The following is a 144,179-nucleotide window of genomic DNA, read 5'->3' as shown; positions in this document are numbered from 1 at the left end:
ATCGCAATGTCCCCAGACAGTAATAAGGAAGATTTCTGAGAAATGCAAGCTTGTAGTACCACCTGTTTACTCCAGAGGGCAGTAAGTGACACTTCAACTGTATGGCAACACGCAGTTTATACAGTGACCAAAACAACCCTACAGCAGGCAACACAACACAAACATGCGTTATGTTCTTCGTGCAAACACTTGATGGAGCGCAAATCCAAACTAAGGGGTCTAAAGATGTGTTCTAAGTATTAAACTATATTTAACTTGACACAGTGACCTAATAATTTTATGTTTATGGCGCAACGCACCCGAGACGCTACACAAGCATCTGTCTGACGCAGGCGTATATTGACGGGTCCTTAAACAAGCCCTCATAATAAATCTTGAACAAATGGATTGCTGTGAACTGTATGCCAATGATTGGCTTATGTTCAATAATATGGTAATAAATAATACATTGTATTCTAAAGCCACTTTTTTATTGTCTTCTCAATGATTAACTCTTCTGCCAAAAGAATGTAATGCATTTTAATTATCTGAATATTTTATATATATATATATATATATATATATATATATATATATATATATATATATATATATATATATATATAAATAATAATATTTAAATATAACTATATATAAATATTTAATCATTATATATTGAATTATTGGTATATGAGGGGCTTTCTCAGCAAATATTTGAATTTGTGGTTAAATGCGATTAATTAATCACTATGTAATTAATTTGATAAAAAATGTTTAATCAATTTACAGCCCTAATAAAAGTGTAGAAAATAACAAAAAGTCAAGAGAATGTGGGGTTACATTGCCATATGGTTGACCATTATGGGTTTTTTCAATGGCCGATACCGATTTCTAGAGAGTAGGGTGGCCAATAGCTGATATAATGCAGATATGTCAAATTATTTAAAATATAATAATATTTATAATACAATCAATTTAATTATAGAAAATAGAATTTACATAGAATTGCTTTTTCTAAAAAATATATATTTTATATATTTACTCTGTTCTGCCACAATTTGGTAAAATTCACCAAACAACAAATGTGCATTTTTCCATCGATAAAGCTGTAGACAGATTTAGAACTAACAATGGAACTAACCCAGGCGGACCAAAATATCTGCCAAATGATGATAATTTCAAAGGAGACAAATATCAGCCTACTAACTGGCCAGGCTAATATACTGTAAATGATCCATTACTACAACTGAGAGATGTAAAAGTACAGTATACAAACCTAGAATTTTTTTGTTTTGTTTTTAAGTAAAACAAAAATCCATATAAAATTTCTATTAAAAAGTTTCTTTGAAAAAGAGAAAAGAAAAACAAATAATCTGTCAGACACTGTTCTGCATTGAGACATGAATGTATATTTGTGTCTGCGAGTGTGTGCTTGTTTTGGCTGCGTCAGCACTTTGTTTTGATGAACTCTCTGTGACCTGGACCCAACACACACACACACACACACACACACACACACACTGTATGTGCTTACTTATGAATCCACCATTCTGATCCACAGGCCTGCCAGTCCTTCATACACCACACATGCAAAAAGTATTAATGAAATATTTATCCACCCCTGACAGCAGGACAGCAAGAGAGAGAGGTGTGTAAAATGTGAGGTCCTGAGGAATTCCTGCAAAGTGTTTTTCCTTGAAGCAGTCCATGTCCCACAGAGTGACTTTAGCTGCATCAAGCAGCAACTTCATTAAATATTTAATTTAATATTGATCAAATGTTTTATGTTTTTGGATATAAATTATCCAAAATGGGCTGACAATCTCCAATTAGAACAAAAGCATCATAAATGTAGTCCATATGACTTGTGCACTATTCTCATCTCAATAATACGATAGCATTTTACGAGGAACTATTTGAAAAGAGAATGTGTTATTTACTGATAATCTTCCTTGGAATTAGTTGAGTAAATTATAAAAAGTATAATTCTGATACTTCCCACTAAATCTCACTAAGGCTTGTTCACACCAGGACAGATGCAACTGAAAAACACCAAAACATAAAATAATTGAAAAAATTTGAGTACATTATTTCTATTTTAGTTCATTATTTCTTTTGAAATTTGTACCAAAACAGGACTCTCATGTTCACTAAAGCCTTGATAACTCAGATACATTAAAATGTTGTTCCTCTACAAACAATATATTTTACTTGTTTAATTATAATGGGCCATTATATTGGACATTCAGCAATTAAACTTATTATTCAACTGTTTGTTTCTAAATGCAGTGCTTCATGCATTTTTACTGATCGGACTGCTATACAATTGAATGAGCACATTCCATTTTCACTTAGCCACATCAATGTGTCTCTGCCAAACGGATATAAATCCGATCTTTAATTCCTGCACTACATGCAAATAAAACAGAGTTCACTTCCTTGATTATACTAACACCAGGCAGCAAATTTAAAAGATCTCACTTATTATTTGATTCCAAAGACTTTGCCCAGTGCACTGTATTTTTCCCCTCTGGGCTTGTCATAGCGAAGATATGTCTATGCGTATCAGCTGCGAACATTGTCTTATTTATTGCATGATGTGAGCCCTATGCAAACACTTTGTAACAGCTGTTATGTTACACATTTTCTTCATGCTGACGTATTGCTATTTGAGTGGAGTAAAGTTTACATATGTGGCTTACACAGGCAGATTAATTTACACTTGATCTGGAATGCATCGCAAACCACCAACAGATGTGAATTTACTTCCATCTCAAATCCGTCTTTGAGGGCATTTACACTTGGTAAAAACACATGAAGTGAAGTGAATAACCCAAAGTAACCTCAGACCACCAAGCTAGACAAATACTGTATGTTCATCTAAACATCGCCATGTAAGAAACAGAAATAGCACCATTCAATCCTTACGAGAGATGAAATAAGGGTTTAAGGAGCACTAAATTCCTGTAACCTACAAAGAGAAACTTCCAAAGGGCAACATCTTAGCCACTGAATCTGTACAACCTGCACACTAACAAGTGTCTGAACCCTTTTCCATTAGGTCCACATTCACTCTTTCACTGTGTCTGTGCCCTCACAATGTTTTCCACCCCCATTTTCCAATCCATCCTGCCTGGAACCACAACCGCCGGCAGCCATCAGCTAGCGCAGCAGAGGAGATGTCAGCTGTTAATTACCACTGACAAATGACGGCATCTAAAGGCCAGGGGTCAGCTTACAATCAGTGACGTGAGCAGGTAGCTTGTCAGCAGGAGCTGAAGAGGAATGTTGCTGCCATTGAGGCTTCTGTTGATAGCTGAGAAGACCGGATGCAGGAGGTAATTAGATTTGCGCACTGTATGGGAGTTGCTGCTTCTGTGCTTCCCGCATGACAAAAGACAGTTGGTTTCAAGGTCAATGATGAATGAAAAACCACACTGCAAACTAGGGCTAATTATCGATACAGATTTCTTAAATTCGATTTCAATATGATTCAATATTGATTCATATGGGTATATTTCAGTCATAATGTTCACTTTGCATACATTTGAAAGAAAGTCTCTCCCAGATCATGCAACTGATATATTCAGTCTCCTGAAATGGAATTATGGAAATAAAATAAGTTATACTGACATAATCCCACAGCTTATATATTGTATTGTGTAGCAAAAGAAAACATAATGCATCGTTTTGTTTCAAAACAAAAATTCACACTCAATTGCCCAAACCCATGAAACACTAGCAGAACAAAATTTTGTGCAAGTCCATCGCAAACCACTGTTAGAATGCAATTCAACTTGACTAAATGCATCAATTTATAGAATAATTGTTTTACAACCATTGATTTAATGTTTTATGAACAGAAAATGGTGTATACTGTATGCCTTAAATACGCATTATTTCAGCGATCAAGTTTTGCTGAATGCCCTGAAAATCCACAATGCCTCAAGAAGTAAATGGAGAAATCTGTTATGTCAACATCAACCTCTCATTCAGAAGCTTTTAACAATGACACTGTGCTATATGTAATATTTTTACTGTACTAAATCATAAAATGACCATAATATGTCATTAAAGAATTAGGAAACATGCCAAGTTGAAATACTGGCTTCTCGATAACAATGCTATAGCCAGAGGTTTCCATTCTGGGCCGGAATTTCTGTTTATGTTTTGGCCTGTGTGATCCCGCCCACTGCCCACTCACCAACAGTATTTCGACACCACCGGGTTGCCATATTTGAAGAGGTTTGCAGGCAAGCAACACTGCGTGCTCCAGCCATAGAAGGCAGTAAATGAACTGGATCAGAGATAACAGATTCCACCCGACCAAAAAAGCCTCATCATCTGTCTCAAAACCACCATGACCAGAGGCGTAGTAAAACAAGGATAAATACTGGAGATGCCTTTGGTAGATGGAGACTGCTTAAAGCCCATAAATCCTTTAAAACGGATGCCGAGTTGGCTAATTTGAGTGTCAACATTCTGGCAACCCGCATGAGCTTCGAGTCTGGGGTGGGGCAGACCACTCTCCAATATTTTGAATTTGTACTGCAGTACCCATTTCAAATGTTTGTTGTCAATCTTACATATAGCACATTTAACATAGTGGATGAAACTGTGATATTGTTTTTATGGCAGCAACCAATGCACAACCCCACTATCTATTGTAGTTTGGCCTTGCAAATGCTCACCCAAGATGAACTCCGGTCACATGACTTGTGTCTGACTTTACTAAGAGGATTAGAGAGCCTTTGCCTAGCACAACCAGTTTACTGGTAATCAATCTAATCACAGCTGCAAGCTGGAATATATGCCACACATATCTTAAACGGATATCTGGCGTAACGGAAGAAGGATTACTGAACAAATCGTTATCAGGATAGCTGTCGCCAAGTCATATGAGATAGTCTCGCTTCTACTGGATGATCTGTTCAGGCAAATGCATGCATATCTGAGATTTGTCTGGCCTGGCACAGAGAAAAATCAACATTATCAGCCACAGCTCTGTCACAGTCAAGGTCAACATACTGATGGGAGAACCGCTGTGGCATGGAACACCAGTAAATAAACAGACATAAAACAGAGGAGCCTGTCTTTTACCTTGGACCAGAGGGGAGGTCTGAGTCAAGCTTGAGAGAGCTCTTTGTAGGAAAGAAGAATGAAGCCATGTAAATTACCTCCTCGATACTTGAGGCCCAGGGTCATGCAGGTCAGAGCGACCAACTGCGAGCATGCCCTTGGAGGGGTGCACCAGGGTCGGCCATACATTTTGATCCTGGCTCATAACAAAGCACCAGGATGTGTTAGAACACAAAACACATCCTTCAGTAGAGGCTGAGAAAACCATGGCCAAAGAACATCCCGCCCCCCCCCCCACCCCCCCACCCCCCCCCCCCAAGACCAACCACCACCGACATCTGGCTTTCCCAATTCTTACCAAAATTTGCATTCTAATTTTGGCAGGCTAAAGACCAAATATTGCAGATACCGTGTATAGTTTTGGATTTGGACTTTTTGGTCTGTATGAAACATGATCACATCACAATTTGTCCACAACATCCGTTTAATAAGAATGGATCAAATATTCCATCTTGGTGACCAGAAAATGAAAGATAATAAAAACGTCATTAAATGTAATTAAGGATGCACCAATATAGACTTTTTCCAATACTGATCAAATTATTTTTCAAACAGATATACAATATGATGGTCTCTTTTTATTTTCCTTCTTTGTTCACACTCTATAGTACATTTTTCAGGATTTCACATGATTTTACATAAAATTTTGGCCAACACTCTAGCCAATAATTATTTTTTATCTTACAGATAAACAATATTATAGTCACAATTATAAACATGGAAACTCTTCTTTTACAGTCTACAAGCAAAGTGATGGCCAAAGGCAAACTAAACATTAAATACTAGTTTGCCCCCCTGCATGACGTCCTTCAGTAAGGTGTAGCACAAAAGAAGTAACAAACTGACAATATCAAGACACAATGAGTAAGACAACTGAAGAAATTATAGTGGAACTTACCAAGGGGACCCATATATCCTGAACCCTTTAATGGTGACCTCAGAGTCCTGTAAATACACACAGTTTGTAAGGAGGGACTGAACGTCATCAAAATCCTCAGGCCTCAGCTTGGACACTGAGGGGAAACGGTAGTAATCCTGCTTTATGAGTTCTGCCATAAAGTTTTTATCGAAGGTAAGTTCATGGTTTCCAGAGATGACAACTTTGTGCTCATATGGAAGACTACCTGTAAGAAGACACAGATAATGATAATGACAGCTTTTAAAGGCCAACTCCAAATTTCGCCCCATCTTTCTATCCACCAAGGGGTCCTTGTACTGAAAATGTTTGAAGAGCCCTCCTTTAGATAATTCCATGACATCTTCGATCAAAGTATACAGGCTGTACGGTTATATAAAAGATTGTAAAAATCTTGCTATGCATCCTATCCAGAGGAACTTACAATTCATGTATGTTATAAGCAAACCGAACTATTGAGCATTTACACCTGAGATTTTGTTTGTGTGTAGCACTCACATATTGCGCACCACTGCGAATTCTGAAAATAGCAGCGACCACATCACCAGCCTGAGCATGCTTATGTGTGTGTTTGTGACAACAGAGCCACACCATTCACAAATGTATACTATACATTTACTCTTCAAACACAGCCTTTTGCCATTCACAAAGCTCTCATGTCTTCAAGAGACTTTGAATAAAATGCATAAATAAAATGAGTCATATGGACTACTTTAATGGTGCTTGTATGGTTCTATTATGTAATTGTTGAAGCTTGACAGTAACAAACATGACTAACACACAGTATTGGATTTGGAACAGGATGGTCGGACCGATACCCAATCCGTCTAAAAACATCAGTATCGGAACCGATACCAATCCAGCTCTCGGATCAGTGCATCCCTAGTAAATAATGACAGGAATTTCATTTTCATAAAATTTTTGGGTGAATTGTTCCTTTAAAGTTCACAAACAAACCAATGTATAGAGATTCTAACATGTAGAAGTGACATGTAAAATAAACATTAATATTAACCTCTTGTTTGAGAGTTTGTGTTGCAACAGAATGGGAAGGGGCTGTCAACACTGGTGAAAGGACTGGTTTTGAAGACTTACCTAACCACTCATTAAACTTCTTCACTTCAGACGGGAGGCCGAGCTCAGTGAAGTCGCCCGTGTGAAGCAACACATCGCCGAAAGGCATTTGGATTCCATCCGTCCTCGAGTGCGTGTCTGAAACGCAGACGAAACGCGTATGACCGACAGGCTTTGGCGCATCATAGGGAAGTGGCTCTACCCTGTGGAAATAAAGATCAAGTGTTAATTAATAAGAGTTAATTTCTGAGGGAATACATGTGCCTTAATTGTAAGACTTTATAATTTTTATTAGTGAGAGATAGAAGATAGCTGTGAAATTTGTAATTGCATTAAGGGGTAATATCAAGACTCTTTTGACATGAGACTTAAATATGCTATAAAAATCTCTTTCAGAACTGCCAAAAAACTTCCTCCCCAGTCCATGAAGATCATGGGCCCCATTTAAACATTACCAGTGCTAAGAGCAGCGCTATGCCTTAAGTCATAATCGCAAAGTTAGTGGGCATGACCATGAAGTTTTGGTATTTTTGTGCAAGCTTGCGGTAAGTCTAGACGCGAGAGGGTTTGGCGAAATAACGCACTGTAAGAATTTAAAGAGGTTCTTCATGTACTCTGTCACTGCTACACTGCAATAAAGACTTCTGCATCTTCAACCGAAGAGCAAGACGTCCGTCCTTCCTTTCTATACATAATATTTTTCATACAGAGCAATTTTATTCTGAGGTTCTTCTCTGGTTATTACACCGTCTGCATCCTATATAGTCCATTCCCTCAATCACCAATGATATAAACTAAAACAGCACATTCATAATAAGTTGGGAATGTAAATGGACTGTATGCAATGAATTAGAATAATAGAAAATATGGACATGCTCCTTTTATATGCTAAAACCATATAACAAATCCAAACATTTTATCCTCTCCAAATGGCACCTTTTGCAGTGACTTAAAAATTACTCTATGTTAACAGGTGGAAATATGACATACTATGATGTTCCACAATATTTTGGACAAAAACTTTATTACCACCTGCTGGTGGAATCTCTAAACTGCAAATGCAGGAACTGAATTTAGAGGCTGTGCCAAAAGCAGACCTGCTTTTATAACATCTTAGCACGATGACCTATTTCTCAGGAAAACAGCAAATTGCTCTCTGCACCACTTTATGTTTCATGTTTTATAGACACTTTCACTCAATTTTCTATCAAACCAAATACACCTAGCAATAAAAAGCTAATAACAGGATTAAGTGTGACTTGAAAGTGATTGGGAAAGAGGAACAAAAAGTAGTAAATAAACAACTATGTGAGCTTACATAACAGGATCAATGGCATTTGCGTTCTTTGTCTATACCATTTATTTAAGCTTTCTATATGTGAATTCATATAATTCTGATAAATGTCCCCTTGGCATTATTGCCATACAAATAAATGAAGCTGTACTGCGCATTTGTTGCCAAGGGTGCTTTGTTTGCATCAGTTAGACAACAGAGTAAATGGGAAATAGCTGACGTACTGATCATCCTAAAGCGTCCCCTTTCCCTAGGCTGATGTACCTTAATTGTGCCCCACCATGAAGGCTGCAAAAGAGCCCTGCCTGTTCTTCAATATCCACGCTCATTATGGCATCATCAGCATCAGTCAATAGTCAGGTTTCTATAGAGGTGAGCTCTGACCCTGGGGTCAAAGAGCTATTGTTAAATGGCTAATCAACACAACTAACCTTTAACCTCCCTCTGGTTAAATGAGGCAAGCCATACACTGTATTTGCCCTAAAATCTCTATTAAGATAACAACGAGGGCACAAATGCTTTAATGTTTAAAGGTACTGGTTTTATGTACTGTATTCATGATCTACAATGTTCAAATGTGTCTCTGGTTTATAGTCTGCATTCAAGCTAAGAGATAATGTTTAAACTCCAAACTTCCCAACTAAATACCATTTTGTGCTTCAAATAACTGTAGTCCAATCAAGGCATCTGCTAATCTAGCAGTCCAATTGGTTGTTCATCCCAGATTAATACTTATAAGAGTGATTTTTTCATGTCTTGGGAAATTTTCATTCACAAAACCACAAGTTAAGAAATTGATTATTTGCTGTTAACTAAAAGGCATGGTAAAAGAATAGTTCCCTAAAAAATAAAATCATTTAATTCATAAAATCATATTGTCCTCATTTGTTCCAAACCTGTATGACTTTCTTCCTACAAAAGGACATTTCAGGCAGAATATTAGCCTCAGTCACCATTCACATTTACTGCACCATTTTTTATTCAATGAAAACAAATGGTGACTAAGGTTTACATGCTTTAATTTGTTGTTGTTTTTTTTCCATGTCATTTTATTTTCCACAGAAAAATTAAAGTAAGTCTTACTGGGTTGGAACAACATAACAGTGAGTAAATGATGATTTTTGGGTGAACTGTACATTTAATGATAATAAAAAAAAGATTTAATGAGGAATTAATAGCCAGTTTGAAACTGGACTAGAATTACACAGTGCCTGAAAACATTATCCTATTTTCTCAGACATCTGAACATTATTAAACCTTGTTATGCCTGAAAAATATCATTAAGATGCTTAATTTGCAAGCACTGCAACAATATTAAGTTAAAAGGTCAATTTAATTCATTACAACAGAAGTGAAACCGCAGGAATCTCTCTGATCACCAGGTGGGCGAGACTGAGACAAAAGCAGCCAGATGTCCTCTCTGACAGCATTCTGCTCGTTCCTATATCAATCAATTAAATCAATATTTCAGTTACAGCAGCACTCTACACGGACACTCACATGTTGACGTGAGGGGGCTGGAAGCGGCTTTGGTTGATGTTGTAATGGGTGAATGCTTGGGTTGGGTTGGAGCTGTACTCATCCACAGAGATTGTGACCTTTCCCTGAGAGGATATTCTGCGGGCCATGGCACCTCTGGTTGGGACATGAGCGGGTCACAGCAGAACAGTGCCTATCCAATAAGCAAGGATCTCTCAAGTCAAATCAAAAGGCTTTGTTGTGAGTCACCACCTACATAGACCCAAGACGCAAGGTAAAAACTTTAAAGGGATAGTTCACCCAAAAAATTGTATTCTCTACTAATTTACTCATCCTCATGACATCCCAGATGTGTATGACTTTCTTTCTTCTGTAGAACACAAACTAAAGTTTTTAGAAGAAAATCTCAGCTCTGTAGGTCCAAAAAATGCAAGTGGATGATCAAAACTTTGAAGCACCAAAAAGCACATAAAGGCAGCATAAAAGTAATTCATACGATTCCAGTGGTTTTAACCATGTCTTCTGAAGCGACTCAATCGGTTTTGAGAGAGAACAGACCAAAAAAAACAAATTTTCACTGTACATTTTGCTATTGCAGTCTCTAGGAACAATCATGATTTCAAACTCAATTACACTTCCTAGTGCTACAAGAATGCACAGAGTCTAGATGGCGTTAGGAAGTGTAATTGAGATTGTAATCATGATTGCCAAGGAGACTGCATATGTCAAGATTTTGAGTGAAGAATTAGTCCTATTTTGGTCTGTTTTCACCGACTGATTGGATCGCTTCAGAAGACATGGATTAAACCAATGGATTCGTACTGATTACTTTTATGCTGCCTTTATGTGCCTTTTGGAGCTTCAAGGTTTTGGTCACCATTCACTTGCATTGTACGGAGCTACAGAGCAAAGATATTCTTCTAAAAATCTTCATTTGAGTTCTGCAAAAGAAAGAAAGTCATACATATTTGCGATGGCACAGGGTTGAGTAATGATGAGAGAATTTTCATTTTTAGGTGATTTATTCCTTTAATAACAACTCCAATTATAGTTAAATAAGAAGTTACAAGACAGTTTCAATAGTATAAGAAAAAATTGTTTAATCTATGAATGTTTGCATATTCTATGTATACATACATTTATATTTAAACAGGAATAATATATTTACACATAAAAGCATCTTGTTTATACATTAATAGTGTCTACTCACTTATTTTAAGAACATTTAATACATTTAAAAGGAGCTAAAGGAAAAGGGGAAAAAGTGTTGTTCCGATCTTATATTTATTCTTATACTTTGCTCAATTGCACCACCTCACACAGTCTCTGGAGGGTCAACCTTTTGCCATAAACTTGAACTTTGGTTACCCTCCCTAGACAACTTCAGAACAGCTACATAAATACCACTTATGACCAATAGCTCGTGTAACTCGGTGAACTGGCAGCCTCTGACTCCATAATTATCTGTCAACAAACCTCATTACAGGTTATACAACATCTGCTCCGCTTACAATGAAGCAGCCGCTGTTGATAGTAAAATGTCAGAGAAAAAAAGCGTTCATTCAAATTACACACGTAACCCATTTATAACCACATGCCATATGCAGAGCAGGAGCAATCTTTACCTCATAAAAGCCACGCGATAAAATATTTCCGCTTTCCACATAATTCCTTTATTTAGACAAGGCGCTAAGCAGAAACATGAAAGAAACTTGACGGCGGGAAAATGTTACCATGTATCCACCGCGCTGAGTTACATATGTTACATTGTATCAGAAGAAAATATCTGATCTCTTTTGCTTCGAAAATGACAAGCAGCCACCTCTAACCCATTAACGCTTTGTGCCTCGCTATTTCTCCCCCAGCGATTTTCTTCAAGAGTGTACCTTTTCTTTTGGCCCCAAATCGCTCCGAGATTGTCCGCTGAAGTGTCAAAGATGACGGTCATCGGGTATTTCAGAAGCCGTGAGGGGTTGAGTTCGCGGCGTCCAGGGCAGAACCTTCGACCCCCAGGGTCTCTCTCTCCACTAGAACTCTCACCGAAATGCGACAGACGAGAAAGGAGGGGGACAGAAGACAGAACAGCCTCGGTGTGGGATGAAGCGGAGCCCGCGCGAGACAAGTAGAGTGCAGTGAGTACTCGCTGCCACTGGGGTCAGAGAGCACACACACAACGGTAGAGCGCCGCTGTCACGTCGAGGGGTGAAAAAACAGACAGCCATTGGGCAATACCTTGAACCGGAAACGCACGCGATAGGTCAGACGACCAATGGACTTACTAATATGATATTTGCATATATTTTACAGGAACAACAGCCAGTCAATTAGGGTAATGTTTGTGTATTTGGGTTGGACATGGACTGTGTTTTTGTTATGACATGAACTTGTCCATATTGGCCAGTTTGGCTCTGGTCTAGCACAGTGGTTGGTTTTGCTTGATAATTCTCCCAGAAATTAAAATGGTCTTATCATTTACTCACCATCATGCCATCCCAAATGTGTATGCCTTTCTTTCTTCTAATGAACACAAACAAATAATTTTTTAATAATGTTTCAGCTCTGTAGGTCCATACAATGCAAGTGAATGGTGGCCAGAACTTTGTATCTATAAAAATGACATAAAGTAATCCATAAGACTCCAGTTATTAAATCCACATCTGAAGTGATATAATAAGTGTGGTTGAAAAACAGATCAATATGCATGACCTTTTCTACTATATGTCTCCACTTAGACATGGTTTTAGGGAGGCCAGCCCTGGGAGATTCCAAAGATCTGGCCACCATTCGCACGCATTGTATGGCCCTACAGAGCTGAGATGTTCTTCTTAAAATTTTTCAGTTGTGCTCTGCAGATGATAGAAAGTCACACATCTGGGATGGCATGAGGGTGCGTAAATACTGAGAAAATGTTCAGGCAGAGGCTTTTTGCACTAAGTGCATATAGCAACAGAGGCTATTTATTCTAAGTGTAAAAATCAACAAAAAGCTAAGTGCAAATATCATTAGAAGCTATGTGCACTCTAGTGCAAATAGTGGCAGATACTATTGCACCCCTGTTTAAAGACTAATATACAGTGTAGTGTCATCACTGCAGCATTTTTATTGTGTTTATTTAGAGTCCCTCAGACACCCTACACCAACCCGTACCCCTAAACCTAACCATACCTTTTACAAATTAACCATGATTTTACTACAGTAACCATAGGATCACCATGGTATTTTGTATTAAAATCTTAGTAACCACAAAATTTAACATGGTTACTATATTAACAACATATTACTGTAATAACACCATGGTTAATTGTATCAAAACTATAGCTTCCACCGAACATGGTTAGTACAATATCACTACAGTTAAACCATGGATAATTTTATCTAGATCAAACCCTTCTCTCAAATCCCCCACCTTCACTGTGACTAAATCACTGTGAGGAATCACTTTTATTTTTTTATCATAAGCAGTATTATAGGAAATACTAAGAGTGGAAACATAAATTTTTTTGTCAAAAGGCAGGATTTGAACCCAGATCACCAGCATGTCTTAATATTGTGATAGCTACAGCGGTACATGGGGGCACAATTTGTCGCAAACTTGTGTGTTACTTCAACCAGGATGTTGCAGTGCAAATAGTTACTCCTTTCAATTCTTTTAACCCACTAAACATCTAACCTCTTGAATGTCTCTGCCCCATTGCAAAAAATGTAAATATGCCCACCTTCATTTGACCTGTAGTTGACTGTCTTGACTTTGGTCTCAGCACTGGTGGAAGGAATTAGTGAAAATAGCCTTTGCCAAAAAAGAATTTTTGGGTGAATTATCTCTTTGAGGACCCAGATTTTACATTGGACATCAAGTGGCGACTTAATACAAAACTTGTTTATCGTACAAAAGTAACAATTTTTTTTATTAACTGAAACATGAATTGAAACATGAACTTTTGATTTTTTAAGTTAAAAAATATATTACCATGAACTATATAAGCCCAATAAATAATATTAAAATTATTTTCATGATATAGTCTTAACAGTATGTATAGGAATAGGAAAAGTGCTAGTTTTGTAAATGCATAAACAATAGCAGAAGTGTAGTTTACCAGCATAAAACACTGGGTCAAATATTGTTTTCATATTGGCCATATTTCTAAGTGAATGAATGAATTTGCACCAATTTTCAGAGATTGGACACATTGTCTTTGTTGACAACAACAAAAGATATGGGAGATATTTTCACCTAAAAAGTTTGCTAAGCCTATTTATTTCCTAACTAGGCATGATTAAATCTAAGTTGCATTTTTTTATAGTATTGTTTATCCCCCTGCTGTCTGCAACCCCATAAGAACAGACCTGCAACCTGTCATGAGCCTCATGACCCTCCAGTTGAGAATCACTGATCTAGTATGGTTACTTCTCACAGGTCACTTATTACTAAATTAAATATTACTAATAAATCAGCATCTCATGGGTTTGCAGTATTCATAATTAGACAGCTTTATGCAACTTATTTCTCATGGGAGACAAAACATTCACCTCTTGACTGTTATAGTGTTAGTCCATCTGAAACATTTGTTAACATCAAGTCTGATTTATACAACTGAGGTTTCAGGATGAACCCAAAATGATTAATTTGAATAATGCAATGAATGTTCTAAGGAAACAAAACCTGGATTTTCACTCTTCTTCAGACATGCCTATACACATAGACTGAACCTTTATTCTTGCATTGTGTGTTTGAGAGAGAGAGGGAAAGAAAGAGAGAGAGAGAGAGAGAGAGAGAGAGAGAGAGAGAGACATTATTTGAGGGCGAGGGAGGCAGGGAAAAGGAAAGCTGAAAGAATATTTCACTTCCATGGCAACCAGGCTGTTCAGGCTACCATGCCTTCTGTCATCCAGTTCTATACTGACAGAGCCTGACATCACCAGCATTGCTCTCTTGTCTGCACAGCACAGGAGATTGTGTGTCAAATCATGGCATTGTGGGTGTTTTGGTTGGTTCTATACCAACCCCACGAAAACACTTATTTTGAGTAAAGAGACCAGTAGAGACCAGACATGAGCTTTACTCAAATCCAAATATAGTAGCGCAACACACACACACACACACACCTAAACAACTGTGCCTACGGTTGCACAAGTAGTTAATAAAACAAAGGGTACACATCTGTTACACAACACAATATACAATACCCCGCCCCCCCCCATGCAATCAGTGGAAATAAATATGAAGTGCTGTGTTGACATTCAGCTGTCAGTTGCCAGTGTGTTATTAAGAGAAGTATAAAATGTGAGACCAGTCGAAGGCTAATAAAGTGCGGTGCTGATATATGTATCATGATCGATCAAGAGTTCAGAAGTCTTATTGCTTGGGGGAAGAAGCTGTCATGAGTCCTGATGCTGCGATACCGCCTGCCTGATGGTAGCAGTGAGAGCAGCCCATGGCTCAGGTGGCTGGAGTCTTTGATGATCCTCTGAGGTTTTTTAACACACCGCCTAGTGTATATGTCCTGGAGGGACGTAAGCTCACCTCTGATGATGTGTCTGACGGTTTGTACCACACTTTGCAGGGCTTTGCGGTTGAGAGTGGTGCTGTTGCCGTACCAGGCAGTGATGCAGCCAGTCAGGATTATTTACAGTGCTGGTTTAGAACCTTGTGAGGATGTGGTGGTTCATTACAAACTTCGTCAGCCATCTCAGGAAGAAGAGGCGCTGGTGACCCTTCTTCACAACGGCCTCAGTGTGGACGGACCATGTGTGTTCCTCAGTGATGTGGACACTGAGGAACTTGAAGCTGCTGACTCTCTCCTCTGGTGCTCCATTGATGGTGATGGAGCTGTGTTCTCTGTCTTTTCTCCTGAAATCCAACACAAGCTCCTTGGTCTTGCTGACATTGAGGGAGAGGATGTGCTCCTGAGACCAGCGTGTCAGAGTGTGCACCTCCTCTCTGTAGGCCATTTCATCATTGTCAGTGATCAGACTTACCACCGTCATATCATCACCAAACTTAATGATGGCATTGGAGCTATGTATTGTCACACAGTCACGTGTGTACAGGGAATACAGGAGTGGGCTGAGAACACAGCCCTGCAGGGCTCCAGTGTTGAGGGTCAGTGATGAGAAGATGCTGCTGCCCATTCTAACCACCTAGCGTCTGCTTGACAGGAAGTCCAGGATCCAGCTGCACAGTGAGCTTTTTAAGCCCAGATCCCAGAGTTTTACATCAAGCTTGGAGGGCACTATGGTGTTGAATGCTAAGCTGTATTCTATATTCTCATATATGTGTTCCTTTTTTCCCGGTGGGAGAGAGCAGTGTATAGAGTAGATGCTCGCTCAGCAAAGCGACAACACGCTCCCTCTGTAATAATTGCACTGTAAGTTGCTTTGGATAAAAGCATCTGCCAAATGCATAAATGTAAATGTATCAACTAGAAATACATAATGCATAATGTAAATTGGGTTTTCGAACGTTTTTCGAAATGTTGTAAATTTCATATTTTTACAACATATCTGAATTGGCACGTTTCCTATGGTAGAGTAATAGGCTACATTTAAACCAGTACATTACAGACAAAGTACAATAAAAATGAACCCATTTTTAAAGATGACCGTTAGCTAACCTCCAAATCCATAATCTAAAGTGAAAGAATCAATACACACTAATTCCACGTAATGCAGTGGGGTTTGTGTCTTCAGCAGTGGTCACCGGGCATTTGTGTCCCCTGTGGAGTCTTAACAATTGCAGCAGATTGCCATGAGTCCTCCCTTACAAGATGAATTTACACTGTGGAGGCTGGGGTAATTAGTAAAGGAGGACGTAGGTACTGTTACCTCCCTGAACCTTCTATTCTGACAATTACACATTCATTTCACATTAATATCAGACAGCAGCTGTCCGTATTCCTGTATGCATTTAGAATATTTAACAACAGGGGAACTGACATGAAATACTTCTGAAAAGTTGACATATACTGCAGTGTAACATGCTATACTCTATCTATAACTATTTTAGAAAATATTTTGATAATTATTATGCATGCAGCTTTAATGTTAATTGAGAGGTTACAGAATATTTAATATTACTGTATACTTTTAAAAATGTATTTAGCACACCGCAGATCCTTTTAAAATTAACTAGTGAATACAACAAAATGATTAAAAATGGTAAAAAAAAAAAAAATTGAAAACAGTCACAGCAGGACTGGAGATATACTCTTTCCATTATACAGTACATTCATATACATTTTAATCTTTAATCTTGATGTTAAATGAGAAATGGATACAGTATGTTACTGTATGTGACAACTACCAAATACAAATATATATATATATATTTGTATTTGGGTAGTTGGCACACTAGACTAGAGATAAAATAGAGACTCTGATGTACTTATCCTCTTGTTTAGTTGTACATCTGGACTTCCACATCTCTTTCTGTCCTTGTTTGAGCCAAAAAATTGATCAAAAATTAGTAATAGTGATGGTGCTGTTTTTTTACATCAGTAATGTCCTGACTATACTTTTTGATCAGTTGAATGCCACTTTGGTGAATTAAAGAATCAATTTCCTTCCGAAACAGCTAAATCTGTACATTATTCAAAATTTTTGGTCACCAGTATATATATATATATATATATATATATATATATATATATATATATATATATATATATATATATATATATTCTGTACTAATTATTTATCCTGACCTGAGTATTTCCTCGACAAAAAACCAGGCCTGTGGATGTTGTAACATGAGAGAGTGATCCAGTCCTTGGCATATCTAACCACTGAAAACAGCATGTATGGTTTTAATTTGCCATCATACAGCCCTCAACTAATGCACCACATAAAATGTGAATATATCCCAATCATTAAGTGCTGTAGAGTTTAATATTGATTGTGGAACTCAGCTAACCCAGTTCATGCGTCTTTCATGAACATGAATATTTGTCAATATGTCAAAAGTGACGTGACAATGTCATTTCCTGGGCCTCTGTAACCTGCTTTTTACTAGTCGTCATCTTGAAAGTGATATTGCAAATTGATTTTTAGGTTTTCTAATCATTAGCAAAGATTGCCTCAAGCTTCACTCAGGTTACTGCCTGCACTGATGCTACTTTCAGGTAAAAGACACATCAGTAGTCTCACTTTGTTTAAAACATACAAAGTCTTTTAGAGTTTTCTTAATTGGCAATACTTGCAAAGGCAAGAATCATAAGAACTGTTGCTAAGACATAGAGTTAGGGATTTAAATAAACCCCTAATTCTAAGTATTAATCTTTGGTGCGTAAATGGTGCCACACTAGACGATTTTCCCAATGATTTTCAGGTGTGAGCTTCATTAACATAATGAATCTCTCAGCATCTCTCAGCGAGAGGTAATGGTTCTAGCGACAGAAAAGCACATCAAACCTGTTAGGAAAAAGAGTCGCAGAGGTGTGGTCTTGTGTTCTTGACCAATGTTTGGTGACCAATGAGCTTCTTCTTTTACTGAAGAACTGACAAGACGTCAAGCTGATCGTACAAAACTTTTCATTGCTGCATTTCATCACAACAGTTTTTTTTTTTATTAAACTTCTTCACTGAAAGCTGCGACCCACCAACCCACTTGGTTCTCCCGATGGCCAGTACGCCCCTGATCGGCCCCAAAGTGCGTGAAAGTGGGAAAATATCTGGTATTCCAGATTACCAGTCCAGCCCTGACTGACGGTAAGGTTTCGGATTCATTTAATAAAATATGCATATACAATATCACTGTATTTAAGCCTGTACACCTGAAAAAATCTTGATTTAGGCACCCCGCTGTAGACACACGGAAAATGAAACTCACATGTGCCCATGCGCCCAAAAACATTTACAGTTTTGGCCACTTGGGGCAGTGTTTGAATTTCGGTAAGCCCTGACCGATTTTAGCTAAATAAAAGTCAACCTATTGTTTCCGATTTTACTGTGAGTTCAGTCTGTTGACATACATAGATTTAACCATATAGACATTCCATATCTAGATACAAAAATATAATAGAGACTTGGTGGTGGGCACTTTTGACTTTTTGACTGCCTGGCAACAATTCAGAACACCCAAGCAGTCCTAGCAACCACACAAAACAACCAACTAACCATGTAGTAATGCACTTAAAAACCACCAAATAAGATTATAAATGAATATTGAAGATTGGGATGACCAAAGGAATAAATTAAACAGTTGTAATTAAAAATACTGTATAAATCAATCTAACCTGAACATTGGGGGTTGCTTTGCAAATTAGCAAATCAACGGTATATTGGCTGCAGATGATATTCTTTAATTTCAGATGTTAAATCAAAGTTTAAACATATACAGGTCTTAACCTCACAAGTGTGTCCTGACTAATAATGGGGCCCACTCTGACATTTATCACGTCTTGGGAAAAGTAAAGGTCTTAAGTGGAGTTTTTCACCAATTCCTGTTTTATTTTTTTCCACAACATCTGATGGGTTTGATATGGAAACGGAAAGTAAATCTTGCCCAACAAATGAAGTATTGATTTGTGTCTCCTAGCCTTTCGATCACCTTGTCCCCAATGCTGTGATACACTGACTGAGAAAGAAAGAGAGAGAGAGGGAGGTAGAGATAGCATGTCATGTGTCTTGTTAAAGAGCTTATTTAGACATCAACCACATTCCCACATTTCCTGTCATCTCAAGACCTCTGTCTCTCTCAATCTCTGATTCAATTAATTCTACTGTCATCAATCATTGATTTTGTAAATGTAGGTTTATCAAAGACAGGAGGATACAGACCTTCAGCCTCCCACAAAAGACATGAAAGCACAAACCTGGTAGACAGATTTAAACTTACTATATGCTAAAATTAAAGATACAACCGAGCTTAGTTACTTTATTTAAAATTATAGTGTTAAAAGGTAAAAAAAAAAAAAAATTATATATATATATATATATATATATATATATATATCTCTTCCCAATCCTGTAAAATTAGCCTAAAACGCCTAATCAAGGCATACCCAAAGTAAATTTAAAGCTGTTCTTGAACCGTTTGGAGTACATGCATGGTTTTGGTCACATTTGAAAGGGGACACTCTGAAGTTTTTTCTCCAGCAGTCAGAATTACTGTAAGTGCTACTGATTTTGAGTAATAGAAGTTTGAACACAATGAAATAGAATTTTCTTTTTCCGCCTGAAATTTTTTTTTGCATACAGATGCCTGCAGATGACTATAACTTGTAGCTATTAGCTTGAGAACACAATGGGATCACAGCATGAATCCTTACCTAGTCCAGGTTCAAATGTTATAACAATATCATAAAAAAATGAATATTTTACACATGTTTTTCTAAGGGTACACCCAGGCGTTTTACAAAAGTGCCTTTTGGATACTCCAAAAGGTCACTTTGGAAACCTAGGACAAAAAGGCTGCAACTTTTGAACGCTTCAACGTACAGTCATAATTTTGGGCTCTAATGAAAGATGACACTTAGAGCTATCATATTCCATATCCAGATCCACTATTAGTTTTGCTGACACAGAGTAACTGATGCATAAACACATTAGAGTGCCTTTTCCCTTCTTGAAACTAAATGTTGTGCATATAAAAGAGTCAAAACTAGTGCTATGGTGGACAATTTGTTTATATAAAAAATACACAACAAACTATTTACATTAATTTTTACATAAAGTATTTACAAACCATTATAAAATTGTACATGTTTCTAGCAACATGCCAGTCATTGTAGCAGTCACATTTGTGTACAAAGCACATAGGCACAACACAGGAGAGTACTTCACTGGTGTCTTTGCATGACACTGCCTGCACTTCAGACGACCAGCGGTGCAAGATTTGGTGATGTGCAACAGCCTGTGATGTGCTCTTCGTGGAGCAGGAGATACGGGTCTGGCTGTGGATTGAGACCCCAACTCTGCCATGCTCCTCAGCAAGGGTCTCTCTGAAAGCCCTCCTCTCTTGATGAGGTGCTGTCCTGCTGCTCCACTTTATGTGGCCGCTTGCTGAGTGGGGGATAATAAATAAATGTAATTTACAAAGCTAGACACAACTTCTCCATCTTTTCTGTATTCTATATATATATATATATATATATATATATATATATATATGTTTTTCTTTTCGAGTGTGTAAAAATGTATTATTGTATGTATATTTACTGTAAATACTGTATACTTTGCCAATGTACTATGGAACAAAGAGATGGGCCTACACCTCCCCCATGAATTCAGCACTGTAACAAATAGATGGCCCTACACCTCCCCCACCTCCCCGCATTGTAACAAATAGACTCTCAAACACAACATATATTCTTATTTTCAACTTATATTTATTGATTTATTTACTATTATATATATATATATATATATATATATATATATATATATATTTTACAGTAAATATACAAAACATCTATATAGCATGTCAATAGATCTGAAACAAACAATGAACTAAAAACACGCACAAACGGTTCAAACACTCACTGAGGAAACACAGGACAAAGGGTAATTACAAAATGTGTATTCATTATTCAAACTAAAGCTTATTTATGCGGAATATACAGTAATATATGTTATAAACACAAGAAAACACTTACTTGTCCAGAGCCGTGTCTCATCTCTCCATCTGCCTCTGAATCATCTGTATTGTTTTCAGAAATTTCATCTCCAAACTCAGAATTTTGACAATGAATGCCTTCTTATATCACATCCTGGGGTGAAAATCCTGTTTTTCGCGTCCGTTTCACCATATTTAAATCGCCAAATGTGTAAACAGTTCCAAAGCAGCTCTGCATGCATTTACGCACGGAGGCGCACAGCAGGGGGTAAACTCGAGGAAACTTTGCGCACAGGAATAACAGAGCCGTCATCTAATAGTTCCACTAAAGCCGCATATCACTGTTTTCAGAATTTCATTGGCTATACGATGCGTCAGTCATTTCCACTCTTCAATGTAATTGGTTTGATCAGTAAACAAAGGAAAGTGGGTATGCCCTTACACTCGACACAGATGGTGGTTGGGTATTGAAGGCTGTGGACAGGACATGGAAGCTCCTATTGGGTCAAATGAGGTGTCAATCGAAAGGCCAGAGTGCGTGCTTCCATTTTGATACCGGATATAGGAAATGTTTACATCTGAACTGAAGTTATTACCGGTAATATGTGAAAGATTAGGCACAGCTGCCAGGTGCTTTGAAATGATGCAACAAGAGTCTGTGGATATTTATTGATGTAATACTGTGATTTGGACTAAACATTTTACTTGATTTGATCATTTGGACATTTGACAATGAAACAACACCGTTTTTGTCGGGAAGTTATGGCTCAGTGTACAACTATGAGGCATCATAGGTGAGTTGCCTAAATTTTGTTATTGGTTGTTTATATGTTGGTGGTCTGACAAAGATATAGATTGTACCTGCTGTTGTGATTGTATCTTAAAATGGTTTATATCAATAGAAAATCAAGAAATGTAGCTTTCCAAAGATATGTGGCATGTGTACCAATGTAACACACAGCTGTTTTGTTTATCGCATACTTTTATTTTGTACATTTAAGGGCCCGTCCATGGGCCTAGATTTCCATGGTGTTAAATATATATATATATATATATATATATATATATATCTTCAGAAGCCGTTGCCACCATTCACTTTTTTATATGGCAAAGAGCAGCTTGGACATTCTAATATAAAAACGTATTTTGTTTCATACGAGTTTCAAAAGATAAAAGGGAGACTACACAGATATGACATTTTTGGGTGAACTATTTCTTTAAATGTAACCTATCCCAGCCAAGTAGAGCTACCTTTTTGTGTGTTTAATGCAAGTACCTCCCAAGACCGCATGCATTCAGGACGACTGAGAACCTTTATGAATTTAAATGGCTCACTTCTTATACTGTATGTTTCAAATTGGGAGCTTACGAAGCAGCCGATATTACCGCAATGATATGCACCTTTTTGAGTCATAAATTTACGTGCAATGCTGACTACTGTTCAGGTTATTATGTACTCACATTGGTGAAGCAGCGAATGAACTGCCTCATCCTGATATGCTGACAACGCAAGCAAGAGCTTTGTTTAAAGAATTATGGTGTTCAATTTCACATCCGTGACAAACTCTCCTCCTGTGTCATAAATGCAATGATAACGGGACAGATTTTATGGCCGTCTCCCTTCACACCCATCGCTCAAAATGGGCTCATGAATTTGGATGAAATGCGACAGAGCAAAGGGTGCTTTTGTGTTTTCCTGTGGACAAGAACAGCATGGTGGCGGTCATACTAGGCCGTGCCTCAAGCACGCAAAAACAATAATTTTATAGGGTTTTGTGTACATTTCTCAAAGCAGAAAGCACTACTTTAGAGTCTTCGTTCAATTGTCTGATCTGATACAAGGAGTAAAATAAAATTTCTTGATTGTTTGATATATATTTTTTGTGTGCCTAAGAGAGCGTCCATGGCCTGCTTCACGCAATCAAGTGTAATCAAGAATAAATCCCCAATATACATAATTCAAAATATATACAAAGGGTCTAATTATATGTCATCATTATTGAGTAATTGAAATTTTGTCATTTTAAATGTGATGCCCTCTTTATGGATTGGCCTAAATAATTGAAAGGTTAAAATGCAAGTGGATGGTGATCTGATTTTTGAAACTACAAAAATCACAGACAGTTAGCATAAATGTAATTGATAAGAATCCAGTGGTTAAGTTAGTCTTCTAAAGTGAAACGATCGTTTAATTTGCGAAAAATATCAATATTTAAGTACTTTTTAACTCTAAATCATCGCTTCCGGCCAGCAGCGGTACACATGTGTGACGTAATGGCATTGGCACGTGAGATATGCAAGAAATGAGGCACGTGTGACACACACGGAAGAGTAGCGCTGTTTACAAGTGAGAAGCAGGAACGCTGTACAGAAGCTTTGTTGGTTTTGGTTTAGATCTGGATTTATCTGTTTCTTTACTCACAATGGTGCATTTGTGTGCTTCTCGTGGATGTCTCAATCAAGAGGAGAATGTGAGATTACGTCTGTAACATGTCAACGCGAATACATCACACGAGAGATCGCATGAACTCTACCCTCGCGTGAAGCTTACCTTAAGCGATGGTTTAGAGTTTAAAAATACTTAAATCTTTTTTCCCACCAAAAGCAATCGATTCGCTTTAGAAGGCATTCATTTTACCGCTGGAGTCATGTCAATGATGCTTGTGCTTACTGTCTGTGATTTTTTTGAACTTCAAAAGTCTGATCACTATCCACTTGCATTTTAAGGACCAACTGAGCTGAGGTATTTTTCAGTTTGTCATCAAATGTGTTCTGCTGAAGATAGAAAGTCATATACACCTGGGATATCATGAGTGAGTGTAAATTATGAGAGATTTTTTTTGGGTGAACTATCCCTTTAAAAATTTTAAGTCTTGCAAATTGGTGAGGTGAGTATTTCTAGGTTTTCTGCTATGAATAGCCTATTATGTTTCTTATTTAAAGACCTTTTGATTCTCATTTTAAAGCATTTTAATGGAATTAAAAATAAATTTGGTCTATTTTCCCAGAAGTGAATGATTCCCTTTTTTAGGGTAAATTTTTTGATTACACTGGCATACAGTATATACAGTTATTTAAACAAAGTATTTTTTTACTGACAGTAACGTACTGTAATCTGATTATTTTTAAGTAAAAAAGTAGCGTTTTTAAAAAGTGGTTTTAAATTCTTGTAATCAGATTACAGTTACTGACTTTCAATTCAAAAGTTAATTGGGTTAAACAGATTTCTAAATAACATTATTCAAATACATTTAAAACATGAATCATGTTCAGATGTACGTCTGTTTGCATTTCTGTTACAGCTGAAAGGCGTGTATTGACATTATTTTGAATATGTTGATCGGAGATATGAGAACAGATGCAATAACCTCCATAATAAATATTCAGCTTTGTTTTTATCCCTGATATTGCCTTCCTTACCATTTCATCATTCTATTAGTACCAGGTGAGGTGAATCGGGTTGGATTGGCAGTCCATCAGAATCTACTCCTGTCTTGTATACATGAGTGAACAGAGCAGAGTCTACAAGGAGAGCTCTTAGATTCTTCTGCATACAAATCTGTATTTTCTCTTGTGGTTAAAAAAAGAAATCCATTAATTTTTAATACTATTTTAAGTCTTCATAAAGTGGCCTGTGGATTGTTTTATGCAGTGAAAGTTAATAGAGACTGCATATCATTCTGCCTAATATCTCTTTTTGTGGGAAGAAAGAAGGTCACACAGGTTTAAAACAATATAAAGTTGAGTAAAGTGTTATTTTTTTAAAGGTAGCAAATTTGCAGTGTATATGTGATCTAGTAATGTATCAAACAGAGACTGCATGGGCCAGAATTTTTTATGTTTGGTTAACAGTAATAAACTCTTTATTAATGTAAAAAAATATAAGCATGCAAAACCATAACCAGCAGCCAAATAAATGGTGAGTGCCAAAGTGAATAGTGCATTCATTATTGTTGGATTTCTGGGCCATCTGATAACACACTCTGGGTAATTCTGAACAGAGGAATCAGGCTCAGGATCACAGATGATAGATTTTCAGAAATCCACAAGTAATCATTAACCAAATTAAACCCTTAATCAGTGTGATGATGACCCAAATCCCATAAAAAACTTTTATGGTTTATGAGTTCAATTAAAATAAAGTTTATGTCTAAATAATATCCTTTGTAATGAGTAAACAGTGATATAATATGAAATAGAGATTTACTGTAATTCTCTATTTCTATTCATTAAAATTCGTTGATTTGCAATGCCACTTGTTTTATACTATTTAAAATGTAAGCGTTTAAAAGATTCGTGTGGAAATGATATTCAGCTCTCTGGTGCCTCCTGCTGTTAAGCCATAAGCAGGTTTTTATTTTATGCAACAGGGATGCATATGTAACCAAACCGCTCATCTTATGAATAAAAAATAAATAAAAAATAGATTTGAATTTATACATAAACATATATGATAGAATAACATAATAATTAAACAAACTTAGGCTGTATACATAAATTATTATGCCTTATATGTTATGTCAGGCTGACAACATACACGAATATAGTTGTAGCCTATATGTCTGTTCAAATAAAATATTTAAATAAATTCAGGCTGAATACATACACGAATGCGTTTATAATCCAACACATCCTACCTCTTCTGCCATTATTCCCTTGCACTGTACAGGTGAAACTCGAAAAATTAGAATATCGTGCAAAAGTTCAATAATTTCATTAATTCAACTTAAAAGGTGAAACTAATATATTATATAGACTCATTACAAGCAAAGTAAGATATTTCAAGCCTTTATATGATATAATTTTTATGATTATGGCTTACAGCTTATGAAAACCCCAAATTCAGAATCTCAGAAAATTAGAATATTACATGAAATCAATAAAAAAAAAGGATTTTAAATACAGAAATGTCGGCCCTCTGAAAAGTATAATCATGCATATGTACTCAGTACTTGGTTTGGGCCCCTTTTGCATTAATTACTGCCTCAATGCGGCGTGGCATGGATGCTATCAGCCTGTGGCACTGCTGAGGTGTTATGGAAGACCAAGATGCTTCAATAGCGGCCTTCAGCTCTTCTGCATTGTTTGGTCTCATGTCTCTCATCTTTCTCTTGGCAATGCCCCATAGATTCTCTATGGGGTTCAGGTCAGGTGAGTTTGCTGGCCAATCAAGCACAGTAATACCATGGTCATTGAACCAGGTTTTGGTACTTTTGGCAGTGTGGGCAGGTGCCAAGTCCTGCTGGAAAATGAAGTCAGCATCTCCATAAAGCTTGTCTGCTGAAGGAAGCATGAAGTGCTCTAAAATGTCCGGTAGAGCGGCTGCATTGACTCTGTACTTAATAAAGCACAGTGGACCAACACCAGCCGATGACATGGCTCCCCAAACCAACACAGACTGTGGAAACTTCACACTGGACTTCAAACATCTTGGATTGTGTGCCTCTCCATTCTTCCTCCAGACTCTGGGACCTTGGTTTCCAAATGAGATGCAAAATTTGCTCTCATCAGAAAAGAGGACTTTGGACCACTGAGCAACAGACCAGTTCTTTTTTCTTTAGCCCAGGTAAGACGCTTCTGACGTTGTTTGTTGTTCAGGAGCGGCTTGACAAGAGAAATACGACATTTGAAGCCTCAGTCCACTCCTTGTGAAGCTCCCCCACACATTTGAATGGCCTTTTCCTGACAATCCTCTCCAGGCTACGGTCATCCCTGCTGCTTGTGCACCTTTTTTCCACACTTTTCCCTTCCACTTAACTTTCTATTAATGTGCTTTGATACAGCACTTTGAGAACATCCAACTTCTTTTGCAATTACATTTTGAGGCTTTCCCTCCTTGTGGAGGGTGTCAGTGATGGTTTTCTGCACAACTGTCAGGTCAGCAATCTTCCCCATGATTGTGAATTCAACTGAACCAGACTGAGAGACCATTTAAAGGCTCAGGAACCCTTTGCAGGTGTTTAGCTGATTAGAGTGTGACACTTTGAGCCAACAATACTGAACCTTTTCACAATATTCTAATTTTCTGAGATTCTGAATTTGGGGTTTTCATAAGCTGTAAGCCATAATCATCAAAATTATATCAAATAAAGGCTTGAAATATCTTACTTTGCTTGTAATGAGTCTATATAATATATTAGTTTCACCTTTTAAGTTGAATTACTGAAATTAATGAACTTTTGCACGATATTCTAATTGTTCGAGTTTCACCTGTATATAACAGATTTGTATTTAAATTTGCACTACACACACACAATATATATATATTGTGTTATTGTGTATTCTAATAATATCTTATTGTCTATTCCATTTTTATTTTATTTTGTATTATTATATCTGTCTTGTTACTGTAAATTGTATTGTTGTGCACAGGAAGCTCCTGTCACCAAGACACATTCCTTGTAGGACTATGTGTAAGCATACCTGGCAATAAAGCTGATTCTGATTCTGAATATGTCTGTTAAATTATTTAGTTTGTTTGAATAATGTAATATTTCAATAAATGTATACATGAATTAATATGTATGTTAAAATTAAATTTAAATAATATATTTTAATATATTCAGGCTAAATACAAAGGCTACATTAATCATTGTCATCACTTCATTATGGGGTTTGGGGTCTTATTGAGTTTACCGTCTCACACTAGAGGGCATACACAATCTTCTCAGACAAAAGTTCCCATGGAAACATAAAACGTTGCTGAAATCCTCATTTGCTCCGGCGGAAAATCCTTTGAGGTGGCGTTGAAGCAGTCGGGGGTTCTCTGGGTCCGGTCATGACGTCATCCAAACGCCACAACTATCCCAGCCGGCTCCCCGTGTAAAAGACGCTAAGGAAGAGTTGTTTACATTTACCTAAAACAAACGGAAGTGGGGGAACTATCATGCTGCGGTAAGTTCTTGTCTACTTGTATTAATAGTTTTCTGTTTTACAAGTGCTGTTTGAGTGAAGCTATTGCAAGGGGATAAAAAAAAAATTGTATGAGAGTATACATTTAGAACAAAAATCAACACTGCGTTAAAAAAGTCTACATTTAGTTTAAAAGTGCAAGCAGTACATTTAGTGCAAGTTTACTTCATTGCAATTTCAATTGGGTGCTGCTGAAATGTAACATTTTTATTAGAAATTTAAAGTGAATCAAAATTTAATCCTGTAAATTAAGCAATGTACTTTCTTTTGCCTTCATGTTCAAAAGTTGTTGCCATCAGAGGTTAAGACAGTAGTGAACCAGTTTCTGACACTTGTACCTTTACTCTTCTCTCCTTTCCCTTTTTCTCCAACACATACGCACACTCACACCTCTGTAATTCTCAGCCCATGCGTGACTCCAGGAGTCAGTGGATCTCCAGTATGACAGCTCTGTGGCAGATATGAAACGTGACTTGATGCATCACTGGAGAACAACTACCTCCCAGGAATGAGCCACTTGTCTCAGTCCCGAAGCTCATTAAATTACAGTCTCTTTACTTGGGACCATGAACCAAAGATCAGTATCTGCACGTCTTCCAACTACGATTTTGCTGGACAATGTTTTTGAACAGACGAACAGCCAAATAAAGGATTTTAGCAATGCCTTAATGTGGTTGTAGCTTCAGTTATTCAGTATTAATGAGGGTCAAGGAATCTCCTGCTGTTCTTGAGGAAAGGGTATTCTACGTTTCTGAGAGCAGATTTGGTCCTGGGTTTCTGGAATGATGGAGGTAGGCTCTGAAACATGCCAACATCTCTGTCCCCATCACCAACTTCAGTACCAGCACCAGCAGCAGAAGAGGAAGACTCATGCTCTTGATGACCAGAAAAAGGTGAGTTCAGTTTTTCAACATATCAATTTCACAAAGTTGAATTGATATCCATTGCTACATTTAGCTTTTTTGCAAGGAAGTTAATGTATAAATAACATCTCGGAAGTCACGTTTCTCTTGTACTCTCAAGGTGAATATTTCGAAAAGTGTAAGTTGTATTCTTGTAGACAAAACGTTGTATCTTTGCCACTTAAAATGCAGTTTTGTCCACATTAATGGCAATTTCCAAGTGTTTGCTCATTGAATATTCTAAGATGTATATGGTTAGAAAAAATGAAAGACAAAACTTCCATATGATCTTTGTCTTTACCAGTTCTTGGACTGTTCCTATTGATGCTGGTACCACCAGATGCCCTCATTCGAACGGATGGAATACCATATACTCTGTGTACTTCGATGAAGTCACATTACTGTCAAAGCCATTAGTTAATTTGCCTTGATAAGTGAGGGTGATTAGGTCTAATGACTTGTATAAAACAGACCCACTTGAGGCCCACATAGGAGCTTAACCATCATAAAAGAATGAGCTTCAAATCACTTCTGACTTACGCCAGGCTAATTGTCCGAGTAAAATATTACGAAACAGTCATTGAAAACCCCATACTGGTTGACCACTATTCTTCAAATTGTGAGGGATGTCTGTAGTAGGTATGAATTTGCTTAAATATCTTAATACATTTAGGGCCCACTGTACATACTGGTATGTTCTTGCCTCAAATATAGCAGTTGCACTGTTTCCATGTACCAGAGTCCCTATGAAACTTCAGGTTTTTCCCTCTTTCCCACCTTTCAATGCCGATGATGTTAGAGTGTGCTCGCTCTGTTCACCTGCAGTGCAGCTGCACATTCAATATATTTATTAGGGTGTAATGCAGTGGCGGCTGCTGGTCTTTCAAAGAGGGGAAGCTCATTTTCGGCATACATTATAAACTTATTTACCCTATTTTTTGCACTAAATCAATCTTAGGTGTTGATCTGCCCTGCTGTTTAATTCTAATTTTTTCCTCGTAAGGAAGACTTTCAAATGGCTTCGCCAAAATCAGGTCGACAATATTAGCACCGTCTGCCATCGCGTCGCAGTTTCACCCGTCACGACGCTAGCCTAGCCTACTGTATGAATGAATGAATGAACGAACGAACGCTCTAAAACAAAATATATTAAACTTGGTAAAACTGAAACAAGGAATGTGGTGTATAATTGTGTGAAATGTATTATGCAAATTGACTAGCAATTTCGCCAAACAAATATAAAGAAATAGGTTGCAGCAGTTTGTCTTTCGACTACACTTGAGAAATCCATGATGGGACTGAGCCCGAAATAGCTTCAGTGACTTCTTATAGTACAGATTCGTTGTCAATCAAAAGGAGATGCAGTCTTTCGACAGATCCTCCAATCATCACGCGGAAGCCCGGAGTCCGGGCCAGCCCACTCACTCATTCAGAGATGCTGAGCGTCCGTGGGCGGGACATAATCGCAGCATTTATCCAATGACCGTCTATTTTCGGAGCACTGAAAAAAACTGTTCATAGCAGCCCCATTGAAGTCAATGGACGCTCGACTTCAACAGGGAAATGCACTGACGCTACAGGAATGTATGAGAAGTAAATCGAGTCAGCCGACCTGCTATATGTAATGTAGCTGATTCTGAACGAACTCGTCTTGGAGATGAACGTGTTCTAACGCATTTTTAGTCAATAAATTGTTTACACAATAGTACATATTTGACCATTATTTTTTTGACATTATAGGGGAAGCTGAGCTTCCCTTGCAGTCTTAAAGAAATCCCCACTGGTGTAATGGCTTGACAGTTCAACAAAGAAAAGGTTGTTCTCACCAATTCTTGGCATACCTGTTCCTCTGAATTAAGTTGAGATGTTGAGTATGTGCATGTGTGGTTTTCCAGCAAAATTTCCACTGAGATCTGCAACATAAATCCAGATTATAATGTTGAAGCCCTCCCTATTACCCCCTTATGAGTGCTTTTCTTTTATGACTTTTATGAACAGCCTGTGGACTCGTGCATTAATTCAGTGTTAGCTCTGTCATCACCATTTACTGGTGCCACTGACACGGAATCTAATCACTTTATAAGGGCCGTGAGGAATGGAGAATTGTCCATTGTGCTCCTCTCAATGAAGGCGAGCTTGCCAGTAGACATTAGGCTCTCATGGCCTGACTGCCTAAGACAGATAAAGTGACTTTTTGCTGAACTTTGCTGAGTTTGTTAGACTCGTATTAGTCTAACACTGTACTTATTTAGTTTTGTACTCCAGGCACTCACCCAACCAGGTTCCATTGGGCTGAAGATCAAGATTTTGAAGTTTGCGGCTCCCTTTCAAGTCTTTTCAGTTGCCTCTAAAAGGCTTTTTAAATAAACACATCTTCAAAAGGGATACATTGCATGAGTTGTTGGTTCATCTGTACTTAGAAACTGTGATCGTGGTCTGTCGTACGTGTTCATGTTCAGTTGACACATATCCACTATTAATCATTGGCAATAACAAAACCATTGTAGCTAACTAAAAGTTGAAAAGTTTCCAACTGGCCTTGTTGAACTCAAGAATAGAGTCAAGATGCTAACAACCACATAGTTTCTGGGTGAAATAATTACATGTATTACATAGATTAAACAATTAAATTAATATTTATTTTATGGTACTTCTGAAGGGTGTCTGACACTATATGTATGTGTGTATGTAATATGAAACAAACTGTTGTGATATCATCAACATCAGTATCGTATATGATAAAAGTTAGGTTAAGTTCACAAATACGTTAACAGTTTGTAAGTGAATTTCAATTCAAGAAAGAACCTACTATACCACTGAGTCGTTAAATTGCTTCATCATTGCTTTGGTTACTGTGGCACAGTTGGTAGAGCGGGTCGGCCACAAATCGCGGGGTTGGTGGTTCGAATCCCGGCCCACGACTCAAAGTGTCCTTGGGCAAGACACTGAACCCCAAGTTGCTCAATAGCAGGCTAGCAGGCTAGCACCTTGCATGGCAGCTCTGCAAGGTGTGAATGTGTGTGTGAATGGGTGAGTGAGTCACACTGTAAAGTGCTTTGAATACCGGTAAGGTTAAAAAGGCGCTATATAAGTGCAGACCATTTACCATTTATCCAAAGAATTCATAAAAATTCAGTTTAAAAGTACTTGGTATTGGACCGAAAAGAAAATAATTTGTATCGTCCATCCCTAATGTATAATGAAAACCATTATAAACACACACGGCAGCTTTATCCCTCTCCTCGGCTGATTAGCCCGATTGAAGGCTGGCCGTACACACTCACGACCCGGAAAATATGCTCAGTGTTGTATAGTGCATCATTTGAGACAGCTTTTGTTTGGTGGGTCTTTAAACCATCCATGTTCACTATGGACCTAAATTCACTGTGGGTCAGTTGGTAAGACCTTGGAGTCTGGGGAGGTCAGTTCTGAGGCAAAGATTAACCCTGCTTGGCTGTGGCACGATTCATTAACTTACTGGTATGACATCATTCCCACTTACTTAATACTTTTGTCCTCTTACATTTTACAAGTAAACTAGTACATTATGGCTATTAGTGTTTCTAGTGTTGGAAGGTAATCACTAAAAACAGATTCATGGCATTACCATGCTGAAAAAAAGAAGCTTAAAACAAGATAATTAGATGGGCTCCCAGCTTGGCCAAGTTGGTTAGCTGGTCTATGTTGAGGGTGTTGGGCACTTGTCAGCTGGTCAACTAGCTAAATGAAGTAAACATACGCTTAACCATGCAGGTAGACAAGTTGAACACTAGCTTGGCCAAGCTGTGAAAAGAGCTAAACCATCTCAAACCAGCTAAGACCAGCAAACCGTCTTAGGATGGTGTTACAATTAGAGAAAGGAGGAAGCTGGGACCAGCTTGACAAAACACGTAGACATTTATTGTTGCACTTTTCAGTCACACACAGTAACACACCGCTTCACACTACATTATGCTTTTCAGCATCTGCATAAACATACTGTCATACTGCTTTTCAGCCGAACATTTAACACACACACATAGCTTTGTGCATCTCTCTCTCCCGTCTGCTGCCTCCTCTCTTTAAATACTCCCACTGCCCCTCACTGGAACGCGTGACTGGTGTGGCACACAGGTGGAACTCATTCACCACTTATCTTCATGGCCTCGCTCTGCCAGGATGCGGCTCGCCACAGATGGTTAGAGCTGTTATTTTTTTCAGCAGGTTGCCCCGCTCTGCACTTCCACAAACATTCTCCACCATCAGACATTTCCAACATTTCTAACATATAGCCATAGGAGAGCAGATCTCACCATAAAGAAAAGACTAAAAGAGATCACTGGAAATTATTCATCAGATAACCTAATCTATATTCAGATGCAGGGGTGTAGAGTAATTGAGTATTATACTTAAGTAGTATTTTTGGGGATTTGTACTTTACCCGAGTGCAATATAAACTGAAAACTTGTACTTAAGTACATTTCCAAAGAAAACAAAGTACATATTACTCGTTACAATTTTATTTAAACTTGAAAAGTACTCACTACATTTTTGCAGGTCATTCATTGTCTTTCGTCTGACTGACAGATTTGTACTACATATGTGTGTATGTATGTATATATGTGTGTGTCTGTGTGTTGTGTATGTATGTATGTGTATATTTATCTTTTATCTATGTCTTGCTGCTGTTTTTGTATTGTTGTGCACTGGAAGCTCCTGTCACCAAGACAAATTCCTTGTATGTGTAAGCAGACATGGCAATAAAGCTGATTCTGATTCTTCTCATTCTGGACTGAAGCCACCTTATCACTGCATCCGAGAGATGACAGACCAGATGTCAGTCATTTCTAATGGTGTGTCACACGGCAGCTGTGTGGAGTTCCAAACATCATCAGAGGTAATATTTCAGATCTGATCTGAGCTTCAGATTCGTTGAAATATTTGAGCGACTAGACCGTATGTGACTGTCTGACTGAATGTGACGTATTCATTCAAAACTATACGAATTGAGAAACACTGAAGGATTTTGTCCTAAACTTTATTCTAAACTCCAGCTACTTCTACAGATTAGACAGTTATAAAGTCAAAAATGAGAATTCACGTTGAAAATATATATAAGAACAAAAGGCTTTTGTAATTTCTCTACACTTGCCTTCATATTTAAATTATATCTATGAATTTCTACCCCATAATTGCTAAATTATTATTATTGTTGTAAGGCAAATATTCATTATAATAATAACTATACAATAATAACTATAAAATCAGCAATGATAATGATGACAATAGTTATAATAAAAATAATGGAATCTGAGTAAATGTTAATTATTAATTATATTTAATTTATCCATCTATTCAACAGCAAGGTTTGGTAGCAAACCTCAGAATACAATTCACAAAACTAACTTTCTTCAAAGCTTATTTTGATTTTATTGAACTTTCTCCATGTCTCAAGGAGCTGGGTGCTCTGACATTGCAATTCATGAGTGCCTTCTCCCATACAATGAACAATGCGAGACTGTGGCAAAGTTTTTGCAAAATAAAATGATGTGGTTCATTACACGTCTCAGGGCAGTTCTGAACTGAAATGTCCATTTTGTGGGGCTAAAAGCGAGTGGAATGTTCTTTCAAACATGCTTTTAAGGTTAATGTTTTATCGAGATGTAAATCAACAAAACCTAACTCCCTACCCTAAACCTTAAACCTAAACCTAACCGATCTAAAGCAAATGTGAGATGAATAACACAATTGCATAATTTTGTGAGGCTTCAATTACACACTCGGCTCACATGTCGACTTGTGTGCTCTTCAGTTCTTGTACCCCATTCCTTTATTTCGCGTATGCAACACTCTATCAGCTGACCTTCTGTGCAATTTGATCACACTTAAACAAGCTTGTAAATGTAGTTGATTATGTAATGCAAACATTAAAATTAGTCATGCGCTAAAGTAAGTGTTTAGATGTCATAAGATAGCAAGCATAGTGTGAGAAAAGTGTTTATAACTGATAATCTGCTGTTTTTCTTATGATTTGAGTGAAAGGGGATAAAAGTAATTGTTGTTTTAGCACCTCTAGTGTTCATTCCTCCAGGAAATTGTCATGTTACATTCAACAAGCCACATAAAAATCATTTTGAAAATGTTTTATTATTGGTGCATGATTTTTGACCAGGTTGCGAATGCCACTTTACAAGAAATATGACGGCAACTTAACAAACCAATCAGATTTAACAACATCCTCTCTCACACAATCTCCTCTCTTGATTTCATTTTAGCTTGGAAAACAAGTTAGTTTGTACTTTTTTCAATATTATTGTGAAATTTACTTTCACTCATGTATGTTTTTGGCTAGACTTGGACTTTTAATTGTGTAAAATTATCCATACTTTCAATTAAGGATCATTTCTGAGTACTTTTACACCCCTGTTCAGATGACCTTTTCAGTCAGTCTGATATCTGAATGTTGACACCATTATTTATTCATGTGGATGTATTGATTTGTGGATGTTAAGGAAACGTTGGTGTTAATGGAGACTTGTACACTTCCCAATAGCACACATACTGAGATGTCTGTTTAAGACTGTTTCATCTGAAAAGCATCACATTCTAATTAGCCTAACATGCTAAACATCTTAAAAAGAGCAATTTACCAACATTCTAAATCCTAAACGTCTTAAATACATCTGCCGAATGCCTTCTTGACATCCAAACGGAAACGTCATAAATAACCTAAAAATGCATCTTCCAGATGTTAACACACACATCAAATAGACATCTGTGAATGTCATTGATCAGGAGTCAAGACTCTGACAGTGAGTAACTTTTCCCTTTCAACTTGACTCTTGGCATATAAGAAGGAAGAAGATTAGCTGGCTTAATAGATTTATTTTCCCAACCAAATGAGACTAGAATGAGATCAATCTTTTTGCCTCTGTGTGTGGACCTTCTGTTGAACATGAAAGATCTTTAGATATTAAGCATTTTAGCCTGAGAATATCCATGCTAAATGATGCCATGCTAATATTAATAGCCTTGCAGTGATCTCAGCTGGAACTGGATCTTTCATTATCAACAAGGTTTTTGCTATACACGCATTTACATGCAAACCTATGACTTTGCATTTTTACAAGATTTAGGACAGTTTTTTCTTTTATGAATAAATTGTAGCACATGAATGCAATGTCTTGCTTTCTAGAAAAATATATAAACCTACAAAAGAGGAGATTCACCTGATAAGCTCCAAAAGATAGAATTTGAGACATTTTTAAATAAGTATTGAAAAAGTATATTTTATTTTGTGGCAATGGCAAATTGTTATTTTTTTCCACTTGTTTTAAAACAAAAACAAGCCTTACAGTTTATCTTAAATATATTTTGTTCTTTTAATGAAGAATAAGACAAAAATATTGCTCAGAATGTTAGAATGTGTTTTTTTGGAGCTTTTCAAACCCATTTCGAACCATTTTAAAAACAAGTCAAAATGACCTACAAGACCAAGGAAAGGTTGAATCTCTTTGCGTTGTAAAATTCAAAAATGACTGTCCCAAATGCATAATTCAGTAGCAGCATGAACTGGTTGAGGCTGCTAAAATGGCTATGCCACCTCTTTCTCTGACACGCCACATCTCTGGAAACCAAACACACAAACCAAAGTGATGGGCATCCCTTGCCTTCATTTAAATTAGGACACCTCATCTCGGGGTGTGTAAATTTCGCTTTTTCACATTCTTTATTCACAAGAAGCTCCCAGTATTGTCCCACTGTCAAGACTGAGGCATACTGGTGTTTTCTAAAAGCAGGGACTTGGTCTCCAGGGTCATGCACAGGCTTTTATTATATGATACTACATTCATCACTGATCCTCTACATAATAGGTCAGTGTGAGGCTGTAGGATAGTTTTGCTCAGACGTAGATGCAAGTCCAAGTGACAGACATGCATAATAGCAAGAGTGATTCCGGGAGACACTTAAACAAATGATCTGCCTTGGCATTTTCATAGATGTTACCATTTTGCCATGTACAGTTGAAGTCAGAAGTTTACATACACTTAGGTTGAAGTCATTAAAACTAATTTTTTAACAACTACACAGATTTAATATGAGGAAAATGGGAGCATGCAGCCATCATACTGGTCAGGAAGGAGACGCATTCTGTCTCCGAGAGATTGATGTAGTTTGGTGCGAAAAGTGCAAATCAATCCCAGAACAACAGCAAAGGACCTTGTGAAGATGCTGGAGGAAACGGATAGACAACGATCTATATCCACAGTAAAACGAGTCCTATATCGACATAACCTGAAAGGCTGCTCCTCAAGGAAGAAGACAATGCCCCAAAACTGCTATAAAAAAGCCAGACTGTAGGTAATGCTACAGTTTGCAAGTGCATATGAGGACAAAGATCTGACTTTTTGGAGAAATGTCCTCTGGCCATAATGACCATCTTTATTTTTGGAGGAAAAAGGGTGAGGCTTGCAAGCCAAAGAACACCATCCCACCAGTGAAGCATGGGGGTGGCAGCAACATGATGTGGGGGTGCTTTACTGCTGGAGGGACTGGTGCACTTCACAAAATAGATGGTATCTTGAGGAAGGAAAATTATGTGTTTATATTGAAGCAACATCTCAAGACATCAGCTATGAAGTTAAAGCTTGGTCGCAAATGGGTCTTCCAAATGGACAATGACACCAAGCATACCTCCAAAGTTGTGGCAAAATGACTTAAGGACATCAAAGTCAAGGTATTGGAGTAGCCATCACAAAGCTATAACCTCAATCTGATAGAAAATTTGTGGGCAGACTGAAAAAGCGGTCAGGCCTACAAACCTGACACAGTTACACCAGTTCTGTCTGGAGGAATGGGCCAAAATTCCAGCAACTTATTGTGAGGAGCTTGTGGAAGGCTACCCAAAACATTTGACCCAAGTTAAACAATATAAAGGCAATGCTAACAAATACTAACAAATTGTATGTAAACTTCTGACAGACTAGCAATTTGATGAAAGAAATAAAAGCTGAAATAAATTATTATGATTATTATTATTATTATGACTATATTTCACTTTTTTCTTTTTCTTTTTTTTATCTCCTTCTCTCCCAATTTTGGTATGCCCAGTTCCCACTACTTAGTAGGTCCTCGTGGTGGCACAGTTACTCACCTCAATCCGGGTGGCAGAGGACAAGTCTCAGTTGCCTCCACTTCTGAGACCGCCAATCCTTGTTGTCACGTGGCTCGTTGTGCATGACACCGCGGAGATTCTGCATGTGGAGGCTCATGCTACTCCCTGTGAGCCACGCACAACTTACCATGCTCCCCATTGAGAGTGAGAACCACTAATCGCAACCACGAGGATGTTACCCCATGTGACTCTACCCTCCCTATAGCAACCGGGAAAATTTGGTGTCTTAAGAGATCTGGCTGGAGTCACTCAGCACACCCTGGATTTGATAGTCAGCGTCAATACTCGCTGAGCTACCCAGGCCCCGACATTTCACATTCTTAGTTGTAATCCTAACTGACCTAAGACAGGAATGTTTTCTACGATTAAATGTCAGGAATTGTGAAAAACTGAGTTTAAATGTATTTGGCTAAGGTGTATGTAAACTTCTGACTTCAGCTGTATAGCTTTTGATGTTACTCCATACATTTTCATTGATATTAGACTAGATATTGCTAGAGTTCTTTTTTTTTGTGAACTGTCCCATAATTTATCAGTGAAACAGCAGAAGCTTTGCAAACCAGTGGTAATAAAGTTTTAGAAAGTGTAAATCTGATTAAGTTTGTTTAGTTCTATTACATTGATACAATACACTTTAATGTTGATGCCAGTCTTCTTCGTCTGGAATTTTCTCTCTTGCTGTGCCGGATAATGCCCTCTCTGTTGGACTCTTTTGTGAATCACTCTATTTCCCTATTGTCATGCTAATTCACAATTTCCTTATTCTCTTTTACCACCAACTACATGGTTAAATAACGTCAATGACTCATATTACCAATTTTGTGGGAATATTGCTTAAGTTTGTTCATCTTTACAATTTGTTGTTACAGACAGCAGATCCAAACTATCAGATTTCTGTTTTGAACTGCACTGAATTCTTTTAGTCTAATCTTTGGATCCTGAACCAGCCAGAGATCTTCTGTTAAACTTCTTTTACACCTCAAAAACCTTTGTTTTCATGCTTGGATCGATCTGTTTGATCTGCTTAAGTACAGTCAGTTAATAGGTAATGCTATGGAGTATTCAGATAGCAGTATTCATTAAAGGTAGGTAAAGACTAGACTAGGCAACCTTTTGATGATTGTTATAATCACACAGACACTGTTTACACCTGGTAGGCCAATTAAGATGTGTCTTGGATGATCCGATCACATGTGGTTAGGCAAGACACTTCCCCGTTTACACCTGCTTGCTTAAATGCAACTCCTGTGACTACTTGTGCTCAGATTTTAGGGGTATGTCTCCGTCAGTCACTATTTCATATTCTTACTGCATGATTATAAACTGCAAAAAGCCATAAAATTCAAAGAAAGGGTGAAAAAATGCAGTTTCATCCAGATGCATCTGAAATTTAATCTTATCAAAAAGTCTACATTTCAATCAGAATTCCCCATTATTTTAGTGGATTACCTGTATTAAAGGAGCTTCAGATGTATGTGCTTCTCATCTTTTTTTATATTAGACAAAATTAAGAAGTTCCATTTTAGTTCTCGTGCTTGTGTATGTATATACTTTTTTATTTTCTGATCGGACTGTTATTTCCTTTTAAAGATGTTTATAACTTGCAATTTTAAACTCTTGTTTTAGCGCAACGGTTGATTGACAGCTGAGGGGTGGTGCTTCGCTACTGTGCAGGACACATTCAGGACATATTGGTGTTTATACCTCAAATGCGATGTGCTCACATGCTTTTTTGACTACATTCGTATGTGGTTTTTAGATCACCAAAAATGCAGCTTGATACTAAATTTAAATGGGTCAGTGTTTCTTTGGTATCAGGGGAAGATGGATTACAACTGTAATGTAACACTACTATTACATTTTGGCTGAGATCTGTGACCTAGAAAGCAGTACAGCAAGAATAGTGCATAATTTTGAAATCTTTATATCCTGTCGATCATATGAGGAAGGGGATATATTTCTTCATTTAACATTTTTATGATGGACAAATTTTGTGTCTAATATTGTCTATTTGGGATCCTTTGAAATTCAGTAGTCAACATGTTATGGTTTTTATGAAAAACATTAAGGAAATTCCAAGTCACCTGTAAGTAGATCCTATTTCCCTTTCTCTTTACGTTCTATTTCTTTCTGTCTTTTCTTTGAGCTGTAAGCTCAGTGGCACAGTGTTCTTACTGTAAATGGCCCCACTGATGTGATGGAAGTTGACTTGAGTTCTAATAGATACAGACAGCAGAGTTTCAAGAGATTTTCCTCTCATTTCTAACTCATCTGCCTCTAACTGTGCTATTGTCATCAAGGTGTACTTTTTAACTTTTGGGCCACACTGATTATTGCAAGTTTAAACCCTATACATTTATAAAGTTAAGTAGAAATGAAAGAAAAAGTACAACCCTTTCTATCATTCCATTTAAATATGTGAAGTTGTGAAGGTTTAGTTGCTTTTTGTTACAGCTTCTTCAACTAAGCCTGTTGTAATGTAATGTAATATTTGGGTGAACAATCCCTTTAATTCTGTCTGTAGGTGTCAAAATTTTAAAGAGGGTTCACTCAAAAAGGAAACTCCTCTAATAATTTACTCACCCTCATGCCATCCCATGTGTATGACTTTATTTCTGCAGCTGAACACAAATTACAATTTTTTATCTGTAGGTCATCACAGTGCAAGTGAATGCATACAAAACTTTTGATGCTCCAAAATGCACAAAAAGGCAGAATAAAAGGAATACATAAAACTCCAGTTATTAAATCTATATCTTCAGAAGTGATGTTGGTGTGGGTGAGAAACAGATCAATATTTAAGTCCTTTTTTAGTATAAATTCCTCTCCTTTCCCAGTAGGAGGTGATATGCTTGAAGAATGAGAATTGACAAAAACAAAAGGAGAATTAGAAAGTGAAAGTGAAGATGCATTTATGTGCATTTAAGAGCTTCAAAATGTTGGTCACCATTCATTTGAAATGACAAAAATCTATGTTTGAGTTCCGCTAAAGAAAGAAAGTCTTACACTTCTGGGATGGCATGAGGGTGAAAAATTATGAGAGAATTTTCATTCTTTGGTGAACTGTTCCTTCAAAAGACTCAGTTCCTTGTGATAAATTCTGGGATTTTTCTTCAAGTTCCACTTGTCGACTTGTCTGTTCGGATCAATCAGATCTTTCAACAAACAAACAGGAAGTGGCTAGTTGGGTGTAAAAATGTCACTGTTGCTCTGTGCTCATGCTGAGAAGCTCTTTATTTGGAGCTTTCTCATATCTTGACCTATTATTTGAAACAGTCCTACAGGTGATACATCTGAATTGTACTGCAATGACCCTTTCAAGACGTGTTCATCAGAAAAACATTTTGAGGAAGGTTTGAAATATGAATCTCTAATCTATTCCTTTGACTCCTTTTCTTCTTATCTAAATAAGGACACAACAATCCACATTGACAGCCTACTGCAAAGGGATTTTGCATATGTCAGATTTTTTTTAATCCAAGGGGAGAGGATTTGGGGGTAAAATATTGCCATAAGAAGTGTTTGGATGCTGAATTTTAACCCCTTTTTCATCCATCGGCTGCCCTCTTTTCTTGTGGAGAAAACGGTGGCAAGCCTTTTTAATAAGTAAGTGAGTGGGACAGGCGGTGTGAAGACCACGTCATGGCAGTGTTGTATTTTTAAAGGGCAAACCTCCCCTATCCATGGCTTTGCTTCTCTAAATAATAGACAAAGTCTCAGAAATTCCTCACAATCAGATGTCTGCAGAACAGAAGGCTCTCAAAAGACCCCCAGATGTAGAATGGAATTAAATATCTTTCAGTGAGTGGAGAGTTCACTTACATCAATGTGTTTTAGTCAACATATATTTCATTTAAACATTGAAGGTTACACCTAATTGCATTACAGCTTTGCACCGCTGAATGTTAACTAGTGTAAACGTTTGCTCTCCAAATCTATAAAAAGTAATTTCACATGCAAAAGTGACATCTCGATATAATTTTGATGTTAGAAAATCTAAATCTTCTAGTATCTTAATCAAAATATTGGTGTTTGAAAAAACAGCATTACAAGTACATGCAGCAATACAGTTAATTTAACAAAAGAGGGCAGTAGTGCTGCAGATTGCAAGGTATTGCGGTCATATGTTGCTTGTAGTTAAAGAGTTTTTACAGTTAAATGTTAAAAAAATTAGCCTTTCACTACATGCTGGCTTGGGACAAGTTTTCATCTGTAGTTTTAGCTAAGGCAAGTGTCTCTATTACTGTTATACTGTATATACTCAGGGTTAGGTATCTGAACAAACCCTTAACCCTTTTAAACTTGGGTGTATTTAATTCTGCACTGTTTGTAATATAGACATAAACAATACCTCAAATCAAACAACTTGATGAGAAGATGAGACGTTAAACCGAGGTCCTGACTCTCTGTGGTCATTAAAAATCCCAGGATGCTTCTCGTAAAGAGTAGGGGTGTAACCCTGGTGTCCTGGCCAAATTCCCCCCATTGGCCCCCATCTATCATGGCCTTGTATTAATCTCCATCCCTGAATTGGCTACATCAATCTACCATCTCCTCTCTGCCAATAGCTGGTGTGTGGTGGGCGTTCTGGCGCACTATGGCTGCCGTCGCACCATCCAGGTGGATGCTGCACACTGGTGGTGGTTGAGGAGATTCCCCCTATACTATGTAAAGCGCTTTGAGTGCCTAGAAAAGTGCTATATACATATAATGAATTATTATTATTATTAATTATTATTATTATTATATCTGTAGGGAGAACTGAGACTTGGGGGTGGCTCTTTGGGCTTGGCCACTAAACAACCACCTAGCAACCTCCCAGAAGTCCTATGGAACCACATAGCATTGCCCCCATAACCATCCACAACAAATTGCCATTGTTGCTATGACTTTTGCACAGGCAACCACCACTCACAAGCTACTTTTACAGTTTGTGTATTACTTGCTGAATATTCTAGAATCGTTGCCACATTTATGCACTTATACTGCCTCTTACTTACTAAAGCTTGTCAAATTATTTCCTAAAATAATTTCTGACTTAATCTCTCCCAGTGGTTGCATGTAGTGTAGTATATTCTGGTTCAATTTGCCATTAGGTAAGAAGTTTTTGGGTACGATTGACATCACACATAGGTTGAAGTTTTTCGAGTTTTTGTGTGTTTCCTGCAATTAGCATTTGGACTGCTGAATCTAAAAGTGGGTGTATATTTAACCAAATAACAAAGCCATGAGGATTTGTCAGCAAAAAAAGTCCCAAAAATGAAAATGTAAAGAATGGCTGCCAGTCCTTAACATTCAGCTAAGAAAGAAAGTCATAAGTACTTTGAACAATATGAGGATGATTAAATTATGAAAGGATTTTTTATTATAGGGTGAACTTTTTCTTGCAGCTTTCACAATTGTGATGGAGTTGTAGATTGTCTTTATACTGTCAGCCGCTTTAGGTGAAAAAGCGTCTGCTAAAATGATAAGTCACCATGTATCCCTTTGCAGAGCACTCATATCGTGCCTTATCTCTATGATGGGAAAGAAAGGAGCATAGTTTCAGGTCCTCCAGAGACCTCTTATCTAATCTTTTGGCAGAGGTATTGTTCTGTGTGTGTGTGTGTGTGTGTGTGTGTGTGTGTGTTCCTGTGTGGTGGGTCTTCACACATTTGTTTCCTCAAGGTAAACTCTGTCTATTGTGCCCCTGGAGTGCTCTTCCTTATCTCATTTTATTTATACCTCCTCTCTATCAACTGTTCTCCCCATCCTGCACAAACAGCCCTAACTATAACTTTGACCTCCTTGCTAAGGAAGGAATCCCATCCAGAATGTATACTGTAGAGGTGGCGTACCATAAACCACAAAGAGGTGATTCTGTTTGCTGGTTCAAGACCAGTAAAGATTGATTGCAAAGATTGATTTAAAATAAATACCACTTGTAATTCACCTTTTAAATGGCACAGAGAAATAGCCCACACTCAGCTCACTGACCGTCTGATGGATATTGTAAACAAAAGAGAAATTGTAATCACATAGTCTACAAACATTTTCTGCTAATGTCTTTCATGTATTGTCGAATGTATTGTCATTGATTTCAGATTTTCCCCTTAAAAGCATGTAAAAATAAATCTAACAGCATGGTTCCCACGGTCATGGAAAACCTGGAAATATAAGGACATTTCCAGGCCTGGAAAATTCATGGAAATATGGTATATCTTAAAAAGTAATTGAAAAGTCATGCAAATTTCTGTAGTAAATTGACTGTTGGTATAAGGCCTTGCCAACATTGTACTTTATTCTGACCTAGAACTATCCACTAACACAGGAAGTCTATGTAAAATGACCAACCACTTTTTATTTTACATGGCATTTAGGGTTGTAAGGCAAAGGGTTATACAGACAGCACAAAAGTAAAAATAAATTTAAAAATGTGTGCATACACAAATTTGTGTGGTTACAGTGTCCGTCCATCTAAAAGTAAAAAGTACAAATGATTATGCAGACAACAGAATGTGCAGTTGTGCTTGAGTATATCTTGTGCCTCAAACCAAACTATTAAAGGAATGATGCAACCAAGAATGAAAATTCTCTCATCATTTACTCGCCCTCATGCCATCCCAGATTGTGTATGACTTATTTTCTTCTGCTGAACACAAACAAAGATTTTTAGATGAATGTTTCCTCACAATGCAGGTAAATGGGTACCAATGTTTTAAAGCTCCAAAATCACATAAAGGCAGCATAAAAATAATCTGAGTCAATGGTTAAATCAGGGTCGGATTGGCCTTTGGGAGAGTCAGGATTTGTGCTGGTGGGCTGCTAGCATGCACATTATGATTTGTAAAAAGATATAAAATGTGGTGTTCCTGCATGAGATGCTTCACAATGGTCAAATACGTCCTTTTAGCCAATGTTTACATAGGAATTGAAAAGTGAATTTGTGTTTACATTTTTTAAAGGTGCTTCAAAACTGAAACTTCAAAATCCTGATATTTTGATACCTGTGGATGTGTTGATAAGATTTCTGACTTATTTAAAAGCCCCTTCATATGAAACATCTGGTTCAACATTTGGTTTTCAGTTGTTAGCATCACTCAAGTGTACATGCTAAACAGCCAAACAAGTATTAGGCTAAAATGCTAATCTGCTGTGATATGTCATTAATCCTCTTATGCTATCTGCAGTTTGTGAATATTGCTTATCACTGAAATCTACTGATTGCAGACTGAGTAGCAGGTAAGATGTTTGGTTGCGATAAGAGGATTCAGAAACAGGTGGTGTATGGTGTGGCCTATTCTGTGTGTGTGTTTACACTTTTCAGAGAAATCTGCCCAGGAATGGCTTACTTATAGTTATCTGCATATTAAACTGGGATAGGGCATTTTGAAAATGAAGTATTTAAGTAAAACGTAAGAAAATTGAAGTATTTAGCATTGAAAAAGATACATCACCTTTAAGGTGTTACACGAATCATAGAATCTCCACTGTTGACATTTGACTTGAACGGCATTGTGTTTTGGTTTGATCCTTCAGGAGATGTTATTGTGCACTCACTGGCTCTTTTTTACCCTGTAGAGAGAGCTGTGCATTTAAGCCAGTAGTGAGATTGTTTGCTGACTGTGAATACAAATTTTAATCTAATCATTGGCTTGGAAAAGTTGAATAAACTGCAGTGCCAAGTCTCTGTCTGCTGCCTCTCACAAAGCTTGTGAAAGAAAGCATATGGAGTGGGATAGAACTCTACAATGACCCTGAGTTTAGGTCATCTACAGTTTTAATTTCTTACAGTTTCAAACACTTTTACACAGGTTAAATCTAAATCTAGGAATAAGGATTTGCTTTCAATAAATCCGAAAGATTTTAAAATGTCTATTAACTCAACACCAAGTAAAAATGTCACTGAAATGTTGAACTGCAATTATAATTTTTAAAAGGATAGTTCTCCCAAAATCAAAAATTCTGTAATCATTTGCTCTCCATCCTGTTTTTCCAAACCCGTATTAATTTCAGTCTTCTCTGGAACAACGTGAAGGACTGTATTGCGAATTAGTAAAAAAATCGACAATATTATCCAGCAATTTGCTAAACTAGCCTTTTCGAAATACCTACTCTCTCATTGGACATCAGTACCATCCAAGAGTAGCTAGATTTAAAAGAAGCACTACAAGCCACAAAACGTTTGGCATCTGCCATTCTGCTGAGATAGTGTATCGCTATCTCCATGTCTGCATACTGTTTGGCATAAGCCACTGTCGAAGTACAGTTGGCATTTGGCCGTGCACGCTGTCTAATGGTGAGCAGGATTGTAGCATAATCCAGGGATAAAGCAGGCATCTGCAGACTGCTTGATCGTCGTAGAGAGTCTTGAAAATGTCTAATGAAAAAATGCTACTGTTTTGAATTTGACATGTTGATTCTCAGGCCACTTTAAATGTGAAGTGCGTAATTTCTGCAGTGCGAAACAGAACTTAAAAATAATGACTGTGTGCCCAAAAGTGCCTGTGTTTGGATCTAGATGTAATTGTGTCAGTGAGAGTACTGCTGAGGTGACAATCCCCTGTCACTGCCCAGCACAATGGAGATTTGCTGGAGTGGTGTGTCTGTGTATCATCCTGCACACACTTTTGTCTGATACGATTCACTGCTGAGCTCTACATCCGTGTTCTGGTTTCAAACAGTTAGCATAAATGGTGATCTGGTTGGGAATGATCAACATTATACCTCATTAAAGGAACCTGCTAAATTTAGCTTTAATTTTTTAAAGGAATAGTTTACCCCAAAATTAAAAAATAATTTTGATCAATTGCTTACCCCCATATTTATATAAAAAAGATTAAATATTTAGATGCATAATGCTAGGTTTGATGTTAATGATGCCAAACAGTGCTGATTCTCACATGTCACATGATGGATTATGGCATAGCAAGCTTGTGTATATATTCAAACACAAATAAGATTTGAGTGCTGAGTGCTGAAACGGTATTAATCATGCAAAATATTTTTTCCGTAAAACTGTTTGTCTTAGTGTGACTTTGGTCTATTGACCAAATACAATGACATTTTATTTAATTGTATTTCCACAGCAACCACAGAAAAACTGTTGAGAAGCCTACATAGAGCTATTGGGAGTGAATTAGGCAGATGTCCACTCACAACAAGTGACCATATGGAATGAGCTAGCTTATCCTCTTGGTTGAAGTTTATAGTTAACTTTGCTGAAAGAGTTGTTAACGGACTGGACAGCTTGCATTAGATGACCCCCATCTGTGTGCATGGACTTCCTCTGTACTACATTTAGATTATTAATTTGTTAAAGCAACTTACAATGCATTCAAAGTATGCATTTTTTCAGTATGGGTTCCTCAGTAATCAAACCCATGAGCATGGTGTTGCTAGAGTCACACTCTAACAGTGGAGCAATGGGAACTCTTCTCAGAGAGCAAATGTGATAATGTGTACATAGTAATGTTCAATTCTGCACCATACTAGTATTTAATTAATTCAGCCATTCTGTAAATTGAAATTGATGAATGTAATTTTTTTAATGAAACTTGCTGTAAATTCTTTGTGGAACACATTAGAATTTTTTAATAATCTTCACACTGCTATTTTTCATACAACAATACTTCATAGTGACCACATTCGTGAAGCTCCAAAAAGGACAAAATAGCACCATAAAAGTAGTCTATATTCCAAGGTGTCTGAAGCCATAAGATAGCTTTTTGTAAGGAACAAAACTAATGTTGTTATTGAAATTTAATTTGTTAAGTCTTCCCCTCCGCTGCAGCTCTCTTTTATCTTGTAGCATTGATGGCACCATATTTGATGAGGAGTAAATCATGACAGAATTTACATTTTTGGGTGAACTATCTCTTTAAGTTCTCATTTTAAATAATTACATAAAGACCAATTAGGTTGTCTATGCACTGCTTGATATCTGCTGCAGTGTTTATGTTGGCCTTAAAACACCACACAACATGAACATGCCTTCAAGGGGTGTTCTTGTGGTTTTCAATCAAATGCTGTTTTGCATGTGTGTGTTTACCAAAGCATCAGCCTAGCAACCTGTACCTATCGCCCACCAATCCTGCAGTAATGTGGTAAGTTTTTATTGCAATGTCCTTTGCTTGATTACCAGTGGTGGTTAATAATCTAACCTTTTCTCTGTTTTCTGCTCAATGTGGGCAGGAGAAATACAGAAAAAAAACCTGGGCAAACTTTATCATATTTAAATTTTGTAACAAGCAACGTGATTCAGTTTTATCTTTAAGTGTGATACGATTGCTTTTTCCAATGTTAAAATAATTTCTCGGTAAAACTTTACAATAAAGTTCCATTTGTTAAGATTAGTTCGCTATATTAGTTAACATGGCGATCAAGGAAGACGAAAGTGTGTTCAGGAAACCTGTTTGAAAACAAGAATTATTTTTGCAATTCCGTTTGGTGGTACTAGTGATTGCACACCTTTTGGTTCCTGTTGCAGTAGGCCTTTTAAGTCAGCATGATCACACAGGAAATCGACATGTTGCTTCCAAAAATTTATGTACTCTGAAATCGTCCCCATTCTGCTGAATTACTAACAAGCGACATTCCCCATCAGACATTTGCATCAATTCAAACGTGATCACGTTGACCTTTTATTTTAAATTGAAAATGTAATTTTTACTACACTGATGGTTAGGCTGTGATTTGGGTTGGGGGTTAGGGTCAATAAAATATGAATTCCTTTTGACTGTATTACATCATTTACAACTAAAATACAACTCACTTCTGGCACCACTGTGTGGACAATTCACCTTGAAAATGGAGCTCACACGTTGCCCATATATTATTAACAACACTTCCAGCTTCGGCCACTGGGGGCAGTGGTTCAATTTTCGGTAAGCACTGACTGAGAAATCATGTGTCTGTCACACATCTATTGAGATTTAGACATTAGCTAAACAGTAGTAGATAAAGACTAAATCAAGAGTAGAGAGAGAGGGGGGGATCATGACCTTACCCAGGCCTACCACAAGCGTCAAAGAACAATATGTCAAAGTACTTGCACTGATCACAAGACAGTTCTGCAGAATTAAATATTTTAGTTTTGCTAATCTGTGCTGGACTGGGATCATCTCCAGTTTTGCAAATTCATCATGGATTTGGAGTCAGAAGTTTTCTCAGAGGAAATGATGCATCAGTACCTTTTTGAAAGGCTGCAGAGGCAGTGGTTTTCACTGGTCCCATAGGGATTATTGGGTTCAATCTACAGACACATAGAACTGCTGCTCTGACAGAATTTCATCCTCCCAAAGCCTCAACTCAGACTGCGTGAATAACTCTCTCTCTCTTTCAGCATGCTGTTATAAATGCGATCAGGCATGGGAATTCACCAACTTCCGAAAATCATGGTGAATGAGACTTCAAATTTCAATCACGTTAAAACTGCATACATCATTTTGACTTAAAGTAAAATACTTCTGCTTTTAAGTAGTTTTTAACTATCTGTTATAGACCAAAGGAAGGTGGGGGGATTGTTCTGAAACTTTTTTTAAACGATTATACTTTTTGCAATTTCATTTTGAAATGCTATAAGTGCAGAAACTACACACTTCAATAATAATAGTATTATCAATAATAAATAGTGCCAATGTGTGTTTCCATAGAACAGAGAGAGAGAGAGAGAGAGAGAGAGAGAGAGAGAGAGAGAAATGGTAGTCTTCAACAACACTTTTCATTTGAACAGTCCTCCTCTTTGCTTGTTCTAGTAATGTAATGAGTGTGCAGTCCCATTGACTGCTACTCCGGTGCATTGGCAATCAGCAGGGTAATATTTTGGCTGATTAGGTAATCACACAAGGGTGTTAATCCTGAGTTGTCCCATAAAACACATCTGCTGTCTTGCCAATGGCTTCCTAATCCTTCTCAATCCTGAGTTTCATGCCTTGCTGCCATTGCATCTGGACTGGAGGCCAGTTACACTTCTGCATACAGACTGTAAGATTATATGCCGCGATTTCCTTTTCACTGACAAAAAATTGCATCCTGCCTTCCTACTTATCTATGATTTCTGTCTGCCAAAGAGTGTTCACTTGCTTCTCAACAGTGGCTGTGCAGTGCTATATTGGGTAACTCATCGCTGCCGCGAACTAGGAGCAGGTGGTGGGAGGAGCCCAGATCTCAAGTAACATATTGAGCAGAGATTCTTTGGACAAGAAAAACACCCAAGATGCTGATGACGGGGAAGGATTTGGCTGACTGTCATGGGAAAATGACATTATTAGAAGGTTTAGCAAGCGTGTGCAGATGGCTGTGTGTTGTCAATCCTCCCAGTACTGCTTGAATGCAAGTTTGTGGATACACTGGATTGCTCCAGTTGTTAAGTCAGCACATGCATTTGCTCTGAGCCTTGTGCCTCAACAACAAGACAACTTTGTGCCAGCGTTTGCATGTGTGCACACCACCGTTTTGCAAACTCAGTTGGGTGGAAAAGGATAGGAAGATGCCTGCTATTCTAGTTGCTTCCAAGATGAAGTCGGGATTGCCCAAACCTTTACATGGTACTGCTCTACCAATTCCAGCCAGGGTAGCAACACACCAGAATGGACCCCTGAAGCCCATGGACTCCAGCCTCATACCACTGAAGTCTACTGTATACAGGCAGCAAATTCAAGGCAATCCAACTTTGCAGAAAAAGAACCAGACAACCAAAGAATCAGGAGACCCTCAGGTTGGAGAACTGATGAAATTTTTGGATGCTTTGATTTTCTGATGGTTGCTAATTAATTGATCTTGTTCTAAAATATGTTCTTCATTGCATGGAATGTTTGATTACACAGACAGTTTGAAGTATTAGGACATCTATTTAGACATCATTAGCTAAAATAAGCATGGTACTTGTGCCTTGACCACTAGATGAATTGTTGCTTATTCAATCCATATGCAATCCTTTCCTAGTTTAAAAGACATAACCGCATTGTAGTCTACTAAAGGGTTGTAACTCCAATTTAAACACTGGAATCACCTTTGGGGTTTTGTGATCTATTTATGTTGCATTTTTCTATGATGAGTTTTTATTTAAATTTTAGTAAACTATACCTTTAACAATCTTAAAAGGGGGAGTCTCAATGTTTTTTTTTTGTGTTCAATCAAGCAGCTCTTCTTTTTCATTTGTGCTGCAGTTGGTGAAGTCTTTGAAAACATCTTTGTCATTAGTCATGTGGGTAAAAAACTGAGCAGAATAACACTTTTCTACTCATTGCTCTTTATAACATTTCCCATGATTTTCAACAACTGAACTTTTAAAACCATTGTAGCAATACCACTATGCCACAATAGTGTCATCTGTCTGTATTCATGCCTTCGAAACAGTTTCTTTTGGCCATGTTACCACCATTGTGACTACCGTTTGTAGAGCTTCCATTTCAAACCTCAATTTTTAATACATTCACATGTTATAAATATTATGCTTTTTAAGAATAGATCCTGCTGCCTTGGTCAAAGAAAATGATCTGTGAAAAAGTAACAGTGTTCCTTCTTTGGTCTGTGGCAGTGGTGTGTAAGGTTATGTCTATATGTGTGTGTGTGTGTGTGTGTGTGTGTGTGTGTGTGTGTGTGTGTGCATACATCTGTTTATATAGCTTCATATATTCAGTGGAGGCTTGAAGGCTGTGAAGAGCCAAGTTATTCATGTGGTGGGGTAGCTCAGCCAGCTGGCCTATAATTACAGCACACACATACGTGCACATAGACATGGCCATGGAGGTTTTACTATAGTACTCTATTAGTAGTGGTGCGCCGCACTGCAGGTGGGCATTTGGCCCAATCCTATGGGACAATAATGGGCACCCTTCTGCAAACACTGGTGCTAATATACTTTGTCCTTCCACTGTACCTCTGTCCCTCTTTTTTCTGGCCAGAAGGCTGGAAAATGCCTCACTTTAAAGAGAATGGAACTGAATGTGTTTTGGTACGGCACTTGTATGAGGATTAAGTTACTGTTTGACACAGTTGACTGCCTTGTAAAACAAAGTGATGACTGCTGTTACTAGTTTGTGAAATATCACCGTTCAGTCATTTGCTGTGGAAATTATGGAAATGGAAAAGACTGTGTTTTGCTTGTTAAAGGTGCCGTTGGTTAAAAAAAAGCTTTGTTTATATTCAGTTGACTTTTAAAAGACTATCAGTTAATTTATCTTGAAACTTAAACTGAGAAAAGTAATGTGGCAACAAGTGTGCCAGATATGTTGTAATCTCTTACAAAGATGTATTGTAGCATACATCTTTTTAAGAGATTACATATATATACACTGGCAACCAAAAGTTTGGAATAATGTACAGATTTTGTTCTTATGGAAAGAAATTGTTACTTTTATTCACCAAAGTGACATTCAACTGATCACAATTTATAGTCAGGACATTAATAACGTGAAAAATTACTAACAATTTGAAACTATTTAAACTAATTCAAAGAGTTCTCATAAAAAAATCTTCCATGTGCAGCAATGACAGCTTTGCAGATCCTTGGCATTAAAGCTGTCAGTTTGTCCAGATACATGCTTCCTGTTGCACTTGCCATAGATGTGGCTGTCTTAATGGGCACTTCTCTCGCATCTTACAATCTAGCTGTTTCCACAAAAGCTCAATGGAGTTAAGATCCATAACACACTTTTCCAATTATCTGTTGTCCAATGTCTATATTTATTTGCACACTCTGAACTTTTCTTTTGTTTTTCTGTTTCAAAAGTGGCTTTTTTCTTTGCAATTCTTCCCATAAGGCCTGCACCCCAGAGTCTTCTCTTTACTGTTGTGCATGAAACTGGTGTTGAGTGGGTAGAATTCAATGAAGCTGTCAGCTGAGGACATGTGAGGCATCTATTTCTCAAACTAGAGACTCTGATGGACTTATCCTCTTATCTCATTCTGTCCTTGTTTGAGCCAGTTGTCAGTTGCTAGTGCATAGCTGTCAACATTGAACATTGAAAATAAGGGAGATTTCCTGGAATCCATCCCCAAAATAAGGGATTTTTTTTCAGCCATTCTTACCCACAAACTTTTTAAAAGAAAGGACTAATCATTAACAGTCTAAAGAGTTTAAAACTACACAATATATATTAAAGAATGACAGACCAATGGATATGTTTAAAGTGCTTTATTTATGAACGAAGTAAACATTACTTACACATTTTAATTTGCTACAACGTGTTTTAGCTTAATGTTGGCTTAGTAACTCCATATAGTCTTACCTTTAATGATTTGTGTAGCCTTCGTTTTCCCCAGAGTGTACTTCTTGGCAATCGCTGAATCCGGGAACATGTCAGCCACACTACGGTTGAAGTCGTCCAAAAAACTGAACGCAACGTTATTTTTGGCAATTAGCATAGACATTTTCACCTCAGCTTTCAAAATTTGGTCAGCTTCAGACGAGGCACGGTTCACCACAAATGATGATAATGATGTTGTGTGCCTAGCTGACTCATTCGCGCGCTTGTGTTTCTGTGACTTGTCGTGCTGCGAAACGTCGTTTTTCCCTCCATGACCAACACTGAAATTACAGCGACAAATTTTGCAGTGGGCATAATTTGGACCTACATGGCTACTTGTCAGGTAGTGGAAGGTGGTCTCCCATTTACTTAAATATCTGCATAATGTCCTCAGTTTTGGTTGGTGGTTTAGGTCACGGTGATTTTGGCCGTCAGCGTCCTGATCCATCTTCACACTCATCTAACGTTACTCTACTCTCCTTGACGTTCAGACTTCCCTTTTTCCCTCTTCCTCCCGCCCGCCGCTGCTGCAACTGTCTTCTTCTTCTTCGACAGTAGCTTAAGCTACTGTCTGTATACTGCCACCTGCTTTACTGGAGGTCTAGCAACCCAAGTGCAAGCCACTTCACAGACACAGATAGTTGCGTGTTCTGGTTCTGAGTTAACACAATCAGAGTGTAAAAATACGGGATATTTTATGGGAAAATACTAAAACGGGAAGACAGCGGGAAAAGAGCTAAAATACGTGAGAAACCCGGAAAAAACGGGAGGGTTGACAGCTATGAGCTAGTGAAACTTTGTAATGCAGCACTTTTCGTACCACTCTCTCCTTAAGATGAATCACTTATGATGTATTATTTCTCTTCTGTAAGTCGGTTTAGATAAAAGCATCTGCCAAATGTATAAATGTAAATATAAATATTTTGGTTTGGTGATGGTATCATGTGGTAATACCATGGTTCTTTGATAGATATCATGGTACTGAATGATTTCCAAATTCATATACCATGGTATTTACATGGTACTTAAAATTACTCCAAAAATACCATGGTATATGTCCAAAAAACATGGTATTACGATGTCAAAATGCTTGTTTTTATTCAACTGGCCCTTAAAAGATTGCAAGTATGTATAATTTGTTCTGATGTCCCTAACAACAAGGTACTGTGGTGGTACCATGGTAAAGTGAAGGTACATGAATATTCATCATGAATGATTGCTATAAATTCATATACTATATTCACTTCGAAGAATACCATGATTTCGCAATGGTATATTTCCAAGAAAAATGTTATTATCATAGTACTATGTAAAAAAAAATATGGTTATGCAACGGCATGACTTTATTTAAGTGGCTTGTTTTTAGTGACTACAAGTTAATTGATATTAAAGCTCAATAACAAGATGCAGTTGTGGTTTTTGTGTGAAATGTCCTAATATTTTTCTAATGTGATTGCAACAACCATTTGATATGATAAACAGCTGTTGTCTGTGAACAGGGGTTTCTGTCTTGTTAACACTGAAAATGGTCCACCTACCTCTAATAAGAGATTATTATTCACACATGCTGTACACTGCAGCCTAGAGCTCTTGTTTACAGCTAATGGGTGGAGCGGTTCTCTAGGCTCTGTGGTCAGAAATACAAGCACCCTCCTGCAGAACTCACTAGACGTATCTGTACTAAAAATAGAAGTTACTCAAAATGTAAATGGCCCATGCTTGACTCTGTTCTGCATCATGTACAGCCATGCCAGTTCTGATTTTATATGAGTGTCCCATTTACACTGACCTGTTTCAAAGTGTGTGATGTGAGCTCACCCATAACTTGTTCGGCAGCAACAAAACACTGGTTTTCACACTGGGCACATTTGTTGTAGTCTGAATTTGAGCTCGATTGTTCCCAGCGTTGGTCTGGTTTCAGACTCGCATGATTCTGTTGAACCCTGGTGCTTTTCCGACATCAACTTGCATCATCACAAAACGTGCACATGATGAAAAACACAACATGGGTCGCTATATTTGTGTTGTTTTTGTATTAATTTGGTGTCATTATGCACACCAGAGTTAAACCTTCATGTGTCACATGCCGTTATTCAGCAGTATACATGTCCAGGAAAAGACTATATCACTATATCAGATGCACAGCTGGTGGCACGTTCACTCATGCACGTATATATAAAAGGCACCTCGCCTCTTCTGTGTCCCTCAACATTCCCCTGTCATTCATGTGTGTTTGTTTCTGCATAAAATATGATGTCATCATGCTTAAATCAGCAAAAATGCACACACAAGTCATTTTACTTCCTAAACAAGTGCGGACCCGAGTACAGGTTGCTTTCTCACTTGTGCAAACCAAGCCACAGTTCCATTTGCAACAGAGATCAGACCACCTCCAACGGGTAGTCTCAGGATCGGTACTACGGTCCCCTCCCCGGTCCGCAACACAGCTTTCACATAAACAACTTTTCATGAGAACCGTTCTCTGTTTCGGATTAAACTGCCTGTGTGAAAGCCCTCTAATTACAAACCATAATTTCTGACCCCTGTTCTAGTGGTAATAACAGACTAGTTGTTGAGACTGTGCTGCTCTCCACTGCCCACTTTGTGTAATTGCATGAAGATTATGGAACTTGTGCGGATACCATGGGTATATTTGGAATTGGTGTACTTCCCTATTACTCATACATTTCATTTCGAAATGTGCTATGTATACTGTACAACATATGGAAATGTCCTGTATTCATGGAGTACCTGTATGACCTGCATTTGCCAAAATATGTAGGATGCAAGTATGCAGTGCTCTCAACTTGACCTTCTATGAGGAAGCACTATTAACCATTTTTTTTTTTTTTTTTAAATCTCCACCTTGTCTCATTATTTGATCAGACTGCCAAAAATAATTCTTACAAATATTTGACAAATATATTTGTTTCAACTTGTGTTTATTGTAGTATAGACTTGGTACTGAAGGACCATTACCTTTGACATCTCTAGGGACTATAGTAGGATATTACACTCAGTTTGGGAACCACATTTTCAAAAGCACATCTTAAGGAAATTGTGCTTCTTTCTTGTCAAAAAAAGTAAAAAAGGTAAAAAAAAATCCATTCCAAACTGATTCTTCCATTTATTTTTGTTTTAATATTTGCTGTTTAGTGTAGTGCCTCACATTTGTGGAAGTAACACTATTATGAAACCACATATCTGTTATGTTTTAAATAAGAATACAGATTTATTACACAGTGGTGTTATTAAGTAATAACATTTTCAAGCTGATTCCAGACTTTTTGACAACCTGCTTTTATTAATACTTCATATATATTTCCCTGTCAACACTCTAATATTTATGTGGTAGTTGATGGACCTCAATGTGGGATTTGTCTTTCATTCATATAAGAGCTCAACCCAGAGATAGATGTTAAGTACCACTTTGTCATTCTGCCTCTCTCCATCTCCCTTCAAATAAATAGATTTACGCAGATTGGGCCAACCACTACCTCGCCAAGTCTGGACACAAGCGCCTGATTAAAGACCTGCAACAGGATGTTGCAGATGGTGTATTGTTGGCAGAAATCATTCAGGTTGTAGGTAAGATTAAACATGATATAAATTAATTTTCCATACACAAAACACTTTACTTCTCTTGGAAAAATATTTAAACATAAAACCTACAATTTGGCTCCACTGTACTGGTAATTCTATCCATAATGAGGAGATACAGGGGAAGAAATAGCCACACATGAGTATCTAGTGTTTGGCTGTTATTTGGAATCGGTCTGAATGTGCTCTGAAGCTGTTTTATAAGATCGGTTTATGAGAAGGGGTCATTTGTGGGCAGATTATGAGGCTGCGAACCTAGTTGTGAAAATTTTTATTAAGCCAAACTAAAATAAATGTATGCCGGAGGAGAATATGAATTCCTATTCTCATACGTATAATGTGCAGACCACACACAGTGAATATTGACCGCTTTACTTGTAAACCCAACTAGTTGGTGTGAAACAGCATTTTGCAAATTCAAAGTCTCTATGTTCTTCTTTTCATCCAGCTAACGAAAAGATTGCAGATATTAATGGATTCCCTGAGAGCCACTCTCATATGGTAGGTCATATGTTTTTTTTGGTGTATTGCTTTGTATCTAATCCCAGAAGAGCCAAACCACAGGTCTGTAAAACACAGAGCTGCCCTATTTTACTAATTGTAGACCCGATTGTAGTATGCAAGCCAGCCATGGAAGGATTTTTTTTCAGAGTGTCTGTTTAAAAGTGTGTCATTGAAATAATTGAAAAAAAAAAAAGATTATTATTGTTGATTTCAATAAACTAGCTCCTGATGTGTGTGCATCTCTCTCCCACAGATTGAGAACATTGATGCCTGTCTAGGCTTTTTGGCTGCTAAAGGGGTGAACATAAAGGGACTTTGTGCCGAAGGTGAGCCACTGGTGCTTATGACAGCTTTTTGTGGACTACAAATGTAGGCTAGACAGTCAAACCACAACCCAATTCCAAAAAAGTTTGGACAGTATGGAAAAAGCTAACAGAAACAGAAAGGATTGATTTGTAAATTAAATTCACCCTGTGCTATAGTGGAAGCAAAACAACAACACATTATATGATGTTTTACCATTTAGAAAATATACACTCATTTCAAATCAGATGATTGCAACACAATCCAAAAAAGTTGAGACTGGGGCAATTTAGGACTTATAACAATCTGACAGGTTGAAATAACAAGGTGATGTGAAACAGATGTTAAACAGGTGAAGCAATCGTGTAATCGTATATAAGGAGCCCCCAAAAAACCCTAGTTTTTCATGAGCAAGGATGGGTTGAGGCTCGCCAATTTGCCAACAGATACATCAGCAAATAGTCCAGCACTTTGAGAACATCCATCCATCCATCTATCTTCTATAGCCGCTTGTCCCATGTAGGGTAGTGGATAGTGCTGGAGCCTATCACAGCTGTCTCAGGCCGAAGGCAGGGAAACATCCTTGCTGGTGGCCAGTCCATCACAGGCTTTGAAAACAATGTTCCCTGAAGACAAATTGGAAGGACTTTGGGCATTTCATCCTCTACAGTTTACAGATTATAGTTGATAGATTCAAGGAATAGAGTCAAACCTCGGAGTGTAAAGGGCAAGGCCGAAAACCTCTTCTATATGCGTGTGATCTCCTTTCCCTCAGACGTCACTGTTTTAAAAACTGTCATTTGTCTGTAATAGATAACATGACAAGGGCTCAGGAATATTTCTGTAAAACTTTGTCAGTCAACACCTTTGATCGCTGCATCCAGAGATGCAAGTTAAGGCTTTACTAAGCAAAGCAGAAGCCATACATCAACACTGACCAGAAGCGCTGCTGAATTCTCTGGGCTCAGTCTCATTTCAGATGGAAAGTAGAACAGTAGAATTGTGTTTTGTGGTCTGACAAACCCTTTTCATGTGGAAAAAAGGTCCAAAGTGCCCATGGCATGGGTAACACATCTGTGAGGGCACAATTAATGTGTACAAATTTTGGAGCAGCACATGCTGCCATCCAGATGCCATCTTTTCCAGGGACATCCCTACATTTTCCAGCAGGACAACACTAAACCACATAAATTCACAAGATAAAACATCAAATAATGTGTTGTTGTAGTGCTTTAATGTAGAACAGGTTAAAAAAAAAATCGTTTTTATTAGCATTTTCTATACTGTGCCAACTTTAGAAAAACTGCCAATTTTAATCATTTGTTTATTTTTCAGAGATCCGCAATGGCAATCTGAAAGCCATTTTAGGTCTGTTCTTCAGTTTGTCTTGCTACAAGCAGCAGCTGCAGACTTTCAAACAGGCCTCCAGCAATGCTCCCATGCTTCATAACAACCAGGCCCACAGATGCGCCAGCCCTACCGTGCCTTCTCACACCACTCCTGGCCCCTCTCCCCACGGCTCTCCTTGTCCATCTCCCATTCACCAGCACTTCACCTTCTCCCCATGTGTACCAAAACCACAGGCTGACCTGCAGTCCAGGTATACTGTGCTCAAAATACTATTACTATATTTAATGTCTCCATAGACATAATAACAGTCAATTCACAATAATCAATCTAGAATAACAGCTGGATTGAGTGATCATTTCTCAATTTAAAAAGTAATGCACAGATAAATATTTACAGTGCATGAAGTCTAAATGTATTTAATGAAAGATCTAGAGATCCATTGTTGTTGGTTTTTCTTATTTGGGTAGGGTACAACAAGGCTAAAAGCACACCTTAAGGAAATTGTGCTTCTTTCTTGTCAAAAAAAGTAAAAAAGGTAAAAAAAAAAATATTTATTTTTACTGAAAATTGATGGAGCAACATTTGAGTGAAAAGAAATCATAACAGAAGGATGTTTCGATTAAACAAATTTTTTTTAAATTAAAAACACACTTGGGGTAAAAGGCTCCCTCATTTGGGTAAAAGGCACCTATAGGGGGTTTAAATTGATATCATGTAGATACCAGGGTAATAGTTATAGAGTCAACTAATGCAAATAATTTTGAGACAGCAAGATGCTTTTTTGAGTAACAAGTTAAGATGATACTTACTCAATATAACTACTTCAGAAAAAAGTCAACCATTTCCTGTTAATTTCAAACACATTTGATTTTTTTATTACATCTCAAGTATTCTATAAACAAACTAATCTCTATTATGATTGGAGCAGTCAATGTGAGTCCACTTTGAAAAATTTTCATAACAGATCTATTCGCCCTACTTAAAACAATGTGTTTAATAGGGGCCTTTTGCATGCAACAGAGGGGCAATGGAGAAAATGAAATCAGTGGAGCCTTTAGCCCTGTTAATTAAAATGATATAAAATGCTAAAGAAATTGTGTGAAGTATCCAACATACCATGCTTTGAAACTCTTACAATTCTGAACTGATTAAGACTTTTTATTTGTTGTTATAGTTTCAGTTGTGACCATTTCAGATGCTGTTCAGTGCTCCTCTTCTTTTTCTTCTTCATTTATTGCTTCTTATGTCATCAACATTTCTATCAATAAACTAGCTAACCCTGCATTTCCATTTCTAACAGATTATTGTCTGTTGTTGTTTTTATCTTCTGTCCATCTCTTTTTCTCTCTTCTGTCTTTTTCTCTTTATTACGAAGTCATCCATCCAAACGCTTCAGTCAGAAAAAAGCTGCCAAACTCTCAGTTGCTCAGAAAAAAAACTCTAGGTCAGCTTTCTGCATTACTATGTCCTCTCAAAACATTACACCATGCCTGATTTACATATCCTTGTCCACTCTTTGTGTGTTTGGTTGTTCGGAATATCATACAACATTGCTACTCTTAAAAGTATACTACTAATGCACAGTATGCAGTAAGCTAGTTTTCTATTTTGAACATAAACTTCTGGTCTTATTGTGATGCTACAAAGCCAATATTGTGTCCTCAGGGCTTAAGAAGCATGTGAATCCCCTTCAATGGTCATTTTGTTCTCATTCATATGATCATATATTGCTTTTAATATCATAAGGTCACTGTAGTTCATTTATAAAATTGTCTCTCCAGACTTGTGACTTGTGAGGGTAAAGATATTGTTTAAAAAAAAAAGAGGATGAATGGGTATGTTATTTCTGACTGAACTCAGGCTTCCGAGCCCCTCTGTGAAGGTGGGTGGAGCGGGTGGAGAGTGTAAACCTCGAACCTGCAACAACGCCAGCAGACGCAGCCAGAGCTTCAGCCAGTGTGACAGAATGAAACCTGCAATCTCTGCCTGTCCTCAGGAAAGAGGTGAGTAAATCGCAGTTGATTTACACAATCTCAGAACCATGCTATGTAAGAGTAAACATGCTGTCATTTAGCTAACGCTTTTTTATACAAAGCATCTTACAGAAATGTATCAGACATTTCCTGTTATAAGTTCACTCTTAGCTTTTTTTATATTTCAGTGACCAATGACAATTGAAAATGTACAAAGTGGGGGGCCTGGTTAGCTCAGTGGTAAAGACGCTGGCAACCACACCTGGAGTTTGCTATTCGTTCGAATCCCAGTTCGAATCCCAGGGCATGCTGAGTGAATCCAGCCAGGTCTCCTAAGCAACCAAATTGGCCTGGGAGGGTAGAGTCACATGGGGTAACCTCCTCGTGGTCGCTATAATGTGGTTCGTTCTCGGTGGGGCGCATGTCTCGGTGGCAACTCGTTCAACAAGCCATGTGAGAAGATGCAAATGGAAGACATAAAACCCCATTGGGAAGTGGACATGCCAAATTGGGAAAAAGGGGGAAAAGATTTACTAAGTGAGCACATATAGGTTGTCTATTCATCAGTGTGCATCCCATCACTTTTCTAAATGTTTAAGTATTGTTCTGCTGTCCGTGTTTATTCAAGGTCTGGGTGTACAGCTACTAGAACAGCTGCACGCAGTGTGAATGTTATTAATCTGAAGTGTTTAGACAGTGAGTGAAAAAGTTTTGAGATATTTGTTAAGAAAATATTCTGTGTTAAAAACAAGTGAAGCTCAATTGACAGCATTTTTAGCATAACATTGATTACCACAAAAATATATTTCTACTTGTCCCGTGGCAAAAGTCAAGGTTACAATGAGGCACTTACAATGGAAGTGAATGGGGCCAATTTTTGGAGGGTTTAAGGGCAGAAATATGAATAATATAATTTTATAAAATCTCTCATGTATTATTTGAGCTGTAAAGTTGTTTAAATTGTAATTTTTTACAGTCGTTTTAGGGTTTAAGTGGTTGTTGACATTACATCATGGCAAAGAAGTCATAAAATTGGCTATAACTTTACACAGAAAAGGTTAGTTAGTAATTTTATCACACTAAAATCATGTTCACATGCATATTGTTCATGTATTGTGGCTTTAAGTAAATATTTTAACATTCAGAAAATTGCCCCATTCACTTCATTGTAAGTGCCTCACTGCAACCCAGAATTTTTCTTTTTTTCTTTTCTTTTTTTTTTTAAGTAGTAGTAATAAACAGAGTAATAAACATTATGGCACAAATGCTGTCGATTGAGCTTAATTTGTATTGAACCCGGAATATTCCTTTAACTGACAAAGTGCCTCAGCAGTTTTTCACTTTTCTAAATGAGACCATACCTTACACTTCTATTGTTTATATATACAGTATATATAAAGCTGTTTAAAACAGACTACAGACCAATCCAACCCAACCCTTTAAAGAAAACAAATAAAGCAACTTTTTCTTTATAAATCGTTTTTCCAAATGGGGACATTCCCAAATGTTCCCAAAGGAGGATTTATTTAACTCCCTTAAAGCTAAGAACCCCACCTGAATGGCTCAGGCTATTTTCTGACATGAATTACCACCTCCAGGTTGAAGAAATATTTGAGCCAAATATTTTCTTTCTCTGAGTTCATCCCAGAGATTTTTTAAAACATACTGCAAAGAAAGCAATCCAAGCCATCCTTCAACCTCTGAGATAGATAACTGCTCATAATCTTCACAATTTTAAAATTCTGTAATTGTATACTGTGTTTTTGACACATTGTTGGCTAGCTGTCATTTCAAGTTTGGTTTACACACTTCGGTATTTAAGATATTTGAAGTTTAGGATTGATGACCTGTTGTTTCTGAATCCCATCTGGTGGTTGTTTATTCTCTAGCATTGTACATACTTGGAATTCTTGATTTAAATCCTAAGAGTAATATATATATATTTGCATTGTTTGTTTTGTATGACCAAGTTGTTTAACTGAGCGCATAGTTAGGTTGTATTCAAACTTCACAAAATCGAATTTCTTTGGATCTAAATCACATTAAAATGTTTTAGTTGTGTTACATCCCCCAGATTATGCATAATTATTGCAACTGTGCCAATAAATACATTTCAACTTTGAACATGTATGGGCTGTGTGTTTGCTTGCATGCATGCAGCTGTTTTCATTTGTGTGTGTGCACGATTGTCTGCACTCTCGGATGCACACTGCTGACACTAGTATGCTGATGATGATGTGTTTACCGCTCACTGATTCAGCTCTAGTTAGTGTGCTTGTGGCACAGCCAGTGTGGGAACAGACAAAAAGAGAGAATGACACCGCTGAAGTCAGTCATCATGACCGAAATTTTACAGAATTTGATGAAAGGATTGAGAAGATTTTCACCTGGATGGAAAAGAAGGAAGGTAGTATTGACATTAATTTTGCACAGACTTGAAATGCAGTGTTGACGCCATACAAAAGGCACACAGAGTTGGTCGTCAGGCTACGAGGTAAGCATCGCTAAACCAACTTTTAATGAAGCAGACTTGTCAATAATTTCTCACAAGACCGACTGTCAGTTAAACAGTGTTGGAAAATTGGTATTGATTTTCCACCAATGAAATCAGGGCAACTCAAAGAGACATAACAGAAACTTTTCAAATGTTGACTTACTGTAGACTGAACGAGAGGTCATCACATAACAATGCAGAATGGTTTTATTGCTTGCTTTTTTGCTTTTCAAAAAAAGAAAAAAAAAGAAAAGCTGTCTGATTATGATAATATGATAATTCTGTCATCATTTCCCCACCCTTTTCTTGTTCCAAACCCATATAAAGTTTTTCTCTCTATAAACATAAAAGGATGTTGTTCAGGTTGTAATTCTTAGTTACCTTAAACTTTCATTGCATATTTTGTTTCAAATGAAAGTGAATGGTGACTGAGGCTAACATTCTGCATAACATCTACTTTTGTGTTCCATGAAAGAGAGAACGAGTTTGGAACAACATAGTGGTGAGTAAATTATGACAGAATTCTCATTTTTGGGTGAACTGTCAACAGTGCTTTTCTAACTGCTTTTAAACTTTTACGCTTCATTAAATTACGTAGTTTAGAAGGTCCAAAAGGTCCCTCAACAATGTCTTGTTTGTCATGCACCATTGAGCACACCTTTGGTTCTCAAAAATAAATATAAATGCATCCCTTAAAATACTTGGATTTTTCCTCTTTAAAGTTCATGCTTTTTTCCCTCAGTATTTTGTTTAATACTCATACACTTTGTCCAAATATCATATTTTCAGAATCACAAGTGTGTCACACTTGTTAATGTCCATGTGTAACAGCTTAACTGCACTTTCTAGGTTTTGATAGATTTGACCCACTTTCTTAGTGCCAGAGTGGCTATTTTGCCTCTCTACTTGGCAAAATGCCTGTTAAAGTAAGTTAAAAGTTCAAATGTCAGATCAAACAATGCATACATTAATAATCCTATTTTGGGAGGGTTGGACATTTTCTACAGTTTGTATTATAATTTATGGGAATAACTTGTAATGAACTATCGATGTAAAGGTATTATGCCATATTATTTTGGAAATCCTTCAAATTATGAATTTTTAAAGATTCCGGGAAACAGACGTGTCAAATTGGAAAAAGACCCAGGTGGACAGCCAGTATTTGATTTGATCTCCCAAAACTGTGAGCACCACCACATTTAACTAAACACAAACCTTTATTTGGTTGTCTTGGACTGTAATTAAAAATAACTGGATCTTTTGTCTTTAGCCAGCAGACATCATTCAGATTAGACAAACCTTTGTGTGATTGTGAAATCCTTGGTCCTCACCATCAGCTGTATGCTGATTGGCAACATGAACGTTAACTTGTGAAAAAATTGAAAAACATTTTTTGCAATGCACAGTAACAGTTGTTATTAGCAGCTTATAAGATGTCACATTAATGTATATTTCTACACTTACAGAGAAAACAACCCCATCCCCCATGATGGTTGAACATGGACCCATCATTTCCTCCATACCTCCACCCAGTAACACCAGCAGCAGTAGCAACATCACAACTAACAAATCTAAACCCTGGAGAAGCAAGTCTCTCAGCACTAAACACTCTGCCACCTACTCAGTGGTCACTGTTAAAGAGCCACCCTCAGCTTCTCTTGAGGTTCCTCCAAAGGTGATTGCCCAGAAGTCCATGCTGGAGAAGCTCAAGCTCTTCAACAGTAAATCGGGCCCCAAAACCTCCAAGACAACCAGTACGGAAAATCTGGAAGCTCTGGAAACAGTGGAAGACCAAGTTCAGATCTGCCCCATCTACCCTGAGAACCAACGCCCAGTGACCCCCAGCAGCTCCAGTAGCTCCAGTCCCAAGCTAGCCCTAAAGACCATTGCGCAGTTGACAATTGGTAGGGCTTTAGCACCCAAAATAACCTCAGCAAAGGCAGAAAAAAACAAAGTCAAAGACAAGTTGAAAAATAAAGAGAAAGACAAGCTCGGCAAACAAGTTAAAGAATCAGACAACACTAGAGGACAAACCAAAACTGAGGGATATGCTGTATCTGAGTCTAAGAAGTCCATTCCCATAAGAAACAAAGTCAGCAACAGTGCGAAGAAAGATATTGCCATATCGGCCATGAGTGGCATACCCAAACCAAGCCAGGCAGGGAAGGGTTCAGCTGCAAATATGAATATTGTGCCACCCACTTTGGGTGCAGCAGGAGAATGGATACGGAACGAAAAGGTGGTAGGTTTGTCTGTACTTAAGGGCAAGAAGCACAACAGACGATCCAGCTCTACATCTAGTTTGGTGTTATCAGAAGGGAAAAGTTGCCAAGACCCCGCTACTGGGGCTCAGACCCACACAACCGCCAACAATACAGTCAGTGTGCAACTTCCACAGCTCCAGCAACAATGCAGTCATCCCAATACTGCCACGGTCGCTCCATTCATGTACAGGTGATGACCATTGTAATGAGTAATTGTATGTTTTTTCACAAAGCGTACTATTAAAGGGTTTGTTCACCCAAAAATGTAAATCCTCTCATGATTTACTTACCTTTAAACCATCGCAGATGTGAATGACTTTCCTTCTTCAGCAGAACCAAAGTGAATATTTTTATAAGCAGATTTCAACTCCGTTTGTCCATACAATGCATGTAAATGTATGCCATCAGGCTGCTGGCTCTTTGATGCTCCAAAAAGCATATTTAGGCAGCATATAAGTAATCCTTCAGTAAAGACTTCAGTCGATCATTTAATGTCTTCTGTAGCAAACGGATAGGTATGTATAAGAAACAAATCGATAAATTAAATGTTTTTAACTTTAAATTGTTGATTACATCCAGCGCTGTATTTCAGTTTGAAATGAACAATCTAGTGTTACGTTCGTTCCTCAGTTGTGTACAAAGCGCGCTTCCTACTTCTCGCGTGAACGCACCATTGTGCTTCCATCACTGATACATTGACTGCTGGCTGGTAGTGATTTATATAGTTTAATATAGTTAATAAAGTTTTAATTATCGATATGTTTCTTTGTTTTAAAGCCTGACTGTGTCATTTCTGACCCACTAACTCATACCAAATTGAACTGTAACAAATAGCATTGTTTTCAAACAGCTTTCCCAAATCTGAAAAAAAAAAGAAAAGATAGCCCCTCCCCAAATTCTTGCTATTGTTTGAGTCAGAGTTGCTGCATCTGGCTGGATGGGCCGCTTTCTTGAAAAATCAACCTACAAATTGCTCACTTATTTAGTTGTTTCTGCATATTAAGCTGGAATACAAGAAAGTGTTTTAACCTGGAAAAAGTTACTTGCTTCTGCTAATACATATTGCCCCACCTTGTGGTAATATAATGAATTCTTTCCTGCACATGCTATATGACAACCAGTTTCTGAATACATTTTTGTCATACTGTCTGTAATGAATTTGAGCCAGAAGTTTGCTCTGTCTCTCTGTAGGTCTCAAACAGAAATTGATAAGACAGGGCTAATGGCAGGAACAGATGAAAGGAGGGAAAGAACAGTCCTACGCAGTAAATCCATCCATACTTCTCTGGAGAATCTAACAGGTACACTTTAGTGAGCATATAGATTCACAATCTAGTATTTAACAGGTACTTTTCAGCATGAAACATTTAAAGCTGCAACATGTAACTAATTAGCACGTTTATGCTTAATAAGCCGACAACGTGTGTGGTCAAGTAAACGCATGAAGCAGCATTTCTTTATTGCTGTAAGGTCATAAACGGTGTAAGAATGAACCAATCCACATGGGTAAATTTTTGCCCATTATGCCAATTTCACATTGCATGTCAACACCTTAAATGGCATTCTTACTGGCTTATCCAATGTGTGCATGTTTTGCGCATGCCTCTTCGCGGCTTTACGTCAAAAGTGGAGAATAACACCGTTATTTCAAATGTCACGTAAAGTGGATTTCTTTGTTTGACTGACTTTTTAAATAAGCAGATTTTTTTGATAGTCAACGTGTTGATGTGCTTGTAAACGGGCTCAATAGCCCATTGTTTAGAAAACAGGTTGTCCTGCTCCCAACGCATGCTATTGGTTGCACCAGAAATGTATAACAGTGTTTTGAAAGTGACACATGGTGAAATTTACCTTTTGAATGGCTTACTTGTAGTTGTCTCTAAACATAAGTTTGGGACAGAAGAAAGTATTTTAACATTGAAAAGTTTACACACATCAGGTTTAAGTTATTTTTAAAATGTGTAAGTGTTGTTTGCTTTCAATAATTACATGGTAAAATGTTACAAGATAAATCTCTTGACTTGAATACACCTTTGTTCATTTAAATATTTGCTCTAACCTGCTGAGCTCCATGTGTTAAGAAATTTTGATGGCCAGAAGAAGGTTTTATAGAAGGTATTATACAATATCATATTTGTTCAGTGTGTCTTTTAGGTATGAAAACACTGTTCATTTGTGAATTAGTGAGCAGTGTTTTCCGAACTCTGAGGCCAATGTCAGGCCAGACAGAGAGTGAAAAAGAAAACATAACAGCACTCATCTGCATGTAAAAGGCTATGGATGTCAAGGAGTTTCCAAGGTCTACCAGCATGTGGGTGTCTGTTTGTGTGTGTGTGTGTGTGTGTGTGTGTGTGTGTGTGTGTGTGAGCAGATCCTTTCTCAGTTTGTCAGAGCTCCGTGCAAGAGAAAAACTCCTCTCCACAGGGGAAGTTCACTGTGCTGGTGTGGGTATGAGAGTTGTATTGCAATTTCCTCTCTCTTTTCTATGGAGGACAGGAAAAGGCTGGATTGCCGTCACAAGAGCTTCTTTCATGAATCAATCGGGACATTCTCTGAAAACAACTCAGAATGTGTCAGAAAGACCATTTATCCATCTTTAGTAGTAGTGTAGGAGAGTCAAAGACAAACACGTTACCCAAAGAAAGTGTGCAAGGAAGGACAGTAGTTCCTCTCTGGAGTCTTCTCAAGACTGAAGCTGACACAAGAGACTACCACTGGAACAAAACCGAACTGAACTATCATCTTAATGGACCAAATGAGCAGTCAAAGTCCATTGGAGTCCCCTGTTAGAATCAGAAGAGCAGGAAATGGATCTGATGAGGAAGTCTCACAAGACAAGTGCAAGGGGGTAGATACCTCTGGAAGACCACCATGGCCATCTGTTGAGGAGGTGAACACACTCAGTTGCATGCATCAGCTGCACCTGAATCAGCACAAGTGGGTATGGGATGGCATTGCACAAGTTAACGAGGAGATCCTTCTAACCATATTGGATATTTTTAAGAAGCATAGAAGTAAGTGTTTGTGTTTGTGGACGTGAATTTCAGATGACTTGATTGCAGTGTACACCAGCAGTGTTTGGGAAGGTTACTTTTAAAAGTAACTTTTTAGAATATTGCATTGGGGGCCTGGGTAGCTCAGCAATTAAAGACGCTGACTACCACACCTGGAGTCGCAAGTTCAAATCCAGGGCGTGCTGGGTGAGTCCAGTCAGGCTTCCTAAGCAACCAACTGGCCCGGTTGCTAGGGTGGGTAGAGTCACGTTGGGCTAACCTACTCGTGGTTACAATAATGTGGTGGGGCGCATGGTGAGTTGTGCGTGGATGCCATGGAGAATAGCTTGAAGCCTCCACACACGCTATGTCTCCGTAGTAAGGCGCTCAACAAACCACGTGATAAGATGCATGGATTGACGGTCTCAGATGCGGAGGCAACTGAGATTCGTCCCCCGCCACCCAGATCGAGGTCACTACGCCACCACGAGGACTGCATTGGGAATTGGCCATGCCAAATTGGGGAGAAAAGGGGAGAAAACTAAAAAAAGAAAAAAGAATATTGCGTTAGTCCTTAAAAAAATTACTTAATTAAATAAAAAGTAATTCTTTATGGAAAGTAAAGTGTTACTTTACTTTTGAGTTACATTTTTTCACAGCCACTTTCTCTTCTGCTATGCATTCCATTCAAATAAGCCATGCATTGCATACAAGAGACATTGAAGGTACTTTAAGTCTTATTTTTATCATTATATTCTTTGGCTTTTTGACACTTTTAATTAATAGCAGAGACCAACTTTGCATGTTGTCAAAGTATGTACTGCATTTGATGAAGAACATACTTGTCGGCCATTAATAACTACATTCTTTAGGTTTGCAGGCGAGTAGTATGAATACATTCCTAGACATACTTCATCCGGTAATGAGAGCATTGTCCCGTGGCCCGAATATATGACGTAGTAACAATAACTACGAAAATAATTTTAACAAGTACAATTTAACCACAAATAAAAAATGTCTTTGTGTATATACGAGAAAACGACAGCAACTGTCTCGTGGTTCTCTGGCATTTTAAAAAATTCACAGTTTTGAATATGACATGGTATTAGGATTAGTAAAGTGTCCAGTGGATGCACACTTCAGAATCTCGTGAGATGTAGTATGTCAACTGGGTATTTCTCAAAGTACTCAATTGATATACTGTTTTTGGTATATTGTATAATATGGGGAGAGGGAATGAGAATACAACAGCAAGATTCTCTTCATCTGTTTCTCTGCCAATACAGTTTTTTTACCTTAAAAACAGACAATTGACTATAGATGAAGACTTTCGTGCTAACGTTGCTATCTGGCATACATTTCAAAATGCGGCAACATGAAATCAAACTTGTGTAGCTAGATGCATTTGCATTAAAAATTTTAGTGATGCAAAAAATTATGTTTTCAGGAAGGTGGGTCTCTTTTTTTAGAGGTCTACTGAGGGCCTAGATGGCCAAGAGTTAGCATTAGCATTAGCATGTGGTTCTGAAAGAGGCTGTTTGTGCTCTCTCTGCCTTCAGGAATGTACTGTACCTCAACACTCGTTGTCTTGCACGTTTTACATAATGTGTGAGGGTCTGTGAATGTGTTGGTGTGTGTGTACACCACTCTGTACCTCCTGAGCCCCTTGTGGACCCCTCATGATCAGTAAACAGCCCTTAATCCATCTGGCCAAATCCCCTCACACCTCTAGCATACAGTGTGTTTCTTTTTAAGCAGCAGTTGGCTAACGTTTCATATGTTGAAACTGCATCAGGAAAACAAAAAGCTCTTTTAACAAGCACTGGGAGATTTAAACTCATGCTTCCTAATAAGCAAACAGGGGAGAGTTAGCACCGTGGTGCCAATACATAATCTGGAATTGCTTCATGTACATTATCCCATGATTCTCTGGATTTAGGAGCATTTTTTAAGCATTTTAAATGTGTAAATGTTTGTGATCAGACATGTTTTAGAGTTACTGGAGCAGGCTGTGGTGAAGTTGTGTGATGAAAAGTCTGGTTTCCTCAGGTGAAGATTCAGAGGCGAAAAGACTACGTACTGCAAAAAACATTGCTGATCTGAGGCAAAACCTAGAAGAAACTATGTCCAGCCTACGGGGAACAACTCATTTCAGTCACAGGTAGGACTGGTGTGTATGAGTTTGTGTCTTTACTTATGGGTGTTTGACAGATATGCATTAAAAATTGGGTTTATTTAATTATTATTATTTTTATTTTTTTTTTACAAAAAAATTTTGTTTTGTTTTTCAAAGAATAAGATTATGTTTTTCATAATCTTAAAAATCTTTTGATCTAAAGGCTTATGCTTCAATGCTTATGCTCCAACGCTAATTGGTTTACGAATGAATTTACCAATGAAAACTAAAATTATATTTAATATTTGTAAAATATTTAAAATTTATTTTAATGGATGAGTTGGACCTAAAATAAACTGAATGCATAATGATCACATTTTGTAAATTGATACTAAAAAGTCAAAGATATAGTGTTAAATAAAAAACAAAATATCTGTTTGCCTTGATAGTTTGTACATAATCACACAAATTTTAAAACATTTTAATCAGTCACCCGTTAATTATGAAATGGCATTGAAATACTGTATATTATGACACCGAGGTTTCCCTCTAGTGGTAGTTATCTCTTATTGCTCCACTGCAAGTTCATGTTCAGACTCTAAATGACTTGAGTTCAGTAGGGCTGAAGTAAAACATGACATTAATTATGACTGGGTACAGAGATCACAGCAGAGCTCAGAATGCACCCCATTGTTCATGGGTGTGTGAACTCTTTTATCTGTGGGGGATTGTGAATAGTGGAAACTCTAACTGGCTTTGAGGAAGACAGTTTGATTGGCATTAGGAGCTGTTTTGGGGGGTGTCAGGTTTTGTGTTTTCTGCGATCAGTTTGATATGTGTTTCGGCTATTCAGTGTACAAAAGCTAGCCATGAAATTGGCTGGGGGCAACCTACTGTCTGCTAATGCTAGTTAAAAAGTTTGTTTCAGTATCCCAATGAAACTCTGTCCCGACAGGATGCAGAATTGTGTTTTTCTTAATGCTACTTTTTCTTTTTCTTTGTTCGCTGTCTTTCACTCACTTTAAGAACAAAGGGAAATCCCCTTATATGTTGACGTAACATTTTCAGTCTGTTTTCTTAAAGGAATAGTTAACCCAAATTGATGATTTACTTGCCCTGATGTTGTTCCAAACCTGTAGGACTTTCTTTCTTTTTTGTGGAACACAAAATTGTTAGTTCGTACAATGAAGGCGAATAATAATAATAATAATAATAATAAAAAAAGCCATGAAAGTACAAAAAATATCTGCTATATTTCTGCTATATTCCAAGTCTTCTGAAGACATACTATAGCTTTTTGTGTGAAGCAGACTGCAAATCTTTGTCCTTTGTAACTCTCAAATCATGCTCCTACCTACCTACCTACCTCTTTGTCTATCTGTCCGTCCGTCCCTATTTAAACTGAGATCTGTGAGTGTATGAATATGTCATTAACATCTCATGTATTCTCTCTCTATCAATCACCTTCCAGTGCCCTGGAAACGACCTTTGACAGCACCATAACCACAAAGATCAATGGGAGGGCCTTGCTTGCCCTTAGTCCACGCCCAGCTTCTGCATTGCCATGGCGACTGGGCTTGTCTAGCCCTCGCCTGCAAGCTGGTGATGCCCCCTCCTTAAGGAACACATTCATGCTCCATGGTAGTGGCTGTGGGCACACAAACAGACATCAGACCTGCACACACAACCTAGGCAGCCTTGAATGCTCAGACAACGTGGAGGAGATGGAGGGTGTTGCAATGGAAAAACTGGGGTACATGAGTGATGGAGACATCCTTGGAAAATCCATGAGAGTGGATGGTGTCTCTACTGGGTAAGTGAGGATTGCAAAGTTTTTCAACAATACATAAAGCATATTAATATACAGTATATGATTACTGAGAGAATTTATTGATTATCATAAGACAGCATCTCCCTGCACCTACCACTGGATGGCACTATTTAGTTAGTCCTTATTTCTGGAATCAACAAGCAACTCACAAAATAATGTATTATTTATATTTTTAGAAAAACGTTCTCTTTTTAATTGTTAAGCGTGTAGTTTTTGTAGTAACACTCTGATTGCTCAACCAATGGCAGACAAGGGAGTTTAAAAAAAAAACATGTTACAAAATTGTTTTTGCAATTCTGTTAAAGGGATAGATCAACCAAATATGAAAATGTTCTTATTATTTACACACCCTCATGATATCCCAGGTGTGTATGACTTTCTATCTTCATCAGAACACATTTGAAGAAAAATGTAAAATATAGTAGGTCCTTAAAATGCAAGTGAATGGTGATCAGATTTTTTAAGCTTCAAGAATTACAGACAGTTAGCATAAATGTCATCCATACACCTCCAGCTGTTAAATTAATGTCTTCTAAGCAACATGGTTGCTTTTGGTGCAAAAAGATAAATATTTCAATACTTTAATCTATTTAATCTACTTTAATCGCTTTGGCATTTGAAACACGTGAGAACTGACCCTCGTGAGTCAAAGCCGGAATACAGCGCTGTTTAATAGTGATAAGGGGGGTGCCTGGGTAGCTCAGCGAGTATTGACGCTGACTGCAACCCCTGGTGTCGCGAGTTTGAATCCAGGGTGTGCTGAGTGACTCCAGACTGGTCTCCTAAGCAACCAAATTGGCCTGGTTGCTAGGGAGGGTAAAGTCATGTGGGGTAACCTCCTTGTGGTCGCGATTACTGGTTCTCGCTCTCAATAGGGCATGTGGTAAGTTATGCGCTAATAGCAGAGAGTAGCATGAGCCTCCACATGCTGGGAGTCTCCGCGAGTGTCATGCACAACAAGCCACGCAATAAGATGCACGGATTGACTGTCTCAAAAGCGGAGGCAACTGAGACTTGTGTGGAATCACAACCCGGCCCCTCCCTCCGCCCCGTCACATTCCTCCCTCGATTTCTCAGGCCAGGGAGTCCCTGGCATGACACACCAGCTACCTGGATAAGGGGAGGGAAACCAAAACAAATTTGGCACCTACACCCCGTAACAGCGATCGTGCCAAATTAACAATACATTTAAAAAAAGAGAGGGAAAGGCCAACAAAGGGCTGTGGGAGAGAGCGAAAAAAAACAAAAAAAACACTTACTCTCCTCCAACCTTCAACGGATGACAGCCACACCTACCCGGACGGATCGGAGGCAGTCTTCCGGCCCCCGGCAGACAGAACACCCCACCACACTCTCGAGAAACAGAAGGGATCTCCCGGTCATGACCCGGCCCTGCCCTCCGCCCTGTCACGGTGAAATTAGGTCCGTATCATGGCAATGCGAATACGTCACATGTGAGACTGTGTGATCTCCACCCTCTCGTGAAGCTTAAGGGCCGTTACATAGTCAACGCGAGCAACGCGAGCAAGTAACGCGAGTGACGCGAGCGACGCGCTCCCTTTCATAGTCTAAACAGTGGACGCAAGCAGACGCACGCGTCACGGGCGATGCGTGAAATGCAATACACCGCTCCCGCAACAGGGGGTAGTAGAGTCTGGTGATATTAGTAGAGTCGGGTCACGTAATATTCACTTTTTGTGCGCCCTAGTAAACCTGTCACGGGCACTTTTCCAGTACGTTTTCACCTTATCTATGGTCTTTCCCATCGCGGTTGCAACCTTCCTCCAGGCATTTTCCAACGCTATTTTATTGGAGTGTAATTGCGACGTAACTGTCATATAAATGCGGATGTATGCGTATAAGCTCGCGATAATTTTTCCTCTTCGCCGCCATTGTATTCAAATCTTCTGTAAACATAATATACTTGAATTAATTTAAAATACTTGCAATGTCGCCTCCACCGACAACGCATAGTATTGCGTGCATCGGTGCGTCGCGTATCAAAAACTAGGACGACACATTTGGCTACGCATCGACACATAATGGCGGCCGAAGCGTAGCGACGCGTAGCCTTTCAGACGCGTACGCGTACCGATGCGTCGACTATGTAAGGGCCCTAAGTGATGATTTAGAGTTAAATAGTACTTGAATATTGAGCTTTTTTCACAACAAAAGCGATCGTATCACTTTTGAAGACATTAATTTACCGCTGGAGTCCTATCGATGACGTATATGCTGACTGTCTGAGATTTTTGGAGCTTCAAAAATCATATCACCATCCACTAGCATTTTAAGGATCTACTGTGCAGAGATATTTTTAAATTTTTCTTCAAACGTGTTCTAAGAAAGAATATTATACACACCTGGGATATCTTGAGGGTGAGTAAATAGTAAGAGACTTTTCAGTTTTGGTTGAACTATCAATTTAAGTAAAGCTAGTGATGCAGAAATTATCACCACAACCCATATTTTTCACTTTTGGATTTTGAATAATAAACAGATATGGGAGTGTTCCCATAAAAAAAATTGGATGGACGTTTTTTAAATAGTTTGTAAACCATAAAACTATTTTGGATAAGTAAACTTTTAATTAAAGGTGCCAAAATGTACAATTTGCTTCCTTAACAAGTTTTGTTTTGTTTGTTTGTTACATTAAAAAGTGTGTGCATGCTGTCTTTGAGTGTGTGATTATGTATAGTGCAGAGGCTCGGACCATATTGTGCAGAAATCCTTGTTCCATGAGTGGCTAACCGCATCTTTTTAGCATGTAATCATACAATGCCGATCCAGCTTTCTTTATTCGCTTCACTCTGTCATTGTGTCATTCACCAGGAGCTCTGGCAATTTCTGCTTGCATGCTTAAAGTCTGTATTCCCTAGTATAAAACATACTTGTGTGGTTTGTGGCAACATCCAAATGACAGTTTTTGGATGAACTCTTGGCCTTGTCTGTTCCATGAATAGTTTTAAACGACAACTGACATGGAAATCAGCTTAAATGAAGAATTCACCCAAAGAATAAATTTACGACCGATAATGGATTCAGCAGATTACAAAAATGGGGGGGGCTTAGTTCTGATTAATTGGACGATTCATTGAATTGGTGTTAAAATTGTAAATATAAATAAATACAAAATATTAAATTAAAACATTTAATGTTATAATTAAAATTATTAATTATTCATAATTACTTATAATTAAAGTAATACTTATAGTTAATATTGTTATTATTATAAATTAATGCAAAAATATTACAAATTAACGAATCGATATATTTATGACTACATGTAATAATAATGGTGATGTTGTTAATTGTTTAGCATAGTCACATGTCACAAACACCCAGGAGGAGTCAGTGATTGTTTTTATTTCACCTCTAGTGGCCGCTGTCATACTCTAAAAACCCTCCTGTGTTGACAACAGTAAAACTGAAATATTGGTGTTCATTTTAATGATATCTGATAGTTCCAAAAGCTCTTTTCAGTGCTGATTAATCAGCAAAAATAATAAACATTTAGTCTGTTAATGTGTACATTACCATTAGTCTCTAATAATGAGCCAGTCTACTGTATGATAAATACTGTGGCTAGAATTTTGAGAGCCCTCAGTGCTCTTTCCATTTAGCAATTATTTTGTGCGGATGTCTGTTGTCAGCTGTTCATTTCACTGTCTGTCAGTGCATGCAACATGTAGACTGTGGAAGAGAACTGGAGTCAAGGGTCATGGGAAATATTCATGGTTGGATACTGAGAGAGGATGAATATTTGAATATTTGGGGCACAAAGAGAGAGAGGGCAAAAGAAAAAGAAAGCATTCAGGATTAAGTATTTACCTCACAGAGATGCATGTTAGCTGAATCTCATGGAAAAATCAGTAACCTCTTGACCCTGTGCTAGAGATATGAGGTTACATCCAAATATGAAAGTATGACTAAATTCATAAACGCACTACATGTAGCATTGTAGAGTCATAATCTTTTCCCCTGTCTTGGTGAAACAAGAATCAGAAAGACACCTTTTATTGAATTCTCACATTCTTTTTGCTCAGTACTGAATTCTTGTTAGTAATTCTAATACCAGAAGAAACTCTTTGGGAGACATTTGATCATAGTTGGAAAGCTTTTAGGGCCACTTACTGTGACCATACTGTCTATGGGTGAGTTTTTTACTGGCTTATCTCAGTGCTTATCAAGTGAAATAGACAATTCATTGGGAATTAATGTGGGGTGGGACTTTTATCCATTGGAATTTGATTGGATAGAGAATGTAAGGCTATGATATAACTAGTTAACATAATTTATGCATTTATTTAAAAAGTTATTATTATTGATTTCATGATGTTTTGCTAGTGATCTAACCTTGTTCCTCTGTTCATCTACCATTCTTTTAAGACAAGATGTTAAATGACATATAGAGGGGTTACCAGGCCAGGGCAAATTAATAACCTGCTTGCACCAGAGTGTTTTACTGGTCTAGTCAATGTTAACAAGACTTTGTTGCTCAGTAACCAATGTTAAACTGCACCAATGGCCCCAATTAACACACCTGTCATGGAGGTATATCAAATTTAATATTTTTTAAGCATTGAACTCAAAACATTAAAACTTAAAAGCACTGCACAATCATAAATATCTCCTACAAAACATACTGTGGAAATGCTATGTTGTATTTATTGTATTAAATGGCAATGCAATGCTACTTTGATATACACCATGCTGCTTTATGTTTGCCATTTTCATATACCATGGTATTTAAAGGGTACTTGTAAGGTACTTGGCATTACCATCATGGTAGTGTCCAAAACACATGGCATTTTCATGGTAAGACGATAGTGCTTTTATGTAAGTAACTGTGATAACATTTTGATAAAAGGCAACCTTTGACTCAATAAGACTATTACCACATGCTATAGAGCATTTATTCTAAAATAAAGTAACTTTAAACACATTTAAAACAATAAATAATTGTAATCAAGGGACACCTAAGTTGAAGCATGCAGTTCATGTCACTAAAACAGTGATATTACATATTAACATTCATAGTGGAAGCTCAAAAGCCACTTAATGCACCAAATTTTTTGTCCTTTGCTGGCTTCCAAATCCTTGCTAGATGTCTGGAAAAATATGATCAGTAATAAAGGATTGCACAATGTTAAGCTACTGACTAAATAAGTTATCTGAAAATAATCATACCTGATTATTTATTTGCTGCGGCTGAATGGAAAATCATAAATTATTAGTGTGGCATTTACTGTTTGGAGTTGCTCTTAAATTGCTTGTACCTATAATCCTCCCACCAGCTCAGCAGGTTTTGTCAGCAGCCCAGATGATAAAATTGTGCTGTGTGATTGTTCACAGCAGGAAATGAGAGATTAAGATGAAGGAAATGGGTCTATTAAGAAGTTTGTTTCACTATAAAAGTCAAAGAAATTGGCAAAATCCTAATAAGTTCTGGAGAGTCATAGACATTTCTATTATGACTTTAAAATGTTTCTAGTTATGCTTGCTTCTAAATATTCGGCTGCTACTAATTATTCTTTGTGAATGCAATGGTTCAACAATCTTCATCCAGTACTCAAGAACAACTGGGAAAATCGTGCAAATTCATTCATCAAAAGGTATGGGAACCCTGTAATTGAAAACGCTACACTATGCATGTCAAAATCAAATTAAACTGACAAAACATAAACTTAATCTTAAATTGGATCAGTGCAATTGCAGCTCTCCCCCGGCAGTAGTTTTAAGTGTTTGATGGATCATATTGCTTGTACCTTGATGGCAAATTACTTTTGAAAACCTGTTTAGAACATCAACTTAAATGGCTCAACAGAGCAAACAACCATCAGCCTATTGCCTCAGGTTAAATCCCAATGTCCAACCACAGCTCAACTGTTCACTTTCGCCTGTAGTCCAACCCACCAACTTCCCCTTATCTGTCTCTCTTATCCCCTCTTCTCAGTGCAGTGTGTCCTTTATTAAGAACACATAGATACTCTAAGATCACAAACACACTCGCACCTTAACAGTCAATAGACAGTCATGTGAAACCACCATGCAGACTTTATTGATGGTCACAGTCCTGGTTTGACCTTTAGGGAGGTAAGTGAATATTTGGACTTGGTTAAGATTTTGCTGGACTGATTGGATTGGTGTTAAATAGAAAAAATGTGGTCTAGTTTTCTGCTGCTTATTTGGGCTAATTGTTAACTGTTATTGAGTTAAAACATTTTAACTAGCTAATGTGTGAAAGTTTAAAAGTTCATGATAGATAGCCTATACCTCGTGAGGTTCCTTTAGGATTATAGTTTTACAGATCATGTATAGATGTGCTGAGCATATAGAGCTTACAAACTGTTGATGTTCTACAAAGCTTGAGTGTACATACAGCAAATTGTGCATGCTGTTTTCAGTACACAGAATTTCAAGTCAACATCATGGATGGTTACGTTTCAGAGAAAGACTATAAAGAGGAATTTTGCTGACAGAAAAAACAGCTTTTAATTCTTGAACAATACACTGTGATCTTAAACTACGTTTTATTTACATTTGATGTTAGATACATTACTCTTAATTAACTCTTTAAAGGGAGATCATTAATATATATTTTATGTCATTCACTTTTCTGTCACCAACTAAAGCATTACAATGAGCGTCTAAATGGGTCAATATTCAGATTGACCTACAACCACACGTTTTTGTGTGTGCTAGGCACACTCTGCATATAATAACATTATAGCACTTCTCTACTATAATGTTAACTCCAGCTGTACTACTTAAGGTGGTAAAACTGGTTTTGCCTGTGTGTTGATTTCACTAACAAACATCCCTCTTCACGCTGTTGGTATATACAGTAGATAATTGAATTCATTTGTTATGAATATGAACACTCCAAGTCATGACAGGTTGTCAAAAGAGCTGGGTAAGTACAGATCGAAAGAGTGGCATTATATTAATATTCATTTGTTCATCTCTCCCAAATACATTTTAAACTGTAGCGCTTACTGGATCATATGTTTATGCTCTATTTACAGATAAGGCATCGAATTAAACATGTAATTGCATTTCAGTTGTTTTAAAGGGCTGAAAAGGGTCCCATTTATTTCCCTCACTGTAAACTAGGAGCATTTTATTGAATACAGCATAAAGTATGACACTGTGTCGTGTGTGTCTGCAGCTATATGACGGATGGAGGGCTGAACGTTTACTCCCGGAGTGTTAACCGGGTCTTGGATGGAATGAGTGCCAGAAGAGGGACCGTACACCACTTCAATCCCAAGAGTCAAGATGATACTGACAGGTAGGACTTAACCTTTGAACTCTGTACACTTGGTTACCTGAACAGATCCACCTGTGGACACTCCTGGTTCTTCTTTGTAGACTTCACAGCATGTTCAGTAGTCAAGCTTAGGGCTGGACGATATAGCAAGATAAATACATTACATGTATACTAATACATTTGGCAGAATCTTTTGTCCAAAGCAACAAACAGTGCAAACAGTTTGTGCATTCCCTGGGATTTAAAACCATAGAGGAAACAAATACTTTCTGGGTTTTTTTCAGCATTTTAAGAATAATCAGTATCGTGATTTTTAAAGAAATCGTTCACCCAAAAATGAAATTGATCTCATAATTTACACACACTCATGCCATCCCAGATGTGTATGGAGTGGTGGTGGCGTAGTGGTCTAAAGCAAATAACCGGTAATCAGAAGGTCACTGGTTCGATCCCCACAGCCACCACCATTGTGTCCTTGAGCAAGGCACTTAACTCCAGGTTGCTCTGGGGGAATTGTCCCTGTAATAAGTGCTCTGTAAGTCGCTTTGGATAAAAGCGTCCGCCAAATGCATAAATGTAAATGTATGACTTTCTTTCTTCTGCAGAACACAAATGAAGGTTTTTAGATTAATATCTCAGCTCTGTTGGTCCATTCAATGCAATTGAATGATGACCAGAACTTTGGAAGCACATAAAGGCAGCATAAAAGTAATCCATACAAATCCAGTGGTTAAATCGATATCTTCTGGAGCAGTATGATAGTTATGCTGCCTTTTATGCTTTTTGGAACTTCAAAGGTTTGGTCACCATTTGCTTTCATTTTGTGGACCTACAGAGCTGAGATATACTTCTGCTGAAGAAAGAAAGTCTTACACATATGGGATGGCAAGAGGGAGAGAAAATTATGAAAGAATTTTCATTTTTGGGTGAACTATCCATATTAAGTGTTTTTTTTTTTTTTTCTGAAATGGAGATTATCCTGAAAGATTAAAAAAAGAATTATAATAATTTTAATTACTATTCAACCAAACAACCATTGTTGCCAAGTAGATTCAAAAGTTTAATTCAAATAAAATAGAGTTAAATGTAGTTGAATATAATTAAGGCATTTTTTTCAATACTGCCCAATTAATGAATCTTATATATTTGTATTTATATTCACCCATTTAACTATGCATGTAAAAAATGGAAATTCTTACCTACATATATGTTTTTATAAAAACTTGATGATGCAAATGAATCGATTTTTGTTTAAAGCACGATTTGATTAATTCAAATGGACATTTTGACCTGATTCGCAGAAAATAATTAAATTAACCAATTTACAGAATTTTTTCTGCAGAGTTTAAATCAAAGACACTATTGAAACACCTCTGTCTTTACGCTCGCATTCTCACAAGTTGCGAGAGCGAGGATTCACAAACCGTCTTCAGTAAACTTGATGGCCATATACAATCATTCACAATACTCACAATTTAGTTTAATATTATCGGCAGTAAAATCATGGCTAATATATGATGAGTATTCGACATATCACCCAGCCCTAGTAAACCTGGAGCATATCAGACGGGTAACAGAGTTGCCTTTGTCTGCTCACAAAGAAGAGAGCTGCAATTGTCTCCTTCAGCGCCAAAGGCAACAGCTAATGGATAGGTTTAGACGTAACCATTCACACACACACACACACACACACACACATGGGCCATTGCAAACACTTTATGCATTGTTTTCTTTGAGTAAAACGCGGATGCTTCACCAGCCTGTGCATTAATGTCTGTTTTTGTGTGTGTGCTTGCGTTTGGTGTGTCTGTGCGCATCTGTACTGAAGGCCTTAAGGCTGTTTAACATCCCACATGCCTCTTTAAACTCTGTGTTTTTACTAAACACATCTGAACTGATAAACCCAGGTGAATATGGTCAGCATATTCATTATTAAAAATGTTGATCAAGCAGAATTACACTCTATTGCAAAATCTGTAAAATATATAGATAAAATATAATCGATACAAAAGAAATATGAGAAAAGATGAAGGAAACAAGTGCAAGTAAAAAATGCAATAGGTGGGGGAGGTAAGCAGATGTTACAAGAATGTGCAACTGGACTCTTTTGAAAAGAATGATTAAAGAAAGAAAAAACAAAATCATGTGAGAGGATGCCAGCTTTCTAGCATTGTGAACCTTAGACATTTTCTTGATCATTAGTGATCATATTGTCTAGTACAGTAGTCTTAATACAGACATTTTAATCAAGGTTGTGCTTGCCCCAGTATCAACCTGCTAAAGCAAAAATCAAAATCATAAACTCCAATCTGATAGCCTACTCTATTTCTATATGAGAGTGCACAGTCTTTAACAGTCCACAGATATTAGGATGATACAGCAAGCACTTCCTAGGACGAACTAACTACATTTGGCTATAGTTTTCAAGTGAAATGTCAACTCTCCAACTCTCTACCAGTTGAGCTACCAAGCAATATAGAAATAAGTGTGTATATGTAGGTGGGTCTGTAATACAAGTCTTAAAATGTATCGTTTTTTAAATCGTACATTAAATTAAAAGTGTTTTGATATCACGACCTAGCGGGAGGTGAGTAATAGAGTGAAAATAAGTGTTTATAAAGTCAAAGTCAGCAATTGTTTCCATGATTTGTGTGGCAATTAATCAAACGCACAGTTGTTGTAGCCCATTCAGTGTTAATTTCACCAGGAAACTGCAGCGAAATATAGTAAGCGGTATGTAAAAGTCAGTTTGCAAAAATGTATATAGAGGAACATTTGAGTCCAGGTTGTCGTTTTCAGTTTTACTTTCCTCTTAAATGTACAAAAAGTTAATTGTGGTTGGACAATGACAGGTCAGTCAGACTGCCCCTTCTTGTACAAGTGGGCAAGAATTTGCCCAGACTTTATAAAGTTAACCAGACTTTACACCAATAATTAAAAGTCTGGCTCTGCAAGGCTTAGCTTGCCCTGTTCTTGATGAAGTAAACACACGCAACATCTCACAGATAGAGTGGCAGTCGATCAAGATCTTTCAAACCTCGGTACGTTGAAACTGAGGAAAGCCAGACAGATGGCCTACAGACAAGCATTGTTAGATCCACAGTTGTCCAAATAAGGTGTTTTTTTTAGACCAGCCAGGTGAGCTCAGAGAATCCTGTGCCCAGTACCTGTCAAGATATCACGCCCAGACTGACACAGGTGAAAGAGGGATGATCTAAGACCTCATGAAATCTTTCTGAGGGGCAGGAATGGTGAGAATCCAACAGGAATTTATTTTTTACACTTCTTCTTACTGGAAATGTTGATGCCATTTGTAATATGTGAATTCTTTCTCAACCAGCTGGCATAAGACAGAATTAGACCAATTCTCTTGCGTTATTTTGACTTGCTTTGTCATCAGATCTGCCAAAGCATACTGTGAGTCCCGGGCCAGTGGAGAAAGATGAGGCAGTGCTAACTTGGTTATACATTATCGTGAAAGCTGCATGAATAACACTGCGAAGAGAACCATGTTAGTTTTAGAGTTAGATGATGGCAATGCTGGAGCAGATTGTTTGATTCATTCTGGACTATAAATTCGGTCAAGAATCCATGATCACAACAAGCCGAGCTCTCGCTTTGATGGTCTAATGATACCTATATATGTTTTAGTTTTAGGCCACTAACTTAAGTCAGTGGTGTTTGCTAAGCCATTCAGACTTAGAATTTTCACTTTGTTCACTATAAAATGGGTGAAAAAATACCACAAATATAGAACTATATAGAAGGTGGGACCCAAACTATTTCTACAGACCAGAATATCAAAAATACTTGGGTTCTTATAATTTTTTTCCTGGAAATCACCCAGAACACCCTAGAAACCCTATCAAGTCCAATTTTATTCCTATGATTTTGAAGTCTATTAACACATTTGAATTATCTGGTTTAGCAGTTTCAAATACACAGGCGGTGGCACAACCTCGTCTAATGCACATGTATGGCTCTGTAGATGGATATGGCTCAATGGACAGAGCAACGCGAGCACAAAGCTCTTATTGCTCGAGCTCTTCATTTCACAGCTTTGCGAGAGTCAGTGAGAAGCAAGGCACGAGAAGCGGAATTAAGGGAATTAGTTAGGGGGGTGTTCATCAAAAAAAGGTTGAGAACCACTGGGTTAGGGGCTCTGTAAACTGTATATATGCTGGTGGTTTGGAGCTCCACCCTTTTTAGAGCATGGCCTGCAGCAATATCCTTCTCGTCATTACACAAGCAAGAACAAAAACTTCCTGTCTGACCCAGATGTTACTGTATCGATTTTAGTCATGAAAAGTGCAGGTGCCATTTTTTCATGTCTACGCTGTTGTGTTACAATAGCGTGACAATGTGTCAACCGATTAAATTAGTAGATTGAGTTGTGTCAGACAACAAGACTTTGCTTTTTATTCCCAGTAATGGCTATGCGATAATCAGGGGAGATTAACAGTCATTCATCATTTGTGTGCTCTGACAGAGTTCTGTTACTGGCACTATTAAGTGATAATGTTACAGTACACTATTAGGTGTTGAAGAAGTCATCCTCATTGACTTGATATCAGTTGAGCTTTTTTCTCATAATTGGTCCACTTTGGATTCGACCAATATGGTACCAATGTTTTATTTAAGTGTTTGATTACCATTATGCAGAACTGATAATTATTACTTCTTATTTCAGCTTTTTGTAACAACAGCGGCTATATATTTAAATTGGACTACTACAATAAAACATAATGAACATTTTGGACATTTTAATTATAATTATTAATAATAAGTATTAGTTGTATTATTATTATTATTGATGTTATTGTTAACTATTATTAACTATTTTGTGCCTCTTAATGATCACAAATTGAATTTCATCTTTGAAATGAACTAGCTGTTAAGGTTAAAATGCTAGAGTTGATATTAAAGAATTGATAATGAAATATGTTGTAAAGTGTGAATATTGGTAAAATATTTTGGTCGAAATGATTGCAATGGGGGTCCAAGCCATTTTCCAATACTCCACTCATTTCATAAGGGAAGGTCACTTAAGTATTGCACCCTTGTGGATATAAACTTACAGTGTTTGTGTTCTGTTTGTCAGGATACAAAAAGAATCGAACTTGAGAACCAATCACACTTTACAATTTAGCATTAAAGATGACTACATGATCTTGTACACACAGATCATGTAGTCATCTTCTTTGTCATACTCAAAAAGTTAAGGGTTATTCACGCATACGATTATTGGTCTATCTCTACATTTCTTTTATTTGCAAAAATTTGCACATGATTTATGTCAAGCCTGTATTCTGTGTACTTTTTTCTTTTTGTAGTAAAGAACACCGGACCACTCTCCGTTTTGTAATTTTACAGACATATTGACACACCCTCAAAAATGACAATAGTCTCAAATGTGTGGCATCTGAATGCCTGCAGTTTCCTGCCAGAAGATGTCCATTTTTCAGTTGTGTGTTGATTGCTACATTGTGTTTGACTGAGTAATTTGTCTAAGGCAGTTCAAACCAGTGCTGTAATGTGATCGGGGCGTCTCGCCCAGAAAGGGGCTTAGGGACCATGTCTGGACTGAAAGCAGAGACCTGGTCAAATCCACACCCACGCACAGATGAAATGTGCCACATTGCACTCACATCTGTGGGTCAGTAGGTTTCTCTCTTTCATTTCAGTGGCTTTGAATGCCTTTGGCTTAGGAACACTAAAGTTCTTGAGACTGATCAGGCTTCTGTGCAGCGTTCTGTATGATGTGGTGAACTTCTGGAGCTGTTGAAAGATGCTTTGCGGAAACTCTGTGGGGCCGTATTCTATACTTTATAGCATTTGGTAGTGATTTATAATGTTGGAATAGGATGTGTTTTTTAGAATTGTTTTTTCTATGTGTACATGCACTAGATGTACATCTTTGACCATTTTAACACTTCTCTCTGTTTTTTTAATGCTAGTATTTGTCCTGCGTGAATGGCCCCTTAGAATATTTTTTTTTATTTTTTTACATGGAATTTAATTAGCTTCTTTAATTTACCTATCATTTTAGCTGTTAAAATGATTGTGTTTTGCTCATCTCTCTGAATGTATTTGCCTGCTGTTCAGTATTTTTTTTTTTACAAGAATTCTATCTGCCTACGCAAATACACTCACCTAAAGGATTATTAGGAACACCATACTAATACTGTGTTTGACCCCCTTTCGCCTTCAGAACTGCCTTAATTCTACATGGCATTGATTCAAAAAGGTGCTGAAAGCATTCTTTAGAAATGTTGGCCCATATTGATAGGATAGCATCTTGCAGTTGATGGAGATTTGTGGGATGCACATCCAGGACACGAAGCTCCCGTTCCACCACATCCCAAAGATGCTCTATTGGGTTGAGATCTGGTGACTGTGGGGGCCATTTTAGTACAGTGAACTCGTTGTCATGTTCAAGAAACCAATTTGAAATGATTCGAGCTTTGTGACATGGTGCATTATCCTGCTGGAAGTAGCCATCAGAGGATGGGTACATGGTGGCCATAAAGGAATGGACATGGTCAGAAACAATGCTCAGGTAGGCCGTGGCATTTAAACGATGCCCAATTGGCACTAAGGGGCCTAAAGTGTGCCAAGAAAACATCCCCCACACCATTACACCACCACCAGCAGCCTGCACAGTGGTAACAAGGCATGATGGATCCATGTTCTCATTCTGTTTACGCCAAATTCTGACTCTACCATCTGAATGTCTCAACAGAAATCGAGACTCATCAGACCAGGCAACATTTTTCCAGTCTTCAACTGTCCAATTTTGATGAGCTCTTGCAAATTGTAGCCTCTTTTTCCTATTTGTAGTGGAGATGAGTGGTACCCGGTGGGGTCTTCTGCTGTTGTAGCCCATCCACCTCAAGGTTGTGCGTGTTGTGGCTTCACAAATGCTTTGCTGCATACCTCGGTTGTAACGAGTGGTTATTTCAGGCAAAGTTGCTCTTCTATCAGTTTGAATCAGTCGGCCCATTCTCCTCTGACCTCTAGCATCAACAAGGCATTTTCGCCCACAGGACTGCCACATACTGGATGTTTTTCCCTTTTCACACCATTCTTTGTAAACCCTAGAAATGGTTGTGCGTGAAAATCCCAGTAACTGAGCAGATTGTGAAATACTCAGACCGGCCCGTCTGGCACCAACAACCATGCCATGCTCAAAATTGCTTAAATCACTTTTCTTTCCCATTCTGACATTCAGTTTGGAGTTCAGGAGATTGTCTTGACCAGGACCACACCCCTAAATGCATTGAAGCAACTGCCATGTGATTGGTTGATTAGATAATTGCATTAATGAGAAATTGAACAGGTGTTCCTAATAATCTTTTAGGTGAGTGTATGTTATCCACTAAGAGTTAGCACAGAGTAAAAGAGAGAAACACAAGGTGAGAAAATGAGAGGGTACCTGTTGTCTTGCCAAACAAACATTTAGTATGATAGACCAGCAGGTATAGTCATTAAGTTCTTGGGGGTGTTGAAAATAATCTCTGCTTTCATTCTCTCGCACCACTATGCCCCTCACCACACACAAATGTCAATTTATTTATGAAGTATGAATAATAGCAACAGACTGTTGACCAATGTGCTGTGCAATAATCAGTATGAAATAAGATATAAATAAAAAAAAAATACAGCTGGAAAGCTATTAATAACACTAATAATTATAAAAACTCTGTTTGACTAAAGCCAGAAAGAAAAGATGGGTTTTAGCTGAGATTTAAAAATGTTGTGTGTAAGTTTTTGAGTTGTTTTGTTTTGGGGGTTTTTGTTTACATTTTATTTTACATAACCCATTGGTTCTTGCTAGTATATTATTGGCAAGTTAGTAACAGAAGTGAAGGAAACCAATACAATCACAAGTCAGCTTGAAGAACTTTAACACAAAGGGATACACAACTATGGTCTTTTGTCATCTACTACTCTGAAGTCATTGTCCCATTGCCAAAAATCTAGTGAGTGGTTCGTTTACCTTAAGCCCTAAGGACAGGCTCAGTGACAGCATATGAAGCATTCTTCAGTTTTAAGCTGCTTAAGTCACCCATACAATTATACTTTTATTATCGTGTTGAGACAGAGATGTGAAAGCAAACTTTTGCAAACTCGATCTTTTGTAAAAAACAAATATAAAAGAGATGTTCTGGAAATAAATAAAAACATTGTAAGATAACGATTGATTTGTTGTTTCGCTTTGAATCATGGAGACAAAAGCACATCCGTCCATTTTTCGACACGTCTGGTTTTGATAGAGAAAGCATTACGAAGAAATTACTTCCTCTGGGTGAGAACAGGCACACAGGGGGGCTTAGTAATCACAACAGAGCGGGACCCATCTCCAAACAGTTAAATGGATGTGACAGAAGAGAGAGAGAGGGAGCGTTCTTATCTGTCATCTGCTAGAGGAAACAGCCACTTCCTTTACCACCAGTCTATACATACACCCAATGAGTGGCAGCCGAGGTTTATTGGTTTCTCATCTGATAAAGATGTGAATATTTGGATGGTAATCAGAATCAGAACTGTAATATATTGCTATAGTTTTTTTCCTCATTCATCTTCATTGGACTTTGATGATTTATGCAAAAAGGGCTGTTATTCCTGCTTTTCTTCATCATAGAGCCATAGAAGTTACATAGAGCATAGACAAAGCCAAGTAACAAGAAGCAACGTAACTAATCGCGTATCTTCGTAAGTGAAAACTCTCACGGTCTGTCTGTCCAGAGGATCTGTAAGGACATCCTTACAAATTAAAAATGTAGACCTATATTCTTAGCTCATTCTGAGTTTGTATTTTGGTTGAATATAAATATGCTTCATATTTCATTTATATTTCAGATGACATCTTTTGAAGAGAAACGGAAGAATAGTATTTTTAAATATGAAAAACTGCTAAACTAATTACTAGCTGTTAGCTGCTTGCTCATTGTGCTGCATAAAGCAGTTGTTGCATGGTGATTTTTACACAAGTGTAACAGTTAAATTGGTCTGGTTGTTTTAGAAGCAAGCTTCCAGTAGCTGGTTAACTAAATAAATTGAAGCTTTCAAGCAGAGTATAGAGTTAACGTAACAAAATGTACCATCCTCCATCGTTGCTGAGTCCAGGGCACTCTCCCTCCCATTGCTCGCCAGTTTAGATGGCGTCCATTTGGTCGCCATCTTCCACTTGGTCCACTTGGTCACCACGTCCACTTTTCCTTGATGGTTCTGTAGTAAACTTTATGTTGTTGTTTTTTTTTCCCTACATTGTTGGTAGGTCTGGTGGTAGCCGCTTGTGGCCAACAGCTGAGACACTTCCTGAGAGACTATTTCATTTCGCTCAGCGCTAACGTGTGGACCGTCTGCACCTCGTTTATTGACCACGGCGTGGTTTTGCGTACAGCCATTACTTTTTCACAATTCGAAAGTCGCTTGAACAAATGTTATTTTATCGCTGTTGCTAACTTTAAAACTAGCGGGTTGATGTCGCGTGTCGCAAATCCAGTGACACTGTTAGTGACGATTCTCCCTGACCAATTAGTGATCTGCAGGATTTTGACATCACATTTAGTATCGGCTCGTCTCGCTTGGAACCATGACCGAGGTGGTACTAAAAAAGTCCACAGTGGAAAAAGCAAGCCGAGTTGAGTTGAGTCGAATTGTACTGTGCAGTGGAAAAGCTCCTAAAGTTTTCACATGGACAATGCGATTTTTTTTTATTTTTTTTTTTTGTTGTGGAATGGAATCACACCCTCAAGAGTGCTAATTGGGTGCTTGAGACAATGAGACAATGATCTCAATCACTCAGCCCAGCCATCACACCCAGCAGCCCATTTACATGCAGATGTTGCAAGAGAACAGGAAGTAGGAGATGGAGGGACAGAAAAGAAACTGAAAGACAGAGGGAGGAGGATATCCATCAACACAAGACAAAGAGACTCCCTTCTTCCCCCTCCACCACTGTGTGTGTGTGTGTGTGTGAGCGAGAGAGAGAGAGGGAATATTTGTTAGATAAATGGATTCTGTATGATCTGTGTGATCAATCAATATTGTCAAGATCATGTTCTTGCCCTCATTCCTCATTGTAGATATTGACATATAAGATTTGATTATTCAGAGAAAAAAATACAAATTTGAAACAATATGTACTGCAACATTGTGTATTGTGTGTGAGAGAGACAGAGAATATTTGTATTGTTTCAGTGTAGCATGTGCATTCACAGCAAAAGAAGACAAATAAGAAAAGGTGAGGGATGGAAACACAGGAAGGAAAAAAGAAAAGAAATACTGGAACTTGTGCTTTTAGTGGTATGTTCTGGTCATTGACCCCTACAGACTACAAACATTAGCTACAATTAACTCTGCTCTTTTTTATTTATCTCTCTGTCTTAAAGGAGAAGTGTCATTTCTGTGTGTGTGTGGGGGGCTGTCTTTTCATCACTGATGTATCTGTAAAATTACATGACTGTGCAATAGCAATAACACAATACACAAAATTATTTACTGTCCTCAAGTTGTCCAAGTTGACAATAACGATGTTGCATGGCCCCAGAAAGCTTGGAATACAGTGCCATGTAATATGAACTATGGTGTCTGTATATTGCTCCTTTAGCAGTGCTTTATAGTATTTGTCCTTTTTGAAGCTTGACAGCTCCTGCTCACTATAAACTGTTTTGGAATAGAGCTGCTTAAAATGTCTATATTTATGTCCAAAGAAAAAGTAACAACAAATGTGTTTAAACAACATAAGTGTGAGTAATGGGTGAGAAAGTACATTTTCCATTTTTAGGTGAACAACTCCTTTAAATAGTGGCTTGGACACTGTCCCTGCCACAATCTAAAAACTCAATGGAAGTCACAGGTCTTACCATGTTCTAGTTGTGATCTGGGTGATAACGCTCTACTTTGTGTTTTATTGATTATTTTCTTAGATGATGTCAAGTGAATTTTAGAAAAAGCTTCTTCAAAAGCTTGCCTGATAACCACATACATTCATTTCCTTCTCAATATGCATACATTCACTCTTTGTCTTAAACCTAATATGCTGAAAACTATTCCGTTATTGTTTTCACATTCACAGTTATGAATGACATATGAATCACGTACTGTACATTACATATTTTCAATAAACAATGAAAAATGTCACCAAATGGTGAATAGTTTGCACACTTGGAAATTACTGGTGGTTGGTACAACATTTCAATTATAAATTAGTGGGCAAATATTGTATGTTTAGTTACATACATCTTACATGACACTAACACTCTTAACATGTAGTGCTTGCTGATGCGCGACACTGTAATAATATATGTGGTTCCCGCGACACTGGAATAATATATGTGGTTCCCAGCTTGGCTTCTGAAACTCGATTTGATGACATCTCAGTCGACATTGACGAGCGGTGTTAGACTAATGAGCATGCTAAAAATGTAATTTTTTTTTTTTTAAACATTATGTAATCCCTGCAACAAATTACTGACAATTAGACAGTGCTGCATAATGGACTGCAGCAGAACAGCAACAAGTATTTCAATTATTGGAGGGACAATCTGGCCATATCTGATTATTGGGGGGACCAATGTATATTGTGGTTACAGCCCTGATAGATTTGCATAAGTAATGGTGGTTTTCAAACAGATTTTCTTGTTTATCTGCCAGTGGACAGGCTAACAGTTAGTCCCGCCCCAAATTCATGCCATTAGTTGAACCAGTTCTGCTGTGTCAGGCTGGTTGGGAACCAATGTTTTGATTTCTCTCATGCCTTCTTAAATATAGCAGATTTGAGTGAGGCCTTACAAAATGGTTGGCTTTGTCATATTTGTATGTTGAAGACATGTTGAATAATATGAAAGTGAGAGAGAGTGAGAATGCAAAAGTGGAATGGAGAAAGGAACTACTCTGAATTCCTCATGCTCACTAGCAGCTCTGTCATTACAAACGTCTTGGGTACAAGGGCTGGAATCTCTCTCTTTATTTCTAGCTCTATGTTATTATACAGTCACACTTGTAACTACTCTATTAAGACAGGATCCTCTCCTTACGCAATATATTCATTTTTAGGCATGGGGTTTGCTTGCACTTTTATTCGTGTTTCAGATTTAAAACAAGCAAGATTAGCAGCTACCTCAATTGTTTAGATTTGTGTACACAAAAACAGCATTGACATTATGTATTGGGCCTCTCAAAGTTTTGCCCAAGAAGTTATCTGCCAACTTTTGTTTTTGTAAACACTTTGATGGAATTGCGTCCTGCTTTGTTGTCAGTTTGTTTGGTTTTCTGTCAAGGATTAGTGCTGACTGACCCTTAACTATGGGATGTGACCCTCAAAAAAACCTCTAAACAACATTAAGCGCTGAGGAATGAACTAATTGGGTAGGTTTGGTGAAGCCTATAAGTTAGTTACTTATTGACTTTAGGTACCTTACCCACAGGCTAGCCACATTCTACCACCAACTCCAGACAGACACAACCCAAAAATGGTTTCAACACGATCTGCAATCTTCTCGTATCACAGTGGACTATGCTTCCAAGCTGTAAAAACACACTTAGCCATAACTTATCACAAATGTTGGTGTGCTTAAGAAGATTACTCCTTTAAGCACATACACACGCACTCACTCATAGACTCTCACATACAAACATCTTTCATGTAGGAACCTACCTTACCTCAAACGTGTAGGGTCACCTGGCATTTACGATGTAAGGCAGATTTCCCAAGTTCTAACACCTTTTTTTTTAAGATATTGACAGCTAAACCTGCCCGGTTCAGTGGCTACACAAAAATACTTTTGGTTTTTGTAGGACCTCCCAGAGCAAATAAAAATAAAAATGAGATATTTTAGTTGTTTATACTAGACAGTGGTGAGATTAAATGGAGACTTTTGATTAGAGATGTTTCCAATTGTAGCAAAAAAGTTATGAAGATCAAATGTAAAGATGGAAGAATCTACTGTAGCATTGGATAACCATGTTGACTGAGCACAAATCTGAATACAGGTGTGTAACCACCTTCGTATTGGGGTGCAGGGAGGATGCGAGAGACGGCAAATCCAACACAAACGGCATTTGTTTTATATTTCAAAAAATTGGCTTTCCAATGCAGCCACTGGGTGTGTGTGTGCTAGCTCTCTTTCTGCCTCACTGGCATCTGGCTCACTCTTAAATCCATCTCCAACTCTCACTGCAATGACAAATAGCAGTTTGAGACAATCATTGCCAGGTGATGATCCTTACCTGTCTCATCTCCTGATCTCGCTCTCCATTCTCAAGCCAGCACTCAACCACACCCCCACCACTACAAGGTGCACTTTAGGGGTTGTTCTGGCTGGATTCGTTCTTGTGCTAAAAAATGCTAGACACAGAGCAACAAATAGAACAAAACACAGTTGTTTCGAGAGGTGCTTTTAAAAGTTGAAGTTCTTTTTAACTTGATATGGCTTCTTCAAGCATGAGATGCTGAAATTTTAGGGGAAACAACGTTTTAATGTAAGAGAAACAAAGCTAAGAATGTGAGCTAGGAAAGAACAACTTTTCTCTGGTCTGATTTTTAACATTTAACATTGTGTTTGACCTGAGATTAGATAAACATTCAATATCTGAAGCAGTTTTGCACCTACACTAATTACCGTAAGCCCTTCTCCTCATTAAACATAAATAATTCTACTTAATTAACATCTTGACATTCTTTCTAATCCAGCTCTGTTCTGAGACCAGCTTATAAAGTCACCACCCATCTCCTTTTGATGTCCTGCCGTGTTTAAGACTGCTTTGTGATCAGATTACCATTCCTTCAGTCGGTGAAGCCGCTCCCCTCAGCCTGTGGTTGGCTGTTGGGTTTGTGTGTTTTTGAGTTCACGTGTGTAATAGGTTTCAGATTCATAATAGTAAAAGGCAGAGAGAGGGAAGGAGTGCAGAGGAGGTTTACTTATGAAGCTCCCTGCCACCCAGCTAAACTTTAGCGGCCTCTCGCCGGCTGTCCCAGGATCAGGGTCCTGCCAGAGGATTCTGCAGCCAAGCTCCGACACCCTGAGGTACAGAGGAGGAATTTTCTTTGTTTGAGGATTCATGGAGTGGAAAGTTGCTTTGCCACGTGGGACTGTTTGTGTGTGTGCATGTGTGTGTGTGTGTGTATATGTGTGTGTGTGATAACTCTTTTTTTTTTTTTTTTTTTTTTATTCTCACAGCAGTTTAAAAAAAACAATTAGTCTCATTTTATGCACACTGCAAACACAGCATAAAATAGGTGTTAGAAAAAAAATTTTGTGAGGGTTATGCTTAGAACAGAACAAAATCTGCCAAAATACACTTTTATTCAAGATTTATTCTCTGAAACAAGTGTTAATACTTTAACAGTTTTGCTTGGTAAATTGATGTTGTTTTAAGGATTTAAATTTTTTTAAATGACAAAGATACACATTAAAAACTGGGTTTTTGCAGTGAATATGCAGGATATTGATTGTCAATGCAACTGCATAATGCTTGATTTTTTACATAAACACATCATATATTTGTCCACCTGTGACATGTGTTATGTTGTGATTATGTACTTTATGGTGGGATATTTTTTTTTTTTTTACTATGACAATGGAGAAATAACCTGTTTACACCTGGTATTAAGATGCGTTTCAGCCAATCTAATCACAAGTGGACAGGTGAGACATCACTGTTTACAGCTAGTCGTAATATGCAATTTCAAAGGGAGGGTGTCTGATTTCATGGTGACATACATCAATCACTATGTCAGTGGATTAATGCATGTTAATAAAGCGTAAAAAAGAAAAGATGAAAGCATAAAAAAAATTTCAGCTATTCTTGCATTTAATTTAAACACAAAGATGAAATTTCAAGCAGAATTATCCGTTATTTTAGTGGAATACCTGTATTAACTGAGCTTCAGATGAAGTTTCATTCTTGTGCATACATATTTGTGCAATTTTAGTGCATCGGTTGATTGAAAGGTGAGTGGGCTGTACAAATGCAGTTTGGTCGCATGCATTTTTGACCTCCTCTAAATATGTTTAGACCTGTCTTTAGCACTGTTCCATTTCAATTCATTCTTAATACCCGATAGTGTAAACGGTGTCTATGATTGTTCACAAGTTTGGGACATGTTTCTCAATCAGCTTTTAATTTATCTACAGGCTTTACTCTATTTTATAGCAACTCATTTTGCCAAGTATTGCCTCTTCAATCTTTTGGTTTAGAAGTTTAGAAGAATTTAGAAAGTTTACAAACCATTCTCTCCACCACCCCAGCTGTTAATAATGGATGTTCCTCTCAAAGAAAATGGTGGTCAATGATCCGTGCATTTCTTAATACCAACATTTTTTGTCCATTTCTAGTTAAAGTACTTTTCCTGATCTTCCACAATGCCTGGCAAAAGTGCTGGGGTTGCTGTAGAGATGGGTATCCTTGCAGAACTAATTGGTGGGCCACCCAAAGCAAACAGAACAGGGCAGTGTGTGTGCAGTTTAGCTGTAGCTCACAACTCCACACTGCTTTTCTAAAAACAGTTATTTAGAAAAACCCAATTTTCCTGCCCTGTGGATCAACCCCCCAGTATGCCTTTACTACTTTGGGGCTTGAAACTAATCTAATGTCCCAGATGGGGGAGGGGCGGTGCTTTTACATGTGCATGTTTGTGTATGATTGGGGTAGATGACAGGTTGTTTGGGGCAATTTGCATGTTTATACATGTGCTCAAGCATGTTGTAAGCCAGTAGCTGTGGCTTCTCTTAGCACACCTGCGTCCTCTTTCAGTGAAAATGAATTACATTTGCAGATTCATAAGATACTTTATTGTCATTGTACACAATACAATGAGATTTAGTGTGGCAACCCTCAGAAAGCAATAGTAGACATATTATACTTAAAGAATTAAGTAGTGTTGGGTCTGAGTCCACCTTAGTCGAGTCCGAGTAAAGTCTGAGTCTTTAAACAACAGAGTCTGAGTTGAGTCCGAGCCAAAAAGGGGTCGAGTCCATAACGAGTCTGATTCCGAATGAATCTGTTCATGAATCTGAATTAAAACTGTAACTGTAAACTCAACATCAATATTTTAAACTTCACAACTAAGAAAAACTGCTTCTCAATATAAATGCAACAAAAACACCTCATTTCATATACATTTTATGATTAATATCCTGTTGAACAGTTGTTTCAGAATGAAAGCATATGCTTTAGGTGTATGAAAACAAAACTGTCCTTCAACACATTCAGTCCTCCATTGCATTCTGTTGACATTTCAGTTATTTGTTGCTTTTCCCCTCCACTCAAACATAGACTAAAGAAAGTGAAAACTAGTGTTGCAGGGCAGATCATGCATGCTGATGCGTCCGTGTGCGTCTCGCAGCAGCTGCCGTAGAAGATAAAAAAAAATATATAATTTATATTTGCTTGAGGGGCACTTGCGTTGGTCTGCAATCAGTATGAAATCTTTAAAAACCAACCAAATAAAATGTCATTGAGCTCTTCATCAATCTTTATTATAGAGCTGGAGTAGTGAATTGGGTTGCAGTCATGAGTGAAAAGGGTGAATAGGGCTGGGCTGAGTACACAGCCCTGCGGTGCACCTGTGTTCTGGATGAAGGTGGAGGAGGTGTGATTACCTATTCTGACATGTTGTGGTCTGTTGGTGAGAGTCCATAATCCATGAGCGGAGTGAAGTGGCTAGGTCCAGGTTGCCCTGTTTCTGGATGAGATTGTGCGTAATAATGTCGTTGAAGGCCGAACTCGACGAACAGCATCCTAACATAGGTGTTTGGCTGCTCCAAATGAGTCAAGGCTGTGTGAAGTGCAAGTGAGACAGCATCATCAGTAGATCTGTTTGCTCTGTAAGCAAACTGGTGGCTATCTAGATCCTTGGTCTTGATGTGTGATTGTATGAGTCTCTCAAAGCACTTCATAATGATGGGTTAAAGCAACTGGGTGGTAGTCATTGAGGCATTTCACTGCAAACGTTTTGGGCACAGGGACGATGGTGGTGGTCTTAATATTAGTTTAAGATTATATGTTGAATATGGTATTTGTGTTGGCGATGAGAGGAAGTTGACGCTCTACGTGTACAGTGTCTACCAGTTTTATTCAAAGCATCTGAGAGGAGTGTCTGTTTATTAATGGGAAATATTTGCCTGTAGGATTTGGCTCTTTAAAATCTCACTTGTTTTTGTCCTAGACAGCAGAGAAATTGAAAAGAGAAAAAAGAGACTTGCTTGCTTAAAGTGATAGTTCACCCAAAAATCATGTCATCGTGTGCTCAACATCATGTTGTTTCAATCCTGTATGACTTTTTTTCTTTCGTGGAACACAAAAATTTTTGATATTAGGCCAAATGTTAGAGATGTAGCTACAGCCTCAGTCGCTTTTGCATCTTTTTTTTCCCATACAATGGAAGTGAATGATGACTGAATCTGTCACTTCCTAACTGTCACTAATTCTTACTAAAATCATCTTTTTTGTTTAAATACATTCATTCACTGCTGTGTTCTGCTTCTAATGTGTACAAAATGTTATTTTGTCTCCATTTCAGAAAATGTCCTTGTTTGAATTCCTTGCCTCTTTCAAAAGAGTTAAAATGCAACATATTGCACACACCCCTTCTATTTTGGCCCAGTGTGCAGTTGGGACTGGCAAGAGTAGAAATGTTTTCGGATTATATTGGAAAGAGAGAAACAGAGGGATGAATTATTTTAAAGTGTATAAAAGTAGGCTTACCATCCTCTGCCACCCACACCTTCCCTGACTCTCTCTTTCATTTCAGAGTCATTATTATTCTGTGGCTTTGCAGAACTTTGTTTTGCTGTTCAACAAGGAAATGCTATGTTTCTCGATGGTGTTAGTTTAGCAGCTAGGAACAAATGTTACTAAACTGTACAGCATTTGGTTGGGCTAACCATAATTATTCAATAGAACACTAATTTGTAACTGAAATACATGTGCACTGCAATGAAATATTATGTACTTATAAAGTTCCAGTGTGTAATATCTGCTGTATTAGTGGCTGTGTTGAGGAAGCTAGCTTCCCAAGCTACTTTTAACTAAAGCCCAAAGTAAACTTTGGTTTTGACACGAACGCTTAGCGGCTGCATACAGTCGAACGCTCATATTTAAAAATATGCTTCATTTGATTCTGCGTGCTATGACTGCAATGAGACTATTTACATTTACATTACATAAATGTGAATTACAGTGCATTTATTACTGGGACTGGGACCTGGAGTTAAGTGCCTTGCTCAATGACCCAATGGTGGTGGCCGTGGGGATCGAACCAGCGACCTTCTGATCACTAGTTATGTGGTTTAGCCCACTACGCCACCACCACTCCAGTTTAGTATTTCTCTTGACTTCTTCAGACACGTGCTCTTGACATGCACATCCACTGTTTTTGTTTCCACCTTCATCTCCTGATTCATGACAGCAATGGCTCAAGAGTGAGTGCTGCCCTTCCTTGTGGACTCCCTTATTAGTGCAGATCATTTTAGGCATATACTGTGTGTTCATAGTATGACTAGAAAAACAAAAATATACTGTTTTTTTAAGACCTGATGAAAAGGTTTGACAAACACAATTTTCTTTGTTGGTGGATTTCCTTTTGAAACAGGAAGTATGTTCTTTTTTAAACTGTCATAAGCCTTTCTACATTAAGTCACAGCATAGAAAAAAAATATGTATTTGCTACGTGCTATTGCTATAGGAACATTTTGGAGCAATGGACAAAACATTTGCACGAGTCATCAATTTTTGTGGTCCATTTTTCTTGGAAAAGAAACATTTTACATTTTAAATGACCATATCTTCTAAAGGTTTGTTTTATCAACTTTTGGGAGTGCACTAGCATATATAAATAGCATCTAAGCAAATATCTCATGGACTCAAAACATTTATTTGGATTTCATGGGATCTTTAAAGAGGTAAAAGTGACTCATTACAGCCATTCGTGTCTGTTTTCTTTCTTGGGGGCTTTTTGCTTTTCACTGTTTGTTTGTATTTCCCATCTGTAGCATCTGACAATATTCACAAAATGATGAATGAACCAGATCATTTAACTAGAGACACGCAAGCACACAAACACATTAGCGCAATCTTTTAGTGACAAATAGCCCCAGTGAGACCAAATTTCTCACAGCTCATTAAAACAGGAACCATAGTCGTCCCTCCACACTACAGTTTGTTGTATATTAGTTACATTGAGTTGGGTGTGACAGACATGAACTATGGGGACTTTGTACATATCAAAACATATATATGTTCAACTCTGCTGCAGAGCTTAAGCACAGTTGTGGATGTTTCAGCTAGATTAATAACGTTTGAACACACACTGCTCTTGATTCATGACTGCTTTTGAATGAGCTTTTGGGCTGTTTGGTTTGCTTGAATTATCCTGAGAGATTGAGGGGGATTAGATAGTTCCTTAGGTGTTGATTGGAAGTTGTGTTGACATACATTGCTAAAGTTCCTCTGGCATTGTTTGAGTCTGAGGTGGCCAAGACTGGTGACATGTGGGAGTTTGAGCAGATGGTGTTTGGATTAGCATTTGTGAGCAACCAGCATGGAAGGACTTCTTGTGTACAGTCCCACATATTCATATCAGCACATGTCCTTCTCTGTGTCTTTGATAACAGCAAGATAGTGATCTATGTACTGTATTTGCCAGGCCAGTTTAACAGAAAATGTTCTGTTAAATTTGGAGAAAAATGTTGTGTAATTCTCATTTGCTATCATTTAATTTTATAATGAAAATAACTACTGGTCAACCACTACATCACCATAAAATGTTATAAATGGTGTCACATATTTTGGAGATCTCCGTTTTAAGTTCATAGATAAAGTCCTATGGAGAATATCAGAGATTTTATGAGAAGAAAGGCTACTTGTTGAAAATGGATGAATCCGTGAAACATGGTGGCTGTTCCTTTCAATAAAAAGAGGCAATCGTCATAGTGACCAATGCACATCCTTACTCTGGAATGCATATTGCTGGACCAACCTGAAAAATAACGTTTATTTTAGCATGGTTATTTAACATTACACTTCTAATGCAGGGATGTTTTTTGACAGAGGATAATCTTTCCAATGCAATTCTTAGCTCTTCAACTTCCACAATAATCACGCTACTTGCCTTTAAGGTTTTCCAAGGTTTTCCCTTGGACCATAGACAGCTTCGGTCCATATGACTTTGGTTGGGCCCTGCTGAGCATCCTAATGGATTTTGTCAGGCAGGACGCTGTGGGAAACAGGACTAGCAAAGCAGAATGAATTGAGAATTTGAGGCACAGAGCTAATTAAAACAAGTTTCGAGAAGCAGAGAGACACACCTAATGTCTCAAGGATGATGGGAATGCAGGCTTTAACACTCAGGCTGCCCCTGTGCACATCTCAGAGTCTGTGTAGACTTCATGAGTCTTCACAGATGTGGTCTACTTGCTGTTCACCTTTTTCATATTATGTTTTATGTTCTGCCTCCATGCATTCTGTTTTGTCTCTGCCTGTCCCAATTTCACTATATTGATAACATGATATCCCACAGGTGAAGCAATGTACATACATTTTCCAAATAATTACCCATTCCTCTTTGTTCTTCTTTGTTCTCAGTTGGGACGACAGCTCAGTCAGTAGTGGAATCAGTGACGCCTTGGACACAGATGACCTTAACACCAGCTCATCTCTTAGCTCCTACGTCAACACCCCATCAGTCCCACACCGAGACGTGGATGAACAGGTCAGTCATTGATACTTTAGGGGTAACTTCAGAGCCTCTCAGTCAGTGGGATCAAAAACATCTGCGGAACTTAATGAGGAACAAAAGTATGTTTCAGAAAAGAGCATTTGTTTAGTCAATTTAAAAGAGCAGGCTGAACCACTAGATTCAGGGTTATTAGGGTCCGTTTACTGCCATTTTTTTTTTTTTTGTGTAAACATGCACTAGACGGAAATCTTTGACCATTGTCTTGCTACGTCTGGTCACACACAGGAGCACTGTGTTTTTGATTTTCAAATTTAGATTACTTTCCAGATTACATCCCTTTATAAAATATTTTCCAAACTTTTTTGCCATAAATATCCCCAAGGCACCATCAGTAATGCTCAATTACCCCTTCAACACAAATCATTTATGATGTTTATTTATCAATAATAACAAAATCAGGCCAAATGAGCAGTGAAATGTGCAATTAGAATGCTGTTAATTATACAGGGCCAGGGACCTTCTAACTTGATAAATTGGGAACTATTCATTTTACAGATTTTATGTAATCATTAGTTTTTCATAATTGTTTTCACCACAAATTTTCCCTTTGCAATTAATTCTAGTGAACTGTGAATTTCCATAAAAGTAATCTGAGATTATATTTAACGTAATTTGGGTTGTATTGTATCACAGAGTAACATCTATGTAGAGAGAAATTAGTAGCCTTAAAAGTATCCTGTTGAAAGATAATGGCTCCTTAATTTGGTTTAACATCTCTGATCATCATCACATACAATCAGAAACAGGCCTTGACGTTTAATGCTCTTCTCTGGCAGCGGTTCTGTTGCTTCTTTGTCCCTCTGATTCAATTAAACATTGGTAGATACTTATCAAAACCTGCCTCTGCTTTGTGTTCAGTCTTTGTGAGCGTGAGTCAACAAGCTGACTAAACTTTGCCCTAATGATATATCATCTTTACAAGCTCCGAGCAGGTTAACATATGCTGAACAAATGGGACGGTACAATGAAAATTAAGATACCGTGTATGTCTGGCCTGTTCGAACAAGGTGACCCCTTTAAATCCAGACGTTGCTCCATGTGTCTTATTGATTTGTTCATTTTTGTGTTAGTTTTTTGAAGACTTGAGAATGGTATTTAAAGTCAAATAAGGTCTCATCAGGAAAGTTTGACCTTGAAGTTAAGGCCACGATCTTGTTTTAACAACTAATAATTTTAATAATAATTGTATTCTGTAATTATTTTATAGATTTTATTATTTTCTTATGTTCTTGTCCCTGCTGAACTTGCTGTTACAATGCTAGGGCATTGTGGGTTGATGCCAGTATGTTGGCAGGGGTGTGCCTTGTAACTATAATCTCCCAGAAATGTAAATCCACATAAATCTTATATTTAACATTTAAGGAATGCTCTGGGTTCAATGCAAGTTAAGCAATAATGGAAGTGAATGGGGTCAGTCACTAACGTATAAAATACACACAGTTTTTTAAAGTATAGCCTCGAGACGTGTATTTGTAGAATTTTTTTTTTTAATTTATGGGATTTTAGTGTGATAAAATTATTACCGGGGTCACATGGTTTACTGGTGTTAAGGTTGCCATGTCAACAAAGTTGTAATGTTAGATATAACTTTGCACAGATATGGTGAGTAAGTGACTTTACCATATTAAAATCATGTTTACAAATAATTTTGGCTAAAGTTTTGAATTAGTATGCATTTTAACGTCTTTGGAGTGGACCCATTTTCTTCCACTGTAAGTGCCTTGTTACATCTCCATAACAAAAACATGTAGGCAACTTCAAGTACCTCCATTTATTTTGGATCTTTGCACCACACAAAGTCCAGGCGTGGTTTTTCTAGTACCAGCAAATCATTTAAAATTCAAAGAGTAAAATCAAGCCGTGACCTAAAAACACAATCATAATCCAAATGCAGTATCTGCCACCTCTCACCTCCACACCCTTATAATTTTCCACTGTATAGTCTCCCCTCAATCTTCAGGCCAAAGTGGAGGACAGATTTATTGTTTAAATGTAGAGATAACAATGTTTTGGAATTGGCCCGATAACAACTGGAGGCCATTAACATTCTTTCCTTGGCAATAATTTTTTTTACGAGGATTTTCAGTAGCAGCTGAACAATAAACGTTTCTGAAAGGGGGTGATGTCATCTTGGTTAGGCCATGTAATTCAGGGGTTGGCTCATATAATCGGGGTTTGTGATGGTAGTTGATAGTGTTGCAGAATATATGAGATGGAAATTAGTCTGTGATGATATCCTATCTCAATCATTACAGACATTACTCAGCAATGTTGTGCGTCATTCAGAATGAAAAATAATGCAATGATTGAAATGAGAATGTCTTTTCAATTACAGTTACAATCCTGATTTTTAATTAAATATGTAGAACTGTAATTCAAATATGAATTTAAGGAAGTAGTATTTACCTCTAAACAATGGGTTAAGATTAGCATTGTTTATATTCACTGAAACATAATAAATCTTTAGAAACTATATTCTTTGAAAGCATTAAAAAACAAGATTCAACCTATGAAATCTTTTTTTAAATCTCAACATTGTAACGGCAATAGTACTTTAGTAAGGAGTAGACATTTAAACATAATGTAAATGAATTTAGACTGCTTTATACATTTCTATCTATTCAAATGTATAGAACAGAACTATCACTGTAATAATGTTGTTTTTCCTCCCACAGCTCCAGACGGATGCAGAGAAACACTCTGCTGTGAAAAATAACCCCAACAACGACCTTAAACATTCAGAAGGTGGCCCTGACAGTAGCATTAAAATGGACACCTCATCCAAGTGGATCCACCGGTCTTTGGATTTACCTGATGAATCAGAGCAATGCTTTACAGGACGCAAGATTCCATCCGTCTCCCAGACAGGTTCTTGGAGGCGGGGCATGACTGCCCAAGTGGGTGTCACCTCCCCAAGGACCAAGGCTACCATACCAATAAACTGCAGCTCGCTAAAGTCACATGTAAATGGTTCAAATGGTAATTGCCATTGTCAAATGCAAAAATTCCCAATTTGCATATTGACAAGTCACAAATCATAGTACATTTGATAGTCTCTTTTCTACACATTGATTTTGCTACGTTTACGCCTCTCATCCACACTTGAACAGGGTGACTTCTGGACACACTCTTTACTACTGCATACTTTGAAAAATTATGTTGTTAGGAAACTGAAAACAAAGGAAGGTTTTAAAATGAAAATGACTTAGTGTGGACATGCCCTAAATAAATAATCTAGAACCAAGCCATTTCTGTTTTTTATGTGATAGTCTAAAGCATTACTCCTTTTCTAAGGCAGATATGAGACAACCACATTATCAGATCTTAGATTGTTTAATGTACACATTTGTTGAAGTGCGGAAGGCTTGTGTTCAAACGTGTCCTGACATGGACCCTGTTACTGTATTCAAAGCTGTAGGAAGCATCATTTCATTTTCTGCTTGACAGTAGGTGTCATTGATTGTCCCACAGGTAAGACCGACGATGCTAAGGTGTCGGAGAAAGGACAGCTCTCCCCTCATTCCAACAGCAACCCCCGTTCCTCTTCGGAACAACAAAGGTGTATTGGTGAGACCAAGAAACCTCCCACCAATTCTACTGCACGCACTCCAACCAGCACTTTTGGTTTCAAGAAGGTCCCAGGTTCCATGGCGACCATAACCGCAAGTGGCGCTGTGATAACTAGCGGCTCAGCAACAGTGGGCAAAATACCAAAATCATTTGGATTTTCTGGGAGCCGATTTGTGGGTCGAAATACGAGTGTGGATGATGGATACCTTCCAACGAGTGCCCGGACAACTCTTCAGTATCGCAGTTTGCCTAGGCCTAGTCGTGGCAATAGTAATGCCAGTGCTGCTCGTTGTTATAACCGCTCCAACTGCTCTACCCTTGATCCTAGTCTTTGCAACAAGGGCACTGCCACACTACCCAATCCTAAGAGTCGCAACCTAGTCAAGTCCACAATAGGGTCCAACCAAACGGACAGAGAGAAGGGTGTCTTCTCAGATGTGGAGAGCCAGACATTAAGGCAGGCACTTAAGACCGGTACAGCTACCCAGACAGGGATGCCAACACAGTGTCAAGCTGGAAGGCTAGCAGGAGGAAAGTATTCAGAGATGTCCTCGCCAACCCTGCATAGGTAAGTTCTCACTTGCCGAGTACACATTTACTAGTCGCAAAGTTTAAATTATGGCGTCTTAAGACAGACTTGAAAGGCTGTTGTGATGAAAAATGCTGTTTGTGAAGCAAGATCCTGAAGCACTTTCTGGCTCTTCTGACACATGTGGAGGAAAGCACCATTTAAGGTCCCTAAATATTTACACAGCAGCTCTCAGCTGTGCTTTGTGAGTGCCAGAATGTTCTCCCTTGGTGTTGGATGATGTTCACAGAACTCAATGTTTACAGTGTTTACACAGAACTCAGTGATTTGATGGTTGATATTCTGAAGTTTTTAAGGCCTCTACTGGTCCTTTTTCCCTGGGCTTCTTGCACAGGCTTCTTGATGTTTCTCTTAGACATGGCATGGACTAAGGGGCTTGTGTTTATTCTCGCTGATTAGCCCTCTATTTTAGACTGATTGCCCACTTAATGTTAGTAGAACCAGTCTAGAGATAAGCTGATATTATCACAGACCAGGCAGTCTATGAAGTAATTAAAAAAATAAAGAACCTATTCAGAAAAGTCTGGCTTTCCTGATCTTACATGTTCTTTTGTAAAGAATGACTTCCTTCTTTTGCTTGCGTTCTGATGACAGTGAAAACATCCCAACAAAGAAAACATCCCAGATAGCACCTGTACATCTCCAAGATATCCGTTTAAGAGCATTTCAAAGGGCTCCATTCTGCGACTAAAATGGTCGCGGATGCGACTAAAAATAAATGATTGCATCAATAATTAAAAATCTTGTCGGGATGTGTGCTTTCATATGTGGTTTGGTCAGATATCATCTTGTGAGGTATTGAATACATCTTTAGTGCAACAGTGTGTCTCGTGCCTCTTTTCACCCTTTCTGTTGATGATATGAGCTCGCTGGCTGCACGCAACAACAAACACAGCTCAAAGCCATGAAGTCTGATTTGTAAACAAATGACTCTTTTGAACCGGGTCTTTACAATGAATCACATGACAGGAGCTTGTTTGAACTCAGGTTAGCAGTTTGAATTCAAGTCACTTTCTCAGCAAATCAGCCATCAGTGAGTTCACAACTGGGAGTGCAGACATTTAAAAATAGTAGTCCCATGTGTATTTTGGGCTTGTGTGTAATTAAAAGTTGTGTGTTATGTAACAAATCGTTTTTTATCTGGTTATTATTGATTGGGATTGGAGTAGCACAATAAACTGCATCTGGGATTTCATTCAATTTGCACTCTTGTAGTCTTTGTGTATGGGCCATCTGGTAACAGTAAAGAAAGACTATTTATATACAGCTCTGGAAAAAAATAAGAGATCCCTGCAAAATTATCAGTTTCTCTGGATGTACTATTTATAGATATGTGTTTGAGTAAAATAATTTTTGTTTTAATCTATAAAGTACTGAGAACATTTCTCCCAAATTCCACATGAAAATATTGTCAATAAGATAATATTCATTTTTAAACACTTTTTAAACTCCGCACGTGGAGGCTCATGCTACTCTCCGTGATCCACGCACAACTTACTACGCGTCCCATTGAGAGCGAGAACAACTAATCGCGACCACGAGGAGGTTAACCCATGTCGCTCTACCCTCCCTGGCAAACCGGGCCAATTTGGTTACTTAGGAGACCTGGCTGGAGTCACTCAGCTTGCCCTGGATTCGAACTCACGACTCCAGGGGTTGTAGTCAGCATCAACACTCACTGAGCTACCCAAATCTAGACAGGCCCCATTTCCAGTAGCCATCACTCCAACACCTTATCCTTGAGTAATCATGATAAATTGCTAATTTGGAACTAGAAAATAACTTGCCATTATATCAAACACAGTTTAAAGCTATTTGGTTTGTTAAATGAAGCTTAGCATTGTCTTTGTGTTTCTTTTTGAGTTGCTACAGACTAGCATGCAATAGACTGGCATGTCTTGAGGTCAATATTAGTTCAAAAATGGCACACAAAAAAAGAAACAGCTTTCTCTAGAAACTCGTCAGTCAATCATTGTTTTGAGGAATGAAGGCTATACAATGCTTGAAATTGCCAAAAAACTGAAGATTTCATACAAAGGTGTACACTACAGTCTTCAAAGACAAAGAACAACTGGCTCAAACAAGAACAGAAAGAGATGTGAAAGGCCAGATGTACAACTAAAAAAGAGGATAAGTACACCAGAGTCTCAGGTTTGAGAAACAGATGCCTCACATGTCCTCAGCTGACAGCTTCATTGAATTCTATATGCTCAACACCAGTTTCATATACAACAGTAAAGAGAAGACTCAGGGTGCAGGACTTATGGAAAGAATTGCAAAGAAAAAGCCACTTTTGAAACAGGAAAAACAAAAGAAAAGTTTAGAGTGGACAAAGAAACACAGACATTGGACAACAGATAATTGGAAAAGAGTGTTATGGATCTTAACCCCATTGAGCGTTTGTGGGATCAGCTAGACTTTAAGGTGCATGAGAAGTGCCCGACAAGTGCAACGGGAAGTGTGGGGTGAAATGTCACCTTATTATATATACTGTGTGTGTGTGTGTGTGTGTGTGTGTGTGTGTGTGTGTGTGTGTGTGTGTGTGTGTGTGTGTGTGTGTGTGTGTGTGTGTGTGTGTGCGTGTATTTATCACTTTGTGGGGACCAAATGTCCCCATAAGGATAGTAAAACCCGAAATTTTTGACCTTGTGGGGACATTTTGTCGGTCCCCATGAGGAAAACAGCTTATAAATCATACTAAATTATGTTTTTTGAAAATTTAAAAATGCTGAATGTTTTCTGTGAGGGCTAGGATTAGGGGTAGGGTTAGGTTTAGGGGATAGAATATAAAGTTTGTACAGTATAAAAACCATTATGTCTATGGAAAGTCCCCATAAAACATGGAAACACAACATGTGTGTGTGTGTGTGTGTGTGTGTGTGTGTGTGTGTGTGTGTGTGTGTGTGTGTGTGTGTGTGTGTGTGCGTGTATTTATCACCTTGTGGGGACCAAATGTCCCCATAAGGATAGTAAAACCCGAAATGTTTGACCTTGTGGGGACATTTTGTCGGTCTCCATGAGGAAAACAGCTTATAAATCATACTAAATTATGTTTATTGAAAATGTAAAAATGCAGAAAGTTTTCAGTGAGGGTTAGGTTTAGGGGTAGGGTTAGGTTTAGGGGATAGAATATAAAGTTTGTACAGTATAAAAACCATTATGTCTATGGAAAGTCCCCATAAAACATGGAAACACAACATGTGTGTGTGTGTGTGTGTGTGTGTGTGTGTGTGTGTGTGTGTGTGTGTGTGTGTGTGTGTGTGTGTGTGTGTGTGTGTGAGATCCAGCTTTTGATACTTGACCATTGAGGGACTCATATACAACTATTACACAAGTTGCAAACATTCACTGATTCTCAAGAAGACAGCACAATATTATATCAATTACTTGATGTAAATGCCTATTATGTAGAAGGGCAGTACATAATACAAATAAAGATCTTTTGTCTCTTATATTTGTATAAATATAAATGTGAAAACTTATGAGACAAAAATGTGTGCACTCAACTATACAGTTAATAAATATATATTAAACACCCGATTAATGAGCTAACAGCTGTCTTTTCTTTGGCTTTCTATTTTGTTTTCGAACAACAATCTACATCAACCAATTCTGTAATGTGACAACTAAAACAGCCATTTGGCTCTTAAATGCTTCAGTTGTGGAGCCAATGGCTCCTTAGTAATTTTTTTTAGTCTGGAGCCCTGGTTTCATCTGGAAAGACATTTGTTTATATACATCTGATAAACATTTTGTAAAGAGCAGATTTACATCCATTCTAAATATTAAACGTCTCAAAGTGATCTGCTGAACGTCCTTTAAACATCTGAGAGGAAACATATTATAGACTTACTTCAGATGAGCAAACATTCAAGACTATCACTTTCAGATTAAACACCTACATCGTATAGACGTTTAGGTGATGTACATGTGCTATCAGGGAATTATTTCTCGTTTTATCTATCTCATTGAACATCTCTATCCCCAATTGCATCCAGACTCTTTGGTGGCAATTCTGGAAGCAAGCAAGGTCCAGTCACCACCATGGAGAACATGAAAAATTCCACCATCATCTCTAATCCCCATGCCACCTGCGTCCAGCAAACTGGTGTTCTGGACACAACATCCATCACCAGCGGAGGCAGCAGTCCACTTCACGGTGACAGTCTGACAGTGCCTGTGGGTAATGGGGAGCAGGCCCTTTCCTCTGTTGCTTCCAGCCCTGGATCGGCTTTCTCATCTTGGGGAGGGAGGAATGGAGTGGACTATCCTTTTCAAAGTTCCATCCATACCTGTAGCGACTCCATAACCGTTTGCTTGGGAAAGGAAGATACACTGTCAGCAAGTGTTAATCGGACTAACGGTGCCCGAACTGGCCTCTCAGACAGGTGAGAAATGGAGTCACATGTTTAGCAGTCGTGTATGTCTAAACTAGGACTGAAACGATTAGTCAACATTATCGACAATAAAAAAATTTAATAAAAAAAAGTACTGCACACACAGAAGTATAACCACGTGAAAAAATACACATGTATACAAAATAAACTTATTAAGATACGTTCCCTTAAAGCAAGACTAAATATCTTATATGTTGCTTCTCAATTAAATATATCATGTTTTAAGTATTTTAGACTATTTTAAAGACGAGACAAAAACACTTTATGACAATAGGATTTTTTGCAGTGAATTTCTTTTCTGAATTAAACTTAATAAAAAGTTTTTCCCATTAATTCAGTGAATGTCATTTAGAAATATTTGTAAAAGATTTTTATTTTGTCCTCTTTATTGTTAGTTAGCACGTATATTAGTAAGCACATTTACTACAACCTTTTAAGTCGGGCCACAAGCTGAATAATCGATTAAGAGCTATTGATTAATCTTTGCAATAATTGGTGAATAGTCGAATAATTGTTCTAATAATTGTTAGATTAATCGATTATCAAAATAATCGTTTGTTGCAACCCTGGTCTAAACTATATAGCTGTTTTGCTCAGTATGTTAATTAGTTGTAGTATTGGTAGCCTAGTGGCTTGGTTGGTTTTCTATTGTTTTTCCATATAGACATGCGCTAGAGGCACTTTTTAGACTTTTGCGCCACGTCTCCCTGTTTTTTTGTGTCTCATGGCAGATGGCATGTCAGGTAAATAGATTTTCAACCTTTAAAAGCACATCTAGAGGCACCTGCGTTCTTTATATTTGTTGTGCTGCATCTTTGTTTTAGCACACGAAAGCATTTGGTCTTAACCAGTCTTGGACGCTGAGCTATAGATTGCAAGTTTGATCTCAGGTCTCTAAAGGTATCAAGACCACAAGGGTGTTTCAGCAATTGGTTTAATGTGTACTTTGAATCTCCAGTGTTGGCTAAACAGGAAGTAATCAAATCCATTTGCAACTTTTTAAAACACTGTAAATGCACAGGTGAGCTTACTTAAATCTTCATCACTCATTATAATACATCACATCTGTAGTTATCTCTACACCCTGTTTTGGATAACAGGGTGTAGAGATAACTACAGAATTCTCTTTTATTGTAATATGTTCCTTTTACCATGTTGTATGAGCAAGTACCTGCATTGTATGGACAAAACCTACTTTTTTATTAAAGCAATGCAGACACCAGTGACGTGTGGTTGACTTTTGAAAAGAGAAGGCCGACTGCCATCCTAGCATTCTTTTGAACTCTCAAATGGCAATAGTTCTAAATGTAACATTTACATTTTTTTTCCTTAAATCAGTTTCTTATCATCAAATTTGTTATGAACATATATGCTTATAATATGTGTTAATTGCACATTAACACCCCCCACACACACACACACACACACAAAGAGAGAGATGCAAACACACACATTCATGCCACACTGTAGGTGCTGAATAAGATCACAATGACTAAAAGGGAGGCTTGAAAGAGACTGCCTCCCACTGAAACATTATCCATTGGGTGTCGCTATTTGACAGAGTGACTGCAGTAGGATGACTGCTATCCACATTGTTTGAGTTCACATTTCATAATATTTTATTTGTTTTATGTACAGTCTTTTATTTTGCTCACCCGAATCTTTGAGAAGACATCGCCTCCCTTGCCTACTCTTTCTTTCTTATTTTATCTCACAATCATTTATTGAAGCTTGCCAACATAATGCCAAATTGAATGATTCTTTCAGCTGTTTGTGACTTGAAAATAGGGCTTATATCTCCACTGATGATCTCTCTTCCTTTTCATTTATTCCTCTTATATCATTTCTATCTTTCTTTCCCTTTATCTCTTTCTTTGTTTTGTCTGCCCCTGTACCCTTCCTATAGTCCCATGTCTTCCCCCTGTGCTAGCCCTAAATTAACCCGCAGCACACTGCCATGGAAGCAGGACAGGTAAAGCTGTTTGGTTAATTGATAACATTTTACTTTTTGTTTTTCTCTTGCTTGTGTGCAATATGTGATTAATATTCTAGTATATTAATAACATGCAATATTATGTAAATTGGTTTAGATTTTTTTTATATGCAGTCGCATTCGTTTTTTATTTGTAGTGTGTATTTGTAGGTTTCTTTGGTTCGTTGCATGCTGACGTGGTTATTGTAGTATGTAAATAAATGTGGGATTACAGTGCAGTAGACTTGGGTTTTCTGTGTCCCATAATGGATTGAATAGCTGTGCTTATTCTGGCATTGTGGTATTTTTCTTGGACCTGTTTTTATAAGAACTTACAGTGTGAAGTGAGAAAGAGCACTCAGTCTCACATAGTCATACACTTGTTTTAACTCTGCAGGTATGCACATGTACCTCAGATCAGAGGTCATGAGGAGGCCCGTGATTGGCTACGTTCCCCCACTGCTGTTGGGCTCCCAGACTCTATTGTCTCCTCCCCCTTCACCCCTGCCTCTGCAGTCACCTCGCCCTCTGGTACACGGTTCAACTTTGCCACACTTGGTAAACACCAGCAAACACTCTCTTATATGTATACGCTGTCTTACCAAATACATAAAACCTAATCTGCTTTGAAAATTGTTTGTAAAGGTTTCAATATTAAAATACTAGTAGCTGGGTAAATCCTTCCAGAGTGTAATCTGACTTGTAGTTAACTGGCTCAATGCAGGATTCAAATGATAATCCATAAAAGTGTTTGTTTAAATAGTATAATTGACCTTGCTTCTAATAGATTGTTATGTTGCATTTTTTGTTTTCTTATACTTTTATCAACTAAAGTACTTGTCTCTGCATGCTGCTTTACTGTGAACTTTGTATGCATGTGCACGTCATGAGATTCGATCATAGAACTTAGTTAGCATTGACCCCTGTGTTTACACTCCAGGCAGTCCCACCTCAGGTTCGCAGATCCATCTGGCTACTCTGCGTAGCACCAATGGTCAGGGCAGTCACGACGGCCCGTACGACCCCTATGGGGACTCACGTCTGCGAAACTCCTCGAAGAGCATGGAAGAGAAGTGTCGCACCATGAGCAGCTCCGGGTCTATCCGTGAGGGACTAGAGGAAGGTGAGACTTCTGAATAATTTTGGAATTTTACTTGTATATACTTTGAGATGGTGGCTTGATTGTTTAAAATGAAACAAACTTTATTGTAATAACTTAATATTTTCTTAGTTTTTGTGCTTTCGATGAGTGATTTTGGTCTGAGTTGACTGATTCATTCCCACAGTCCTGGAGTTATCTGAGAATTTGAAAGGTGTGATATCAGGCCTGGAAAAGTCAAAAAATGTATTACATTTTTTAAAAAGTCATTTAAAAGTAATTGAAATTTCTATTGTGAATTTACGTTTTTTTTTTTTTTGTTATATTAAATTCTAAAATATTGTATTGACTAGAAATTGCATTAGATGACTATTATTATTTATTGATTATTATTATTTTTAAATCCCTATCCAGTTATCACAAGTAACTGGAAAAATCATGGAAATTCATTGGTCAAAGGTGTGGGAAACTTTAGTGGAATATATCGTACATATTGTTCTTGCACATACCAAGACTAAAACTGATTTAAATCAGTGCCATGTAGTTTTTGAATGCGCTAACATATCTGTCTCCTATCAAAATAATCCAACTTGACTCCAATCCATAACGTCATGTTTGTTCCAAAGTCCAAATAGACCTGAATTGTCCTTCTCTGCTAATATCCAAATGATAGGATGTCATTAATGATTAGGGCTTTTGAATACGTCACACTGTAACATGCGTCCTTGCGCCAAAGCATAAACAAACAAAGAACTGCTTTCTTGGCTTTGCAGCCTTTAACTTGATTTGACGATTAACTCGCATGCCTTGGCACTTCACCACTTGTCCCAAGGCTCTCTTGTGCTTTCTTTCCATTTGTCTCTCTCTCTCTTTCTCTTTATGATTCATGCCTGTTTAAGGTAGTGATTGTGTTGATTTCAATGTGCCCATGAGCTTAAGATAGAATTACAATCAGCAGTGCTGTTCAGACTTGTAAAAAAGAACACAGTTGTTGATTACACTACTGATGCATATCCTTATTCTAACATGAACTAACAATTAACATTTATGTGTATATTTAAAAATGCACATTAACAAAGATTAATAAATATTGTAAAAAAGCTATAATTCAGTTTAAATTTATGATGCCTAATGCATTATCTAATGTTATTAAATAGAACCGTATTGTGAAGTATTACCAAATTATATCATGTAAATATAATCCAAAAAACATAGTAGTACAATTTTGCTAGTGAATTTTGCTGCATCATCACAGATTTATTTTTGTAATTTAAAAAACTTTACTAGAAATTTGAGTTCCTAGTAATTCACTTCCAGAGCATTGGCCTGTTTGTCTTCAAAACAACTTAAAAAAGCTAAAGTTCACGTGGGGCTTTTTGTCATAGGTTAAAATATCCACTAAAGCAGCTTCCCTGGACAGTAAGGAAATCATTTGTTCCTTGAGATTAGTCATAATGGGCTGATCACTTTTTATAATTCAAAAAGGCTGCAGCCTTAAAGGCAGTTTAGTTTAGGTACCACTTGACATCATTTCTTCATTTAGAAAACAATGAAAGGAAGACATGAACTCATAATTCTTTGTAAGTACAGTAAGTAGTGTGGTGAAAGGGATTTAGAACCATCCACAAAATTATGTTCACACACAAAAATTGGCATGCTAGTTTTAAAGCATTTTACAATTTCTTTTCAGCATGGGCTAGTTTATCCTTATACTTGCATATGTATTATTTGCAATAACTCACATTACTGAATAATACCTGAAAAAAATGGTTTAAATAGAAGTTATTTTCCTTTCCTCCACAGTTCATGGCTCATCTTTGTCGCTGGTATCCAGTGCATCCTCAGTTTACTCAACGGTGAGTCAAGGGTTTCGAGATACGCCAAACTCTAAACTACCTCGGTTTTTGACACATAATCAACTTTAAAGAGCCCATCAAATAAAATTAGAATTAGTTTTTGTTCAGTCTATGGCTGTAGTTTTAGGCCATTTGTGCTTGGGTATATCTAAAAGTTGACAAATGTTCTGTAACATTTAGCAGATAAATTTACAGTCTTTCTCATGCAGGAAAGCATGCCAAACATGATGATTCATTTTGTATGCTTTTCCAATAAAATGCACTTTAAAATGAGAATGCTCGGCTTGTAAGTTACCTCAACAAGACATACAGATTTGCTGGTGAAAAAGTTTTAATTAAAATCAAATGTAGTGGTGCAGCTTGTTTGTGCAAACTCTTTAGCTTGCAGGGTTCACTTGATGCTGTTCATTTACTTATTAGAATAGTTAAAAAAGCATTCATTAAACACATTTATCTTCTTCTTCCATTCCTAGCCAGAGGAAAAGGCTCAGACAGAGGTAAGAGCACTATCTTCTCATTTCATATAATGTAAATTGTTGAGTGTGTTACACATTTGAGCAAGTAGACTGCCCGAACACGGTTTTTATCAGTTGGTTTGTAACTTAAACACACTATTACAATATGTAGCTCTGTTTAAAGTTTTCAACATCTCCCTGTTTGTGATAGTGATCTTGTAGTTACTGTCCTTGATCACTACTCTTTAATCTCTGTTTTATGTCTACAAGCAAAGTTTCCCTTTCATGTTGATCAAGGGACGGTCTCTCTTCTCCTCAAAGCCAGCTTATAGCAACATGGCTTGTGTTTGATGACTTTAATGTGTGTTTAGATTCGCAAGCTACGGAGAGAATTGGATGCATCTCAAGATAAAGTCTCAGCTCTTACAACACAGCTCAGTGCAAACGTGAGTAAAAAAAACATAAGCAGACATGGCACAGATGCTGTGACATGATAACCCATAATATATTTCCAATATGCTGAAACTGTTATTTCCTTTACACTGTTCTCATTCTAGTTCAATATCCTTAAATATCAATATCAGTTTTTAATTCATCCATTCTAAATTATATACAGTACGTCACAAACACAACTGCTGAAATTTAAAATCCAACAGGGAACATTGTAGCAATGAATTGCACATGAGCAGACTCTTCAAAAATTTGAGGATAACACATCGAATAGACATGTTGAAGACATGTGTATGCTATGGAGTCTTGTGTACTATGAGCATTGTACATTGCTAATGGTTCAAATGCACTTATATTGCTATTGGCTTTGGAGGTTATTGAGTTATTAAATACTGTATGTGGTTATTATTTATAGAACTGCGTCATATTGGATTTTGTATTGTGGTGAAGATTTGAGTTTTGTACAACTTAAGCAGCTGTTTATAGAGTGATTCACTTAGCTTTTGGTTTAGTGATTTGAAATTGTACCAGCAGCCTGCAGCGCACTGAGTAAGATGATGTGTAATGGTGTGTGTGTGATACACCATGAAGAGGAATTATTTGCTCAGTACAAACAAACATGACAGCCTGCATCAGGCCAACACAGGTTAATGAATCGTCACATCCTCAAGCCCTTATCTATCCATCAGCTCCCATACAGGCTCCATAACAAAGCTGGAGGTTTCTGTCCTTCTGGGAGACTTATCAAAGCATTTAACATCTACAAACACACACAAAACACAGAATGCTCTGAATACTACCTTGCTTGGACATAAACACTTAGTGAGGGCTTTATTAAGCGTTATTATCGTTTAAAGCCGTACATGCCCAAACACAATCCCCTGACTCCCTCCAATGGAAGTCACTCAAATCAAGTCTCTTGTCTAGATTATCGGCTCATGTTGCATTGTCGGATATGCTTGTTGTGTTATGTGTGAGTGTAGTTGCTCATTCTTGGCAGCTTCATCAGTGCAGAAATTTGAGGAACACATCGTACTAAGTGTCTCAGTCTGCGATTAAAATTTTCCACCATAGAGAAACAAGAGAGATGTTGACAGGCAAGGCTAACTCCAGTCGACCCTATCCAGTGATTTGGCACACTCTGAATCGGTACCCATCTCTGAAGAGGGTCCATAAGAGGACTAAGCCAAAGTCCCTTAGACGCAGCAAAAGCCACGGTTTCGGCTCACAGAACCAGAACAAATGGAGGAAACGGGAAGTTAGTGAGGTGGGCTGAGCAGATTTTGGCTACAAGATCTTGCTACTGTGTTCCCCTAATGCTTGCTCTTTGCATTCTTTGTCTATTTAGAGTTGTTTTTGCTGTTTTGCTTTTGGGTTTGGTTTGATTTGCTTTGGTTTTGTTTTTTGATTTGGTGTGATTAGGTGTTTTTTGTTTTGTTTTGTTACCTTGAGGGAGTTTGTGGCGCTTCTCATTATTTTGAAGATTTTGTTTGTTGGTGTGCCCTCTTAATTAATCTCCAGTTCTTTTGAGTTACAATGCTGCTTTTTGTGAAGTTGTGGTTTTCCAGATACATACTCAAAAATGTTAATCAAATAACATATAGGAGTATGTTTTGTATGCATTGTGTCATATTATTACGAAGCATCTCACATGCAGTTGAAAGTGAAGGAAAAATGTTTTGTTTCTTGTTTGTCTAGTTGTGTCTTGTTTGTCTAGTTGTGTCTTGTTTGACTTGTTGTGTCTTGTTTGACTTGTTGTGTCTTGTTTCACTTCTAGCCCTTATTAATCTAATAATCTACTACATTTTAACATGAAATGTATTTATATTTTTATTTTCCTCTTCCTTAATTTTGCATACGATGGGGCTTGAAGTGTTTAATTTGGCAGTGAAAATTAATAGGACTCGTGCCGGCTTCTCTATATTCTAGATGCTAGATTTAGAAGTTCATGCAACAACATGTCTTTATCAGAGAGTCCAGTCGCACATACATAGTTGGCACTTTGGGATGCATTACTGACAAGTTGAGACCCAATACTTTAGTTAGCTGTGCAACATCAAGTTTAATTCAAATACTGTTTTGAGGTTGCTGTCCATTTTATGGCATTTTTTTAATTTTGCTTATTTAAATCAAAGTAATAATTTTTTGAGTGAAATTGTGTGTGTCTTCAGGCTCACCTTGTGGCAGCGTTTGAGCAAAGCTTAGGAAACATGACCATCCGGCTACAGGGCCTGACAACGACAGCAGAACAAAAGGTGTGTGTGTGTGTGTGTGTGTGTGTGTGTGTGTGTGTGTGTGTGTGTGTGTGTGTGTGTGTGTGTGTGTGTGTGTGCGTGCGTGCGTGTGTGTTTGTGTTTGCATGTGTGTGTGTGAGCGTGTATTTATCACTTTGTGGGGACCAAATGTCCCCATAAGGATAGTAAAACCCGAAATTTTTGACCTTGTGGGGACATTTTGTCGGTCCCCATGAGGAAAACAGCTTATAAATCATACTAAATTATGTTTTTTGAAAATGTAAAAATGCAGAATGTTTTCTGTGAGGGTTAGGTTTAGGTTTAGGGGTAGGGTTAGGGGATAGAATATAAAGTTTGTACAGTATAAAAACCATTATGTCTATGGAAAGTCCCCATAAAACATGGAAACACAACATGTGTGTGTGTGTGTGTGTGTGTGTGTGTGTGTGTGTGTGTGTGTGTGTGTGTGTGTGTGTGTGAGCGTGTATTTATCACTTTGTGGGACCAAATGTCCCCATAAGGATAGTAAAACCTGAAATTTTTGACCTTGTGGGGACATTTTGTCGGTCCCCATGAGGAAAACAGCTTATAAATCATACTAAATTATGTTTTTTGAAAATGTAAAAATGCAGAAAGTTTTCTGTGAGGGTTAGGTTTAGGGGTAGGGTTAGGTTTAGTGGATAGAATATAAAGTTTGTACAGTATAAAAACCATTATGTCTATGGAAAGTCCCCATAAAACATGGAAACACAACATGTGTGTGTGTGTGTGTGTGTGTGTGTGTGTGTGTGTGTGTGTGTGTGTGTGTGTGTGTGTGTGTGTGTGTGTGTTCGTCCTTTGGGGACAAAATTGACTAATTCAATCTGAAAAAACTTCCCTATAGGCACATCCAGGGATGTCCTCATTGGGAAAAATATTTAATACATATAATATGGATGGCTGGATGGATCTATGGATGAATGACATCTTTGCAAAGGAAATAGCTTCGCAAAGGATCTAAATACAAATTAAGCATCTAAAATACAAAAATAGGTGTTTTATTGGGTTAGGTATAAGGTTAGGTTTAAGAAAGTCCCAACAATATACAAATACACATAGGCTTAGTGTTAGGTGGAGGGTTAGAGTTCCCAGAGCATTAACATCACTGCATGCTTTTCTGCAGGAAACAGAGCTGAATGAGTTAAGGAAAACCATTGAGCTCATTAAAAAGCAGAACACAGTAACTCAGTCCACTATCAATGGAGCTATTAACACACCAGACCCAAATCGTAAAGGTACAAACATTTTGATAAGTACAATAATATAAACAGCACCATCACATTTATTGCCTGATTTATGCTACGTGATTCCTTTTAATTTTTTCATATTCTCTCTCGTCTTCTCTTCCACTCCCACAGTCTCTCTAGACTCCATTAATGGGTTGCCTCAATCCCAGCGAGATTTGCAGATCCACAGGCAGCCCTCCTCAGACAGTGTCTCTAGCATGACCAGTGCCACCAGCCACTCCAGCATTGGCAGCAACCTGGAGCTTGATGCTAAAAACAAAAAGAAGAAGAAAAACTGGGTGAGTCTTACACAACCTCTTTCCAGTGCAATCACATCTCCCACCTACTCTTCTCATAAATGACTGTTCTCTCAAAGATTGAGCATTTTGAACACATTTGTTTACTGTATTTTAATGTATTTTAAAGGACTATTTCTCCCAAAATTAAAATTCAGTCACCATTTATTGCTGCTCATGTTGTTCCAAACCATTTACAACTTTCTTTTCTACCTTGGAACATGTTAGGCAGAATGCAGTGCAAATGAGTGGTGGACAGAGGCTAACATTCCAACTAATATCTGATTGAACACATTTACATGCTCTGGTTTATTCCAGGGTTTGTGCAGAAAGTGGTGTTCTGAAGCATCATGTAAACATGAAGGCCTATTTTTTTTTACACCGCTTAAGTGATTAAGAGAAAGCAGTTTATCACACCTGGGTTTCTCCTGGAGAACGCAGACTATGTGGATATGTAAACGCATAAGCAGCGTTGTGACAGGAGTAAACATGTGTGCGAACAGAGCGGATAACAAATGTCATAGGATGGAGCCCAACAACAATGCAAAGTGTGATGCAGCGGAAAGAAATCAACATTTCTGGGAGTTCAATGGGGAAAGCTCATGTTTGTGTTTTAGCTCCTACATTGGGAGAATCCCGGGCTTTGACTTAAGAGGGAAACCCCACTATTGCAGCGCAATTCAGCTGCAGATCGCGATTGCAAGTGAAGGAAACAAACACAGCAACAACTCTGAAATTAATGCAAATAAAGCAAAAGAGAATAAAATAGCGAAGTCTTCTCAGATGCCATGTTTGTTATTTACCCAAGAGTGTTTTTTTCGTGTCACAAGTGGGAAATTACGTTGCTGTGGAGAAAGCAGCTTACTGACTGAGCTGAATGTACTGTATATGGAAGTAAAGAGAAAGCAGTGAACACAGCTCATGTAAATGCACATGCCAATTTCAAGCCTTAGGCAGCTTTCTTGCAATAAATGTCTTTCTGGTGTCTATGTAAAAAGAGTAATTTTGTGCTCAACAGAGGAAAGAAAGTAATACAGGTTTTGGAACAACATCACAATGAGTAGATTACATTTCTGTTTTGGGTGAACTATCCTTTTAATACTAGATGGGATTAGTTGGCCTGCTTTGGTTTATCTATTTTTAATGTACGTATTTTGACAATGCTGATGTTTGATGTACTGTTGTCAGTCTACATGTGCAAGAGGAAAGGTGAATAAATACTATATTAAAGAAAATGTGTCACATTGACTTTCTCTGTTGCTGCATGTGACAAACAGAAACACAATATTAAAGGGATAGTTCACCCAAAAATGTAATTACATTTAAATTATCTCATAATTTACTGACCCTCATGCCATCCCAGATGTGGATGGCTTTCTTTTTTCTGCTGAAGTCAAACAAAGATATTTAGAGGAGTATTTCAGCTTTGTAGGTCCTCACAATGCAAGTGAATTAATAATTTAAAAATGTTAAAGCTCCAAAAGCACAAAGGCAGAATAAATGTAATCCATTCATGTCCAGTGGTTAAATCCATATGTTCAGAAGTGATATGATAGGTGTGGGTGAGAACCAGATCAATATCCACCTTCACATTCTTTCTATTTTTTTTTTTTTTTTTTGACTATTCACATTCTTTGTGCATATTGACACCTAGTTTGAAGGGATGAGAATTTAAAGTAAAAAAGGACTTAAAAATGTATCTGTTTAACCCAGGCTATATCATATTGCTTCTGAAGATATTAATTTAACAGCTGGAGTCGTATGGATTACTTTTATGCTACCTTTTATGTGCATTTTTTAGCTTAATTTTTTGTCACCATTCACTTGCATTGTGAGGACCTACAGAGCTTAAATATTTTTCAAAAAATCTTTTTTTTTCTGCATAAGAAAGAAAGGAATACACATCTGGGATGGCAAGAGGGTGAGTAAAATGATGAGAGAATTTTCATTTTTGGGTGAACCGTTCCTTTATTTCAACCTAATGCCATTATTCAATACATTTTCCTGAATCAGTATGTCCTTGTCAAGTGCAGTAAACAGTGCTGAAACAATTTTATGTTGATTGATAGTTGGCCTTAGGTTTCTAAAGTGTAGAATAAAAGTTTAATTCAGCAATTTCATAAATTCCTTTGTCTTCTTGCATTCAGGATGGGTCATGTGTTGGAGGGAAAGTACAGGATAAATATATATGCTCTGGTGTCCTTGTGTTTGTGGTGTTGTTTTTGGGCTAGTGTGTATAAAGGTGTTGACAGTCACTAGCATGTAGATCATAACCTGAAACTACTCTTGTTCAGGTACAGTAGTCAAAGAAATGACTAGATCAAAGATAAAGTACAAAAGATTGTTTAATTTATTTTTTTAAATCCTAACTTTTTCCATTTGTGTAGCCCTTCTGTAGCATTTAGATGTTGGCTGTTGGCTTTTTCATTTGCTAATTGCTTCGCTTCTACACAGAAAAATAAGTAATAGGACAATAGTATTTTTGTAAAATATGTTTAAAATGCTGTACACATAAAAAAAAACACCACCTGCTCCTTTAGAAATTGATTTTCATAAACTGGATCCAAAAGTATTTTTCTGACTATACCGTATACTCGACTGACTGTTAGAACTGGGTCTTTAGTTAAACATGATGTGTTGAAAAACATTTTTTTTCACATCTTCAAACCAAGCTCAGTTTCTGCTTAAATGTCCACAAAAAAAAAGGAATGGAAGTCACTGCCAACACACAATGTTGAAGAGTTCATTGTAACTTCTTTGTTTCCTTTCTTACAGCTGCGGAGCTCCTTTAAACAGGCTTTTGGAAAGAAAAAGTCTCCCAAATCGGCCTCCTCTCAATCTGACATTGAGGAGATTACGGATTCCTCTCTGCCGTCTTCTCCCAAACTGCTGTATAACGGCTCGACGGCCTCCTCACCGATGATACGCAACTCCAACTCCAGCTCCCTGTAAGTACCTCACTCTTCTTCTTTCTTCCACTCACCCTTTCCACCTGTTAGTAAAGCCAGAGAACCCAAACACAGCCAAATGAATACATGTACAGTAACACCATGCCTGACCCAACAGTTTTTCAGGTCCCATTAGGTTTAGATTAGGTAGCAGACCTCTAAGCAGGATTTACTAAAGAGTTAGTTTTTCTAGAAAGCTCTTGGCCAGAGGATGGATTAAGCAGACAAGCACCATTTACGATGTGATTTAGTCTAGGTGTAGGTTGAGTTTTTGGAAAATAATCCCCTTTTATAAACCGAAAGGTTTGTTTGAACCATACCTATATTTTATGTTTCTATAGAGTAACACTTAATGTGAATGCCACTGTTGGATATAGCACTTTAGAAATGTCCAATGCAATGTGCAGCTCTCTGATTTTCTCTTATGGTTCATATGTGTGTATATTCATAGTCCTCATCTGTCCTCCCTGCCTGCACAAGGGCTTTGCTGGAGCTGTAGCAGCAAGTCCATGAGGTCTGCCTCTCTGGCACGGTAATAGAGAATGGCGCAACCATACCGATATTAAATAATCTCTGATGATCAGCTCCCAAAACACAAAACAATGTGTTGATGTTTAACTAATGACTGCAAATTTGCCTTTCAACACTTATTCATCCAATCCCACTTATTCCAACAATTCCACTTAACTATTGAAAAAACTGTGTGCCCTGATTCATTAATAATTAAGTATTTCTGCAATATAATTAATTGAATGCCGTCATGTTCTTGACTTCCACAGTGCATTGATGGAAAATTGACTTTCAATGCTAATCATTTTCGGATGGTTTGTGATTTTTCCAAAACACTAAATAATGTACTAAACTAAAAACTTATTGTTTGTTTTTTGTGTGTGTGTTTTTGTTTGTATTTTTAGTGTTGTTTTTTGTTCGATTTTGGTTTTATTCCTTTCTGTTTTGTTTTTAGTGATGCATTTCAGAGCAATCATGTTTGTTTTCCTCTGTTTCATATTATATATATTTTTACAGGATATCCGAATGCAACGACAGTGAGGCAGAAGCAGTCATGCATTTACGCAGTGAACTGCGCGACAAAGAAATGAAACTGACAGACATCAGGTTGGAAGCACTCAGCTCTGCCCACCAACTGGACCAGCTGCGCGAGTCCATGAATCGCATGCAAGTGAGCATCTTCTTAAACACAGCAACAATTGTGGATTGCCTAATTGTGCGGAGGTGTCAGTCAATTAATTTTATTCTGACAGATTGAGATTGAGAGGCTGAAAGTGGAGAATGATCGATTAAAGATAGAGAGCAAGGGCAGCACTAGCAGAGCTCCTTCTCAGATGTCCATCTTCCCTTCATCTGTTGGACCATCCTCTCAACTGAGCCTCACAGAATCCACCAGTCTTGGTATGAAAGACTATTTAAGAAGTGTTTTTTTATAGTTTTAAATAGTCTTTTCAAGCAATATAAACTCTCGCATTATGTGCTGGCTTTTAGATATGTTGTTGGAGGACAGTGGAGATGGAAGTTCCTGGAAAGAGGGACAACATGTTAAAGTTGTGGTCAGTCTAGACAAAGATCCAGAATTGAAAGAGGTAAGACTCAAGGTGTTTCCTTCCTTTAATAAGTTCCATTAGCAAAGATAATTTGTTGTTTATATCAGTTTTACGTCACCTCTTTGTTCTGTTTTTGGCAGGAGTGCAGACCTTGCCAGTTCTTGCTGGGCTGCATTGGAGTCAGTGGAAAAACCAAGTGGGACGTCCTAGATGGCGTAGTCAGACGCCTCTTTAAGGTACATAGCCTTAACTGAGACAGTTTTTTAAACAATATTAATTTACTTGAGAAGCAATGTTGTCTAATCTATTTAGACTTATTTTCAGAGAATATATCTTGAAAACATATGTATTTTGTCTTAATGGAATAGCAGATTTTCTCCCTTTTTTTCTTGTTTATGCTAGATACATTGTCTGAAAACAAATCTAAATATATAATGCAGTGTTGTTTTTCAAGTAAATTTATCTCGTTTTAAGGATTTTTAGAAATGGGAAAACATTTGTCACTCCAATAGGAATACATCATCTACGTGGACCCTGTCACTCAGCTGGGTTTGAACACTGACAGTGTGATGGGGTACAGCATTGTAGATGTTCATCGCACTGGTGATGCAGATACACCAGAACTTCTGCCATGTGGTTATCTTGTGGGTGAAAGTAATACCATCTCTGTCCAGTTGAAAGGTATAAAGAAGATACTGAACTGAACTAGTTCTTCTAGCTTCTTTCACATGTTATATGGTGCCATGAGGAGATGCACATGAAGATGCATACATTTGATAGTGAAACAGATCTTTTGTAGTTCTCATACGGAACTGATCAAGAACATGTGCAGATTTTCTCCTTGAATATTCATACCAATGATTCAAATCTTCCTCTGCAGACTCACGCAACGACAGCCTGGACAGTTTGGCGTTTGAGACGCTCATTCCAAAGCCTGTTTTGCAGCGATACATCTCTCAACTTGAAAAGCACAAACGAATCATCTTTTCAGGGCCCTCTGGTACTGGGAAGAGCTTTCTGGCTAGCAGACTTGCTGAATACATGGTCCTTAAAGAGGGAAAGCAGCTGGAACACCAAGCCATCGCTACCTTCAATGTAGATAACAAAACGACTAAGGTCAGTACAACCATTTACCACAGTAAAGTCGTATTTAATAACAGGAGTATTCCGGGTTCAAACAACAGCATTTGTGGCTTAATGTAGATTACCACAAAATATTATTTTGACATCCCTCTTTATTAAAAAAGAAAAAAGTACAAATCACAGTTACAGTCAGGCACTTACAATGTAAGTGAATGGTGGGGCCAGTCCATTAACATTACAATAAACACTGTTTCCAAATTATAGCCACAGCACGTAAACATTATACATGTTAAAAATGGTAAACGTCAGTGCCATTAAATGTCTGATTTTATCACGCTAAAGTCTTGTTAACACATATAATATTAATGTCTTGTGGCTATACTTTTGAAACCGTGTATATTTTAATGTTAATGGTCGTGCCCCATTCTCTTCCATTTCAATGTATTACTGTAAACAGGTTTTTGCTGCTTCATTGTTTTTTTATACACAAGGGACAAACCTAAAAAAATAAAATGTGATAATCAACATTATGCCACAAATTCAGTCAATTGAACTTCATCTGTATTGAACCTGGAACATTTCTTTTTTAAATTTATGAAACAATCTATTTAATTTTCAGTTACTAATTTACAATGTCAGCAGTTTGGGTTTCATTCTATTAGAGTGAAAAAACTATCACAATTTAATCACAATTGTAAAAAGTAAAAAAACATTTTTATAATAATAAACAGACAGCTGAATTGTATTGTTTAGCCACTTAAATCAAGCAAAATGTAACATGTGGTATCCACTCTGATAAGTTTACCTTTGAGCATACAGTACATTTGAGGGTTTCAGTAATAATGGACAGTATTTAATACAGGAGCTGAAGCAGTATTTGTCCAATCTGGCCGAGCAGTGTATAAGCAATGTACAGGCTGTGGACATGTCTGTGGTTCTCATACTAGACAACCTGCACCATGTCAGTTCACTGGGCGAGATGTTCAGTGGCCTGCTTAACTGCAAGCACCACCAGTGGTGAGCAATGCACCTTACAGTTCATCCCAATTGTGCAAAGTGTACAAATGCTGAAAGCATTTTTTGTTCCATGCTAATGGGTCAATTGAATTGCTTTCTCACAGCCCTTACATAATTGGAACCATGAATCAAACCACATCATCCACTCCAAATCTACAGCTTCATCATAATTTCAGGTACCATTTCATTTCATGCATTGTTTATGTGTGTGCAGTTGTATTGATACGGCGTGATAAACCATTTACATTTTTGAAGTGCAAGCACCAAAAGAGAAAATCAAAATCTTTTTCTTTTTTTCCAGTAAAAATATCTAAACATCCTTAAAACAAGATAAATGTAACACTTTTTCCTTTCCCCATTGGCAAATCGATTTTTCTTGTTTTAAGCATAAACCTTTTTTAAATGTTTGATTTATATGAAAACAATGCTTGATATCTTATGTTATTTTGCCTCTCAAGTAAATTTATATTTTTTTAAGGATGTCTAGATATTTTTACTTGAAAACAAAAAATCCTCAGTCAGAACATAATTTTTTAAAGTGCATAAATGCATTATAAATGGTGGTTGCTATACCGTCAGTCTCCACAAGAGGACACCTCAAGTATCCAATCATGCCTTTCTCCAAAACATTTGCTTGACTGTGTCAAACAGTGCTGGATAGATTACTTTTAATTTTTATCTGGTACATATTACAATTGAAATTACCTAAAACATGTCATCCTAAAAGATTATATTTCAGATTAAAATTTTAGTAATCTAATCTGATTACTTTTGGGTTACTTCTGATTTAACTCTGTTTATTTGATGTCACATGACTTCCTGTAGTAGAGTCTTAAAAAAATATACTCCATTCTTTATTACCAACAAATACAAGATTCGAAGACAAATTTATTTCAGCATTAGGCTGATTTAGAATGAAAAGATTTTAAAAATCTTTTAAAAAAAATTACAAAAAATAATAGATTAAAAAAGAAGATGAATTAGGGGTATCAATAAATTATGAAAAAAGTATTTAATCATGTTATCTATAAATAAATAAAAAACAAGGGCGTCACTTTGTTTTAAAAAGTGGTGGGGACAGTGGGACAGTTAAAAGGGGTGCCGTTTACATGAATTTTAATTAGGTTATGTACAGATATTTCAAATAATCTTTCACTTTTTTAATAAATAGGCAATTCAAGCACACAAACAAATATTTCCCATAAATAACTTAACTTTATCCCTATATCTGCAACTGTTGGTCCTGAAATTTTGTTAGTCTATGGATAAATACATGGATTAACAAATTTCTACACATGATGACTGATTGGTCTAGGAGTTAACTTTTTTTCCCCGGTTAATCCGCCCTAGTGTAAATTTGATTGTAATAAACCAAAATTACATCCGCACATCTTTGGATGTACAGTATAGCATGAATCGGGACACATGTGTTTGCATTTTGCTTCATGATTTAACTGTACAAGAGCTGCGGAACAATGGAGCGAGTAGAGCACATATCTGTATACACAAAAGAATATTGCCGCTGTCACCTGTCACTCAACCCCACTTATAAAAGCCGCAACGAGCACTGATCATGATATTCAAAATAACACATTCCAGCGCCAGATCGCTGATTATTATAACACACACAAATTAGATGAAACTCCTGCTCAAGAACTGCCAATGTTTCTTCTGCAAGTGAAACTATAAACAAGAAACTATAATAACGAGAGTTAAATGTAAAATTTATAAAGTTAACTTCACCCTAACGAATAATTCATTTGAAACAAACTTTACTAAATGTATTGTTTGCTTTATACTTTACACATATACATTTATACAAAGAGATACACATACTGTATATATAGATTATACAATGTTCATATCAATCTAATCTTTCATACTTTTTAACACCTCAATTTTAAACATTCTCTAAATACAATTTTAATACATTTACATGCTTGTTCCATAATTCCAATTCTTTCATTGTAAACATCTATTTTTCAGATAAATCCGAACTCCACTTTTCTTAAATATACATATTCCTTTCAAATTATAATGATTCTCTCTCTCTCTCTCTCTCTCTCTCTCTCTCTCTCTCTCTCTCTCTCTCTCTCTCAAGACAAACATATTTTGTTAATTTTTTGGTAATAAATGCTTGTAGGTTTTATTCATAATTTGAACAATATTGAAATCCACCAGAACTTTACATTTCAATATCTGTAATTTTATGAATGGCTGACATGTCCCACCCATCACACACATAAATGATGCCTATGCATAAAAAGTAACTCTAATCTGATTATGAGTATTTAAAAATATAATGTAGTTATATTAACTATGCAGTTAAAAGTACACTTGTTTTATTTTTTCTAATTTGGTTACGTAACCAGGATTACCTGCAATCCGTTACCACTCACGCATGTTTAGAGGTGAAAAGGACTTTTTTTTGTTTCAGATGGGTTTTATGTGCCAATCATACTGAACCAGTGAAAGGCTTTCTCGGTCGGTTCCTGCGGCGGAAGCTTCTAGAGACAGAGATCAGCAGTCGTGTTAGGAATGGGGAGCTAGTAAAAATTATTGAGTGGATCCCATTTGTCTGGCTTCATCTGAACCGCTTTCTGGAAACACACAGTTCTTCTGATGTCACAATTGGTGAGTTAGGCCACAGCCAATCACATGGGAGCAACCAAATGCCTGCCAAGAATGTCTCTGCTACTACTGACTAGAACTTGTACAGACTCTTAAAAGTCTTAAAAATCTAACCAAACAAATAGATAAATATATTACCAAAACATTTTTCTCATTCATAAACATATTTATTTAAATGTACAATATAATGTAGTCTTTATAAATACATTCACTCATCTAATGTATGACACTTTTCCAAGCTGACATGGGTAGTTTACCCAAAAATTTAAATTCTGTCAATTTAATCACGTCATACCAAAATGTTTGTACTTTGTGGAAAACAAAAACAAATATTTTAATGAATAACTGGTACATCTTTTCAATACAATAGCAGTGAATAGGGACTCACTTTAAAACTTAAAAAGGACCAAAAAAATCATAAAAGTAGCTCACGTGATGTGTACATCATATTCTAAGTCTTCTGAAGTTATTTAAAAGTCTTCTGAACTATTTTCTTTAATATATTGCATCTTGTGAGACTTGAGCCTGCCTTTTGTCCACCACAGGGCCCCGGCTCTTTCTGTCCTGCCCGATGGATGTTGAGGGCTCAAGGGTGTGGTTCACTGACTTATGGAACTACTCCATCATCCCCTATATGCTGGAGGCGGTGAGAGAAGGGTTACAGGTATGGGAGCCTTCCTTCATATCTAGTATTAGTTGCAATACTGATACTGACTATGTTTACATGGACACCAGAAAGCCGTTTATTACAAGAAAACTGCTGTTGAATAGTGTTAGTTCACCCAAAAATGACAATTCTTTCATTATTGACACCCTCATGCCATCCAAGACGTTTATGACTTTCTTTCTTCTGCTGAACACAAACAAAGATTTTTAGAGAATATCTCAGCTCTGTAGGTCCATACAATACAAGTGAATGGCTGCCAATATTTTGAAGCTCCAAAATCTACATAAGGGCAAAATAAACGACTCTGGTGGTTAAATTCATATCTGCAGAAGCGATATGATAGGTGTGGGTGAGAAACAGGTCAATATTTAAGTCTTGTTTACTGTACATTCTACTCCCTGCTCAGTCAATGTCCACTTCACTTTCACATTCTCCTCCTCCTGTTTTTGGTGATTCATATTCTTCATGCATATTGCCCCCTACTGGGCAGGGAGGAGAATTAATGATACTAATTTGCTTAAAACTTTTCTCACCCAGACCTATCATTACTCCCGAATACATGTGGCTTCTCACCACAGCAATGTAATTTCACTTGTAAATAATAAACATGGCATCTGAGGAAGACTTCGCTATTTTATTCTCAGTTGCTTCGCTTCATTTACAGTTATTATAGAGTTTTTGCTGCGTTTGTTTCCTTCACTTTCTGTTGTGACCTGCAGCGTAATTGCGCTGCAATAGTGGGGTTTACCTCATGTCAAACTCTGGGATTCCCCCAGTGTACAAACACATATATACAAACGAGAAGGACAGCTGCTATTTTACATTGGTGTGTATAAAATTATAGTTTTTTATAGTTTGTGCTTTTCCCACTGTACTCCCAGAAATGTTTAATTCTTTCCGCTGTGTTGTTGCACAATTCTCAAAAGCCTATACCAACGGTGCTATGGCGTTTATGTAGCCACATAGGCCGCGTAATCTGCCCTCTTGTTAACATGACACTTCAGAATACTGTTTTCTGCAAAAACCCTGGAATAAACCGGTTTCTTAAGTGCATGTTATCGTCAGTGATCTGCATTCTAAAGCAAGCACTTGAAGCCTGCTTTTTAGAAAAAAAGTTTCTAAATGTTGTCCATGTGTGTTCTGCAGGTGTATGGGCGTAAGGCAGTGTGGGAGGACCCGGCTAAGTGGGTGATGGAGAGTTTTCCTTGGGTGGCCAGTCCACAGCAGCACGAGTGGCACTCTCTACTACGCCTTAGGCCAGAGGACGTGGGGTTCGATGGCTACTCTCTCTCACAAGAGGGCAGTCCAGGCAAGCAACCTGCTCAGGTCAATTCAGGGGAAGACCCCCTGGTAAGATTTATTTAATACTTAAGATTATTGAACAAATAATAATAGGATAATAATCTTTCAAATGAATAGTTCCCCCAAAATTTTAATTCTGTCATAATTTACACCCCTTCATGTTGTTCCAAACCTGTATAATTTCTTTCTTCCATGGAACACGAAAGGAGATGATAAGCAGAATTTTAGGGACTGACTGGAGCCTCAGTCACCATTAACTTTTATTGCATCGTTTTCCCATACAATGAAAGTGAATGGTGACTGCCTAACATTCTGCCTTACACCTACTTTTGTGTTTTATGGAAGAAAGAAATTCATATGGGTTTGGAATTATGAATAAGTTTTTAATTTAACTTCTATGATTATTTTGGTAACCAAATATGCATGTTAAATCAACTACTGAAATTAACATCATGAAAGTTAAATAACTCTTTGAAGATATTCCCATCACCACAGATGAATATGTTAATGAGACTGAAGGAGACGGCTCACTGCACAGGCACTGAGAGCTACGACAGTGATTCCACAAGCAACAGTCAACAAGATGATATACTGGACTCAACATTAGAATCTACACTGTGAATAACACTTTAAAACGTCAAATATGAAACTTGAATTCCTTTTTTTAATCCCAAAGTAGGCTTTGTATGGAATTGCAGGGTGCTGGTAACCCTCAATATCCCTGAAATTCAAGGTGCTGGTAACCCTTAAAAATCATCATTCCAAACTAAAGGTAGGCAAACAAACATGAAAGATTTCACTTTTACCAGAATAAAAGCACAGACAAGATTTTTTTTTTTATAACTGCAACTTTTTATGAGAGAGCTCAACATTCCAAAACATTATTAAGCTTGAGAATTTAAACGGACATCTAAAATAATTTACTCACCCTCAAGTTGTTCCAAACCCCATACGACTTTCTACCGTGGAACATAAAAGGAGATGTTAGGCAGAATGTTAGCCTCGGTCACTATTCACTTTCATTGCATCTTTTTTACCCCCATATTTGGAAAGTGAATGGTGACTGAGGCTAGCATTTTGCCTAACATCTTCTTTTGTGATCCACTGAGGAAAGAAAATCCTACAGGTTTGGAACAACATGAGAAGTAAAAGAAAACAGAATTTTTATTTTTGGATGAACTATCCCTTTAAATGTCTTTCCTGAAATTGACACTAGATGGCAGTGAAAGTGTGTTCTAAAAGGAGAAGTTCTCTTCCACCTTGATGAGATGTAGCACCTGCTTGCACACTTTTCATTCTTAAGTCAAATTACAGTTCAAGATAATAAAAAAAAAAATTGTGGAATATACAGTAGATCTTCAAGAAACAAGATGGAATTCCACCAATATTGACAGCAAAAACTTTTTTTCCTCATTATATGATTTGAAGTTTAGAATCAAAGTTATTAAAACTTCTGTTAAAACTCAAATTCCCATTCTCTTGTAAGTTTTACTTGCAAATCATACTCTTTCTGAAGTGGCTCTCTATAGGGTTACTAATGCACTAGTGAACTTCTTTGGTGCTTAAATTGATAACAATGCCTTATAACTTTGTGGTGGACTTTATACCTAAATTATAGGCTTTTCTGTTACTTTATATAAATAAAAATAACCAAACACATTAAAGCCTTCAAAATGTGTGACCTAATTTGTGTGACCTAAAAGGGGAATATAGTATAATATGAGCTATATTTCTGTTGCTTTTGGCAACAATAGAGGAAGCGTTGGTAACTTACTGGGTTGTTGGCAAAAGATTTGAAAATATGCAGCCTAATTTAAGAGCTTCTGGGAAGTTAACTCATTATGTGCCAGACAACACTTTTGTGCCTCTTTTTATGCAGTCACAAATAGTTATGTAGATGTTAACTATATACTCAAGTAAATTATACATTCTATGCACTGTTGTTGAATTAAAAAAAAATATAACATTCATCATGGTGCAATATGTGGTAGATTTTTAATCAAACACAAACTGGGGACTATCTCTGATGATGAATAAAATAACATGAATGAAAACCTTCATCTGTCATGTTACACCTTGTAACAACATTACATTCAAATTATGTTGATATCAGGACAAACTGAGTTTTTGTGGTTTTGTATTCCCTGCCTTTTTCTGAATAATTATCCAGCCTCCTGACAAGTGAAAAATACATCAAATTAGTAAGATCTCTGTTCAATTTAAGTTTGTTTATGTTTATCCAAAATAGTTGTTTAGGGGAGAAAGGACCTTCTATTGTGTTTATTATTTGAGGTCTATACTGAAGATCTTCTGGGGGTATTTATACATACATTCACAAAGTTCTGGCAATCGTGTGATGTGCTTTACTTGGAATTGGGGGTTAGAGTTTCTGGTGGCCCCTTCAGGAGTTTAACATGGCATACATTTGCATGTGGTGCAAATAGATTACTGAGTGTTGCTTTAATTGTATGATTGCATTTTCTTCACCCAGAAAATGAAGCGTTTTCATGATTTAACTAGTTTTCTCTTGTTTTCTCAAATGTAATTTGACAGAACACCAATCTTTTTTACATTTTCAGTAGTAGATACCACCAAATAATCTTGCTATTCTTTTAAGTACTGCCAGGATTTTTTTCTTTTACTTTTACACAGCTACATTTGAAGAAGTGTATATAATGAATTGAGAGTTTAAATGATCGTAATAAAAGAAGATGGAAATAGTGTGTGTACTTTACCATATGAATTTGCTGGTAATTTTTTGAAGAATTTTGATTTGTTTGTGTATATTCTCCATTGTACTTTATTTTTGTAAATATTTGGATATTTGTGATTTGTTTCTGTAGGCTCTAAAATGAACTTTTTGAGTTTGTGATCGCACGTGGCCCTTTTTGGAATAAATGTGATAATTTTCCTATCCAACCAACAACTGCTATCAGTTATTCAATTAATTTAAGTAATTGAAACACAAGGAGACCATTAAGTTAGTATAGTGAAATTATGAATAGAATATTTTTCTTTTAATGATTATTTTATTTCTAAACCAGAAGTGTGTGTATATGTGTGTGTGTATATATATATATATATATATATATATATATATATATATATATATATATATATATATATATATATATACACACATACATACATACAGCTGAAGTCTGTTTTTTAACCACTTAGGACATCTACTTTGTGCATGACATGAGTACATTTTCCAACAATTGTTTACAGACAGATTGTTTCACTTTTAATTGACTATATCACAGTTCCAGTGGGTCAGAAGTTTACATACAATAAGTTAACTGTGCCTTTAAGCAGCTTGGAAAATTCCAGAAAAATTAGGCAATTCGATTCTGATAGCATTCTGTCTCCTAGAGATGAAAGAAGTTTGGTGCGAAAAGTGCAAATCAATCCCAGAACAACAGGACCTTGTGAAGATGCTGGAGGAAACAGATGGACAAGTATCTATATCCACAGTAAACAGAGTCCTAAATCGGCATAACCTGAAAGGCTGCTCAACAAGGAAGAAGCCACTGCTCCAAAAGCACCTTTAAAAATGCCAGACTACAGTTTGCAAGTGCATATAGGGACAAATATTTTGAGAAAGGTCCTCTGGTCTGATGAATCAAAATTGTAACTGTTTGGCCATAATGACCATCATTATGTTTGGAGGAAAAAGGGTCAGTCTTGCAAGCCGAAGAACACCATCCCAACCATGAAGCATGGGGGTGGCAGCATCACATTGTGGGTGTGCTTTGCTGCAGGAGGGGAAATCATGGGGTCATTTTTTATTAACTTTCCAGCATGTATTTCACAAACTAGTTAGCAACTTACAGAGAAGACACCGCTCAACTCCGCACCACTTATCTCCGCCCTGTCTACAGAGCCACCGTCAGCTCAGATTCAGCTATGTAAACAGTGGAGCCGGAGCACGCTCTGCTGGACAAACTACGTGATGACCAATTCTAAAGCTTTTTTTTCTGCTTTATATGTTCTGAAAACGTTTTCATATCTGTGCATATTGGTAAACATATACGCTGATACATATATATATATATATATATATATATATATATATATATATATATATATATCTGTGAAAGGCTAGTAACGGCCAATAATATCGGTCGGGCACTAATTAACACAACTAAAAGATTATATCCAGTTTTAGGTCAGTCATTACATAAACTTAATTCTCCACTGAAATGCATATATACCTGTACTTCAGCTGCACATGCACAAGGTACACAGAAATTGTACAATCAGGGTCCAACTCTGTGACCAAATGGGACACAGATCATCCTAATGGTGTCATGACACAAAACTACTGTTTGACAAAAAAACATCATGAATAATAATACAAAAGAGCTTAAAACTATGAATTCTTAATAACAATTATTTAAATGTCCCCTTTAGGTTATCGTTTGAGTCATCAACACATAAAGTCTTTTGATTTTCAAGATAAGTTCAAGGTAGTTAGATATCTGAGATATGAGCCCAAAACTTGACATTTCAAGTAATGTTTAATAAGGACAACTTATTTGGAATGACAACATTAGAGTTTACAGTGTATGACCAATAGTTTTATCACATGAATTTCAGATCTCATCCTCTGACACAAATAAAAAAGAATAATTCAGTTTGGGAAAGATCAAATCTGATTTTAGGTTGTTTGTCTGATCACTTAACTTAATTTCATGTTTCCTGCAGGCCAGATGAAGCACAAATGAAAATTTGGTGTTTGCTTTGGGTTTTTAATTTGTAAAAATATGTTTTTCACATATACATATTTACAGAAAAACAGTATATAAAATAATATAAGAATTTTAAGTTAGAAATGTTCCATCTACATGTTTTAGATTATAGACAGAGAATCAAAAATCATCAAGAAAGTGTAGGCTCGTTATTATCTTGGTATAAAAATGCTATACAAAATATTCATACAAAACACTTTATACACACTGCAAAAACGCAGCATTAACGTCACAAAAGTGTACTTATTTTTGCAATTGTAAGGTTTTCCTTTCAATTAAGATCACAAGTTGCCAGCTGCCGTTGTGTGAATCAAAGCACGACCACTTTTCTGAAAATGTGTCTCCAGTTTTGTGCATAAACAGAAGTAATTAGAAATGACACAGTAGTGTGTGATTATGACACGGTTATTTCTTCGTCCTCTGATTCTGAAAAGTCTGAGTGCTTGTAGGAAATTGATGATGGCAAGAAATGTAAATCAGCGTAGTGGATGAGCTCGCGAGGTGGGCAGAAACGTGCGCGCGGGCTTTCGACTCTCAAACACTCCTCATTTTCAGACTTTTTTCCAACGTCGCTCAAGTCGGGGTTAGGGTTCATTTTCGTAGGTAAAGTTTGTTCCCTGCAGCCTCCTGACGACAGAAGCTCTCTTTCTTTGGAATTGCGCCATTTCATTCTTCGGTTTTGGAACCATATTTTTACCTGGCGGGAAATGGTGAGCGAAATGTAAGCGCGCCAATTTACCTCAGAAATTTACTAGGGTGTGAATCGATAAATTTGGACAACATGTTCCTACCTGAGAGTCTTTGAGACCAAGTTTTGTCGCCAGTTTCTTTCTGTCTGGTTTGCCGATGTACTTTTGTTTCTGGAACGTCTTTTCCAGGGCTTTGCGCTGCACGTCGGAGAAGACAGCCCGTCGCAGCATTCCTCTCCTCGGCTTCCCACGAGCTGTGATGGGCCATGCGAACGTTCCGGGAATAGGCACAGCTGAAGACGATACTATAAGAAAAAGAGGCAAATTTCACCATTAGACGGATTTTAAAAATCCAATATTAGCAACTTTCCCCTCAAAATAATCTGTCGTAACGAATCTTGTCCAAGAACAGGAAGTAGTCCTTAGGCTTGTAATGAAAGTTGGTTTGAGTGATACGAAAGAGGAAACTAATTAGCACATTGCTTGGTTCCCAAAAGCATTGGTATGGTAACAGGGGCTAGCAGTCATTCAGAGCGCTCCACTGAAAGATAGAGGTGCTAATGAAGCGTGGACGGTAATTGTGTAGTAATGAACTGACTGAAAAAGGCTTAGGACAGGCCACTAAAGCCATATATTACAGCCACAAAAGAGATTTACACTTAAAAACTAAACACAACGGCATGCCAGGGACATTTTGCGAATACTGATGGTGGGGGACTATGTTTGCCCTCAAATATTTTCATTAAATGGGCTCGAAAAGCCATTCATACTGCTCAAGATGTTTTGTTGACATTCACACCGCCGTGAAAGGAATCAGTCTATTATCGTCTATTTGAATGAGTGCACGATCTACACGTTTTATAAGCCACTTTCAAAGACTATTTGTAGCACGCATTCATTGGAGTGATGGACATGAAGCTTAATGCAAACTAGACCCAATTTTTATTGGCGTTATTTGAGTTTTACTTGATAGATTTAGCGTTTACCAACATGCTTTACCTCATGCAACATGAGGACACATGCGGTCCTCGTGAAATTATTTAGGGTAAATTCTGATTTTTTTAATCGACATAACTCAGTTGTCGCTAGAGAACAGAGAAGCCTAATTAAGACTACTTCACCTTGTTAAGCAATTTCCATGCTGCTACATGAGACCAAAAATTTAGCTTGGACGTCCCGTGAAAACTCCCCACACGCTATGTGGTCTTGTGAGAATATTGAAACACTGAAAAGAAGCTAATAGGGGAATTAGTCCATGACTGGTAAATGCCTATCAGCGGCATGCTTAAGTCAACGACGGGTTTGTGTGTGGCTGCCTAAAGGGAGCTGACCAATTGGTCATGGTGCTGAAAGCATTGTTGGCAATCAGTAACTAAGTACACTGGCTCGGTGGGAAAAGGCAGCGATGAAGAGACGCCAACAGTTTTGATCGTAAGAGTGGACCCGCCTTAAATTGGAACCATGACAATTCCGGCTAATTTGTGGATTAGGGGAAGCAGTGCAAAATGTCAGCAGTCACTGCGTTTGCTAAATAGGGCATCAAATTAGCGAGACTGATTCCACAATGTCCTACAAATTCCAGCATTCGAATTAGATTCTGAAGACCCATCAGTTTGAACAAATTAAGAAACGACACAACATTTTATAATAATTGCAATAAATAAGGAATAGCTGACCCACCTGGGAAATATGATGCTCTGAAGAATGGGTGGAATGAGCCATCAAAATATTGGAACGGAAATGTTTTCGTGTGCATCCCTTGCACTGAATGAGGAGGTGAATCTATGGCATAAAGTAAAGGGTGGCCACAATCAAATAAACAATGATGACAAACATGGAAATGGTTAATAGGCTACATAGAAAGACAAATATTACAGGCTTGCTGACGCTTTTACAAAACATACACTGCCACTACATAAGATAAACCTACAGTTTCGCGTTGTTGACGCAAGAATTGCATTCACTCCAAATTTCAAATAATTTGGATCGTTGTTGGAAATCGATGTTTGAGGCGAGCTTGATCTTTTTGGCAAAGATGTAGACATGGCAACTTGGACTGGCGAGGTGTTATTCAGAGTTGTGGCTCCCGTGGCTGGAGGAGATGCACTTGGAGATGGGATGCTCCTGTGCATGAAGGTGGGAGGTCTGCTGATCCGCAACAGGTCCTCCACCAGGAAACTCGAGTGCGTGGTAAACGCCGTCTGTAAAGAGGTAGGGAAGGATAGCGCCGCCGTGGGCCGCAGAAAGTTCGGGTACATCGCTGGTGGCGCAATAACACTCGGCAACATAACTGCACCGTTTTCGCAGAAAATTAAAGCGAATAATTCAGGTGGTGCTACTCTCTCACCGCAGAGGCTTGCGTAGTTTAGGGACCAAGAGGGCTGTCTGAAGGAGCTCTTGCCCATCCCTCTTTTCCAGGGGTTTTATAGTGGACCGCTGGAGAAGCCTTTTCAGGGGCGACAGCTCTAACAATGAAGTTCAACCAAAATCTCCCCGTGATGTCCGTTTACTCTAGAATTTGAGCGCCCTGATTGGACAAAAAAATAAACAATTTTAGACTGGATTAGACACATGCAAACCAAAGTTAAAAAAAAAAAACACAAAAAAAAAACGAGGAGGGACTTTAAAATAGCTATTAGTTAATAATAATCATTATCGTAATGCATTTCAAACGTTACAAATATTGCAATCAAAGATTATTTACGTTGCAAATAATCCGCTGGATCCGGGGATTTTCGGATAAATTGTTTTCTTTCTAGCAATTTATTTGGAGACAAATATTTAGTAAAAGGAAAACCCAACTTTATACTGTCCAGTGCATGGTTCGGTTTTATAAAACTTGTACATGAGTGGGCAGTATTTGCCCTGGAAAAACAAATGGTGTCTTATCCATTTATATATAAAAAAAGAAATGTAATCAATACAAATTATTGGAATGTTGAATGAAATCAACATCAACTCATATTTTATGCCATGGGATGCAGGATAGAATATAAAAAATATATAGGGCAAGGGAAGTTTTTTTTTTATTATTATTGTTTTTTTTTGGCTTAATTTCTGACCCAGAATAAATATATATATATATATATATATATATATATATATATATATATATATATATATATATATATATATATATATATATATATATATATATATAATAATATAAAATAAAAATAAATATATATAGGCCCTATATATATTTATTTTTATATATATATATACATATATAGGGCCTATATATATTTATTTTTATTTTTTTAAGTGATTATTTTTTTTAAAGCGATTATAAATACCCACAATAGATAGATAGATAGATAGATAGATAGATGGATGATAGATAGATAGCATCACTTTTCCCCCATGGTTGAAAGATAGCCTACTGTAGATAACATTACTACGGTTGATGCCTGACTTTGGCTTCAGAGGTCACACACATTTTCTTCCATTGAGTTACAGAGAGTAAAAAAGGAATTTCATTGAGTTGCTGGTTCAGAGAACATGCTGCGCCACACGTGGATAATGTTTAATACGCTATGGCAAGGCACAACCTTTCAAGTAGCCTATTGCTACTATAGCCAACGCCTACCGATCAAATATATTATAAAAAGAGAAAAAAGAGAGGGAATAAAAGGATTTCTTCTTGGAGGGTTTTTATTGGGACAGACGCTCTCTTCTGTCAGATGCACCAGGTCTTAGTCTGTGTGGGCTAAGACCTGTGACTAATGGCGCTTGACCGCTGCTCTGTCAGGATTTGTCCCACTAACCATTCATTTTCGATCAGCTACCTTCACATTTATCTCCGCGGAGTCTACTCATGAGCTTTGATTAGGGAAGAAAAAATACGGGGAGAAGACATTGTCCGCGTGAGCATTGAGCGATGACATGGCGAGTAAATCTCCATGAAATTATGCGCCATGCGTTGCTCCTTTGTAAAAATGGATTGCAATACTGGATCTTTAGACAATATATCAGGACGTTTTTAAAAGGGATCAGGTCGCCAGCATTCTTAGTCCATCTTAAGAAGTCTTAGCAACAATCTTAGTCAAATCAAAGTGATCTTTGTGGGGGGGGGCATCTATGTGTGTAGCGCCAAGCAAATGTGATGTTAGAACAACTGTAATTCACGCAATATTACTTCTTCCACTGAAATGTTGAGCAACAAAGCGTACATCCCAACACTTTTAATAGCGCTGTAGAAGATTTAATGTTGAATTGATTGGTGAATTGACAGAATTTGAATTCACTATAATACAGTAGGCTATATTTTCCTTGCAAAATAAATGCAACTTTACTTTTGGCAGCTGCTTAAACAAGTATTGAAATCTATCAACACAGGCCAATAACATCACTGTAAAAAATGTAAGTTGAGAAAACTTAAAAAATTAAGGCAACCAGCTTCAGTACCATTTTAAATTTGTCTTAACTTAATGGTAAATTAGTTGTATCAACGTAACAATTTAAGTTTGTCTGTGCTTTCAGTTAACTAAATAAATGAAGTCCAACACACTCAGAAATAACAGTGATTTATATGTATACCCAAGTTCAACATGCTCACATTTTAAGATTGTAGCAACATATTCTTTGTAATGCAGCTTTTCATTTCCACTTAAGCTTAGTTGGGCTGACTTAAAAGACAGTGTATGCAACCACCACTAAAACCTCCTCAAAATTAAAACAACTAGAAAACTGAAGAAAATTCACCAGAGCGAACACTAATCACCCTGATGGTGACTTCAAATTAAACACAACCTTTTACAGCAAGACATTATTAAAACACAAAGAAAAAAGATGCATCTATTAATTTAACAGTAAAACAGTAATTAGTTTCATGTACTTTTATGTTGCCACACTTTGACCAAAGACACATAAGTAAATTCAAGTACAAGGGATTATGGGTATTGCCTCCAAACAAGCTGCTTCTACAACTGGCATGCTCAGTGGCAGATGCAACAAACAAAAAATTCACACATCTTTTGACTCAATATTCAGGACCTTACCAAGACTACTGGAGAAGATTCATACAAATCAAAACACAACATACCTGATATTTTCAGATTTTCTATGTCTGTGGGTTCCCTGGTCTTGACTTACTACAGTAACATGACGTTTTCACAGATTTTTTTAAAGTAATAGCTACTTTTTCTACATTTTATAGTTCAATCAGCATTTAAAAGAGAGTTTGCCTGACAAAATGGAAGTTGGATTTTTTTTACAGGGATGATCACAAGTTATTAGCATGTAATTATTTATTTTTACCAAATAATACGACCGTTAGATTTGCATCAGATTTTCTAAGCACCGCCCTGGGCAGTCGTATTAAGACACCTCATCACCTGCAGAAAACCAAGAGGACTGCTGAATTTTCAAAGCACTTTATTCTTTCTCTGTGCACTTGAAAATCCCTCTATTGTACCTATCAAGCAGATGGTTTGCAGGAAATATAGCTTAGCCTCGGTGACCGAAACTAATTTCTGCTTGCTTTCCAAGCCTGGCACGATTGTTTTCTCTTTACCAAATAGAGGGATTGCAGCTGGTCGGGCACTGAATTAAACCTATTAAAGACAAATTTCTAAGATATTATATCCATATAAATGTGCCTTCCCTCCTCAAGACACACACTAACAGATTGTGTCAGACGTGATAAAATAATAAATGTATTCCTATTTTATGAGCTCATCGTGGCATAAATTAAAAAATTATTTGGTTTAACCCCCATATATATATATATATATATATATAGGCTATGTATAGCCATATCCTCATATCATGGTTCATGTGTTAGAATACAGCAGCAACTTAAGTGATAAAATGATAATACAATGATGACAGCAAATAATACCTAAAGTAATTTATAATTAGGCTATATTTTATTGAATTAATTTTATGTAGCATTTTAACACTGCATTCGTGTCTGGCTTTAACACCTTAAGCCACCTCTTCGTGTGGACCCCTTAGAGACAGGCCAGCATCCAATGCAGCATCTGTTGATGTAGATCTGAAGACGGCAGAACATTAAGGAGATTAACCAAGGGCCAAAATAAAGAAGAGCAATGACAGGCATATAATTGATATTTACTCTGCATTTAACATAATGTCAGCACTCCGATGGAGCAAATTCAAGTTTCAGAACAATGCGTTTTGATTTGCATCAGACATGCACTTGTTCTGTCAGTTTCAGCATTTCTGAAAAATGTCTGGGCTGCCATTTATTTTTTCCATTATAACATAAAGAACAGGATACAGTCTTTTCATTAGGTTTTTATCTGCTTTTACTTAAATCATGTTTTTAATTAAAATATTGAGAAATTAAGACATGTCGCATGCGTGAAAATGTTGTGAGCCATAACACAATAATCACATAAAATCTTTAAACAGAAAAGTATTGCAATAATGGAAATATAAATATTAGCATAGCAAGAGCAAATACTTACGAACTTATTTAATAATTAATTAACTTAAGTAATAATTAACATGCTAATTAATAAAGCATTTTGTTTTTGTAGGGTTGTGATGTATTTAGATCCCTGGATCAACACTTTGATTTTGAACACTAAGAAACTTCAGGAGAACAGCAGCCTTGACCAAAGGTCCGCAAAATTAAATCAAGATCCGCTGAATATATTAGGAAGCTTGAAAAAACTACAACATTACCAACTCCAATTCTACTTTAGCTGTTATGTATAAATTAGGCAAACTGTTGCTGCAACAGATAAAGTTTTAGGGCAAACGTAAGAATTTGTCCTGACACCCAACAATGCATGTCAAATTAATAGCTAAAAAGCTTACAATTTATAAACTATTATAATAATAATAAATAATATTAAATAATATTACCATATTTTCTTCATTGCATGTTGTTGAACACTTCTAAGTATATACTGACACCAACAAGTTTAAAGTGTTGTTTAAAATGTGATTTGTGCCTGCATTTATGGTGGTTAATTTACTCATGTAGGCTACATACTAAAATAAACTTTAGAATATTCAAAAGTATCAAATATTATGGGCCAAATTATTTCTTTTCATCATCCTTTGTTCTCTTTAAAATACATTATTTAAATATTTATTTAAATACATTTTTACTATCATTAAGATATAATATACCATATGCATTTCAAAAGAAACAACAAGCTTTTGAGATAAGAATCTCACAGAATCTATTCATTAGATTAAAACTGGTCATGGGAGCTCAGGCTACAACAATATGGCAAATGTATTTTATTCTCATTCTATTAATCTCATAAGGTTTCACAGTTACAGGAAATCTTTTCAGAGTCCTAAGCACCTGGCAGGTTGTTTTGAAAAAAAAAAAGCTTGTAAATGGTTCTAGTTAAATTGTATTGCGGGGTAGCCCAAGCGTTGTTACGCAGCCTGAAAAAAGGAACAATCCTTGTGGTTGTCAAGACCACTTTAAATTAAGGGCTTGTTGCTAACAAGCAATCACTGCTCCATACAAAATGACCCTCGGTCATGCTAACCTGTGCCATTTTTCTTGATGATATAATGGGAGCACTTTAGAAAAGCCACTCAATGAGATTCAAGATGGGACACACACAAAAAAAATCACAGAGTCCTTAGATGGAGGACTCCTATTTAAAGCTAAATGCTTGTATGGGACTGTAGGGTGGTGTTGAGAGTTTGAGCCCATCAGCACAATCTTAAGCTTTGTTTTAGATCTGAACTCAGAGCGCAGGGGAGAGAACCTTGTCGAAAGGGTTCTATTGAGGATGCTTGATAGGTTGAACATGGGGCAAAGAAGATGAAGCTGAGGCGCTTGTGTACTGAGGAGGAGCTGGGGTTGTTCGCTGGCCACTTGAATGAGGGACGCCAGCGCCCGTTGGCTGGCTGGTATTGATGTGGTTTAGCCGAGTAATCGGATTGAAAGTGAGCCACAGTATTTGTGTCAGTTCACATTTCGTCAAATGCATAATATGCATGGCCTTGACGTGGGGATTCTGTATTGAGACTTTGGCTTGCAATTCAGTGTTATAAAAGGCGAAGCCTCATTTAATTCAAATATAACTCTCACTCGAGCATTTACAGATTGCTATATTTGCATAACAGCAAAGATCTTTTGAGTTTTCAAGGTCTGGGTATGTGTGTGTGTCTTTTTCGTGTACTTTTCCCTGGCCAGGCCTTAAAAGGGGGAAAATGTGCGAAATAAATGTGTACATTGTGAAGGATTGGGTGTTCTCACAGGGATAAGCAAACAGGGGTAAGGGTGAGAAGAAGTTAGACTATGACATTTAGCTTTTTCCCACTGTTG

At 37.5% G+C, this 144,179-nt stretch overlaps 3 protein-coding genes across 4 annotated transcripts in view; 1 reads left to right on the top strand and 2 right to left on the bottom strand.

Moving 5' to 3' along the window:
• LOC127640420 (metallophosphoesterase MPPED2-like) overlaps window positions 1-12,014 on the bottom strand; it is a 20,296-nt gene extending 8,282 nt beyond the window's left edge. The window contains exons 1-4 of one of the 2 annotated variants that reach the window (XM_052122985.1): window positions 11,768-12,014; window positions 9,903-10,133; window positions 7,130-7,311; window positions 6,017-6,242 (exon numbers count right to left, since the gene is read on the bottom strand). In XM_052122985.1, the coding sequence (XP_051978945.1) occupies window positions 6,017-6,242; window positions 7,130-7,311; window positions 9,903-10,030 (536 nt within the window). In that variant the 5' untranslated portion in view covers window positions 10,031-10,133; window positions 11,768-12,014. The remainder of the gene's footprint in view (window positions 1-6,016; window positions 6,243-7,129; window positions 7,312-9,902; window positions 10,134-11,767) is intronic. The other variant, XM_052122986.1, reaches the window with a different exon arrangement.
• Window positions 12,015-50,623: 38,609 nt separating this feature from the next.
• On the top strand, window positions 50,624-133,381 carry LOC127640422 (neuron navigator 2-like). Its single transcript, XM_052122989.1, has 39 exons — window positions 50,624-51,097; window positions 57,101-57,218; window positions 57,679-57,731; window positions 57,988-58,060; window positions 59,373-59,637; window positions 60,763-60,831; window positions 61,248-61,390; window positions 65,321-66,308; window positions 67,310-67,419; window positions 71,161-71,272; window positions 72,699-73,040; window positions 80,230-80,352; window positions 100,924-101,050; window positions 103,753-104,056; window positions 104,549-105,215; window positions 109,235-109,624; window positions 111,540-111,605; window positions 112,003-112,163; window positions 112,546-112,728; window positions 114,508-114,560; window positions 115,034-115,057; window positions 115,387-115,461; window positions 117,637-117,720; window positions 118,862-118,973; window positions 119,097-119,263; window positions 122,036-122,208; window positions 122,660-122,740; window positions 123,235-123,388; window positions 123,471-123,618; window positions 123,709-123,806; window positions 123,908-124,003; window positions 124,280-124,448; window positions 124,648-124,883; window positions 125,713-125,867; window positions 125,972-126,043; window positions 128,305-128,501; window positions 129,044-129,162; window positions 130,312-130,515; window positions 130,963-133,381. The coding sequence occupies exons 1-39, from the start codon at window positions 50,870-50,872 to the stop codon at window positions 131,086-131,088; spliced, it is 7,065 nt and encodes a 2,354-aa protein (XP_051978949.1). The 5' UTR covers window positions 50,624-50,869; the 3' UTR covers window positions 131,089-133,381.
• Window positions 133,382-135,615: 2,234 nt separating this feature from the next.
• Window positions 135,616-138,198, bottom strand: LOC127640730 (homeobox protein DBX1-B-like). Its single transcript, XM_052123446.1, has 4 exons — window positions 137,841-138,198; window positions 137,591-137,692; window positions 136,013-136,215; window positions 135,616-135,918 (listed from the first exon to the last, which is right to left on the bottom strand). The coding sequence occupies exons 1-4, from the start codon at window positions 138,196-138,198 to the stop codon at window positions 135,616-135,618; spliced, it is 966 nt and encodes a 321-aa protein (XP_051979406.1).
• Between the last annotated feature and the right edge of the window lie 5,981 nt (window positions 138,199-144,179).

Source organism: Xyrauchen texanus, chromosome 49 (genome assembly GCF_025860055.1).
Source record: "Xyrauchen texanus isolate HMW12.3.18 chromosome 49, RBS_HiC_50CHRs, whole genome shotgun sequence".
Lineage (NCBI taxonomy): Eukaryota > Metazoa > Chordata > Actinopteri > Cypriniformes > Catostomidae > Xyrauchen > Xyrauchen texanus.
This window is presented reverse-complemented; position numbering and strand designations above follow the sequence as displayed.

Coding starts and splice junctions, on each gene's coding strand:
- LOC127640422 (XM_052122989.1), top strand. CDS start 50,870: ATGCCTGCTATTCTAGTTGCTTCCAAGATGAAGTCGGGATTGCCCAAA. Junction 111,606..112,002: donor CTGCCATGGAAGCAGGACAG/GTAAAGCTGTTT, acceptor TTAACTCTGCAG/GTATGCACATGTACCTCAGA. Junction 126,044..128,304: donor CAGCTTCATCATAATTTCAG/GTACCATTTCAT, acceptor TTTTTGTTTCAG/ATGGGTTTTATGTGCCAATC.
- LOC127640730 (XM_052123446.1), bottom strand. CDS start 138,198: ATGTTGCCGAGTGTTATTGCGCCACCAGCGATGTACCCGAACTTTCTG. Junction 136,216..137,590: donor CAGAGCATCATATTTCCCAG/GTGGGTCAGCTA, acceptor TTTTTCTTATAG/TATCGTCTTCAGCTGTGCCT. Junction 135,919..136,012: donor TTGGTCTCAAAGACTCTCAG/GTAGGAACATGT, acceptor ATTTCCCGCCAG/GTAAAAATATGGTTCCAAAA.